Below are 144,179 nucleotides of genomic sequence, written 5' to 3' on the forward strand. Positions count from 1 at the left end.
TTTAAGGTAAATGATTTAACTGTGAGGGTTTTTTGACTTATGTCTTAGCCCCTGCCCCAAGCTGCTGTCAGGGACAGGATGACACAGACGTGGTTTTCTCACAGCGGGACAAATCCTGCATTTTGACACTCCACAGATACTAAAGAGTCGTGTTAAGGGTTGTGTTTATTAACTCTACAATATCAAGGATAAATCACTTTATTTTAACTCTGCTGAGCAAATGAAAAGCCTGGGTTCTTCCCTTCTGAAAACCTAATTCCCTCAACCATTTTGGAGAGGTACTCTGCTGAATTAAAATCCTCCCCAGGGAGATTTTGTAAGTACAGTAACACTGTTAAAAGATTGCTGCCAGGCTGTCCATGCCATCCAAAATCCTTCTGGAACTATTTAAAACAAGTGGAGTGGAGAGGTTGAAGTGAGGGAAATGTGAGAGTTATGCAGGAGCAAGTATGTGATAACCTTTCTGAGAGAAAAAGAGTGTGGTGATTACCTGAGTCAAGAATCAACTTCTAACACAACAGAAACAGCAAGTTTGCTTTTAATTTGTGACAAGAAACAAAGCTATAAGGTAACTGATCACAATTTTATAATAAGTTCTGGAGAAATTCATTAGTAAAAGTGTATTGAAAACACATTATTAAAGTTTTGTATAGAGATTCAAGAGACTGAATCCAAGAGCTGGAGCAGAATCTAACACATCTTTATGAATTCATAAAATGTTTTACAGGATCTCATGAGCAAGGCCCTGCAGATTTGGGGTATGAAGCAATTTTTTTTTACACTTCACATATATAAAAACAGAACCAGAGGTTTTTAATGGCAGTGTTGACACATTGTTAACTATGCATGACACTTGAAATATGAAAACATAAAGAGGGGAAAGAAATGGAAGAATCTCTGGGGTACTCTGAGTAAATCTATGTTTTTTGTTGTTTTACCTTGCAGCCAAACCATTAATTGAAACAAAGACAGATGGCAAGTCACTGCTGAAATCCTCCTCCATGTCACTGGAAATTTATAGCGCTCTTCACAAACTCCTTTGGATGAGGACAGAGTTATAACCCGACTGAGCTGCTCCCAGCACTTGGTTGCTACCATTTGTTTCTTTGCAATGCTTCTTTGCAACTGATATACTCCTTTTTTTCCTGACTGGAAAGGCAAGAGATTGGTGTTAATTAGATATTATTTATGTAGCATCTCTTTAAAAAATAAAAATTAAAAAACAAAATGCAAAAATCGAGAAAAAAGCATACAGATTCTATATAGAAGGTAGACAGGGAAATCTACCTAATCATTAACTTTATTTTCATTTATTTAGTCAAGTTTTGTTAGTTTTCCTTTACAAATATTATGTGTAGGAAAACAACTGCTGTAAAATGAAATACATTAAAGTGGTGCCAATCCTCTTGCTTCACAGAGACAATAATGATTGGGTTATTATGCCAAGAATACAGAGAATTGATTGAACTGGGACCATTTAAATAAAATAAAAAAAATTCACTTTCACCTCCTTCCTCTTGCATCAGTCTTCTTGTATTGTGCCTTGAATGAGCTAATAACAGATTCATTGCAGCCATGCTGTAATTGACTGCTGTCACTTTGCATATTTTCCTGATGTGTATGAAGAAGTAGCACTGAGGCTCTCAGGATTAACAGATCTATGCCTTGAATTACTTCTCATTTTCATTCAAAGTCCAAGAAATTCTTTACAAGGGCTCTTCAAAAGAAGATCTGCAGGAAACAAAGCCAGAAAATTCACAGTAGATTAAAACTCAGCAGGGGTGAATTTGTATGTGGTGAAGAAAGGAAATACAATAAGAAAATTTATTTCACTTTTACATTTTTTAAAACACAGACCAATCATGACCTTACAGTGATCGTAATTCTCACAGCAACACAAAATGAAGCATCTTAAAGGCTGCCCGTGTCTCTTAATTTATCTAAGGATGGCCTGGAGATCTAAAACAGAGATTGCACAAGTCTGCTCCAGCTTCCAGCAGGGGCAAAATAATGGAATCATTTAGTTTGAGGGGGACCACTGGAATTCAGGTGGTCCAACACACCCCAGCTGCCTCAGCAGAGGGCCAGCTTAGGACAGGCTGCTCAGCCCTTGTGCAGGAGTTTGACCCCTCCACAAGCAGAGATTCACCAGCCTCTGTGTGACCTTGCTGCAGGATTTCACTGCCCTCACTGGGGAGGTTTTCCCTGGTCTCTGACAGGAATTTCCCTTGTTGCAGCTTCTGTGTGTTGCCTCTGTACTCACTGAAATTTTAGAACATTTCAAGATTGCCTTTGTATATATCTGGTATATTACAAACAAAAAGTTCCCTGGATTTTCCAATACAATATTTACTCTGCACTTTTATCTTGGTCTATCATTATCTTCTTAGAAGCCATTTATCCAGAGTGGCTTTAGAAGACACAGCTGGAGAAGTCAAGCTGAGGAAACAATCCAGTACCTTTCTGGATTTGAGAAAGTGAGAATAATTGCAGTAGGATATGAGAAATTTGAGTAAATATCTGATGCCTCTCTGAATTCATTAAATGCCAGTCTGTACTGTGAGTTAAGTGTTTTAATTACTCAAAGTTCAAGCCCAAATTCTTCAGCTGGCTGTGGTAAGTGATTTATCTAACACATGGTATGTAATTGGCCTGCAGTTTGCTCTTAGCTCATCTCTTTGGGTGACCCTCTGTGATTCTGAGGAATAATCTTGAAATTCCTTCCCAAAGAAGCAGCATTTCCTGCATACTGATGAAGGCAGTCCTTTAAACCCCTCTGTTCTGCTGCCTGGGGAGGTTCACACATCATGCCTGGCCTCACCATCCTGCTCCCAGCTCCACACTGCTCCATGGAGTTCCCTTAACTCCTGCACTACCCCAGCATCTCCACCCTCCTCCAGCCCTCTCTTCCAGCAGCTCCTGGTGTCAGCCATCAGCAACATCCTAGGAGAGAGACAAGGGAGGAGGATTTTATGAGCATTTTCCCTTTGGGTTCATTCCTTTCTGAAACCCCACTCTTAGATGAAGTTTACCAGGGAGACAAGGTCTTCCCACAAAGCAAGAGGAGAAGAAAGAGAAAAAAAGGAGAGGAGAGGAGAGGAGAGGAGAGGAGAGGAGAGGAGAGGAGAGGAGAGGAGAGGAGAGGAGAGGAGAGGAGAGGAGAGGAGAGGAGAGGAGAGGAGAGGAGAGGAGAGGAGAGGAGAGGAGAGGAGAGGAGAGGAGAGGAGAGGAGAGGAGAGGAGAGGAGAGGAGAGGAGAGGAGAGGAGAGGAGAGGAGAGGAGAGGAGAGGAGAGGAGAGGAGAGGAGAGGAGAGGAGAGGAGAGGAGAAAAGTGAGGAGGTCTTCACATAGTCCTTCATGCCCCAGCACTAGTTTTTTGCAAGAGTGGAAAGATATAGTCCAGTTGCCTCATTTTCCCTCCTACCCAGAAGTTTCAAGTGGGTGTTAGGTTCTTATTCACTGAACTGGTGTCATTTAATGGTGTCTCAAATTGTTAAGCAGTTTCTGAATCCACAGTTCTGATGGATGAGGCAATTCTGTCTTTACGTAATTCAGAGGAGCCACATGAGACTTAATTAATATTTATAAAGCAGTCAGGATGCTCAGTTGAAAAGGGTGATGATATAAAAGCTCTATAAAAACACTCACAATTTTTCAAATTCTCTGATGTTGCAGGTCAAATTAAAGACTCGTTTTTCCCCTTCATTTTCCAGCAGCAATTGTGTCCCCTATGGGTTGTGTGGAAACAGTCAATGCCCAGAAGCCAGTAACACAGGGAATTTAAAAAGAGTGCATAACCTATTTATACTTGTAAAGGATGGCAGGGCACAAACAGCAAAACCAATGAAATGTTGTTTCCTGTGAATCCATGTTCTGTCTCCCCTAACCACAACCTCCTCAGACATCTTCCCACAGCCCTCTGACGTCTGCCACAGGCACAGGGTGGTTCAGGCAGGATCCAAGGGCACCAAGGGGCTGGGCAGCGTGGGCAGCTCAGCCACTGACGGCTGCATCCGGAGAGGGCGACCGAGCTGAACTGCATTGTGATGGCAGTGAGAACATCTGCAATCACCATGGCCTGTGCAAGGTGGTTGAAAATTGTCTGGAAAAGAAGACAGACATCGCAGCTGGCTGAAGAACCTCATTTCTCAAAATTGCCAAGCACAGCCACGAGCAGATCAGACCAGACTGAGGCTCTTCAGGCCTCTCAATGATGTCAGGCTTCTCTCTCTGCCTCACTTGCAAACAGCTCTTGGTGCTGGCAGAGAAATAAATCACTGTTTAACTGAGGCTGGAGCAGGGTGGAAACAGTCCCATCCTGCTGCAGGGCACTACCAAAGAGGTGCAGTGGGCATCACAGTGACAACAGCAAAGGCACCGGACTGGAAGGGATGTGTTACAGCTGGCAAACACAAGCACCAGTCAGAGAAACATCACAGCCCACAGGGAAACATGTGTTTATTTTTCAGGTCGCATCTACCATGCAGAGAAAAATTATAGAGAAAATTATAGAGTGTGTTGTGTGTGTGTTTGCATCTCCACTCAGCTGTGCTGAAAAAGGGAAATCATCAAGCCCATGGATTTGCCTAATGTGGGATGATTTAATAGCATGTGGCACAATTCAGCAAGTAACCTGAGGCTCTCTGCCCCCAGCCTGTGCTGACATCCTCCAGCCCCTCAGGAATGGCTTTCCAAGGCTTCTCAGGGCTCTTAGGGATGGGGCTGCCTGTCCTCACAGCCACCTGCTGTTGCTTGATCCAAGTGCTGCTCCCACCCCTTGTGAGGAGATGAGGGGTGGCATGAGCTGCTTCCAAGACAGAAAGGTGGAAGTTGGTTTGTTTCTTCACATGCAATGCCTACAGCTGCTTCCTGCAGGCATTCAAATGATCTTGTCCCTGCTCTGTACCAAGTCAAGGGATCACTGGACCAAGCTCCCAAACCACAGTGCCTTGGCAGCACATTGTGATTGAAGTGTGGGACACATGTGGGCCCATCTTGCCTTCACTTTCCACCCCTGGTGCCAGCTCCAGCATGCTTCTGGTCCAGAAACATGCTGATAGTGATCAGTGGTGCTTTGCAGACTTGGGACTTTGATGTGCCTGAAAAATAATCCATGAGAAAAAGATGGAGGGGGTGAAGGCACAGAATTTCATTCAGCTGTGCTCCCAGCGAAACCTCAAGCCTAGGAACAGGGGACACAGCACTGGGGAGGAACTAAGGAGGGAGAGGGAAGGGGAAAGAGCAGTATTTGTTGGGATCAACAGTCTTGTCACAAGAGTGACATCTCCTGAGATGCACCAGGACACTGGGACAAAGATGCTCAGCAGGGCCCCAGCCACCTCCCTGTCCAGCCCCACACCCTCACGGGCTGTGCAGCAGTGAGCAGCACTGTCCCCCCTACCTGAAGGATTTCTTAAACTCAGTGGACTCCTCAGGTTTTATTGAGGGCAGGTTCAAATCTACTTTGCACTAGAGGGGCCATCAAAAGGTCTTCTTAAGTAGAAACCCTCTGTGTGCTGATGAATTAGCATGCTCACTGCTGTTTTAATGACTTCTTTCTGGGATGCTTGAGATCAAGGTTATCTTCACAAGGAAAAGCCTGCAGAATACTTTAAAATTAAATTAGTGCTTGTAATGCTTTGCAGAATATTTATGAAGATGATGTGTTACTGTGACAACACCTTGTACCCATACTCAGACAAAGTCTTGGATTTGCCCTGCAGTGTCAGAGGGGGGATAAGCTGAGCTGGCAGCCCTGCCTGTCCCTTCCCACCTACCTTGCAGAAGATCCAGTTCTCTGCCTCCCACAGCTGCAAGGGGTGTTTGTTTACACAGTGCAAAGGGAGGGGGTCTAATACAGATCTTCAACCCAGAACTCTGGCCTTGCATTTGGGATACTTCCAAACTTGAGCCATGCCCAGGTGTGGTCTTGGAGTGATGGTTTCAGTCTTTAAAATGCCTGTCTGCTCCAGAGGGTGCAGGAAGATGAGTGAAGAGCTTCTCTCCTAACACACATTTTCACTTGAAGACAAGTAAACTCCACATGGTCTTTCAAGGTGGTGTTTGTGTCAGGTGTCAAACACAGCCTGACTCCTGCAACCATAAACATCAATCACAGTAACAGGTAACACCAACTCCAGATGAAGTGCTTCCTATGTCTAGCAAATACTGCAGCTGGCTGCCAAGGAAATTTTGTTTTTGCTTCTAAGGGACAGTCTGGGTACTGAGGTTTAGGAATGGTGGTGCCTGGTCTCTCAGAGGGAACTGCAGCTGTAGATGAAACTCCACCACCATCTGCTGGACACACTGGGGATGGAGCTGGGCTCATCTGTGTTTTGCTATGAGCAAAATGACAATACTTCTTTCTCTAAAGAAAAAAAATTCAAAATGCAAAGTCCCTAATCCCGTTTTACAGCCATCAGGAATTTTTTCTACCCATAGACATAAGCGGCAACTACGTATCTCCTTTGCAAAGTCTGGTTTTATTTAATTTTATGGTAGCTGTGGTAGATCTGAGACACAATTTGTAGTACAGCCTGAATGTTAAAGCAAACAGTGGGGAAAGGTGTTTTCTTAGGCAATTTGAAGAGAACTCCCTTACGCTGTTTACACAGCAGTGAGCATCCAGACTCTGGGCTAACCCCCTGTGTGGGAACGTGTTGGGAGAAAGAAATCAGTGTACCAGGGAGGACAGAGGATATTTCTGTAGCCACACAGCAGCAACAGGGAGAACTGAAGAGACTGTATTGAAGAAGAAATTCACCCTGAGCTAGTTGGACCAGGAGTCTCATCACTGTGAGCCAGTTACCTCCAGGAGGTCCTGCATACCCAAAATTTCCTGCACAAACCCACCTTGCAGCTTAGCTGAACCTGCAGCCCAGCACGACACGCCAGGCTACTGCAGCAGCAACATCTCAGGCCTGCTGCATCATTTAGATGTGATTCTTTACTAGATGAAGAATTGAGGCTTTAATAAAAGATAAGGGAGCTTTGGACTGCTGTGCTCAGACTAATCTTTTAATGGTTCACAGTGATAGAAAAGCTGCTCTGATTTCTTATCTAGCATTTTCCTTTGAATTATTAATAACCAATTTGTACTTTATTTACTTAGTTCAGAAAATTAACTACATGTGACACTGATTGCAACATTTTTCATTTTTACTGCCTTTTGCATGGACAAAGAGGTAACTTCATATAAACCGATTAAAAGACAAAAACACCCACACCCAACCTCCAGCCCTGGTTTGCTCTCCCAGCTCTTGGGAGTATATCCAGCAACACCAGCTTCTAATATTTCTATGCTTCTTTGCTTCAGACTTCAGTAAGCTACAACTTGGGTTAATGATTACAGCTGGTAAAGGGATGGAATTCTCCTAAATCTGAAACAGTTTTCCTACACTCTTGGACAAGAAACATTTTGGGGTAAAAGGGACAGAATCTGCAGGTTTGAGGGAAGAATGCAGGAGTTTTAAAGCCCAGTACCAGAATTAATTCACATTATATCTAACTACTAAAAAAATTTAAACACAAAACATGTTTAAACTTCCTCATCTCCTAGAAAAGGGAACATTCATTTTATTATATTCAATGATTTCTTTTGGGGGATTAAAAACATTTTTTCAAGGAAAAACTAAGGAAACTGGAGGCTATAAATGGCCAGCCAGCCAGCGAGACAAAGGGAGAGATTTGCAGGAAAAGGTTCTGAATTATGATAATTCAGTTTAATGAAGGGGAAATATAAACACAGAAAAAGGCTTTTACTGCCTTCCGACAGGTAGTAGTTTAATTAGCCTTCTCCATCCTGCAGAGACAGGAGGAAGACTGATTTAAAAAGAACTGAACACCATGGTTAAAATTAGGCTTCAGCTAAATTAAAAAAAAAAAAGCTACATTAACACTGCCATAAGGTGAGCCCCTGAAACTTTCCACAGATACACAAAATTAACTGGGAACAAAACCTCAGCCCTTCCTCAGCCTCATCTGAAGAGGGACACCAAACCAAAGGTGTGACACTGGTTTTACATACAGGCCACATGAGCAGTTAACAAACCATCCCTGGTACCAATTACACAGCAGCCCTCACACTGCACAGAGCTCTCTGGAAGAGGCTGCTTAAGTACTTTTGGGGGGATTCTGGAAACTCTTCCAAAGAAAATGCATTAAGAGTGCCACTGTCAATTCTGTGGCATTTATAAATGTCATTTTCTTTGTGTAGTAACAATCACTAGAGCCTGAACTCCTGAGATAATGCAATAGTCAGGCCAGCAGTAAGCCCAAAGCTCAAGAAATATCACTTGGCTTTCAGTATTTCCAAAGCAGTGCCAGAGTTAAACTGTAAACTGTTAACAGATTACAGGGTTAATTTGTAATTTATTATTGTTATCTGCCAGACACACTCTGGAAAATGAAAATGCCAGGGGCAGGATTCCTCACCCCTTTTCCAGTCACCAGGGATTTTACTAGTGGCAGAGGTAGGAGACTCCTACACCTCTCTTTATGAAAAGGCTCACACAACACAGAAAGATAATGTGATGTCTGATTTCTTCCCCAGTCCTTTCCTGCTCCCTGCTGGCACTCCAGCTGTTTTTTGACCAGCAGAAACCCTAAGAAAACATTTTTACAGAACAACGTTAATAACACCCTCGTATATTTTACTCCTCAATGATTTCAGGGGCAAGTATAATTCATACTACAGCTGCTCCTGGTCTCAAACATAAAGAATCAACCAGACCACCAGCCAAAGCAGCTAGCCCAAGTTGTTTCTGTACAAGCCCATTTGTCCTTTGCCCAGGAAAGATACCCAGACCAAGAAGGCAGCTTCACCTGTCTTTTCTGCTCACCACCACACAGCAAGCTCCAACCAACAGGGACAGGGCCCAAGTGTTTCCCAGGAAAAGGAAACATCAGCCCTCCTCGGCCATCTGTGTCAGCACTTCTCTTTGCTCACAGTAAAAGACTTTTACATTATCTATCCTGGTTCTTTTCAGTGCAACTGAAGACTAAATTCACTACTTTTATCCCATCTGGGTACTCCCATATCCAGGGCATAATCCAGATTCTTCTCTTCTCCATACAGGGGGCTGAGGGGAAGACTTTTTACTCCCCTTCCATCTTGCCTGCAGCATCCTTCAAACAGAACTCCTCAAACAGAACCTGGTATCCCAGCTGAGACCTTAGAGACTTGAGACTGCAAAGTTTTGCCCTGTTTGTCATTCATGTGCAGGAGTAAGGCTATCATTACATGACATCTGCTCCTTCCATGGCAGCAGGACCCTTCTAAGTCACATTCTGCTCGTGGTCTGACAGTAAATTGGCATTTTCTCCAAAGAATTGCTGCACAGCTGGTTTATTTCCTGTGCCTGTACATCAGTTGTTTTTCTCTCAGATGTAATGCACTTTACTTCCCTGGTTGGAATGGCTTTCTGCATTTTACCTTCAGATCTTTCCAAAATGTATCACTACCCCAGGATCATGATGTCCTCCACTGGACTACCTGGCTCTCCCAGCTGTTACCTACAAATTTAAAGAGCAAATTCTCTTCCATTCCCAAGGTTTCTAATGAAGATACGGAACAGACAAGACTCAGAACAGAGCTAAAGTCATGTCTACTCCTAATAGTAACCTTCAACTCCAAAATTCTTTCATTCTGGCTGTGACTTGTGTTTCAAGGAGAGGAAAAGATCTACTTCATACCTGTACACATGCAGTTCCTCAAATTATTTCCTAATGAAAATGAAAACAGCATCAGAAGTGATGTGACTAAGGCCATGCATGGGTTCAGTGAATCTTTGAACTTAATTTACATCATCTGATCTCCATACCTGGGTTTCCTCACTCTCAGGGACTGTCGCTCTGGAAAACATTTGAAACCAAGACATTGTAAATACTATGAGCTTAACAACCACCAATATTACTGTGCTGGAGAAGAACCTTTTCATGCAAATTATTCACAGCAATTATGCTATGTGTCTTTTACTGAAATTTTTCCCTGCATGCACACAGATTTGTATAACTAATAGTTACTCAGCAATTAATTAAATAGCTTTTGTTCCTCTAACTGCCAATGCCTTATGACAAATGAAAGCTGAAAATCTTTTGGGAGTTTATGGTCTCTCAGGCCTGAACTCTGGCACAACACACAGTGATGAACATTTCCTACATGTTTCTTCAGAAAAGACAGAAAGTCCCTAATTCTAAAGATAGCACCAACTATGATAATACCTTTTGGATAATTACATTAACAGCTTGGCCAACTTACAGGAGAATAAATGACAATAATTCTCACCCAGAACTGCAAAACACAAGGAACATCTATAAATAAAGAGTGAAAAGAAAATGTTTCAAGCAGCAACTCGGATCAATGTGGATCTTACCTTGAAAACACAGGACTACTGAAAACACGATGTACCATAAGAGAACAAAGCAGAGAGCTCAAAGCAATGATCCTTCTAAATAAGCCTGACAAGCTTTTATTATAGAAAAACTGAATTAAGCAAAAACTAGAGATAAGTGTTTATCTGACATTTGGGATTTCAAAAGACTTAGAAATAGGAAGACACTTACAGAAATAACATATAAGGTCATTACCAACAAGAATTGGGTTTAATTCAAGCTACTGACAATAATTGAATTCTAAGTTTCCTGCTTCAGCCTAGAGTTGTCAATTAATTGAGCCTTGCTTGCATGTGAACATTGCTAGAGGCCTCTCAGAGAACCAGCTGATTATAACTTTTTTTTTCCTGAAGAGTAAAGCAGCAACCCTCCTTCTCAATTTAGGTAATGATCATCTATGCAGGTTTTATTATGTTAAAGCCCCATTACAATTAATTCACATTTTCCAGATGCTGTCACAATTGCTGACAGGTGTTTATTACACTCCAGCTAAGCTTGAAATCACCATAAGAAGGGAAGTCTGAAGCATCAGAGCCGTCCCAGGCTCCTGAATGACACATAAACACCCCCATAAGGACAGAGGAACTGCAAAAGAACTCCATGTACAAGAACCTTGTGGGGATGGGGGAACAGAGAGGAAAAATGGCGCCTCTACTTGCAACAAAACAGTGGCTCAAGAGTTGGGATGTCACCTCAACCTGCTTTTTAAGTGTCTCTGCTCCAGCTCATACACTGGTAGAGATACATCTACAATCAGAGATTTTAATGGTTTAATTTCAGAAACTACCTGCAGTGGGACAAAGTTATTGAATGAATTATCTCAGTGAGTTGTTTAAAAAAATCCACAACAACAACAAAAAAATCAAAATAACACTAGAAGAGCTTGTTAAATGTCGTATTAGCAAACAGTTTAATTTATTAAAATGACTCCAGAACACCTCTGTGCCTCTACAACAGACAGGCATTACACATAACAGGTAAAACAGTAACATTCTCCAGTCAGCAGTCCCTGGCTCATCAGCACAGAAACACAAAAACAACAGTATCTTACATCACCTCCCAGCTCAACCTTCTTCCACCCGGTGCTTGGGGCACTTCTCTGAGGAGCAGGCAGGCAGCTGAACACAAGTGTGTGTGTGTGTGTGCTCCCTGATCAGAGGTGGTGAGTGCAGCCCCGCGCTGCCCAGGCTCCAGCAGGGAACACGTGGATTGCTGCAGCCGCACGGGGAGTGCAAGTCTACATTTCCATCACTCTAAAAACAGGACATCTACAGCATCTGTGTGGAGTTAACTTTCTCATAGTGTGAAAAACACTGGCCCAAAAAGATTTGCACACCTGAGTATTATGCTCATAAGAATTACGAGACTCATGTAAGTCTTTATAAAGTCTTAAAATACAGTTGTGGGAATTCAGGGCCAGTCCTTTGTCTTTTACTGGTTAACTTTACTGAAATCAACTCGACCTGGAATTCTAACAGCAAAGCAAACATGAGAAGTTAACAAAATCAGAAGACACTGAAGGTGTAAATACAGTGCAAGTGTTGGTTTTAGTCTTTTTGACTGTTACAGCCTGATAATTTTACATTCTGTGCTTTAATTTCAGGGAAAAGCAGAGATGTTGTGTGTCAGAACGTACACACTAGCATATATACACATATACATACACACTTGCTGCAGAATGCAAGGGCTTCCAGTGGCATATGATTCATAGTACCAATCTATCACATGCAGGTTTGGTTTTTTTTGTACAAAACCAAAACAGTTTTAGAGGTGCCTCTCCCCCTGCATATATAAGTATCCATTAATGTGTATTCACATGCATTATTACCCACTCATTGATTTATGTTAACCAGATTTATTTTTTAAATTTTTTTTTAATGTAAGCCATAAATTATTTCAGTTGCAACACCTAGCCAGAACACTCAAGGGACCGCAGTACTCCTGGGTTTTATGGTAACTAATACCTCCGTTGGCAAAACATTCTTAATAAAATGACTCAAGTTTTGTTTGCTTCATATTGCTTCATTTTTTAATTTTTTTTTTTTATATACAATCTTTGCTGTTAGTACACTTCAGATTTGCTGAAGTGCAGTAAACTATGAGAGCTCGTTATTCAGAAGCACCTAGACTTTTGATATTAAATGGAAGCCATCAGCAACAAACATTGTATGGAGAATTCATCAGGTGAATGAACAGTGCACATCAGTGAGTATGAGATGAAACTGTTTTCTAAACAGCTGGTAGCCTTCACAAAACAAATTATGTGTGATGTAGTCAGTCCTGCTGAGACAGCAGAAGGACATAAGAACACAGGTGACTCAAGGGTCAGTGTTTATCCATATTAATGTAGCTTTGGTTCAGAAATTCTTTAAGTGTTGTAGAGCACCTGGTTTAGTGACAAAACACATGCATTTCACAGTGCTAACAGTATAATGCTAATAAACTATAAACTGCAGCTTTCAAATATTAATAGCATTTAATAAAAAAATTTACAGAAATATTCTTGTTGACAAATGTGCAGTACAAATGCAAGCTCCTTGGCCACAAACTCTTAATTGTGTGCATCAGTTTTGTGCTGGCATAACAGTGCAAGTGCTGGGATTCAAGTATGCTTTTCCATGTTTGTGTTAAGCAACAGAGATTACATGATGAAGTCTGGGGGATTTTCTACTCACAAGGCCAGGATGTGAGAATCAAGCAAAGCAGTGCAGCAAAGGAAATGTTTAATTTCCCTCATCTAGAAGGCATAAAGGAGGAAAACCACATCTCACAAGCAAACCAGCTTCATGTACCAGAAAGTTATTGCTTCAGCTAAATCAGCTGTACTAAAATACAGGACTAGAGGTTGCAATCTAATCTGCCCTCACATGAAGAGAAGATGAAATCTACGGTGCAAGTCCTCCATGAAAAAGGATCAAATTGCAACACCAGAGTCCTGTTTCATAGGACAGATTTTATTCATCATTCAGTTTGCCTATGAATTAATTTTTTTGTAAGTCAGATTACAGTCAAAAGTACATTGTTTATTTTTCCTTGTTTCTAGAGGTATTACTTCATGCCAATTTAGGTCTGCTCAACAACAGAATATAATATGAACACTTGTTTCCAAAGAACTGACAAAATTATTGCAGAAATTTTTAGGGCCAAAATTAAAACTTATTTCACCAAATCAAGTCTTTACACCACTTTAAAAAAATCTGACATCCTATTAATTAAAATAACAAAACAAAACCAAAAGCCTCCCCACAAACTTATTAGGATTTTTTTCAATTAAATAATAATCTAAGATTTTACAAGATATTCACATTCAGGCAACTGTCTCCTAACTCATCTGGCTGAATGACAGATGCCATAATAAAAACACTACTCCCACATTCTTCCTGACAGCAGTGATTAGTGCAATTTACCACTGCACTACAGTTTTAATAGTGCAAGGTGTGCCTGCTGACATTTCTCACAATCATCTGCTACATGATCGTTATTCTCAGATGCCTGTACCTGTAATTTTCATTAGAATTTTGGCATTTATGTTAACACATATGAAAAACTATGGCTTTATCCATGAAGTATATAGCCTACCTAAGCAAAATTTTTAAACCATTTATTTAAAACAATAAAACTGAATTGGAAGGAAAGTTACTTGTTTAAGCCATAAGCTGCGTTGCCACTAAACTCAAGATCTCAGGGTTAGCTACAGAACACCAATATGTGTACTTGTGCATCTGTTACAGTCTTTAAAAGTTCACTTAAAATGTAACACTGATAAAACTTTTTTCATGTCTAATTCTAATAATTTATCTTATTTTTTGCAACATGTTTAATTACTTGTATCGAAAGTGTCATCTGAGTATCGCTGTATTACAACAGGACTGGGACTGTAAGAAACCCATAAATGCACACGTAAGAAGGCACTTGTCTTCCAGTAGTTCAAGTCAGAGAAGGCCTTACCCAGACAGTGGCACCTTACACTTTGAAGGATTAGCAAATGTCCCCCAGGCTTTGCCACAGTCTCAAAATCTGTCCTTGTGTCCCTGGACAAAGGTGCTGTGTGTGGTCTATAACACCATGAAGCTCATGACAAATTCCAGTAGCTTCTGCCTGTTGCGCTGAGGTAGGAACGTAGTGCCAAGTTCCAAAATGATGTCTTTCTTTTGCTGAGTCTGCTTGAAAACCTGAAGCACAGCATGAACACGTAAGTATCACCATATTAAAGGAATCTCCTTTTTTCTGAGATTAAAATGTTATGGTCTACACTAAATTCTCCCTCATTTACAAGACTTTTTCTTTTCATTTCTTGAAGGCTTACATGGCAATGCCTTCAGGTGTTATTAGAATTCACTCAATAGTGAAGCCCTTCAGGGGTTATGGAAAAAAAGAAATTGAGAAATAAGTACAGTGCACGATAAATAACCAAATCTTAATAGTGAAGGACAAAACAAGAAAAGGCACCAATTGAAAATGGAAGCACTTTAAAAACAAGAATGCTGACGCTATGCTATAATAGATGCTCAGTAAACATTATCTAGCTCCACTTTTCATTATAGTTTATCCTGGTGTTGGAAAATGATTGATTCAATGTGATTTCCTCACATCTATTCAGAGTCTACAGGAAGATACCTCTACTACAACAGGCCAACTATTGTTGGATTATTCAGTATATCAGAATTTAAAGGCAAAGACTTCAAAATTCATACCCAGCAACATTTTGCCTAAATGTCAATACTTTCAAAATTATAATGCTGTATTCATTATTATAATGTCAGATAAGTCTGGCATTCAGGAAGCCATGCCAGTTTGATGAAAGAAAAACACTTGCAAAATCCAGATGGGTGATTTATAATTTAAAATACTAGTGGTAAAGTACAAAACTGAATGATTATCTCAATGAACATTTGTACCCTTGTGATGAACACTGAAGGTGTATAAGGATGGTTCTTCCAGAGCATCAGTCAACTCTAAGCAAAAATTCAGTAACTAAAGCTTTTTTAAAGATTTAAGTAGACTTCAAAATTAAATTTAGCTGTTACTGAGCACAGAACATGCTCTCAGCCTTTCAATATTGTTCAATAGGGACACGGAGTAGAACAGAGGAACTTCATTTGCTGTGAATAAAAATGTCTAGTCACCCAGCCATCCAGACAGGCCTTCCCAGGGGCAACAAGTGCCCTGTTCTGCAGCTTGTGCTCTCTGTAACAGCCCTCAGCCTCAGGGAAACCTAAATGCTCCAAACCCACAATACACTTCCACAGATACATTCACTGATTTTAAACTGACACTGAACAGATTCCTTGAAATGTCCAAATTGTGCTCATTACTGAAACAAAACTTAACAGTCACCAGCTCTGAGCACCAAGCACTTACTCCAATTTCCTTGAAGACTTTGACTGCATTTTTCACGTGACTGTAGGTAGCACTCTCAGCTGCAAGAGAGAAAACCCAGAGATAAACTGAAGGTCAATTTGGGCTACCCTTGTGGTAGAAAGAAGAGAATGAATCAAACCCAGTTCCATAGCCAGTTTAACATACCATACACAGCAACATTCCTCTCCGTCCTGCTTATTAAGTGCCTGTGTAGCTTTTGAATATATTCAGACTCTAAAACAGGACCACTAAAATTGTGCACAAAGATGACAGCAGAGCTGTACGCCTCCAGTAATGGTCCCAGTAATCTCTGCAGGAAAGTGATGTACTGCTGGTGCTCTTGAGACTGGCTCACCTAAGAGAAGGCAACAAAAGGTTCAGTAACAGAGACCAGTGGAAACCAGAAACTACCTGCAAGGCATAATACGGCAAAACAGCAACCAAAATAAAAACAAAAGCACAAAAACTTGTACAAAAACAAGTGTGGGGGGCCAGCACAATATGGGAGCATAGCAAAAAAAGAGGTTTATCAGGAGGGAAAAAACAGGCACTGAACATCACAGACCAATGCTATTTTTTCCTCCTCCAGGGTATTACTATTTTCCCAAGATACAATTAAAGACATCATGCTGTTCTGCAGCCAACAGAAGGGCTGCCCTCCATTCACATAGACAGACAGAAGTTTTCAAGTGTTAACAAGATATTCTAAGGAGTGTTTGTGTCAGTTCTGAGAAAACTAGTAATATATCTAAAATCAACATAAGCAATCTATTAAGTGAAATATAGGCTGAATATAAATACCAGCTGGATGTGCCCCTTTTAGACTGCATGTAAAGAATAAAACCAAGATACTTGAGTCTTTACCAGTTTTCAGGACTCTAACCATCACTCTGTCATTATTGTTTCTTCAGCTGTTTTCCTCGTGCAAAGGAGACAAATGGACTATACAAAAATACTAACATTGCAAACCAACAATCACAAGCCCTCCAAACCAAAAAAAATTATCAGTACCTGTCCTAAATAAGCAAAGTAACTTCTATCTCTCACAAGAGGGTTCAACATTAGTAGCCTAAAGTAAATACTACCTTCAGGTAGCAATCTCTCTGCTCCTCTCCAAAATCACTGTCTTCATCTTCCTCGTCACTTCTCCAAGATAATGGCTCAGGCAGTTTTTTATTCCACTGCTGTTCTGTAAGACTGGGGCTAACATCCTCTTGATCATCCTGCTTAAATTTCAAAAACAAGGTGGGAAATAGGTAAACCTCCAAATCTAGGCAAGCAATAGGTTTATTTTTTAATCTCATCTGACTGAATCAATGCATTTATTAACGAGTATTTAATGGAAGCAGGTGAGACTCAATTATACGCAGCATTGAGAAAGGGAGAGAGAAGAGACATTTGGTGAAAAAGACTGGGTTTTTTCCTTGCTTCCTTCTGAGTGCCAAGATTTGTTTACTGTGCACAAAAAGAAGTTTATGAAGCAAATATATGCTGAATCAGCTGCCTCTACTCCTAAGGGTTTTTTTGCATTGTGCACCTCTGGCAAACTGCCCCACACAGTGACTGTCCTAAAGCCCTGAAACTGCAAGCTGAGGAATTTTACAGTAATTCTGAGATCAATGCAAAGGAATTAAAGAATGACAAAAGGTCTGGACTCCTGACTCCGGTCAAGTAGAAAGTAAAAATCATGTAGCTATGCTACATTTGAAAGGGCTCCAATAATAAAATAAATCCCAAGTTCCAAGACAGCACAAAAGCAGATGTCTTCCTTAGTAGCCTTACTGGTAAAATGAAATTACACACAGAGTCATGAAGCTTCAAAGGCTGGCTGTACCCAACTGTCTGATGCTTATGAACAGAGGAATGAAGCAGCCTCAGTCCTGGGCAAGTTGTTACGAGCTTTCAGTAACAACATATACTCAGAACAAGTCTCACAACTAAGGAGCACAAACCATCTATAGCACAGTACACTATGCCCACAGCATCTCTGCCACTTTACCTCAGCCACCAGGAGAATGCCATACTGGATCAGCCTTTCCACAGACTCATGGCAAACTTGATAGATCACCTGGCAAGGCTGCACAACATAAAAGGAATGCAGTGAAAAAGTCACATCCATTACACCCATTACAGCAACATCATTCCCTGTTCAGCATGAATGTTTTAAATACAGCAGTATCATTTCTTTTATGTAAGCTGTTAAACTTTTATCAGCATAATCCCATTGAACCACTCTTGTGTTTATCCTGGCAGACATTAAAAAAAATTATAGTGAAATAGGGTATTTAAAACATGTCCAATATTTTTTCTGAAATGCGTTACTACTGGTAGAAAGCCACATTAAATATTCTCCCTTTTTAATAGCCTCTAACCAAATTTTTGTTTGTTAACAATTCTGGAATAAAATCATCATAAAATTAAAATTATTGAAACTCATAACAGTGATCTATATGAAATTTAAAGGAAATAACACTTTCAAGAAAATCTCTTACTTGCTTTAAAACTGAATAAAAAACCTCAACCTCTTTCACATTATTCATAATCATTTATGAAATATTTTCTTAGTTAAAAAAATAATAATAAATTAATTCTGAAAGCAGAAGGATAGTATTACTACAGAACTTCAGTATATGAGCTAACATTACTACCCAGACAAAAAAACTAAATTTGGCTTATGCTTCTGTAAAAATGAACAAGTCAAATGTGAGTACAAATGCAAGACCTAATTCAAGAATCTCTAGAATTTGAAGTAACTTCTACACATAAGAAAAAAGAACATCTAGCACTGAAAATTGAAAGTATGTAGTGTCTGAAAAGTGAGATATCATCAGCTCTCATCAGCATTTCGTAACAAAAACTGAAGTCAGACCATGTTTAAAATTGCCACTAAGTACTAGGTGTGGCACAACTTGAGTATTGCACTCCTATGCAAATAAGAGTAATATCTTTAGAATATGGAGCCTTAATTCCCAACATAATTTCAATCACCTGTGCAAACTCATAGGAACTGGGTACCCACAAAAAATTTTGCTTCTTTAGGTAAAAAAATAAATAAATAGTTTGGGCAGAATGCAAGTACAGTTGTGATGATCTCATGACAGGAATTACACAAAATATGTTAGAGAAGCTGCTCTCTCAGCTTCCCACAACTTGAGGTGGGCTTTTTAATGCTGCTTTTCTCAGGAAAGGCCTAAAGCACAGCAGAAATGTCCCCAGCCCAGCATCAACCAGTTCATCACTTGCAGGAGCAGCAGGTGGCACTCAGTGTGTGACAGCCACTGACACCCACCACCAGCACACTGCACTGACAGTGAACAGATCAGAGCTGTGACACTTGTAGAAACATCCTGTAATTTTAAAGTAACAAGCAGAAGAAAAAACTGGACAATTAATGCAATTACTTACCAAAGATACAGTGAATTCATTAGAAAGCAAGTAGCACAAGCTGGCAGCTTTTCGGACCAGGTGCTCTTGACTGATTAAACTGGGAGATGCACCACTGGTACCATTTCTGTACCTCCTGCTCTGAATGGCGTGGAGACTGCAGGCTGGAGCAGAAACAAACACAGGCAAAGTTTAATTTTCCAAAGAGCTTTATGGCAAGGGAAACATCATACTTCTGTCCACCTCTGGGGCTAAAAGCAAATACTACATTAGTACTACATACTAAATACTACACTTGCCATGCAAGAATAAAGACAGACTTAACCACTATTTTGTATCCAGTAATGTCAAATCAAAAAATTTCATTAAAATACTGCTCACCAAAGCACAGGTTTGCCATGTTGGCTCAGAACTCTGATAGTGCCTTACCTACGGCAGTGACCAATACACAAATACTTCCAAGAAAGATAAAGGATGAGGGGGAAAAAATAATAGAAATGATCCTCAAACAAAATAAAAGTTTGCTTTAAAACTTTTTTTTGGGTAAACATGGGTTGAAACAGGAAGCGAAAAAATATATTAAAGAGAAACTGATGGGGATTTTTGTGCACATGCTTTGACTTCAAGGGTTACAAGAAAGTCTTTCCTTGATAAACCCCAAAACATACCAATAACAGCCTCTTTAATGAATACATGAAGTATTCCATTGCTGTAGAAGTTGAGTTCAAAGACAGCAGGTATTGTAATGCTGGGAGTGACGAAGAACTCATTGTTTCTGCTTGTGTTTGTGATATTTACACAGTTCCCCAACAAGTGGATGGCATGCATGACAACATCATCTGAGTTCCCTGAAAATCCCAAGTCAAAGTCACGGGCTAGGACCTCCTCCTTCATGGAGAAAAAGTCTTCTACCAGTCTGGAAAGATCGGTTCCCTAGAAATAAACATGGAATGACACAGTTGAACCATTCTTCTGCACAGGAGTCTATCAGTAAACCACATAAGCTGATATATATCAAACACAATACACTAACTGCCAATAATCCAAAGCACAACAGTTGTTACCAGAAAAACTGATTTTCACTAAGGTTTTGATGCAGTAGTTCCAGATGTTTTGAATTACATGCAATTATATTTTAGAGCCATGTAACTATTTGGGAATGCAAGGTTTTTCTTTGCTTCTTGGTTTATTTCACAGCCTGCAGAGACCTAAATACCTCAAGATCCCTCAAGACCATGTCAGAGGTATCATATTTCCATTACCTCTACTATAAAGTGAATGATCAATTAGCTGGGAATATTGCACTTAACAGGACTGAACAATTGGTTTGGAACACGAGGAAAAGCCTTTCCTCAGGAACCTCCTTTTCTTGTTTTCTATCAAAATGGAGCCAGATTACATTGTAAAATGCTTCTTTGATTCCACTATTTTAGGAAATTGTAAAGACTGGACTGATGAGAATGGTGACACTTCCTCCACAAGCAAGATTACACAACTGACCAATATTTTTCTGTTTGTTCTCAATTTACGTGCAATAAAAGCTTTAGATTGAAAGGAATTTTAGAAAAAATACAAAACAAACTTGGAGGAGGAAAAAAAAAATTCTTCAAACTCTCATGCACAAGAGTTCAGGTAAACATTAGTATCATTCTGCCATTGTGATATAGTATTTTAGTACTGAGAAACAGTAAAATCAATTTGAAAATTAATGGAACAGTCTCTAGAGTATTCATAGAGTAATAGTGAATGTGTTTTGAGAGCTAAAAAACAACCCTAATACAATAAATGAAACCTATGTGATATTTAAAAAAGAATAACATTTTTGAATGACAAAGATCTATTTCCACATAAGCATTTATCATCCCATTAATGACTTGTGTTCAAGCATCCACTGCTAACTAAAATATCAGCACTTGAGATTATCTGAAATCCACTTTAATTTAAATGTATCTTTTTTTTATCAGTATCATGCAATAGTAAAATACATACTTCTTTTTTTTTTTTTTTAATAAGTTAGCAAGGCCAAAGCAATGTTTAGCTATTTAAGCAGTACAGAAGCCTTACCTGCCTGTGTCTGTACAGCAACAAACAGGCAACAATGTGGGTAGACATCACAGCACAGGACTTGTCAGCAGCTAGAGATGAACAAGATAAACTTGTTAAGCACCTGAGACATTCAGAACACCATTACAAATGAAAGAATACCCACTATTGAAAAAATATTGAAGTAATCCAAGTAATTTGGACCAAAAAGGCTGAATAAAGCTTAAATATTTACTAAGATAAGTACTGTTTTCTGTGTATCTCTGGTACCACAAACCACAGATCTACTGACTGAAGCAAACAGCACATAACATATAAAACCTGGCAACACTGGTCCATGCAGCTACATGAGTTCATGTATGATCTTAAATAATGCCATTAAGACACCCAATAGCTCCTTACATGAAGAGACAACCATGAGTGTATCAATGTGACAATCATCACTTCAAAGTACAGAAAGTTTAGTGTACCAGTTCAACAAACAGAACAAAAATCTTCTACTTGATCAGAAAAAGAGTTTATTAAACTTTGAAGAGGAAGGAGGGAGCCAAAGGATGGAGAATTGTCAAGATTATGTAAGAAATGAAATGATCATCTGAATGGAGACAACTGGAAGTGTGACATTAGCACACAGAAAATTCATGCTGCCATCACAACCAAACAACCTGCTCCAGTGGAAGGTGTCCCTGCCCATGGCAGGGGGGTTGGGAAATGAGATGGTTTTTAAGGTCCCTTCCTATCCACACCACTCTATGATTCTGTGATAGTGATACTCTTCAACACTTACTGAACATAATGTGCTCAGCCAAGTTGGCTATCAGCTCTCTTCTGAAGGGTTCACTGGTAATATCCCTGGAGTTGGGTAGTGAGGCCTCTGTACCTTCATCCACAGTATCATTAGGTCTGAATACAGAATAAAAATTAACATGATGACATTTAGATTCTGATCAAAATGTAAAATAATATAAACTGATTTATTTTTTTTATATATATACTAACTGAACCACAGCACAAAATACCATTACAGTCTGGCAAGGGCAGAAAACACAATCAGCAAAATGCTCTGCCAACTTTTCCTGATTATTTCTTTGCACTGCACAACAATCCATGATAAGACTACCAAAAGAAAAAATGCAAGATTTTGCTATGACTACTCATGACTGCTGTAACATCAATTGCTCTTTTTCCTTCAATGAATATGGACAAAAGTAGAAAAAGCAAATTTGCCTAAAACACAGAGCCCAGTCTCTCTACAAACTAGAAATGGCCTTTTTATGTGGACTTACAACTTTCTAAAGGTACAGGACTGACTTTGTCCCCACCAGCACCACACAGGTTTGCATAACTCCTGAAAAAATCAACTAAAATGTGTATCTATGAAACAAGTGCAGAACTAATCCTTGAGCAGTTTTGCAGTTCTGATAATCTCCTCCTTGAAAACAAGTGAGTGAGTACTCACTCACAGGCCCTATTTGCTTTGGAATCATTCCAAAAACCTTGTGAAATGTTTGTGAGGTTTAAAAACAAATCCTTTTTTTCCCTAAGCATGTAATTTTTCCTCCTAAATTATTCCATAAAATGTATAAACAAACCAACAGAGGTTACTAAAATAAAAAAAAAAGGAAAAAAGTCTACTTGAATTGATTTGAATAGAGCTCATCAGGGAGAATGTAACTCTTATAATAAATTGCACAGTTATAATTGCCTAAGTTTTGCATTTTTCTCTGAACAATTAGATTATCCATGGGGAGTTCAAGCACTGCTTAGAATCTAATGCAGAACACTAAAAAGATAAACAAATAACCAAATCCCAACCTGCCCTCCCTTTCAACAACACCCCAAAAAAATCTCTACCTTGATGGAAGTATAGCTGGTAGCAAAGCTTGTTCCAAAGAAAGAGGCGCAGGCACAGGTTTTTGGCTTTGGCTGTTTACATACTCCTGTTAAAAAAAGACTCACTATTTTTTGTAATTTTTCCACCTTATTCTTGCATTCAGCTGATACACTATTACAGGAAAAAGGCAATTATTCAAAAATGCAACTGATAGGCACACTGAAAAAGTGGTAATAAGGTCAGATATCAAAAGTTTTCAACAGGTTATTCACTTTTGACTTTATTTTATGCAAAAAAGCTGACTTCCCACAGCAAGGACTCTGTATTTCATAAAAAAAACTTGCAATGAAAACAACACATAACCTCTGTCAGCAACCTGCTGTGAACAACTCCTTTGAGATGAGTTCCACGATTAAATTAATGAGAACTGCCTCATTAACATGAGTGAGAGCAAAGCCTAGCACCCATTCAGAACCAGCATGGAGACTGTAATTATTGCTTACTCCAGCCTTCCTCAAATGCCAGGATAGAGAACTTCTCCAACAGGAAACACTAGTGTACAAAACTCCAGTTGGAAGAAACAAATTAAAGCCCCCAGGAAGCAGGCAGGGTACTGCATGCTTGGAATTCCTGAATCCCAAATTTCTCAAAAGCCAAACTCCTTTCCTTATAGGTTAAAATTTACCCTATTCTGTTTTCAGGACACTGTGTTCCCTCAGCTTCTGCAAAGAATGGGAAACTCAAGAGCCACTTAACCTGCTGGTCAGGAAAACAGTTCCCTCCCAGGAAAGCTGCTTAAAAGACTTCCACAGCCTCTTTCGCACTCTCTTCTGCTTCCAAGCCTGTGCTCATAGAACTGCAAATGCCAAAAATTAACCCTCAAAGTTCATCAGCTTTAAAAAACCTGCAGTAACACAACTACAGTTACACTTATGCAAATCTGAGCGAAGGCACACTTTAATGATTTATGTCATTTATCACCATTCTGGAGCACAACAAGGAACACAGGTACAAATGAGACCTGACAGAGGCTGCTGGGAAGGTACAGAGTGATTAGCATTTCACTAGATTAAGAGGGCAGATAACCCTCTTTTCCTTACACACTGATCCAACAACAGTTGTTAACTCCCTACCAAGAATAGCCCAAGCCTTCTCCTTTGGAAGTGAATTAGTATCTTTCCCTACTACACTAATTATAATGCAGTGCAGCTGGTCACAGTTTTTCATTTCATGCTGTGGTAACTGAACCCTCCAAAGCTCTCCAACTCTACTGCTTTTTCTGAGAGAAGTAGGGCAGAAAGAAGAACACCTAATTAATTTGAATAATGTTCTACTAAATTGTTGTTCAGTGTTTAATCTTATTAAAGTCACACTAAAAATAAGGTATATTGTGGCAGAATACAGATTAGTGAAACATAGATTAGTACCAGCAGATTCTGAATTTAGAGGAAAGGCAGATACTGCCACAGTACCCCATTCTCTGAGAAACTATACAACAGTATATAATGTTTTGTACTGTAGGTAACAGTTGTGAACTAATAATGAATGATGACTTTCAAAGAATATACAGATTTCTATAATGTATTACCCATGACACTTTTATAGCTACTAATTTGCTTAGCAATTTTAAAAATCCAGTGAGATAAATGCCCTTCCTCAATCACTGTAGATTTCATTAAATTAAAATTGAAAACAGTATTCAGCTTCTTTCAACTCCAAATGTCTCTACAATGTAAAGAATTACTAGACAGTATAAGAATAATTTTAAAGATTGCTTGTTAAACAAAGAACCCCCCCAGTAAGAATACTTAGACCGTTTCAAAAATAATGTATCGACTCTGAAACTATTTCAGCTTAATGCAAATGTGTCCAAAGACACACACTCTTCAAAAACAAGGATACTTTTGTCCTGCCAGAATGGACTGCAGCAGATAATGCTAGTGATAACTCACAAAGAAAATTGAAATAAATGTGTGCCACTATTGAAACACCAAAAATGGCAAACCTTCAAAAACACCTTCAAGGCACCAAACTTACTTTTAAGGAAAATGGTTGTGCAAAATCTACTCTGACACACCCATAATTCTTCCGCAGCATTCTGAAGACTCCTCTAGCTATACTCCATAGACTTTCATTCTTCTTAGGCTTGCCCTAGAAAACAAAGGTGGTTGTTTTGCTTTTCTTCTACTTTGCAATTAAAAGGTTATGTTTAAAATTAAAATGCATGGAACAGCAGACATAGCAAGGCCAAAGCTTTTGACACACCTTGTAACTTCAAGTAAATCAAGAGAACTATTTTTCTCCAGAGATATCCCCTTGAACATATTACTTGTCATGTCATGAATTTGCATTTAGAAGTGTGTCACCTGTACCTGAGCACTCCCGGTCAGAGGCATTTTGCAATTCATGGCTCAACCCTGAGTGCATGGCACAGAGGACCAGCACAACCTTTAACTATGGAACACGTTTTTCTGCACATAAGCAGAAAATCCCCTAGGCAAAACAAGTTGTTTGATTGCTCTTACCAGCTGTTCACTGTTATAGTGACCTTCAATTATGCGATCATAGGAGATTCCCACAGGTATAATTAGGACATCGGGAGTAGCATTGGAGAAGAGAGCATCCACCACCACAGACAGAAGACCTGCTCTAGCTCCAGATGTCTTTCCACTTCGAGAACGTGTGCCTTCTAAGAATATTTCTAGAAACTGCTGCTGTCTCAACAATTCTTCTATGTGCTGAATACAAAAAGATTGGAAAAAAGAAAAAATAACTATCTAATTATATTGGCATAGATATCTGTAATAACATACAATTATATTTCAAATATATTGTTGGCAACCACTGCCTTTTAAAAGCATTGGAAGATCACAACTTGGCATGAGTACTTGTGGAAAAAAACCCCAGTAATTAATTAATGCCTGACACAAGCCCAGACCTATATGCAACTGCATTTGCATGAATATACAAGCAGTATAATGACATTTGTTCAAAAAGTATCTCCAACAATGGTTGATGCAGTTGATTCCCATTCATCTTTCCTTCTGGAACCCCAGCACATCCCATCTTCCAAGATGCAAATACAGCTACTACACTGAATGGCACAAAGGATTACATCAACCCATCATGAACAGAGATTTCCATTGTGTTAAGTGAATCAGTGTAGAGATGCCTCACAACAAAAGACATCAGTGAAACAAGTACAAGTTAACTCAGAGAGCATTAATTCCACATTCCTTAATAAGGATTATGGAAGGTGGATATCTGCTCATCCTCAAAGGGGCTGAGCATGCAATTTTCTTTATTCTATAAACTCAAACCTTCATACAAAAACGAATCCCCTTTTTGCAGCATGAAACTTAAGACAAATTCAAAGCAATAAATACATCCCCAGAATGATGGAACTCTCCCACTTGCCACCCAAGTGAAACACTACCTACAGAAAGGAAGACAAGAAATACAAACCACGTAGAGCAAAGCTCTGTAGAGGAAATCCTTACGACCGTCAGGGTTCTGATCCAACTTCCGACGGATGAAAAATCCTCCCAGCTTACGGATCAATGTGCTGCACACCAAAGAAGGATTATACTCATTGATTTCAGCTTGCAGGAAACTACTACACCTCCAACAAATAATTCCTTGCACACAACAGGGATGCAAGTAACTGAAACTCTGAAAGACTGTAACTGTAAACTGTACTACACTACTTGCACATGATGGGACTACACAAATACTTCTCTATTTCCCTTACAAACAGGCTTCTTTACACAGTCTTGTTCCATTTCACTGCCTTGACAAGCCACTGACCAGGAGATTCTTGCTCACTGAGATGCTGGTGACCCATATAAGAGTTAACCTAAGGTGGCCCCAGTCCGTGCTGTGCACGCCTGTGATGTGCTGCACACTCTCCTCAGCTGCAGAATCAGCTCAGCCAGCTGATTTTAACAGAGCAATCTGCAGGCAGCTCCCACTTGACACCATCTACATCTTCCTGGATTCATCTCATAGTGTAGAGCAAGAAGTTCTCACGAGGACATCCCTTCTGCTTGATAGAAGCAATGATGAATAGGGCTGTTTTCTTGCAAGAAAATCCTTTACTGGCTCAAAAGAGCAAGCAGGAGTACCCCTTTCTGCAGACAGGGTGCTATGTGTGGATCGTGGGCCTGCTGAATGCTGCCAAAATCAGGGTGCCCAGTGCCCAAGATGATGTTAGATTATCTATGCTAAACTTTCTTTATTCTGCTGGCCCCAAGAACTAGGATTTTAATTTATAATTTATATGAATGCCTTTTTCACTGGGATTATTACAGACCAGCACCTACTGGTATAACATACCCTCAAAGTCAAGGTATTCCCTTTCTTTCCTCATCATTTGCTGTAACATCCAGTGGATTTTTAGATATCAAAAATGCCCAAATTCTGTCTCAATGGCAAAATATTGCCTAAAACCTCAGGTTCTTCAGCCACCAGAAATATAATTTAAACACAGACTCAAGTGGAATACCTTTCCACAAAATATTATTCACCCACTACTGTTGCTGCTCATTAGCCAGCTCATTAAACTGCATGAAGAGCTGTCCATTCACAACTCTTTCTCCCACATCATCTTTATCCTTAGTCACCTAACCACTCTGAGACTTTGAGAAAAGGAATATCCTTTCTCCTTACCCTCCTAAGGCTGCAACAGGGCTTCTCACCAGGATGTTGCGATGCTCTATCTCTGAACATGTCATAGGAAACAAAGAAGTTCTACATGATGACCCAATAACAGTCAGATAATTTTACACTTGAACATTTTGTGCAATAGGTCAGATCTCACCATCTCAGACTTTTTTCAAATAAGAAGAGGTTATTACCTGAAGATGGGGATGTTGAGATTGTTCCCTGCAGCTATGTAGGGTGCTTTGATGTTATGGCAGAAAAGAATGAATGTAAGAAGCAGGTAATCAATATGGGATTTGTGAACAGGCAAAAAAATAAGAGGCAAATTCATCTATGGTGGGGAGAGAAGGAAAAAAGAAACAAGTCAGCTGGTAAGAAACATGGAATATGACTCCTTTTCTTTAATCAACTGTTGAGATTGCTAGCATCATATCTGAACTGATGGTGTTTTCCAGTTACCATAATTGAATTTGCTTACTCCTGGTCTTCCTTCAGCTGGGACGATGAGAACATTTTAGTCAACTTGTCTCTAGTCTTAGTTTTCAATTGTATCCATTACATTTACAATGATTAACACTCCCAGTTTCTTCAGACTTACAGCGTCGAAACACTAATCAAACAATTAAAGGGATGTGGAAAAATCCTCACTATCCTCACTATCACCAAAGTACTAGTACTTCTATTAGATATTAGCAAGGATTTATGAATAGTGGGTTTCCCAAACACAGTATTCAAAAAAACCCAGCAAAGAACAGGAACTTCTTTGTTTCATTTATCTAATCAATATTTCTAGGGTAAATCCTGCAAGAAGAGTTAATTCATTTAAGTGTAAAGAAAATGGTAGTATTTAGGAGTTTGTTTGACTAATTTCAATAAATATAGAAAAAATGGAAACAGATAGCTAGTAAGAAATAGGAAAAGTGTTTTCTTAAGTTTTCATTCCAAATCAAAGTAGAAGTGAAAAATCCTGACTAGATCTACTAATTTACTGCTGTCTGCCTCGGCTCAAAAAAACAGAAATTATGTTGGATGCAACATTTCTGAGATAATCATTCAACCTGATAGTTAAAATTTGATCCTGAATCAAAGGATCAGAGTTCACATAGTATTTTAGGTTACACAACTCTAGGAGTATATATTTAATTAAGAACACTCTTTTGTAGTGTTCTTACTATGTTTCAGACACAAAACAGTTCTACCTACAATTGCACTTCATACAGACTTAGCAGAACTCTCACAAAAAGAAAAGTGCTGCAAACATCATTAGAAACTACTTCAGAAATCTACCTTACTGGATTTTCCCACCCTCCCTTACCTCTGTTGCTGCTTTGACCATTTCTATTTGACCTCTGTGGATCTGGATATTCCAGAAGAAGCTGTTGAACAACTTCAGTAACACCCAGCCAGTCAACCTAAGGGAAAACAAACACAACTCAAAAAGCTTCATTTATTTCTGCCTCTGTTCTATATTGCTTCTGTATGACTAAAGGCAAAGCCATTTAATCTGATCATTTATATCCAAAAAAAATTACTATAAAATCTAACTGCTAAACAAGGTTTTGCCTATGGTTAGTAGCCACATTTCAGCTTCCTGCAGTTATGACACAAATCTTGTATCAACCTCAGTAAAGGCTGTGAACTAGGAACATGACAGAGACAAAATCATCCTTAGTAGTAAATGCAGACACCACAGGAGAGGATTTTATCTAAAATAAGACTCTCCCTGAGATATTTATATCTACAAATTATAATATTAAATAGACTAATGGAAAAATTTTCTTTCAGTCTATGATGCTGCAGATAGTTGTTCTTGCCCATATGAGCCTGAAACAAAAAATGATGACAATATTGGTCAAAGCATTAACACCAAAACTAAATTTAAATTTAATTTAAACTTTTCTCCCAAAACTAAAGTTTAAATTAAAAAATTAAATCTTATCATAAGATATACTCCTTGGAAAGGCAGAGGATTTCTGCTGCATCTGAAAATGAAGAATAACTACTATTTTATTGGCTAACATTAAAAAGGAGATTTTTATGAATAATCTATTTTTAGAATAATTACTATTTCTGTGTCATGTGTTACAAGCTCTGTTGGTATTATGCAGAAAGAGCTTGTCCATTCTTCCACTCACTGACAATATCAATGAGGCATTTTTCTTACCTGATTAAAGCAGGTGACACATTTGCTACCATTTCCTGGAGAATTTTCCTAGCTTTTTTCTTCACTTTATTGATAGCTTTAGGATCCGTCTGAACAAAACTACCTGGAGTACTTGGTTCAGAAGCTTCATCTACAATGGCCTTCTGGACTCTAAACATTAAAAAGTAAAGTTTATGAGACAGCTCCACAACAGAGGAGTCCAAGACACAGACAACAACAGCTTGGAATGAGCTGTGTATTACTACAGGAGTAACTTGCAAACATAAAAAGCATCCACACTGAACTATTGTGTACTCCAAATGCATTAAACTGAATTCAGTTTTATAAGCTCCAGTTTAAGAGGCAGGTAATGATTGAATGGGCTCAAAGGTGACTACATGAAATAATATGCACACAGTTCACAGGTACTAATATTAATTGACTGCAAATTTTCTGAAACAGTTAATATAGTTAAAAATTCAGGAGGAACAGGTACAAACTCATTTTTGTTAATGTTTTCTTTTTTGTGCCACGGCAGTTTCACTCACCTTATTAGACAGATTTACGCAGTTACCATTTTGAACTTCTGGATTACTTTTGCCCTTGAATTCTCAGTTTTACCAAGTCTAACAAAATTTTCTAAGGGCTATTTTTCCCCTTTAAAACATACCCAAGAGACAGTAAGTGGATTTAACACACCGTGACTGTAGCACAACATGGTCTGTTTTACTTTTGAAAAGCAACACTATCATCTTCAAATGGGACTCAAGCTTTAAAAATTCAGGAGAATTAGGAATGTTAAAGTAGGCAGTGTGTGCTCTCTGACAAAAGTAGCCTCAAGGAGCAGGCAAGGGTTGAATTTCTCTGTGTCCAAGGAAAACTGATACCCGAACAGCTGATCAGGGGTTCAAGATGCCATTCAAAATGAGGCATATGAAACAGAAAACAAGCTCCACAAAATTAAGGCTGGGTACTCCATTCTACAGCCTTTTTCCATTTTTTGCTGCACTCTCCAGGTGTGAACTCGGGGTACTCCAAAACACTGCTTTCCTATTATATCTGAAACACTGACAATTTCTGATGACTGCAGTATGACTTCAGTGGTGATTTGCATGAGTTAGATAAACATAAGTTTAAGAGCTCTCATGTAGCAATTTAGTTTTCTGTGTACTGTCTGCTATTCCCCCACTACACACCATTCATTTAGAGACTTGTAATCCTTAAACTCCCCTCTTTACCATTCCAACAGAAATTGCAAGCTACATTCCTGAAAGGCTGTGCTAAAGATACTGCACCTTCTAGTATTTTAAACAGTCTCATTTTCAAAACTTGCAGTTTCTAAATTAAGGCATATTTTAATGTACTTGTAATTTAAAAAAGTTAATTTTGCATCATCTTACCTGCTGCTATTCAGCACATTTTCTGTGAGATTCTTGGCAAACATACCCTTATGAACATCCCTCTCTTGCACAAAAAGAACATAACAAAAGCGTCTCGCAAGCCACCCTCTGTACCTACAAAAATAGGAAGGGTATTTCAGTGTGATCCTCAAAATATTTTGCTGCAAAAAAACAGCATTAAAAACAACTAAAAATACAATTAAGAAGCAAAAGTAAGTAAACTTTTATAAATGGCTGTCTAAAAGCTTCTGTATCTTATAGTAAATTGCCAGTATCTTCACATTATGGATGAAACAACTGATGCATAGTACAAAACACCTCAGACAACTGGGGTCTGCATCCATTCAATTCAGGCCTTAAAACACCCACAGAATCACAGGAACACAGCAAACAAACCAGCACATACATTTCGTGTGTTCCCTGGAACCAACTCGCCAGCTCAGTGAGGCTGAAGTGATAGGGTTGATTTCCAATTTGGTGCCCCTTTCCACTGAGAAAAGTAAACGCCCAGCTAAGAGGTTTGTCAACTTCAAGGAACACCAAGTCCTCTTGGTAAAGCTGCTCACATAAGTGCAGGGTAAACTCTCACTAACACTTCTGAAAATATGTTTGCATTAGCCATCAAAACTAAACCCGCTTTTTTAGTTAGCTTTTCTTCCTTTACAGTGTTTTCAAACACCCAGTCCTATGTGTCTTCTCCATACCTTCTCCTAGCAAAGTTTAAGCAAGAGTATAACTGCAAAATAATCAGTAAATCTCACTACGAATTCAAGTGTTTAAGGTAACTTATGAAAACAGTCTCTTATTTTTAAGTAAACCCTGTCCTCTAGTCTCTCAATCATACGAGCAGAAATCACCTGAGAAAATGTTATTTGGAATATCAAACATCACAGAAGATGCATGTGATACAGGAATGGCTTACACCCCATCCCCTTCAGTGGATATTCATCACTACTCCTCTCCCCACCTCCCTCATTTACCAGGCCAGCAGTGGACAAGCCACCACTTCCACAAACCAAACACCTGGGAGCCCCGAACAGCAGAGCTGATGTGACGGAGCAGAATTAACAGCTGGATGAAAAGTTCAATTCTGGCAATTCCTAAGCCCAGAGCAGGAATTCTGCAAAACCCCAGTCCTGAGGTCTGCTGGTGCAATGCCTGGCTGCTGCTCCAGTGAGTGTCCCAAACTGAACCGTGGGTGTCAAAGCTCATGGTGGTTTCCATGCTGGAGCGCTGCCAACGTCTCACCCATTGTCATCACTTGAGTTACTGATCTTGGCTGTTAAACCTCCCTACCACATTTCAGTAAATTTATACATGTGTTAAAAACAGTGAGGAAAGATGAGACAGAACTTTTACACTGCAAAAGGCCAAAGCCCTTGAGTGCACTATAATTAAGATGGGTGCATATGCATGGGCCATGGACACAGAGTGGCACAGAATGATTACACAAATATTCAGACCAGCTAATCGTGCTGTCAGAGAAGACTAGTGACTCTGTTTTAACTGCTTTTTTTCCTTTATTCCCCTTCTCTTTGGAGTTTGAGAGCCTTACTGATTATTCTAGACAGCAAAGATAAGGATATGCTTCTTTCTGACAACAATATTTTTTGGTAACTGTGAACATATCAGAACAGCACACAGCTATTGAAGAGATCTGTCAAGGTACGAAGGCTTCTACATTCATTTTACAGCTTAGACATAATGTAGTTTAATTGGAAAAATCTGTTTTCTGATCATGTAGCAATGAAAGACAAAAACAACACAGAATTGACCAGTCAAGAGACACTGAAAACTGGCAGTTGTACCTCAGATAAAGGCTGTCAATACAGTTACAGGAGGCTGGCAGTTAAAGAGAACCCCTCTTGCTTTCTAAGGCCAGGAAACTGTGACTGTGTAGCCCCATGAGACCTCAGAACTTCATTAAAATTGTCCATTTTCACACTATAATGACACTATATTTCTCACTATTTTGGGCTAGATGTGTTTCATTTCAGAATAATTCATTAGCCCCTATTTTTTTCTCCTTATATTTCCAATTCAAGTAACTTTGACCATTCAAAACCATTCAAGCATTAGACTTTCTAAACTAATTTTTAGAAAGTTAAACAATATTTCTGTTATTTTTTTGTATTCCAAACTATAAGCTCAACTCTTAAAAAAACCCACAATTAATTCAAGTTTAATAAAGAACAGCCTCTAACATTAGCTTTCTCCCTCTCAAGCACACACAATGCTGCCTTTCTTTCACTCAGACACTTTGGCTCAGTTCTTTCAGGCTGCTGGCCTCTCTTTGTTTGCTCTGACTCTACACTGCAGGATCTGCTTATGCTAATCATTACTGTAAAAAAAAAAAAACTTAGCAAGCATTAACTTTCCAAAGAACAGAATATTTTTGTGCGAGTATCTTCATCCCAGAACACAAGATATGATTCCAATAGCACAAAGTCACATCTTCATTTTTTAGATTTTTTTTTTTTCATTTATACCACACTTTTCAGAAGCTGCACTCTGCCACTGAAGCAGAGACAGATTCATAAGACATATTCAAGTTTAACTGCCATAAGTGGTAATAGTGAACACCTTGTGAGCCAGATCTGCTCAGTAACTTAAAGTGCAGCCTGAAGTCATTCTGCATAGGGGAATAAATTGGGTCCCCTCAATATTATGCTACAGATGCTGCCATTTGCACAAAAGGAGAAAGAATTTTTTTTTGTGGGATAGGTTTGACCCCTACACTCCTTGTCTATAACCCCAAAGGACTTTGCCCAGTTCCCAAATAAACACAGCCAGATTTAACAAGCACATTACTGAAGTCAGCATCAAATTTCTGCATTTTAGGACCACAATATATATATCAACTCAGTCCAGACCATAAAAGAGATTTCCCTGTCATAAAAGCATAACACCTTGAATTTTAAAAGCAAAATAAACACTTGCTACATTACCTTGTATGTGTTTCATTGATGTATATGACATTACGTAGACCCAAAGAGGGAATACTAGAATTGAAGAAGTTATCCTGTAAAACCAAGAAAAAAAGATTGATGGACTATTTCATTACATAAAAATAGCTTTGTCTGTTACACTCATCATAACATTTAAGATACTACAATGTTTTTCATTTGTACCATAAGCAAAGCCAAAATCAGAATGATTGAACCTGCCTATAAAGCACAAAAACTTCTAAAATGAAAATGGAATTCAAATCACTATTCTCAAGTCAAATACTTTCAAAGCATTTTCTAGGATTTACCACGTGGTTGTACTGGTTACACTCTTCAAGCCACAACATTTCATCAGATTCTGATGTAATATAAAGGACTTGTCATAATGCAGAACTCATCTTTGAGACAGAACTCTGTTAAGCCACACTGGGCATTAGTGTAACCACGAGCATTTGACGCTCAGCCTGTAGCATCCAGTTTGCCAGCAGATCAAGCATCATGGAACAACAGCCCAAGGGTCAGGATATCCATCCATGGTTAGGTGGCAAATCTCCACATTCCTGCTCTGCCTGAACAACAAACTCAGTCCAGCCTTGTAGAGCCTTGTTACAGATTCCACATGCCAAGGTATTATTAACTGGGATGAGTTTAGGAGCACTTCCACAACAAATATTCCTTAGCAGGAAGACCTAAATTCTACTCTTCCATAGTCCAAGTGACCAAGAGGCTGATTTCTTTCTACCCAAATAATACAAAATTATAAAATTGGTACCTTGCCAGCAGTGGACTACAGCCAAAACTACTGAATTGTACTTATCAAAGAAGACAAAAAAAGGACAGCAAAAGAGAAAGATGGTCACCAGCAACAGCAAAACTGCAAAACAGCCTCACCACCAATTCTGCAATGGGAGTCAGGTAAGAGTCATTTGTCTGTATTTTGTTTAGGACACACCATTTGCCACAAAATTAAAATATATGACTGTCCTATGTTATTTGCAAATCAGGTAGAAATTATATGCTACAGTGAGAGCAGAGAGTCTTCTGCTCCCTGCTAAAGCACAACTGTGCTGTACAATCAACCAAGTCTTGCTCTAAGGTCTTAAGAGGAAACTTCAATATTATGCTAATTTCTTTGACAACACTGGTGATTTTTTGTGGATCTTATAAGCTGATGACATGTTCTGGCAAAGAGAAGCAAAGTGACTTGTTCTTGGTCTCCCAAACAGTCAGCAACAAAGTACCACTGAATGCCAGTCCATACCTGTCTATACCAGTGCTCTGAGTGTCAGGTTAAACCTCACTATGAAACTCATCCTGCAGTGGTCCTGTCATAATTTAGCTTTTCCTTATTTAACTCTTCTCCAACCCTGTGTCAGGCAGAGCATGTGGTTCTATTAGACCAACTGAGCCAGTACAGGATGTCTGTGCTGGCACAAAGAAGCCCAGCTCCCACCACCATATCCCGGCCTCTCCTGATGATCTCTACACCTCACCTCTTAACTTACAGCACCTCTAGCATTCGTTACACCCTTTAATCCCAACTTCATTCACACAAGACAAAAAACTAAATTAATAAAGCAGGTAGTTTTCTGCTTGGTTAGTGAACTTGATCAGTCCTCAGGAGAGCAGGAAGGAAAATGAGAGGGAGAAGCAACACTTTCCACTCTCAGCATTGGCAAGTTGTTAGTTTGGTGAGCACACTTAAGGAAATTTGCCCCATTCATTGCTTTTCCGTAACAAAAATAATGAAAAGGCAGCTCCAAAAAAAGTATTTGGAATCTAATGAGAGGATTATCTTTGTTACTGTCTGTGCAAGGATGGTAATTTTTCCTTACACCAGAAGGCAACAAAGGGCTTAATAGGTCACACCCCTTTCTTAAGTGGGATCTCAGGATAGTTTAATTAGTATTTTATTAAATGGATAAAATACAGAACAAGACTTTTATTTTTAAAACATAATTCCCAGTTTGAAAGGAACAGCCTAATTACTAACAGGCTAATTACTAAATATATAAAGCCCTAAGCTGAGGATTCACACACACCGTCTTGCAAGTCAATACGCTTGACTTGTCTGTTTGAAGCAGTCTCAGTTTATCTAATTGTTTGTCTTATTGCTCATATCATACACAGCCTTCACAGTACATTTGGATTTCTATACCACATCTGTATGTCATTGCTGCAATTTTCTGCTCTGGCAGAGGAATAGTGAAATAACTTCTCTTTGGTCAAAGAGAGCAGCAAATGTTCCCTCTGGCCCAGCCAATGAAGGTATAACTGAGTGCAGTCTAAAGCCTGGCGTGTACACACAGCCAAATTACACGATGAATTGGTTGCAAACTGTACTGTGCATTTATCAGCATTTTGCATCTTGAGCTTAGAGAAAGCCTGCCCAATGCAGTTCAGTAAGGTTCACATTTTAATTCAGCTTGCGCAACCTCTCTAGAGCCACCATCTTGATACTGTTCCCAGCAGACAAATATCCCCACTATCACAACTGGCAGTCCTTGTTTCCTTGTTTCAGGCTGGGCAGAGAGGCAAGCAAACAGCCAGGTGTAGAAAATTAACTTGCTCTCTCAAGTACAAGACTGAGCAAGTTGGAAAGGAAGCATACTGCTTAGCTTCCAATCTGTATCTATCCTGTGGATAGAGAATGAAAGTGTCCAAAAAGCAAGCTTTCACACTTTGATATGCTCCAAATTCCCATTATTAATCTAACACACCAGGTAATTTTGCTATCCCATTTCCTAGTAATAATTCTGACGAGCTGGAGAGTGAGTGCAAGGAGTGAGTCCACACTGAGAAGTGTGTGCCATCTTTTAATTCCATGACAAATAAAACATAACTACAAACAACAGTGAAAAGCTATAGCACTTTATGAAGTAAAAACATTGTGACCTTAATTCTGAAAGTAAGGAAACTACTGCAACTTCATTATGCTGCAACTATGCATTATTGTCAAACATAATCCATTCCATAATCTTCTTACCCTGCTCTGGGGAGTGCACACATAGCAGCATCGTCCCACAAATGGCCTTTTCCTGCTCAGCAGAGCCTCCTTCCATCTTGAAGTGGCAGATCGGAACAGAGTGGGACGAGAGTTACACTCCCCCTGCAGAACAAAAGACCACTGTGTAAATATGCAGAAATATGTGTCCTACTGTGTATGAAAAAGCTTTGAGGAAGGAGAGTTGCCAGACACAAAAAAATACCACTCAATTACACAAAGGACAATTTTTCCCAGTGTTTTTTCTGAAATTTAAAAAAAAATAAAAGCAAAATCTCAGTGTTGTACTTATGTATCTAAGCATTGCTGCATGGGCTGACACAAAATTTTAAAAGGAATGATAACTGTAATTAAGAAACACCGAAGAAACTGCCAGATGAGACAACAGAAAGAAATTAACAGTACACTACATTCTCAATAATATAAAAATGCTTGCAATATGAGCAATGTATTTTAAGGTTCAACTGATTATCACCCTGTAAAATTACAAGAAAACTCAATGTATTCAAAATATTAACTCCATGGACTCTGTAGGCACTTTCAGCAGTTTCATGCAGAGTGATATGAAAAAGGAATCCCTGTGCCTTCTCCAAAGTTACACTGTCTATCTGAAGATTACAGAACAAAAAATCCAGAGTGACTGCATTCACAGAACTCATTCTCTGTTACAACATAATGCAAAAATTGTAGTTAAGTATATTTTCAAAGATTTTGATTGTTTTCATTGAAGCCTACTGAATTATTGCTTGTCTGAGAATGAGAACTGGGTTGCCATTTTTAAACCACGTGTGTTATTGAGAGGAAAGTTACTTCCAGTATTAAAAAAGAAGTTACAGAAACAAAACAAACCAAACCCAAAATGTTGTTTAAAATAAAACTTTTAAGTGGCAGAGCAGCAGGGTAGAACCAAGATAGGAAGACACAAATACAGATCATCACATACTCAGCCCAGTGAGAAACTCCCAGAAAGTAAAAAACAATGCTGAAGATACTTAAAAACTAAGTTGTGTATGTATTACATTTGGCAAGCAGCATGAGCTGGCAAATATTCCAAGGCTAACTCTTCCATCTGAAATAAACAAGTATCAAGATGCTAAGCCTGCCATAATCCCTCCTCTATCACCTTCTTTAATGCTAACTCCAAAACAAACCAACTTTGTAACAATGCCATCTACCTTCTGCTTGCCTCCAACCCTAGAGGTATCTCTCCAGCATTTTCTTACAAAATCTCCTTTCTATCTCCTCTGACTTGCCTGCCCTTATTCTCACAGACCTCCTGCTTACTGCAGCTTGCTGTTCCATGGAACTTAGATCTAGCTAGATAGAAATCCCACCTGCCAAGACATCTGCCCTTTCCCTCAACTCTGACCATTTTCCAATTCTTTTTCTGTATCAAGTTCAAACTCCTCCTTTCCAGATCCATGTCTAATTCCTCCTGACCTATGTTGCTAAACCAGCTATCATCACCCCAGTCCCCATGTGGCTCTTCTGGCTCCACCCAGACCACTCACTGCCTCCTCTGTCCCCTCCAAATCCCAAGACTCACTCAATGGAGGACACAGACTTTTAATAGGCTCCTTATTTATATCCACCAATCTTTTTCTGCCTCCTGGACTGCATGGAAAGCTCCAGCTTCAATGTCTATATGACTGTGCAACTTCAGTATCAAGCTCCTTTTCACCTGTACACTTTAAACTACATCACCCAGAAGAGCAACAAGCTTCCTATTTGACTTGCTGATTGACTTTGGCTACTCCAGAATGGGATTCTGTGCATTTACTGCTTTATATATATATAAAATGATTAGCAGCTTCACACCAGAAGACTGTAAGAATATCACTAGACTTTGACAGGAATTTTCCTTTCTAGCAACATTACTCTTTGGCACAGAATTGAACTGTTGGTTCCTCCTTACGTTTCAAGTTCAATTAAAACCAAGCTGTATCATGCATGAGAGGCATAATTCCTTATCTTTGTTCTTCATAACAATAAAAAGTCTGCCTTCAACTTGAAGAAATCATAAGATAAATATGGCCAGTAACAGTTTTTACTTACCCACTCTTCACTGGAATGCTTACATCTACTGATGCTGCAGTCTGCTGAGGTGGACAAATAGGAAACATCTATTGTTCCAAGGGACAAAGCAGTTTCATCCATGACACAGGAATTGAACTGAAGATCACAAACTGCAAAATAATAATATGTGCATATATATATAAAATTTTAATCTGAATATTCATATATTTATATGCATGCAATATTTATATGCATGAATGCATAGAAACACATGTCTAATTTCAGTGATGGGCATCTAGCAATAAATTAGCAAACTGATATTTTTTTCACCCTTCAGTAAAAGTTCAATTCCAAAGATGCTTCCTTGCAGCTAGAAATTGGCATTTTGATATGCTAAAAACCCCAGCACATTTGACTTCCATAAACACAGCACACAAACCAGCTTCCTGCATGCTCTTCTCTCCCTGGTCTTCTTCCCATAACAGGTCACTACAGCCCCTTTGTAATTTTCCACTGTTCTTTACTGCACACTTTAAACCCTGCAGCCGTAAGGATACGCATGTCAGACACTTTCATAAGTTTACTATTCTCTTGCACTCTGTGACCTTGCTCTTTCATAATTTGCTTCTCAAGGACACCTATGATCTACAAAAACTGTCATTAATGTTCTCACCTAATCCCACCTCACAGTATATTTTATGTGTCTGGTCTAGCTGTAGTCAAACCAGTTTGCAAATTCCTCGGGAAGAAGGAGTGCTCTATAAAAAAAGCACACCTCTAAATGTGAACACACTGCTGACAAGTGACGTTTTAGTCTTGTGGGATTAAAGAACAGAAAAGAAATCTAAACTTGAATTATTATTTTGAAATTGAAGTTTTGTAGCTCACATAAGCGCAGTAAATCATTCTCTCTTGGCCAAAGAAACAAGGAAGGGCAAACATACTAAAACAACTTAGTGTTGTACAATGTGTTTGCAAAAGACTACAAATTAAATTGCTTTGTTATTGAAAGCCACCGAAATAGGAATGCCAGCACTTTCACCGAGAGAAACTGTAAAGAGGTAATACCTCTTCTGTCTGTCACTGCAAGGAAACTTCTGTGGCCAAGCTGTGGGCCATCAGGAATGAGACTGCTCCCACCCAGCATGATAAGCTAACATCTGCAACAGCAAGACCTAAAACTTTAGTCCAACGTTTTTGCTTTTCTTAGCGCCTTCCCCAAGTTGCCACAAACCCATCCCGTAACACCTGCACGCACAGAGCTCCCACTACAAACTGGAGTCTGAGCCAGTATAACCATGCAGACCATGCATATCCTTGCACAGCCTAAGTACCTAAGCCATCCCTTTATCTGCCGGCTCTTACATTCAATCCGCCTTTTATTTAAATTAGTCCTCAGTCAAATTACTATCTAACCCTCACAATAAATACAAAAAAATGCCCGGAAACCTCAAACGCTGGAACCGAAATGCGTGCCCCTCGTGCTCAAGGTGACCTTGGCTGCACCGGCACATACAAAACATGAACTTTAAAAAATACGCAATTAAAAGCCCGTTTGAGCAGCAGCAGCAGCAGCCGCCGCATACCTACCTGTGAGCCAACCCGCCCCCCGAGCGCCCGCTCCCCGCTGCGGCGCTGGCGCTGTTCACCTGCCGGCCACCGCCATCCCCGCGGGCTCCAGCAGCGCTCCGGGCTCACCAGGGCTCCCTCAGCAGCGCTCCGGGCTCCAGCCCTGCCGCTCACCAGACCTGCTATAAATAAAACCGCGGCGCTCAGCGCGGTGGGGGCGCTCAGCGCCCCGGGCACCGCCGCTACCTAGGGGCCGCCCCGCGCCTCCCCGGCCGCGGCGAGGGGCGGCCGCCGGCCGCGGACAGCCACCGGCCCCCGGAGCCCCGCAGGGACGGCCGAGGCTCCCCTCGCCTACCCGGCCCCGCGCCCACCGCCCGGCCCGCGCTGCCCCTCAGCCGGCCCGCAGCCCCGCACCGCTGCTGCCGCTCCGCGCTGCCCCGCTCTGCCGGGGCCGCACCGCCCCTCCCGCCACGCGGCAGCCGCTGCGCTGCCCCGCCCCGCCGCCGGGGGCAGCACCGCCCGCGCCGCCCCGGCTGCCGCCCGCCCCTGCGCACCGTCCGCCCCGCTCCGCTCCGCTCCCCTCCGCCGCCGGGCCCCGGCCCGCGCTCACCGCGGGCTCCGCTGCTGCCCCGGCCCTCCCGCCGGGCCCGCGGCGGCGGCGCCGCGCCTGACGCGATTTCCTGAGCGCCCGGTGCGCACTGCGGCCCTGCCCGGCCCAGGGCCCCGGCGCTGCCCTCACAGCGCTGCCCTCACAGCCCTCACAGCGCTGCGGTGCCCCTGCCCAGCCGTGCCCGGAGCCGCTCCGGCCGGCCTGGCCCTGCTGCAGGCGCCGCATGGTTCAACAGCCGCTTCCCCCGCCCTCCTCCCCCAGCCCCGGGAGAGCAGCGACTCACGGCTGTTCAGCTCTCAGGTCTGAGCCGCTAAACACGAAAACGCTGGGAAATTGATGTGAAATGGTGTTTAAATGGGTTTGCAGCGACTCAGAGTTGCCGCTGAGAACAATTGCGGAAATTTCGGGACAGGTATCGATCTGCCTGCCCGGCCTTGCAGCAGTGCCAGTTTGCCTTTCACTGAGCGCAAAAGTAAATGTTGATTGAGATTGCTGCATGTAACCAAACAAGGGCGAGAGTATTTTTTGGCTTTGGCATCCTTGGGCTATTTAAAGACAGTTTCTCTGTGGCTTGAGTTACAGCCCAGCAGGAAGGCTCGTGCCTACACGTCTTCTTCGAATGTCCAAATCACAGCAGTGCAATGCAGGAATACAGTGACAAAAGATACCGTTTATACTAATGCAAATAGTCTGCTTAGAGATTTAAGTGGCACGAGGTGTTAGTTTTCCCCTTAAGGTTTTCCTTCCAGATGTTGTTTTGAAGTTATTACAAATGCGAATTGTAAAGAATTACAGCTGCCTTTCACACATAAAATGCCTAAGATGTGATAGACGGAAACCTAACTGCTGCATGCATATGGGAACTGCCCTAGTTCCCACAAGTGAGTGCCTCCAGGGAATGCTGCTGGAGTATTAGAGCTGATAGTTTACCAAGAGCACTCTGCAGTTTGTGGGTCAGAAGGGAATTTGAGTCTGAATTTTCTTCCTTTAGCAAGGAAAAACATTTTGTTGCAACGTGGATATTGTAATAAAAGATATCTAATTTTCAAATTAAAAAATACAGTATGAGCCAGTGAAATGTACAACTCTTATAAAGTTTGTATCTCTGTGCAATAAGCAGTCCAGTATTTGTGTATATCAAATTGCTTTCTAAATCACCACTTTTTGTATAAAGAAAGGACAATCTGTAATTGTATTTCTGAGAGCACATTCACATACTAAAGTTTTCATCCAGTTTTCTCATAATCTGGGCCAGGAATTTCAAATGTGTCAGTTCTGGTGAAGGAGAGCTGGTGAAGTAGTGCCAAACACCCACGTTCTAGTTTTGGTCTTGCAAAGGAACATACCCAGAATATCTGGCCACTTCTAAAATACAAGCCCTTCCATTTAGCTGTCCAGCTTTAGAACAAAGCTTTTGACTTGACGTCAACTTTTTCTTGGAGTGATTTTTTGAAGGTGTGTTGGGAAAGAAGGGGAAGAGTCTGCTTTCAGCTGGCTCTGCTGCAGCTGAGAGCAAATTTGTAGCTGCTGCGCTCATCAGAGCAGAGCCAGGAGGCTGTAAGTGTTTCAGCGACAGCCACAGTGCTACTGTCACATCTGTACTCGCTGTACACCCTCACCTCGGCTTTGCTTGCTCAGCGAGCATCTCACTGCCTCAGTGGAGGAGTGGGGTTTCCTTAGGGAAGGAAACGCCTGTCTTTGATCTGGTGACCAGCAGCAGGGCCACATCCCACACCCGGGATTGCGTGGGGTTTGACTCAGGGGTGCTGTAAGTATCGAAAGGGGAAGCTCTGAACTCCACTCAGAAAATCCAGTGTTACGTCCTGGGTTTTTGTAACTCTCTGTTTAAGGAGCAGATCACAGAAGAAAAACCCCAATAAAATGCTGCAGCCCACATCCTGATCATTGCTTTCAGCGTGAATCTATGTGCAGTGAGGGGAGTCAGAGCTTGAATCATCTTAAAAATCACATCGCAGCACATGATTCAAGAGCTGGATTACATGAAAACTGAATAGAACAGAGATGGCAATGAACACTTCTAAATTGAGTCTAAGAAAATGCAGGAAACATAAGGCCATTAAAATTCTTACTAATGTCAAGTAATTTAATTGTTTCACTGCATTTGTGTTGTTATTTGGGAACTTCTTAGTAGATACTTTACAGAAGACCCTCAATACTGCTTACACACGACCTTCTCTAGGTGTGGAATCACACTGATCTTTTTTCCCTTTCCACTCATAAAAATAGGGGATCAGAGAGGGCACTTGTTTTCAACATGCTATGGTGTAACTCAGAGCAAACTCTCAGCCGCTGAGTGTAAAGCCAGCTTGTCTATTTTGCTTCCCTCAATAAAAGATGAACTATAGTACATTTAAAACCTAACTTCTTGCATGTTTGTTTAGTTTTTTTTATTGTACTTTTAAACTGGTATATTTTTCTTGCAAAAGGGGTATTTCTGTGATATAAGTAACACGATGGCTTTATCATAACTTTGTACTGTCTCTAGAGTCTGATTTTAGTATAATTTATGAGAAAACGGCTTAGGTTATTTTTTAGATTGTTTTGAAAAACATAGTAAAATCGATACAATGTTTTACTTAAACGTAGTGATTCTGTGTAATAATGAAAGAATGTTTCTTTTATGATTGTAGAGCAGTTTTCACATTTTTCTAACCTTTAAAAATTCTTGGCTTATTGTAAAGTAAATCCAGAGATAATTTCGTCACTCATTTGAAAAGGATCCTGAATTAGTCTAATGGGAATTGCAGCTTAGCAAGATCTTTTTACACTTGTATAAATCCTCAGGCTTAGTAGTAAAATCTCATTTCAGTATTGAAAGCTTGATGGTGATGTTGTGTTGCCATGGAATCAAGCAAATGGGAAAAATTTTGGAATGCCCCAAAGGAACAGACTTTCAGAGCTGCATGTGCTCCAAAAAGCCCAAATACTGCTGGGTTTTGCTTCCAGAGAAGGGAGATTCTATCCTGTTTCGATTGAAGCCAATGGGAGGCTTGCCACTGATCTCAGTAGGAGCAGGACCGTGCCTGAGTTTTGCAATCCGTCTTTTTAAAGTCCTTAAACTGAAGCGTTTGCCTTGCCAATGAGTCCAGGGAGGTGATTTGCATATGATGGCAAATGAGCAGAACCCTGGCTTTGTGTGAATAAGCTGCTGACCACATTCGTGCATAGCAGCCTGCAGAGGAGAAAGAGCTGGCAGGACTCTTTTTTTCTAAAATAATGATTAGTCCTTCCTATGTTGAAATTCCTCATGAAGCTTCCAGTGGAGTTCAACAAAGTACCTGTTTGCTGGACAATTCTGTGCAGAGGAGGAGGGAGCAGGGACAAGCGGACTTCTTTATACATCGGCTCTACCCTGGGTCTGTTCTCTGAGCTCATTCCCAGCGATTCCCATGATGTCACTTCTAGTAATGGAGACATGTTTACAAAAGAGTGCACAGCATCCTCTTTAAAAAGAAACTTTCAACTTGGGGAGTGTTACAAAAGTTAGGAAACAAAAAACTGTGAGGAGGGAGTAAAGATCCAGACAAAGGTTTTTTGTTTGCAATGACCGAACTTGACCTCACATGACTGTGAACAATAATGAATATGCAGTTTGGCAGTGGCAGAATTCAGTGTCAGCAGTATTGCCTTTGGTATACAATATATTAAGAGCATCTGAGAGTGGCAAGTGGCCATGAAATGGGCTGATAAGATTGTATGTAAAAATGGTTTGGGTATACTTTATATCTCCTTTCAAGACAAATGATTTTTTATTTCCTATTTCATCCCCCTTATCTTGAGAACAAATACAAAATTCATTAAGAGTACAGTAACTCTCTCCTATGTAATATATTGTGTTTCTGTAATTTTGAAAAGATAAGGGCATTTTAGCCCAAGCTGCTCCTAGCTTTTCCCTTGAACTTGTTACTCACATTAGTACAAAAAGGCTTTTGTTCTAACAGAAAGATCCAATATAATTAACTGGGTTAAAACCGGTATAACTAACTTTTACACTTCTAAATTTAGCACCATTTTTCAATCACGAAATTACACATATACTTGTGTTTTGTACAAATCAGAAAATCCTAACTATCCAAAAGGATTGCTAATTTTAAATTAAGCTATGCGGAATAGCAGAATTTGGAACAAGATTCTCCCAGAGTTGTGCCTTGAGCAATTATCTGCCATAACAATGCAGGCATCCCCCTGCCTGCTGTGAGCAAGGGGAATGTGTTATAAACATGGTTACTTTTCCACTTTTGTTTCTTGGGGGTATTTACGAAGCTGGAATTCTATCCAAGAGCTGATTTTATGTGAAAAAGAACAGAAGAAGCAACTAATTTACTGCATATAGATCCTAAATAATGTTGGATATTCCAAATTATTATCCATTTGTAAATCATCAAAAATTGATTTGTGTGGGGGCCTCTGGTGTTTATAGGATACATTGCATTTGCAGGTATTTCAAGTTTCACTAATAACTTCAATGTCAAACCAAATAAACTTGTACCTGTTGTCAACTTCTCTGCAAAAAGCAAAGATTTGCTTCTCATCTAGTTCCCTCTCCAGGAATCTAGAACTGCTTTCTACTCTTCCAAAAAGGAAACCAAGGAATATAATAGAGAAATCTAAGAGCTAAGGGCAGTATGGGCCATTTTGAAAAAAATGGCATCTCATAGAAAAATCACAAAATCATGATCTTATCAAACTTGCTGTGAGTCATCCTTGATTCACAGAACTGTGAGTTGTCCTAGAATAACACAACCTCTAATTATCATAAGGTTCTAATCAAGTGTTTTTTCATCAAAAGGAGGCCCTTTTCACTGCTCAGGTTTGCTCTCTTGTGCAGTTGTTGACTTTAGAAGGACTTGTCACATCTTGTAAAGTACTGTAGATATTGGAAGTTGGGATCACAGACAGCTCTTTCAACAGCAGTGCACAGTGCAACAGGTTGTGTGACCCAGCTGTTGAATCACATGATATCCCACCCCTCCCCTCATTTTCAGGAATTTGGGACTATAATCAAGGCACTGCTGGGTGGGACACTGGAAGAATCTTAATGCCTTTGCCATGAAAGACACAACACCTGATGGTTGGGAAATTTTCACAGAATTTTGGAGACATCTTCTGAAACAACTTGAGAGGGTTATAAAAGTGTCTGGGCATCAGTTCTGCTCTGATGCAATGGTCCTGATGCAGGCTGCCATATTCCAATGAAGGCTTTACACTCCCAGTATTTTCTAATCCCTTATGTGATTATCTCTTATATAGATGAACAGAGAGACACCTCCAAAGGGCAACACTCCCTACTCCCCAATTTATCCAAGCAAACAAAATGGATTTGCTGACTTTCGGTTTTGCAAAAAGCACAAAGGAACTAAAAATCCCCATAGATATGTTTCCTTTTTGTAAGTCAGTCTCACTAAAAAACAGATGGTCTCCAGGCTTTAGTTTACCATAGATATGTATAATTAATTTTATGTAACTAAAATTTTATCTGTGAACACAATTAACAAAATGTAAACTATAAATGTTGTCTCAGCACAACAAAATTAACTGAGAACCCTGACAAAAAGCAGTTTTTTGCTTTTAGCCTTCTCTCTGCACTAATCTGGCTACACCAGTTGTTACATTCCAATTCTGACACTTGAATCATGTTGAGCAATTTTCCCACAGTGTGTTTCCCAAACAAAGGCATTTTTCCCACTCCCACTTATGTGTCTCTTGCAACTGGGAACTGCAGAAAAATGTCCTTAAGTGCTAAGATCCAGCCAACCATTGAACTTGTATTGCAATGTTAGATTTCAAAAACTGTGGGTGATCATTTGACCAAAACGATACCAACTGACCCAGCAAAAGCATACTTTTTCAGTTACTAAATTACAGATATTCAACTCATATCATGATAAAATCTTACACAGGTTTTTTCTCGCTGTTTGAAGCATAACCTAATACTTTCCTAAGCACCTTATACCTTCATGAGAACAGAAATCTTTTTATTTGTATATCCTAAACTCTTAAATTGCCTCGTTATTGCAGGATATTCACCTGAAGCGGCAGAGGCATTGAAAAGGGTATAATCTCTTTCTAGGAGATGATGTTTTTGCAGGTCCTGTCTTTCCTCTTTATAAAACAACAGAACATATTACTAACTTGGTATTTCACACATGACCAGCATTGCTTCTGGAAAACTACATAGGTCACAGCATGACAGGCTGGAAACATAAAGCTGCTTGTGGGCTAAGTCACCCCACAGCTCTTTCAAATTTAGGATAATGAAGGGTCATACATGCCTACTTTACTCTTACTACACTTTCCCCTTTCATTATTTCTACAGGATGAATAAAGCAAGAGTAGTTTCTGGAGGGTTCTTGTTTATTTTACCTTTACCTACAAAGAGAGACTAAATATTTCCTGAAGCAAAGTACCCCAGGCTGTAGGACAGGGATGTTTTGACCCAGGTCTTTTGAGGGTGAGAAGTGATTGGTGCCTTTGTCATCAACTTAACCTGAAGTGCAAGCAAAGATTATATCAGATTTTGGCTTTAAAAGCCCTGTCTTTCAGAGACACAAAGTTACAAAGAAAAAATATTTCATCCAGCATAAAAAAACTGAGCAAATTTGAGCACTTGTTTATCAGCATAATTTACTGAAAGTGTCACAGTAGTTCAGGTAAACTAGAATTGGTGTTAATAGGCAGTAGAATTCAGGTTGAAAGACAAGAAGAGAAGCCTCCTGAAGCCACAGTGTCTTTTTTCTTCCGAGGAAAGACATTAGTAAACTGCAGATAACCACCTCTGCATATTGTGACTGAACTTTTAAATCAATGTTACGGATTGACTGTACTGGTGTAATTTTATCCTAGAATCTTAAGGGTTAGGAAGGAACCTGAAAGGTTATCTAGTCCTAAGCCCCCCTGCCGTGGGAAGGAACACATCCCAGTAGACCAAACTGCTCAAGGCCTTATCCAACCTGGCCTTGAACACTTCCAGGATTGGGGCATCCACAACCTCCCTTAGCATCCTGTTCCAGTGTCTCACCACCCTCACCACAGTGAATAACTTTTTTTTGCTAAATCTAGCCAAAGTTTCCCCTCTTTCAGTCTGTAAATATGATGATGATGATGATAAATAATAATAAATGAAAAATATTGTATCTATATTATGAAATACAAAAAGTAATGAGCAGACCAGTGCACTTTGAATGTGCATTCAGAAATCTGCTTTAGTGGTCAGAATATACTGGGCATGCATCTGCCTCTGGCTCTTCCCTGCAAAAAGTTTTCTTCTCATCCTGAGCTTCTGCAGCGTCTCTGAGATAAAACTGAGCTTCCCCAATCAAGCTCAGTTGCGTTCAGCTTTGTTCACAAAAGAACTTTCTGTGCATTTTCACCTGTGACATTCCTCAGATACATTTTTGTGGATAGTTAGTGTTTAGTATTTCTTACTAAATGTGGCACACATTTAGAATGTGCTAAGTTAATACATAAAAAATGCTTGGAAAGCACCAGCCAAATTGGAAACTGGAGAAGGCTTCTGTGCACTAAACAAGTCATTTCTGGAGCAGTCTTCCAAGAGAATTATGTTGCAAATATCAGCCCCAAGTCCAACTTACATCATGGCATCACCTGACATTTTTGACTATTCCTCATTCAGTTTCAGCTCCTCTGGTAGGTCTTTAGTATGTATGGGCCAGGAAGTACCATCAGTAATCCTACCCAGCATGATGAAACATGGAGCAAAATTTCATAGCTTGTTTACCCAAGCAATACCTGCTACTAAAAATAACTTGTTACTATATTTTAACTAATACTTCAAGGACTGGCATAGATATCTTATCTGCTTCCGATCAGCCCTCAAAATAAGAGCCAATATATTTTGACATATTATTTATTTTCTAATCTAGGCAGCTTTAAAATCTCATAAAAAAGCAGATGTAGAGAAAAAGTCATCCATGTCTGACTTTAGAATATTTTGAAGGAGAACAATGCACAATTAAAGAGTCTGTGTGCCATTTTGCAACTTTGTGGTCAGTAGCATGATCCACTCTGTCTTTGCTTCTCTGCTTTTTCTATTCCTCTGGGTACTCTATGGAAGATGTTTCCTGACCATATATATATGTGTATATACATATGATATCCCTGTGGTCAGTTAATATACAGAATTTTAAGAGGCTCCATACAAAGTAAAGTGTGCATTTTCAGAGGACCACACTACTAAATATATCCTGGTAGAGCCCTCCAGTGAAAAAGTGCCTTATATGTAACTTGTGTTTATTATGGGAATTCAGATGAATCATTTAGAAAGGTGTTAAATTAAGGAAAGAGAAGGAAAGGAGGTCCTTTCCAACTATGTCTACAGTCCTTCTGATTTAGACTTAAACTTTCATTTTTGCTAACTGAGATTTCTTTTCTCATGTCCATTCTCTTCAATTTCTTCCACTTTACGCTACATTTTGTATTTAGTGCAGTGTCCAAGATATCTTTAGACTATTTTTCCTTGTTACAGATCCTGACTTAGCCCGAATAAAATTAAATACAAGAAAAAGGGCTAAAACAGTAGACTTTGTAAAAATGAATTTAAAAAACCCTCTTTTGAATGTTGACTATGTCTTCTGATTTCTATTTACAGGTTCTTTGTATTTCAGCTCGTGTAACCTGAGATCCTTGGGGTAAAATCATAGCGTGGCAAAAGCCAATGGCAAATCTCTCCCCCCTGACCAGGAAAGCTTCATCACAGTGGTGTATCAAATATCACAAAAATTATATACTCTATTACAGGACAAGCACAGGCACTATCTGAGCCTTACTTGAGCTTATACCCCATACTTCTGTATTAACCAAGCACTTAACTTAGACATGGGGGACTTAATGAAAGTAAAATTTATTCAGCCAAGAGTAACCTTTGAAACCACGCTGACACTATCAGTTGTGATTTGTGCAGGATACCTCACGGAGCTGCAATCTATGCATCCTTACGTAACAGGCATTAAGAAGCAGTTACACAACTTAATGCAAACACCACCGGCAGATGAAAATCCATGGCACAGGCAGGATCTTGAGTAATCATCAAAGCAATGCCAGAAAGCAAATTCTACCCACAGAAACCATTTTTTTTGGTGTTAAATCCATTTCCTGGGATGCTCTGTACTTCTGCTGCTGGTAGCCTTAATAGTCTGCCACAAAGTGGATTTTTGTTGTGAAGTTTTTATCAAAATCTCCAGAATCTGTTAATAATATAAGCTTTGACCAACACTGCCAGAAAATGTGTGTGCAATTCAACTCATATCTTTACTGACTGCAATAATAAACTTTTGGTCTAAAACAAACAGGTCATTAGCAAACAGGTACTTTTGTGCACTGAGGTTACTTGTGTCTCTCTCCCTCTGTCATCCCATTTTTCACTCACAGTTCAGACACTTAGAGTTTGATGTCTGAGTATGTCTTCATGATGCAACTTCCTCAAATTTAGTACAGGAGTAGAACATACTCCATTTTTTAGTGCACAAAGTTTATTAGTGTCCTTTAATTAAAACTGTTACTTCAGGCAATACTTTAATCTCAGAGGTTAATTTAGGTTACAGGGTATGTCTAAAGTCAGGCAGTTATGGCTATCCACACCTCTATTCTAAATTGAAGAAATGGAATCTGTTGTATTTGCACTACCTTCAGAATATTTTCTAAAGTTGATGTAATTTCTTCATAAATATGTTTCATTTTTAATGAAAGGAGCATTCCAAGTCCCACTTTAGATATTTCATAGTGCAAAAGTTAAAGTGCTGTACAAAGTATTATATGGGACAGACTCTGGTCGCTTTTACATCAGTAGAGATTGAGATGACTCCAGATTTCCACTGGTATAACAAAGTAGATTTTTTATCTCAGCCAGGAAGAACAGGGATGGGAAGACATAACTATATGGTCAGAAATTCTATTTGAAAGATGAGTAGTTTATCAGTTTAACTAGGTGACATCTTTAGAAAACACTCAAGTATTTAAAACATCACCAGGCCTCAGATAAGACACAGATGGAGTTTTTTAGTCTATGGCATTGCTTGTTTCCTTGACTGATGTGTTCACAATGGATAAAGAGGTGATGTTTTTGAATCAAATATATTTAAACAGCAATAAAATAGTAATACTGAATAACTGAGGCAGGCGGGGTTGGGCTGCATTAAGGGGGATAGGAGTGCTGAAAGAAGTTCGGGGTTTACCTTTTTCACAGTGTGATAAAAATCCACCCATCCAGCTTTCCTTCTAACCCACCAGTTTATTTGCCCTGTTGAGTATCCTGTTTTAGTCTTCCCTCTCCAAACACAATCACTTGGAAAAGCTGAAATAAGTACATTCAGTCCCTGAAAAGCCTACCCAACAAAGCTCAAAGACCAGTTTTAAGAGTCACCTGAAGACCTGAGCCTTCCTAGTTCACCTTTTCCATTTTATTTCCAGATCTCAACAGAAAAAAACCACACCATTCCTTTGGGGTTTTTTGGTTAAAACATGCTACTGGCAAAATATATTCCTCAGCAGGGAAGTGTGCAGTGATCTAGAGAGCAGAAATGAACCACCTGAAAAAGAAGTACTCAACCATCATCCCACTGGTCCAACTGTAGTGGCAGTGGAAGGATGTGAGGAATAACTGAGGGAGGGGCAGGAGCTGCTCAGAGCAGCAGCAGAAGAGTCTGGAGCTGTGCTCAGACTTCCCATTGATTGTGAGGGGTAGCATTGCTTCCTGTTATTGAAGGAGAGCATAAACATGGGGGAGGGAGAGCCCCAGGATCAAAACAGACTTCATGGAGAATGATGTAAAATTGAGGCTTTAAAAAGTACATCTGTTACATGATTATACAGGTTAGGGCTTAATTTTGTTTTCTGGGAGTAAAAAAAGGAAAATAGCTTAAATACTGATAACATATCTTTCATGTAAATTCCCAGTTAAAAAAAACAAAAACAAAAAAAAAACAACCGTTTGTTTGCATGCCAACAATTCAATTTACCAGAATATGTTTCTATTAATTCCCTAATTAAAACTACACTGCATTTGCCACAGCCCTTTAGGCCACAGTAATGTCAATGGGATTAATCACCAAAGCATTTTTTTCTTGATCAAGGTGTTTTCCTGAAGTATTGCTACAAGGTACGTCCAATTCAGACATGCTTGAGAACACTGTAATTGTGTTGGACAGGAATATCATTCTTTCCTTATGAAATAGGTTTCCAAAGTGGTTTCTACCACCTACAGTTTGGAAACCAGTGTGCTGCCATATAGGATGGCTTCTTTCCTTGCCTACTATTGGCAAACTGCCATTTTATATCTTTATTCTCTGTTAAACTTATACACTAAAGTATCTATGAGTACAGAAAAAATCTGGAAAATGTGATGAAGCATTAATGTATCATCTTCTGACCTTTGTATCTTAATTCTTTAAATGTTTATTTGTACTGGTTATTCCAGAACTGTCTGTCAACTACAACATCCTAATTGTATTGTTTTAACTAACAGGTACATACAAACATCATTCCACAGACTTATTTTTAATCAGGGATTTCTTGTGCTCAATTAAAAAATAGAAAAAAAGGAACACATAAAAAGATAACTGTAAAACAGGCAGTGATTCTGAAAGAAATTAAGCTGCTCTGCTTCACATATTGCTCCAGTCTAAGACACCTGAGAAACATTTATTTTCCAGCCTGCAAGTATCCTGAGCACTGTATGGAAACCTCCAATTGTATTTTCTTTAATGCAAAACATATGGCAAAATAACCAGTGCATTACCATGGTCTGACAATCCTGCCACATATGTGTCATGAGAAAGGACATAAATAAAATCTACCTGGATAAACAATGATTCATACATAGAGAGGAGGTGCCCAGGAGAGGTGCCAGGGATGATATCTGTCCCCTGCTATTTTATCTGTCTTGCTGAGGCATTTACAGCTCCCATTACTGTGATGCCAGAATATATAAGGCCATGCAGCTGTTCTTACAACACTCAAAACGGGGTGGACAAATTACATGGGTTATCCTGGGTCAGAAGTTTGAAGATCATTGCACAAGCTTCACATGCTCTTGATGGGTAGAAGGTGTTTATTGACCATTCCTATATAAATCATCACCTACCCTCATTCCCAAAGCATCCAAGTGTTTCTCAAGCATTCATGTTAAAATAGTCAAGATGTCCCATCTTGGAAGTGTTACTGGACATGAGCCAAGGGCTGAATGACTTGTAGCAACTTCTTTCAGTGCACAACAACTGCTCTTCTGCTATGGTTGTCAAGATTAATATATTCCATAACAAGGCTTCTAAGTGTCTATTTCAGTCAATCATTTTAATCATAGAGTGCTGAGTAAGACTGTATTTCCTCCATTGTCCATGCTGTCATAAAATTGGGTTAATTTCTATTAGATGAAGATGTTGTTAAGCTACTCATGGCTCTAGGTTTTCACAGTTTCCAGATCATGCTTTAAGGTAACATTATACCTGATTTGAAAGCAAAACATCCCTGTTTACATGCATGAAGAAGTCACCCCCAAACTATAAATATATGAATATGATCTTGTCAATTTACTGAAGCCAGCGGTGACATTTCTGTGTGGGACACAGGCATGTTGCCATCTACTCTGAGTGATGTAAGCTGAGTTTGATGACTAGATATCACCTGGTATGTTCTCCTGTAGAGGTACCCATTGCTGCTGGTCTGAGTAACACAGCAGTCCATAAATTCTATACATGTGCTTTACCACACACAAGTGGAGGAATAATTTTCTTTATGCAATTGTTAATGATTGCCAGTCCGAAATTTTTGTATTTTTATAATTATCTTTATCTGTAAAATGGCAGAATACTTACCAACCTGGTAGGATGTTGGGTAGGATAATTAACTGTTATTTGGAGATGCTCTTAGACTGATGAATGTTAAGTCCTACAAGAGAGAGAAATATGTGATCCACTGACACTTGATTAACTCACACCTATGTCATCACCTCTGCAACCTTCACAGCAAGAAGCAAGCAAGGCTGCATTGCCCAATTAATAATAGGTTTGGATAACACCTGCCAATGAAAAATAATGCATTCCATATGTTGATATATTTTCCATTAAAATACCTCATTTTACAGTTTCATCTAAACATTTTTCATCCAGTACCATCTTTCTAACACAATGGATTATTGTATTGCCCATCTTTTGTAAGCTGGACTAGATGAACTCTAAAGGTCCCTTCCAACCCAAACTATTCTCTGATTCAATGATTTTACTGATGCCAATTCAAGTTCATGCTCAATAAACTTAGGCAGCAGTAATTTGCTTCAGACTTCATGATAATATTTTAAAAATAATTTCACTAAGACAACTTATATTTTTTATTCTTGATTCTAAAGCCACAAGGATATGTTGCAGCCACCTAGACAAAATCCTCATGACAGAAAATCTGCAACCAATAAAGGTACCAAGGAAAAAGCATACAAGAACAAATGTCACGAAGTTCCTGAGCATGATTTCCTGAGTGTCCAAAGACACATTCTGCAGCACCGTTGCAGCAATGTAGTGAAGGATGTTTTCAGCATGTTTTTAATACATTTTAGCTTTTACTGGTTACAATTCAAGGTTAATAAAAATCAGGGAGGTTGGACTGGAACTGATTTCAACAGTGCTAGAGAGTTTCATACAATGCACCTGTTCAGGTGACTTTGGAAAGCTATTGGTTCCACCTTTCATATCTTCATGCTGAAATATCTTGGCTATTTATATTCTATTAAAGCTGTAACCAATATTATTTAAGACTAATTTAAAGCCTTAATCTTAATCTGGTGCAGTCAGATTTAGGAGCAAACCAAATCAAAAATGTTTTTAACAGGTTTTAGTAGTGTCTTGCACTAGAGCTGGTTGGATATTTTTTCATGAAGGAATGGATGGAATTATTACATAAAGTTAATCTTTATGGGGAATTTTTGTGGTAATCACATCTCATTTAGTCTAAAAATAAGAGCAATTTTGTCCCAATCACTTGCTGAAAAATGAAGATGTCAGCTCAGAAATGCTGCAACACTTACGGAGAAAGAGGATGAGCTCACAGTTTAATAATGATAGCTTACTATCAACACTATCATTGTGTTTCAGGAGAGATGCACCCCAAAGGCACCTTCCTGCCTTCATTCTCCTCTCCATGCCAGGATCCTTGTCAAGGTTATATGTTCTGCAGCATCTGCCCTGATATAATGCCCCTTGAGAGATTTTGCCTGAGATAGGAGTCCATGCACCTAAATGCATCTCCCCAGGTCTCTGCAGTGATATTTCTGAATAGAAAAGCTTTTCAGTTTTCTCTCTGAAATCTGTGGATGAATCTGTGATCACAGACTAACTTTTCTCTGTTCTGTTTACATGGACAGCATTGTACACACAGAGAGTAATATTTCCAGTGAGTTTGGACATGCAGGACAGTTTGAGGCAGAAAAGCTCTAATAGATAATATTAGTACAATTCAAAGCCCTGATCCTCAAACACTTGTTGAGCTGAATGGTTCCCTCTCAGGAGAGGAATTTCAGTGATGCTGAAGAGGCCTGTGACATATGTATTACTCACAGGAGCCACGGTGCAAGACTGGAAATCCACTTCCAGCTCATTATGCATGTGTGATTTCAGCTGTCCTAATGGCAGGCTCACACAGATTCACACATTTTAGCTACACAGCAGTGAGGGTAACAGAAACCTACACATTCAGCACCAGTGTAACAGCAGTGTACTGCAGCAGAAACCTCTCCACAGCAACTGGGATGAGCTGCAGGCTGCTGCTGTGACATACTTCAAACCAACACTTTCCACGGAGAGGAAACAGGGCAGAATGAAAGCTATGAGGAGTTCTCACATTTTTGCATCAGTGTGCCGAAGCACTCATAACACACCTTCAAAATTTCCGTTTCAACCCCTTCATTTTGGAAAGAATAAGATTGAAGATGCAATGGCAATAAAAGACAAGACAGAAGGCTGGACACAGCTCACTCCAAATCAGAATATCCATTATTTAGTCTTAAATGTATCTCTATAAGAAATTAAATCCTGCTAATACTGATATATCTAGTAGATACTCAGATAAGTGAAAAAAGATGTGGTGCTAATCAGGTGGGAAAGTCTGAAATAGCAACACAGAAAACCATTGTGGGTTCTTAATCCAGAAGAGTTAACCACCTGGGGCAATATTGCACATGTTGTAACCACAACTGCAGCCCCAGCTCTAGTCTGAAACAAGCTGTGATTCTGCCTCCCTGGGTATCTGTGAGACCTACAAGTTCTGCAAGGTAGCAGGAGGTGCTCTAGTAGAGTCAGAAAGGGTGATAATTTGGAGGTTTTTCTTAAAAAAAGCATTATTAGCACAAAACTGGAGTGGACTTAAAGGTTATATAAATTATTTGCCACACCTTGCTCTTCCATCTGCTTTGTCTGTGCCTCCTACAGCCTAGAACAATTGTCCCAAGTCCTGCTGAGTTCTGTTAATACTGAGAGATTACTGAGAGGCTAAGGAAAAGATGAACTGAGCTGAAGGACCAGTGCATTGGGTGAGCTTCACCAAGATAAGCCTAGATACTTATATGTCTCTCACACTAGGAAGAAACGTTCATTTCTAGGGCACAGCCCTTCTGATCCCTGATGCCTCAAGATGCATTGCTTGTAACAGGCTTTGAAGGACCCAGTATCTTTGCACTGAATATAAAATTTAAGTTGACTATTCCAAATATAGACAAACCATTGACTTCTAGTCATGACAACCTTGACAGTCTGGTATTAAAGCAAACCAATGAAGAGTTTATCTAGATGCACAGGACTGACAGGAGACCCTGAGATATTTGTAGTTACCCAGTGCTACAGCTCAAGGAAGTCAGAGCCTGGACTTTGAAATATAAACAACTTCAGATTGATCATCAGAGGCTTTAACCAGCTCAAATCTCCTCCAGCAGAACTTTGCATCTTCATCTTCCCTGCATGGTTGATTCTCTCCTTGGAGAAGACATTAATCCTCCCACTGAGGATCTCCAAGGATCTCACTGTGATGGAGCTAATTATAGGAAATCTGCTGATGTACAACTAACTATGCTAACCAGCACAATTTGTGGGGTGCATGGTATGCTTTGCTACACCAAGCAAAAGGATCTGAGAGTGGACAGGAATAAATACCAGCTTGGACTGCAGGAGATTAGTGATCTGAAGAACCTGCTGTGTGACAGAGACATCCAAGCTTAGATGCCAGTTCAAACAGAGTTCTTTAAACAAAGATGCTTTGTCACATAGTGTTAGGAAATACAATTCTTCCTTAATCAAAATTAAGGAATAATTTTTAAATATTTGCTTTTCACTAGAGAATAGAGGAGGAGTGAGCAGAACTGCTAATCTACCCAGTGTGCTACAAATATTGTAAGAAGAGACGATTGTCCCAGTAAGGAGACTGAAAGCTAAAAATATAAGGCAGAGGCTGAAAGGCAGCCAAAGGCACAGGGTGATATTCCATGTCTGTGATCCCACAGCTGGCCTGTGCCCAGGGCCTGTTCTCTGTCCCCACAGCACTGCTTCAATACACCCCAGAGTGCAACAGTACAAATGAAAAGAACCTGTAGAGGTTGTAGAGGAAAAACAGGTTGCATGGAATGATGTCTTTCAGTGTCCTAAGTTAACATGAAGCCAAAGCTCACCATCAGTGCAAGGGCACAGCTGGCAGAATGCTGCTAAATCCCACCAGCACCAACCACAGACTGATGGAACCAGCAGCAGGAGTGGATTAGGAGCAGTCTCCAATTGGATCAGAAAGCTGTTTTACAGAAACCATTGCACAAATCAGGGGTGAGCCTTAGGAGAGACCCAAGGAAAAACACCAGTCCTTTCTGAACTGGACACACAGGTCTGGAAAGGGGCTTTGTACTACCCCAAAGTTCCCCAAGTGCTTCCTGTCTGAACACAAGGAGGTGTAAAAAAACATAAATATGTTCTACATAATATCACAGAGTCTGTCTTCCACACCTAACAAAAATTAACCAATACAAAAAACAATAGAAGCAACCATACCTTAGCTGAAGAATCTTGGTGGGAAAGTCAAGGGGAAATTACGTCCTCCCAAAAGTTTCTGCAACTGTCAAAGAAATCCAGAGGCTGAAAATACATGAAAGACCCTCAGTGAGCACTATGAGTTTCAGAAAAGAGTCCAAAATATTTTGTCCAAGTCATTTCTTCAAAGTTAGGATCAAAAAAAAAGAAGAAAAAAAAAAAAGAAAAAAAAAAAGAAAAGCCAAACCAAAACATCAAAGTACAAGCAACAGAATATGAAAAATCCAAGGAAACTGCACAATATATGTGATTCCCTGTGCCAGGGCTAGCACCTAGCATGTACGTACTTGAATATAACAAGATTTATTCCTATCCATGGACTACACAATGTATTTATGTTTGCAATTGATGTATTGCACAATGTAATGAATAGCAAAGTAATAACACAGAATAAATCAGTTTCCTTGGCACCAGGTTTTGGATAGTACTAATCTGCAAATAGCACATGACTCATTGGCAATTCCCTTTCATATGCCAATTTAAAGGGAATGAGATAGAAGTTCATCACATTCTGTCCATACAGACATCTACATCCTGTTCAGATAACCAGTTTATATAGGTGTTGGCTGGGAGGTGTATAGTCTGCTAACCAGAGTTCTGAGCCAAAGACTATTAACCAAAAGCAGTTACCAGAGAAGGATGAGCATGGCATAAGTAAAACCATATCTTTAGGCCATCACATCTAAGGAAACAGTCATCACATAAAAGCAGACTATAACCTTTAGGTGAATTAACAACTACCTGTTTTACAGGTGGGAGAGAATTATTTTTTTCCAAAAAGAAGGTGGCAGGCAATTTGTTTCGGAAAGGCTGAATGCCCTCAGTGTTAAGATCCTAAGACTTAAGCTACCACCATAGGTTATTTCAAGAACAGCACAAGACATTCCAACACATCACAGGAGGATTCCTGGCCTCCATGACGTTCAATCAAGAAATGTCTCTATTCTGAGCCTTGCTTTTCATTACTCTTTGTAAGAACAACACAGGGAGTAGAAATTTAGCACAGGGGAAGCAGGTGATGGATGCAACACACTTCCAGACACTGCCTAGTTAATTACAGCTGTGGAATCATACTCAATTGTAGTGTGAGCCAAATAGATTCCAGGTTTTTTTTAATTACTTGTTGCTATATTAATGTTACTTCTATATGCATTAGAAAAGCTGTGACTCAGAAAAGAGCCACCACAGGAATGAGAAGTATTTCAAACTGGAAAGAAACGCACTGCTCCTTCCTGATGCAGATCCACCAAGTGGTAAAGTGGTGAAAATAAAAGGGAATCTTAGAGCAGGTAAAAGAATATTCTACTTAACTCATGCATGTTATTAAATACCTATTAAGTCATGAGTAGCAGAGAATATTGTGGGGGGAAGAATTGATGAAGGCAGATCTGCTGTGCAAGTGGCTGGGGAAGACCAGACCCTTCTAAGCTGAGAGCTGCAGTGAGTAAATCTCCACTGTCTCTGCATGGTTGATTGCTGTATTTTCAGGTGGGTGCTTAGCTAAGGGTGTATCACCCACAGCTCAACACACACCAGGCTGCACCTCTGGCTCAGCTCAGGATAACATGTCTACACAGCCATGCACATGCTGAAGAAGCACCTGTACCCCCTTCTCTGGTCTGCCCTAAGAGCAGATTCCCACCCTGCTTTGTGCTCACTTGGCCTCCCATCTTATTACTTTTTTCTCATTCACTTGTCTGGTTGCATTTCTTTTGCCTTGTGATGTTTTTCAAAATCAAATGAATGATCTGCAAAAGCTGTGTTAGTGCAATGGCTGCTCAGCAAGGTCAGGAAGACAGCAAAAGCTATCTGGCATAAAAGGATGAGGGAGAAGTGCAAATAAGAGCAGTTATGTCAGACACTTTGGGAAGCCCAGCCAAAGGCAGGGTCAGAGAGACCAGAACAGTTAAAATCACTCAGGTCCTATCCTGAGCAATGCAGTAAGACTCAAGAAATACTCATGTAAATCATTCCAAATCTCAGGAGACTAAAAATGTATTTAAATTTTTCCTTGCATTGTGTAAGAAAAGGATTTTCATCTGAGAAACAGATATTTCTATAGAAGACTTTTGACCACAAAACACTGTCTGTGTATCCTAAAGATACCTCTCATTTTAGGCAGGATGTAGAGGCTGAGTATTCTTCCGATCCCTATCAGCTGCTCGTTAGCTATTTAGACACTCATTAACTTCCAAAAGAGACCTTAGCCCTAATTAGTGCCTGGATTGATCAGCCTGCCCCTTTCTCCTTTACCTGTACCTCTCAGAGCCTTCTATAATGATTAAAGGAAACCACACTTCTTTTGTATAATTTTTAAAATGGTATTTTTTGAGCTATCAGGATCTGCACACAACTGTTGCATTCAGTTCTGTCTTGGAGCTTACCAGACCACTCCAGAATTCTCCAGCTTGCTCTGGCACACTTGTTCTTCATGCATCCATGTATCACTCTTAAATCCTTCACTAAACCAGGCTCTGTAATTTCCCTTCCTTGGCTTTTCATGCAACAGAATCTTGTTTAACTGCGATTGAAGTGTCACCAAGGACATTTAATCAACTGTCATGTTGGTGTAAATCCTGCAGTCTTTATAACGCTATCAATAAGAAGAAAATGAATGAAAAATGGACTAATTCCATCTTCCAAAATTATAATGTATTCTGCATTGAGATATGTACCCTCCATCACGGTGACAAAAAGAACTTATCAATATAATAGAAAAACAAGAGGACTCCTCACTTTAATGTCTGTCTAAATGGATGCAGTTAACATTCTCAAGTCCAATAAGTATGAGCACTAAAAGATAAACTGTAAAAAATCAAAAAGAGAAAAGTTACAATTGCAAAGCACAAGCACAGTCTTACTTAGGGTCTTATGCAGTTTCATGTCTCTGGCCAGTACATGAAAATTATTTTTTATTTCTTGAATTTCTTCCAGTTTCTCAGAAATATATTTCACATTCATCATGTCTGCAGAAGGAAACAAAGGCTGCCATGCCCTGAAACTGCTCATTTTTGGATGACTGGACATGGGATCCTCTGCTGCACAGCCACAGGTGCACTCACAGTCCTCTTCCCAGTTAACTGTCATAGTCCTTATCCACCAAAATTAGAGGAAGCAATGTCCTTGCACATGGACTATCAAAACAGTCAAAGGCTATAAAGTAGTAATACTACCCTAACAACTCTCTAATTAATATAATTAATGTAAATGCTACCTAAAGACTCTTATTGTAGCTATGCACATAGTATTACAGGAAGGCAAACTAAAGCTATTGTAATTCATTATCATAATTATATATTAATGATAACCCTAGATTTCTTTTTCCAAAACAATATTTGGAAAACATTATCACTATAGCAACAGAAATTTCAGCAAGAGTGATTCCACAAGTTCAGTAAGCTCCTGAAGGGTATCCTATTAGTAGCAATTAAATTATATTAAATTAAATTGCAATCAAAAGATTTCTCAGCCTGGCAAAAATAATAAAATATTCCAACAGAACAGGATGCCATTCCACACAAGGAATTTCTTAATCTTCTGTCTAAGAGAGCCATGAAGCTACGAGTCAGTGACCTGTTAAAAATGTTCTTGTTTTGGCATCCTTACCTTGAGGAGTCACATATTTACCAAACTTGAGCCAAAGGTATGGTCAAACCACTGACCAAATATTTCCTGAATTCTACTGCTGTTTTCCTTAGGATTCCATATATATGTGAACCCTGACCACATTTGCCTATTTTCTGCTTCTTTACATTCTCACACACAAATTTCCAGTTTTGTATTCACTTTGTATTAACCAGTCCTTTGTATTCAAACACAATTTTACACACACACTCAGGCATTTTTAATTTCCTTTAGAGCAATCTTTTAAAAGAAACACACTAAATACGTGTGTTTTTCCTAAGTAAAGATTTCAGTCTATATTACCCTTGGGAGAAAAGGCTTCTGCTTCAGAGAATTCTGTGACAGAGAAAACTTTCCCAAACAAGAAGTGCTTTCAGATTCGTAAGCACAGCTGATCAAATACCAGACTTTCAATCCTGAGGAGCACTACAGTATTTCCACATTCATTCTATGTAGAATTTGGTTGAAAATTTGAAATAATGAATTCTATGGAAATATGGATATATCCTAAAGATATACTTTCCTGATGGGATGGAACATTATCTCCTTATGAATGTTCTCATTTATTATGAATGAAATTCTCATTTTTAAATAACTTAAGGACAACAGACCCTTTTCAGAGTGAACACTGCTTTTCCAAATGGCCCTTTCTGCCAATATTCTCAGGGCAATAACTCTAAGCTGCCCTCAGTAGTTCTGGAGGCTCCTGTTCTTGCAGGATAAAGACCAATCTGAAGAACACATGGTTGGCTCAACAGCCTTGTTGTGGTGTCATTACAGACAAAGTAGCTTCATTGGAAAAGGTACTTGGTGAAAGATAGGAGTTAATTTTTAAAAGGCTTTTGTGAGTGAAACTCAAAATTCAATAGATATATTTGGCAAATGTAGAGGAATAAACTTTTCCAGTGCTAACAATAGCGGGGAAAAATCTATGAGTTTTGCGATCCTGAAAATAACTAGATTTAGATTCCTAACTAACTTCTTTTAAAAAATATGAATTAGGCATTTAAATCCCTTAGATCAGTGTTTAAAAGATATTTAGATGCCAAGACTCCTAGGCTTAAGATATTTGTGCATAAACAGGGAGTTTTGCAAAGAATATCACATAAGAAAAACAAAAAAAAAAGAAAAAAAGAAAAAGAAAAGAAAAAAAAAAAAAAGAAAAATAAAAGAAGCATACTGGCCAAGCAGAAAATTCACAATAGCCAACCACTTAAGTAAATCATCAGCATGATTGATCTCAGTGACCTTTTATCCCAATGGCTCTTTTCCCAAGCCATCCAGGACACTCTGTCCAGTATGTTACATCTAAAAGATAATAACCATTGTAGATAACATGGCTATATACAGAATTTAGTTACAAATATCAGGCTTGTCCCTGCATCTGAGCTACGCTGCTCACTAGTCAGGATGCCCCCAACTTTGGCATGGACAGGCAAATAAGAGATAAGAGAATGAGAGGAACTGCTCCTCCTGTGTGCAATATGAGGAAAGGGCAGTCCACACCTCAGGGAAGGCAGGGACAGGCACAGTGAGCTTCAGAAACCTCCCCAAGAAAGGCAGAGAAATGAAATATCAAGGTACAGTTTCATTCTTTGTGCTTTGAGCTCCTGGGGCCAGGCTGTACCTGGCCTCCTGACTTCAAGAGAGTGTGGTTAGACTGAGACTAAAGGGTCCAGGCTGGCTGTGACTCCCTAGTAATGCAGGAAGCACAAGAGCTTTTATTTTATTCTCTTTGGATAGTCACGATTAAAACTGCTTTAAAAAGTGCAAATCCATGCATGTATAACCTGAGATCACAGCAACAGCCTGCTGCCAAGGAATCATGTTAGCTGACCACCACTGTCTGCCCAACACCAACTCCTGCCTGCAGAGCCATTTCTGGCCGATGTCATACTGCTGGTGAGAGAAGCAGAGGTGAAAAACCAGCAGGAAACCACCAAGAAAACCCTGCACAAAGCAAAGGACTGTTGGAAGGAAACATTTACAACTGAAATTTAACACACAAGCATTTCTAAGTAGCATGGGCAAAGCCATGAAATGGAGGAAATTGATAGAGCAGCAGTGTTTGCTGAGCTCAGTGGAAGGGGTAACTGCACAGAGAGGTGGTGGGACAGGAAACATGGAAGGAAGTGTGAAGGTGAGAATACCAGAAGGTGACATTACATAGTAACACCTTCAGACATTGTGGGTTTAGTGGCATATTGGACAGACCATAAGGGTTGCAATTACATGAGGAAAATGAAGACAGGGAAGTGGAGAAGTGAGCTGGTATAGGAATTCACAAAGCTGACTGAAAGACTTGAGGTCACCCTGCAGCTGGGGATCTCAGCTGAGCTGGCTCCTGACAGGAGGTGCAGAAGGAAAGGAACCTATGGCATTTGTTGTCCTAGAGAGGAACATCTTTCCAAACTACTTTTTACTAGCCACAGGATTAAGGCTTGGAAGAGAAGTAAAAAAGGTCTGGATGATTGAATTTATTTCACTCGCATCTGCTATTCCTGAGTGGTGTAGGCTTTGATCTATTCTATTTTTACTTATCTGTTAAAAAACTATCTACATTATTAGTTAATTAATGTATTAACAAAGATACAAGAAAATTATGTTTGCTCTCATATTGCTGCTTGCTTGCTTGCCATATTGAAACAAACACACTAAATAATAATAGTTATAGATAATGAAAATCATCAGAACAGGCCAAGGAAAGGTCCAAAAGATGGGGCACCATTCAGAGGAGGGTGAGATGTCTTCACCAGATTTCATGAGCCACTTTGCTGTTCTCTGCCACGTGTGTCTGTTTACAGCACACCACTAACACCATCTCCTGGCCATTTGGTGTCTGGACTAAAATCTTTATAAAGGTCTCAGAGAGCCTGAAATGAATGGTATTGCAAACACAGAAAATACCAGTGTTTCCATATCTTCTCTACATTCATATCTGATTTCACCTATGCCAAAATAATACCATACCCATCCCTACAATTAGAGTGGGGGCATTACAGCTACATTTTTTTTTTTTCCAAAGGATTTCCAGGAAGATGTATCAGAACACTCTCAAATTGGCTTACATATTCAGAACTGACTATTGATTTGGGTACACTTTGTTTTGATGCCCACTGAGAAAAGCCAAAACTGATATTAAGAAAAAGCCTGTGAAAATAGTGTTTCAAGTTCAGCAATTTAATCCTTGCACACTTTCTGAAACATCAATAATGTATCTTCCCAACCTATTGCTGTAAAAGATTCAGTATTCCCTGTTCTTTTTATTTCTTTAAGATATCATGACCATCCAGAGATGCAAAGAGTCGTTCTCCAACTTCATGTGCTTTTGGTATATCCAAGCAGTCAACAGATCAAGGTCTGTCTATTTACTGAATTTATCCATCTGTTTTCAAGCATTTAAAAGAGGGATTTGATATCTTCTTGATCTTTCAAAATCTTACATATCTGTAGATGTCCAGTATAGCATGTAAAGGCATTACCTTGGGGATTGCTCAGGATTTATTGCTCCTATATATCAATTGGGCCAGACACTTTTCATTTCAAAATCTCTTAAGAAGTGACTCACAGCTCAAGGAGCTTTGGCTTTCAAGATCATATTTCTAGAAAAGAAATCATCAGAATCAGTAATTTGAATTTTTGCCTTTAAATTAATTCAGGAACATAAGGTCAACTTCTAATTTTAGCTAATCTCAGAATAAACAAACAACAGCAGAGCCTCCTACGTCATTAACAGCATAATCAATCTGGAGTCTTGAGCACAGTCTGTCCTGGAGGATTGAGTGCTTGGAGCTGTAGTGGGTTACTGAGGAGAACAACTCCATGAATCCCTTGGAAGGTAATCAGATTATTGTATTCCTGAAGGATTTTCATAAAAGGGAACTGCCACATCATACTTTCTGGAATAGCTTGTAGGAAACACTGCATGAATGCCATTGGTATATCATAATTGCAAACATTTTTCAGCTGACCACAATGCTCTGTTCAGCCAGCTTAGATCGAAATGATGGTTTGCTGCAGACTGTGTATTTCCTCCAATTACATTACTGTAAGCTACATCAGAAGAAACTGTCATTTTGAACGCTAGAAAATAGCACTTTTGCCCAGGATGGTTGAATTGATTTTGAGTGATCAATGCAACACCAGCTACAGCTCAGCAAAAGAAAACATGAAGGTGTCAGCTTTCTCAAACCTGACTATCAGAGGGAGCTCATGAAAATATCTGAAGAGCTGTACATGGGCAGTACCACAGCCACCTCTTGCATTTGGTGTTTAAGTGAATTCTACAGGAAATACTATCTCTAGACAATTTAAAAAATAATATCTGGATTTTATTTGGTATTGGTTAAGTCATAATGTAACAAGGAAACAAAAACCCAACCGATTGTGGGAAACCTTTAGATCAATTGCTCTGCTCCATTCCACTGCATGAAGCTGCTACATCTCTGCTACTATGAACCGTGGTAAATGGAAAGAACCATCTCAGTGCATGGCATCAGTAGTGTGTCAGTGCAATTTTAAGAAAACAAGATGCTTTAACTGATCTCAAAATTGGTCTGTTATCTGTGGGAAGTCTCAGAAAGTGACCTTTTTGGAGGTTGAATGCTAAAGAATGACAAAGTGAGAAGAGAAGCTTTGTTTATGGCATCAGAAGAGGCAAATCCACTGAAACACTCAACTGGTAACAATTGTGAGTCACCAAATCATTGTCAAAAAGCCATGAAGGCCAGTGGGAATGGTAAACTGACAAGCAAGGGGGAGTTTACTACCTTAGGTGGCAAAAGAGCCTCTGAGATGTGAGTCCTCTGTTCCAGAAGACATGGCCTGGCACTCCAAGCAATCATTCCTCAACTTCCCAAAAAGGTTTTCTCATTCACAGACAAACCCATCCAGAGTTTGCTTGGACACTTCCTGCTCCGAGCTCCTTACTCTTTCCGTGGCAAAGGAGAAGTAAGAACAGGATGGGCGGCTCAAGAGCTCTACACTGGGCTTTGCCATTCTGTGGCTCAGTTCCACTGTCTGCAAAGCAGAGATAATGGTACTAAGATTGTGATAAGCATTATTATGATCAGTTTACAAGCACAGCACCAGCTAATTAATGCAGCTAAGTTTGATACATGTAGCTCTCAGAGCCACATAACTCTCTACAACAGATCCCTTTCACTGAAAAAGAGACTGTCTCCAAGGATGATGCTATCAGCTGCCAAAAAATCACAAACTTTCAAAAATGAGGACAACACTGGTATAATGGATACAGTGTGCTAAGAAAAGTAGGTCTAAGAATGAACTGGCAGGATTGTGTAGCTTGGGAAACCAGAACTGTGATTTTAATCAGCAGCTGCCACTGATAGAAGTGCAAAAGGTTTGTGTTTGATTTGAGACTGCAGTACTACAGATATTAAAAGCTTATTTCATAGGGAAAACAAATGGATCTTAACTCTTCAAAGGATAGGAATTATGGTGAGCATTTCAAGAACATGATTTTTACCAGTCCTTCATGTGTGCATTCCTATCTGCATCCCACAAAACAGGTTTCTAATTCAGCTGGATCAGACCATGGCAAAATAAGGCAGCTGGAGAAGGGCTCTGTAGCTCAGGTAAGGGTAGAGGTGTTAAAGAGGGAGCAGGAGCACTCCATGCTCCAGGGAAATGCAGATTGCAAATCTGAGGAAAGGTGTCTAGGATTGGGAATATGAGGCACTTCCAAGCTATGTGGCCATCAAGTTCTCTGTTGTAATTCAGCATTCCTCCTGCTTCTGAAATTTCTTTATCAGTTTGCCCTTTTATTTGTCTTTGCTTTGTTTTTATTTTTAAAATGAGCAGCCTACATTCAGGATCAGTTTCTCAGCAGTCATGGAACTGGCATTGAGGGACCCCAGAGGATAAATTTGCCTTTAGTATACTGTTTATGTTCCACTGCACTGCAGTCCTGTTTCTGTCAGGTTTTCAGCAGCAAAGCATGCAGGCTGGGTGAGCAGCATTATTTGTGGCCAACACACATGGCCAGGAATCAGGCAGAACATCAAACATCTGCTGCAGCCTCTTAAAGTTGTGATGACATACCCCAACCCAAACTGAGAAACATCATGTTTCAGCAGCCCTCCCAGCACCAGTGGGATAATGCCTAGAAAAGAGAGCATTACTGGAGCAAGAAGAGAACGGTCACTGTGTCAGAGTCAGCTGCCAAACTGAGAAGATTAAACTAATGAATGACACAAAGAGTCCATTCTTCCTATTTTTTCACCTTCCTCTTAAAATCCTCCCCCACACTGAGGTGAGATCCTCACCCACACTGCCAAAAGATCAAGACCTGTTGTTGAGATAAAAAGAACTGAAAGGTTTACAAGGTGTTATACAGGACTGCATGATTGAGATCCAAAAAAGCACTTATGTACCTCAGAAGCCATTTAGGCCACATTCAGGTGATTACAGAATGCTATTCCACAGCAATAACTGGCCATTACAAAATACTTAATCCCTGCGTTCTCAACAGAAAATCCCTGCAGTTCTGCTCTGACAAATACCAGATGGGACAGCAGCTCAGGAGCCACAGCCACACCTTCTTCAAAGAACAGCTAGAGTAGGCTGGTGGTCAGAGCCCTCGCCCAGGAGACCCAGATGCAGTTCTTGCTTGTAGAGATCAAAGCTATCTTTGCCCAGAAGTGCTTCAACTTCTTCCTGGAAGCTGTCCTTAGGCACCCAGTGAGTAATTGGAGGGAGCAGGAGCAGGCTCAGGCATGTGTGCTGCTGAGTGTGCAGGGCAGCTCAGGCTCCCAAGGCAAGCAAAAATGAATGTCAAGCCAGCCAGGCTGGTCTCCACTCAGATGCCCAACACAGACATGCAGTGTCATTTAAGATGTCCTTGACTATCCTGCCTGGCTTCCAATTCCCACTCCAAAAGTGCCCGAGTGTCTTAGAGGTACTGTGCCACAGGATATGTGTCCAGGCACCTTACAGATATCTGTGCAGGTATCTTGGCCACTTTACAGCACCTGTTAATGCAATACATGCCTCGCTTAGACAAATTAATCAAGTACAAGGCAAGTTTAGGCATCTCCAACTAGAGGAAGTCCAAGGACGAGTGAAGTCTCACATGACCAGTATAAGTCATCAGTTCTGGTCTCGCATGACCTGTTCTACATGTCTCATACATTCATTAAATCAAGCACCATGTCTTTATTAAATCAAGCTCCAAATCCTTATCCTTCATAATTAGCTAGCTCCGAGACATCTCCTAAAAAATTACATCAAATAAAGCACTTACCCACACAAAGGCTTCAAGGAAACTCAGCTGGAAACTGATGTTCTGTTCCAGCTGTAGCAAACTGCAAAACAGGCAGGACTTTGCTGGAGGAGCATCCAAAGGACATTAAATATGCTGGCAAAGCTAAACAGCAATAGGATCAGGCATTCAAGTGAACATGAAATATGATTATTTACTTCAGCCACAATTTTGAGTTCAGCAGAAATGCTGTTGTAAGTATCTGTCTTGAGCAGTAGAATTGTCAAGGGAATGCTTCTTCAGCTGAGAGGCTGTCCTGTCTCACACCCCAGGAGTGCATGTACCAGCAGCAGCACTGTCTCACCAAGCCCATGGCTGCAGGTGATTGCTGAAAAATTATGATTCAGTGTTGCGTAGTTACATAGAGAGCTAATGCACAAGGAAGTCAAGAGCAGAAGACTGTCTCTTCCTGTGTCCTGAACATTCACCTCTGATTTTTATGTGACTCTTCCACAATGACAATTCCCTCCGATTTCCCCTTCTTCTGATAGGTCTTGTGCAGTTACTGAAGAATATCAGCCACTCGGGGGACTTGGGTGCAGGAGACCTGTGGGTCCAGGGTTCTCTACATACATGCATTGGTCTATAATCTGTTCACAAGCCTAAAACATTCATAGAATAGAATCATAGAATCATTTAGATTGGAAAAACCTTTAAGATCTTCAAGTCCAACTGTCCTAACTGCCAAGTCCACCACTAACCACATCCCTTAGTGCCACATCTGCACGTACCTCCAGGGATGGTGACTCAGTCATGTGCTGAAGTGAGTGACCAACCATGTGCCATGAGTAATAAACTACTGGAGAGGTATTTACACTGTAAAAGGCAAAACAATCCTAAATCCGTAAGGTATTTATGTCTCGAGGGAATAAGTCTACACAGCTCAATTAGGCTTCCGGAAAATTTGATTGTACCAACACAGTGCTGCACTTCCAAGAGGATCCACTCACTCAGATCAGGCCAAATATAAATAGAGTTGCTCTGCTTCCAGACCCAGCATGGATGTCTCTCTACCTGTGGGATAAATACACCTCTTATCTCAGACAAAACTCAGAATGCCAGGTTTTGGTGTGTGTAAACACCATCATTTATACATTGCAGCCTCCAGATGAGTGTCAGCTGCTCTGCCTTCCCCTGGAATCAGCTGATTCATTGTCTCCATTGATCCTCATTGTCCCATAAGTACTTCCACATAGCTAAGGGGCTCTTCAGGTTTATTGTCTTGTCCAAAACCAATGAAAATTGGATGTTGCAATATCCCTTGCAGGTTCAAACAGCAGAACCTCATTTGCTTCATGTAAGAGCCAGACAGCTGATACTCACACAGCTTTCCATCACAATGTGAGGAACAAGGCTGGAGACACAAGCTGTCCTTGTAGGTGAAATCCACAATAAGGTCTTCATTTGCTCTTGGTTGAAATCTTTACAAATACTTAGGTTGCTGAGACTATTCAATGGGCTTGGAAAGACTCAGGGAACTGCAACAATCCTCAATGGTCTGCTTTGCAAGTTAATGGCTTTCCTTTTTCTGTGTGTGCACTTACTGAGAGAAACCTAACCCTTCCCCAAGCCTTCACCTTTGATCAGTGCAGGTATCAAATGCTGGTTGACTTAGTTACATTTTGTGCTTGTTTCTCATGCAAATGCAAACTACTATACACCAGCTGGCACCACTGCCAAATTTGTTTCATGGTTTTCGTTCTGTTTTCTACCTTCTGCCTAAAAGGAGTATTATGTACATGGAGATAAGCTTTCTGTGAGAAGATAGTGAGAGATTTATTTTCTCTTACAAATTATGGGATTAGATCCATTTTGGAGTAATTCCATTGAAACCTGTACTATTATACCAATGATAATTTAATTAGAATATTTGCTAAGCTAGTCTGTGTTTCAATAGCTTCGTTAATGTTACGGTGAGGTGGACCACTTACATATTTTTAGCAAGGCATTAACAGTATGCCTAATCAAGGTTAGCCGAATATCTTGCTCTCTAAATCAGCCCTGTGTGGGCAGCCCTGATAGGCCAAGTCCAACCCCAGGACTGAATTTGATCCTTTGAGTCTGAAGAATTAACTTGTACACAGCCACGAGTAAGTCTCACCAGAAACCCTGGTTTCTTCTTCCAGACTAAATACATACTCACACACAGAAAGACAAAAAATGGGTGCATGTTGACACAGTGTATATTTAGATTTAGCCTTAGGAAATTAAAATTAGGCCTGAATCCCTGCAGGATTTGGGGTGAGACTATAAAATATACACCTGAAGTTAAATCCTCCTCATTTAGGATCTCTGATGAGGATAATCTCTAGTTAGAGAGATCATGCCAAATGATTGATGAGCTTTGGTTCTTGTTCAGTGGATTATTCTTTAATTCAATTAAAATAACAACAAACCCTGGTCAGAGGATTTTATCCATGTGTCCATCTTTAAGTAATCTCATTTAAATCAGAATGTGATGGCTTGCAGACTCACAAGAACAGTGAGAGCAAACCCTTACAAAGCTTCAGTCCTGTTTCAGACTGATATTTGAAATTAAGCACTGACATACATAAGCTTTTCAACCTTTGTTTAGGGCTTTGCATCAGTTTTTGAAAAGAAGCCACCCTGATTACTTAATTCTTTATGTCATTGCAGATTCACGTGCACACGACCATCGCCGAGCAGCCCTCACAATGCAGGTGCACTCATGGCCCTGCTTTGCTCAGGTCTTCTGCCTTGAGACACTTCCTGTAGTGAATTCTGTCCTCAAGGTGCTTCTATAAATCTCACTCACAGGACAGCTAAAAACTCTTTGGAAAGGATTTCAGGTTTAACTCAGGCCCACTGTGCTCTTCCATTCCACTCCTTCCAAAACTCCAGACTACTGACAACAGGTACAGCTTTATTACTGTGCCACCCTATACGCCAAAAACTGCTTGAGAGAAGGCAGGTCCACACCAAAGTCCTGCCATGGATGGGGCAGAACAAAGTTCTGCACAAGAGGAGATACCAGACCATCTGAGAGGAGCCCCACAGGGCTGGGTCCCACAGGGAAGGTCTGTGCTCAGTGACTCAAGGCAGGGGTCAGAGCATAAGTGGCTCAACAGCACACAGGGCCAGTTTACGTGGCAGGACTGTTTAAAGCCCACGTTCTTTATGCAGATGTATAAAATAGCAGTAGTGAAGCCACTGCTTCTGGGCCTTTCACTAAAAGCTGACACAAACAGGATGTAATGGGTCACCAGAAAATCCTACCAGCTAGCTGAAATTTTCACAGGCAACTTCATCACTGATGGTCATACACAGAGTACATTTGTTTCCATTTTCCATGCAATGGTAAATTTTACACAGTCTATAGTTTAATAATGTATATTACACAGTCTAATGTTCATTTAGTATTATGTACTATTATTATGTAGTATAATGCTTAGGCTTATGGAAGAGCCTGCCTAAACCCAGATTACCTGCCTGTGAGCTTTTAGAAAAAAATAAGTAAACCAAACAACTCTGAAGGTAGTATATGATCTGTTGCCATTACTTTTTTCCACTTGTATGGCACAAAAGCTTGACATTCTCAATAAGTCATTTAAGACAAGCAGCTAATTCCTATAAATACATTTTCACCAAATTCTAGCAGGCAGTTGTAGCTTCGCCTCTCCAGAAATTCTACATTTTTCTAATAAACTCACAAACCAAAGAATTTTGTATCTTCAGCAGGTTTCTGTTCACTTATTTGCAAGATCTGTAAAAAATCACTGTAGAAAGATTTGTAAAAAATCGAATGGCAGCAATACAGACCCATCTAGGGGAAGAGAACTGCTTTTCTAGAACTCTTTTTTTTCCTCTCACACTGGACAATACTGGCGGGCTGAGATTTAACCAGAGATGGGCTCCTTTTACAAGATTGCTTATATAAAGCGAAGATAACACCAGCTGGGTTCATTTGAAAGAGGACATCTTGGAAAGAGCTGACAGCGCTGCTTTTGGAATAAGACTGGAATGAAAATCTGAAATAATTAGCTCCTTCCTGTCTCGTAGGTATAACTCTTAATTTCTTATAGAATGCATAGGATTATCATTAGAAGGAATTGTCAGTGATATGTACTTTAAGACCCTTTTATAAATATATATTTTTAAACAGAAGTGGGGTGAAAATGTTGAAATTGATTGGTTTTGTTAGAACTACTAAATTGGAATGATTTTTTTATTCTGTAAATGATATTTCTTACTTCTAACTTAGTCTGTTTAGTGATGTGTGCATGAGGGCTGATATTGAAGAGTGTCTACAAAGGGAAAATATGGGAACTGCAGTCCTAATCCCACAGGCTGTATATGTTTTTCCCCTGTGGGAAACAGCTTTCAGGTTTGAGGCCTGAAATGTAAATGTAAATAACTGCTGTGGATGTTTTCCTAGAAACTCAACATTTAGCAGCAAAGGAGAAAATGTATAAATCATCAAAACAGAGCTACATGAAGTTAAGATTATATATATCAGAATAGCCATCACCACAAAGAATAGTTTCATCACTAAATTTTAAGCACATTATATATGTTCTTGTGTCGTATTTCTTCTACTAATTTCTATTCCCTCTTTTTTTCAAATCCCACTGTTTCAGTTTCATTTGGTTATATTAACACTTTAGGTCTAGACTCTTTGCAAGAAATCAAACTAGAATAATTAAAAGCCACCACCACTAAACTGAAATAGTAAAATTGTCACAGCAGTGACCCGGTTATAGCAATGGTCTTTGAAAGATTTACCCTGCAGTTGCAATTACATTGGGTGACAGAACAGCAATAATGTTATTTTTTTCTCACTGCAAAAAGGACATTTTAACAGTAGCTACTACAGGTTCAGGACTGCAGACAATGCATTGTTTTTATTTCCACTTTTAAAGACATTTTCAGCTTTTATTTCCTGTGTCCTCAGATCATTGCAAGAAATGGTGACTCTTGCTATTTACCTGCTGGTCATCTTGGCTCGAGCGCTTGCGGGGCCTTGCAGCCCAAATAAAGCAGGTAAAATAACTTAAGTCTCCTAAGATCTTCTCCTGTAATTAAGCTGCCAAAGGATTTTTTCATTCAAAATGTTTTCCTTCAGGAAGTTAAACTGTGGATTCTGTAGAGCTAATCCTTACATTTATTTTATTGATCTGCTTTGAGCTAGCACAGTAAAGAATGTACCATTCAAGTCCTAACCCCACAAAGAATTAGGCATATAGTTAACTCTGTGCAATAACCATTGTGCAATAAAGTTAATCACAGAAGCATAAAACAGCAAAGAAAACAAAAACAATTAGAAATTTTCTGTAAAAGGATAGGCTAGATGCGGCAGATCTTTGCTGCCAAAACTGGGCTTTAGTCCCAAACTACAACATATGGCCAGTGCTGATTGAATGTGCTGGGCTGAACTCCTGAACCACAGTTACATTAAAGCAAGAAAAATACAAAAATCATTGAAGGTAAGGCTCTAATTGCACACTGATTACTGCCTAGAAACTGAAGTGATCTGGTGCCAGACAGACCTGTAATGTATATTTCATTACAATTACAAAATGTGCTCTAGAAACATGTTGGAATATGCCTCAATTTACTGTTTGCTTTTTTGTGTGTGACTGCTGTCAGATTACTGTCAGTCATTTCATGGTATATCTAAAGTATTTGGCCCTCTAGCCATTTATTTCAGTACCTTTATTTGTGCTAGCAGTTTCTCTTAACTGCGGGAATTTTCATAGCTGTAAAGTTGCCAGTTATAAATCTGAGCATTAACACAAGCAGAAGCAGCTTGCATGTGCTGAAGGTTTGTTAATCAGGAAAAAAAGCAAGTTGTTAAGATCTCTAGTTGACCTTAACAACTAGTTGACCTCTGGTTATTCCCTAGCAGACATGGAAAGGCTGCAAAATGAAGCTTTTAGCATAAAAAATGAGAGTGACAAGGGCTTTAAAAGAAATAACTGAACAATTCCAGGGAGGGTGGTTTTTTTTTCTCACTGTAGTCATTGGAAGTCTTTTTCAATTTTCAGGTCACTAATGGTTAGTCAATATTTGCCCTTAAAATTTCCATCAGATGTTCAAATTAGCTCTGCCTGAAAAATATCCAATTCTGCTCTCATGAAGCAGAATCAGTCTGTCTGTTATGATGTTCAACATTCATGTCTGTATTAGCAATCACCATGTTTGCAAACACACAGCACTGCTGTTAACAGGGCTGGGAGTTTGGGTCATCTGTTGTTGTTAGCAGGCCTAGGTTCTTCAGCTCATTTTTAGATCTTGGCTTTTGACTTGACAATTGGAAAAATTCAGTTTGTGCTGGCACTACAGGGCCAGTTCAAGAAGAGAAAAGGCAGGATATTTGCTGTGGCCAAGATCTATACACCAGTACTAAAAAGTGCAGATCTACAAAGCCTACCAAAGAACCTCACCAAAATTATTTTTACAGTCAGTGGTGTTACAGAAGCCAGCTTTGCAGCATAAGTTAATAAAACATATTTCAGTGCAGTCCTTTTTTAATTCAGGTTTCTCAGCAGTGTCTCTGCTTTTCAATCAGCTATTCCAGAAAGATAAAAAATTTACACAAACTTCTGCATTGACTAGAAGGCAAAAGCCAAACTCTTCCAAAGAGGACAGAATTTAACAACCTAAAGGTCAGTTTTGTGTAGCAAAAGCTGCATTCATTAGGGGACTTCCAGCACACACCCCTGTTCACAGAAGGTTAAGCCAAATGGAAAGTAAGTGGGCAGACCCACCTCTTTGAAAGGAAATTACCACTGAATAACTCTAGGTGTATAATTTTCCTTTCAGATGTAATTCTGGTATACTGCTATCCTAAAACCATCATTACCAGAATTCCAGAGTGTCCTTATGGATGGGAGGTTAATCAGCTGGCACTTGGAGGCATTTGCTACAACGGCATCCATGATTCAGGATATTACCAATTCACAATCCCAGACCTGTCACCTAAAAACAAATCATACTGTGGGACACAGTCAGAGGTAAGACTATGAAGGTCAGCATTTCTGACTCAGGAAATGGCTGGACTTATTTGAGTGAGTCCTGTCCTCTTCAGCTTGAAGTAAAATTTAGGTACTGATGGAAGAAGGAGGCAAACTGCAGTATCAAGGAGAAGGAAGAATCACACAGCTGTGCTTTGCAGTTCCAGGAAAAATACTCACAGGCTTAGTGATATTAGTCTGCTGTTCACTTGCACCTGTATTACACAGAACTTATGTTTAGTAAGGCATATGAATAGGCAGCACAGCATATAAAGAGCTGCCAAACCTTGTTTTCTTGGGGAGGCTGTTTTGACACCAGAGTCTTCATGTTTCAAAGTATATTCCTGGTGCCTCAAAGACACAGTACTGCCCACATTTCTCTCTCTCACCATCCACAGTTCAAGAATCCTGTGTATCACTTCTATAACTCCATCGTCTCCAATGACACCTCAGTGATTGTGAAGAGCCAGCCTGTGAATTACTCATTCACCTGCACATACAATGCCAACTACCTGGTGAACCAGGCTGCCTTTGACCAAAGGTACATCCTCTTTTGGGAGTGTGTCTCACCCTGTCCTCATCACCATGCCTCACTCATGCGGAATTTTGTCCTGTCCCCAGGGTGGCCACTGTCCACGTGAAGAACGGGAGCTCCGGCTCATTTGAAAGCCAACTGTCCCTCAACTTCTACTCTGTAAGTGCTCTTTGCCACTCACACCTTCACCTTCACCTTACACAGGCTCCAGCCAAAGAGCTGGAAAAAACAGGGCTGCTGCTCCTGACTTTTATGTGTCATGGAGCACATTACTAGCCTGGCACAGGTAATTGCAGTGGGATTGGCAGGGGCTCTTCTTTCTGCTGATTAACAGAGATATACTTAAAGTGAACGGAGCAGACACATGCCAACTGTTCTTTTAATCCCTCAAAATCAGGCAGCTTTTTCTGCTGAGTGGTACATTTCTAACCTGCTGACAGATTTGAGAAGAAAAATCAAAACTTGTTTGTAGCCCCACTGCAAGGGCAGCATGAATCTGCACGTACTCCTGGCCTTGCATGGCCTCTGCAGACACAGCAAAGCTCCTTGCATTTCTCTTGCAGCTTTCTCCCTGGTCCTCTCACCTGACAGATGTTTCATGTACCTCTCAGATCTTTAGGTCATGCTGGAATTTTGTTGCCAACAAAATATTGTCCTTTGATATCAGGCAGATCTTTTGAAGCATCCCTCTCCTCTCCGTAGCTCTATTGCACTGCTGGAGCAGACAGCTCCTAATCTTGGAATCTTTTCTCCACAAAAGCACAGTCAAAAGCACCAAAACAGCCTCTCTATTTTAGCACAGCTAGAAAAGCACAACTAGGAACATCCTGTGTTAAAATAGGCTAGGTAAAAGGAGTATTTACCACTAGGTAAACCAATGCTAGGATTGAACCTGATATTCTTTATATAATTCTGGTGCCAGCTTTGTTAACATCTTACCCAACAAGAAGCAATGGGATTTAAGGTAGGCATTTCAGCGTATTTGTAACAAAAACTTTTCACCTGAGCACCACATTGTTCCATGTTCAGCAGGCTGGCTTTTTTCTTGTGATTTCTGCTTGTCTTCATTCCTTTTCTCCAACATATGGCCATGTGTCAACTCCATTCCCATTCCATGTACTCATCTCCCCTCACTCCCACCAGCTTTCCCCACCATCAGAAGCAGCAGCAGCAAGCTTGCTTCCCACCCATACTGCAACCCAAACAGCATCAAGTTCTGTCACTGATCATCATTATGCACCAAATATTAACAAAAATATTTTTAAACATTATCTTTGGCTTGCAATACTACCAGTGCAGAGTTTGGAGGTTGCAGGGTATAAGAACCCAGATTTCTGGGGTCAATCTCTCCAGTGGTGTCTGAAGTCGAATCATGCCTTGCTTTGCATGTTACAAGTAATGTATGATGCCTTTGTCTTTGTCTTCCAAAGAATGCCAAGTTCTCAAGTATAAAGGAAGCCCCCTTTGTTGTTGAAACATCAGAAATTGGTTCTGACATATTTGCTGGAGTGGAAGCCAAGGGCTTAAGTGACAGGTAGGCAAGGGAAGGAGGAATGAGTAATAAATTGGCAGCTGGGACATTCTTTGCTAATCTGGGGTTTGCATCTCCCCAGGTTTAAAGTTGTTCTCAACAACTGTTGGGCAACTCCCTCCTCAGAGTATTTCTACCAGATCCACTGGCCTTTGATCACCAAAGGGTAGGTGCTGTTGGGACCCAGGGGAGTGCCTCTACTCAGCCCAGCCCTGAGGATGACTGGAAAGCTGGTTGGGGGTATAAGGGAGCAAAGGAAAAGCTGGCCCACAGCAGGGCAAATGCTTTCATCAGACTGTCACCTCAGGAGATGTTTCACTGAAGCCATGGGGGCTCTGACAGTGCTTCTCCACACACAACACAGGTGTGCCACAGACTACTCCATCCTGGTGCATGAGAACGGGAAAACGAACCGCGCCACGTTCCAGTTCAACGCCTTCCGCTTCCGCAACATCCCCAAGCTGTCCAAGGTCTGGCTGCACTGCGAGACACACGTCTGTGACAGCGAGAAGTTCTCCTGCCCTGTGGTAAGGCCTCCCTGCTGGAGAAACACACAGTGCCACTTTCAGACAGAGGATGGCCAGCCCTTCCCGAGGCTGTGCCAGGTGTCGAGCCAGTGCCAGGGCTCTCAGCGGATGGAGGCAGGGCACGGTGGGACCCCAAGCTGTGCACCCCGACCCCTGCCATGCCACAGGCAACATTAGGAAACTTGTTTAAATGTATTGAGAAATAAGGTAGCCATTGAAAACTCAGCTCCTGTCAGTATCCCAGACTGCAGTCCTGTCTGACAAACTGCTACAGTTAAACAAAAGACTGGAAAGAAGGAGGAAGTTGAGCTTTTTCCATTTTACTAAGTATCCCAGTGCTAAGAGCACCCTGGGGGCAGTGGGAGAACCTCTCTCAAAGCTCCCAGTCTCCCTTCTCAAGGAAAGTCCTCTCTGCCATGCTATAGTAAGTTACTGCTCTTACAGACATCCTTCTCTGCCTAAAATACATAAATTGTCTCTGGAGCAGGAACTGAGGTAGAAGAGTGGATTCCTGTATCCTTAGATGGGAGTATGGTGATGGTGCTATACAGGCTCATAATTTAGCATGGGCAGGTGCCTCTAAAATGTCTTTCTTTAAACACTTCTTTTTCCATCCTTCACCAAGTCAGAGCTTTGCCATTCTTTCTCTCATGCAATGAAATAAAATTTTTTTTAACCTGAAATGAAAGCCCAAAATATTCTTTGGCCAATATGCTGTCATTTCAACAACAAATGTCTCTTGCTGGAGAAGAGAAAGCATCACTCCTGGTGAGCCAAATTTTTCTTTCTAATCCCTTTCTCGGTCCAGGAGTAAATTAAGGCAGCATTTTGTATTATACAGCCTCAGTGCTAAGCAGGGGGACCTGACTAGTGCAAAATTTGCATGTTTGACAAAAACACATTATTAGAAATTCTAAGTTTCAAGGGCAACAGAAAAAACTCTTAGATTTTGTTGTTTGTTTCTCAAGATTTCTTCAACTTTTTATCCAGCCATAGAGCAGAGTAAAAAGAAAACACAAACCCATTACTACATACGTGCCCCTCTGGCAGTACCATCAAACACCTACATCATCCTTTCAGGCACTGTGTGGAATTCCCACCTCAGCCTCCAGTGCAGGATAATTGCTCCATCAGGCAACATCCCTCGAGTCCACTTCCCACTCAAAAGTGCAGCTGGTGGTCTCCTGCAATTAAGGTTGAACCAAGCTGGTGGTCCATGCTTACAAGCAACTCATAACCAGAATTACCACCTGCTGAGTTTTTAATAAAAATGCCCACAGCTGGGGATCTGCAAAGGTCAGGAGATGCACAAGGACCTTTAATCTGCAGAGCACTGCCTCCAATACAGACCTTGTCAGCTGTGACAGGCATCATTAGTGCTGGACATGAGCTGATCTATATGGAAAGGATTTATGCTTCCTGTTTCTACACAATGAACAACAATTATCATTAGCAATAAACAACCACAGAAGCCTCCACAAGGGTCAGGGGTTAAACAGATGGAGCTCAATTTCCCCCTTCTTGACAGGAGTTTTGTTTAAGGCAGGGTGGGAAAGGCAGCCCACCAAAATCTTCAGAAAATGAACTGTAAAGACTCTCCTTAAATCTCTCCTGCACTAAAACCCCCGGTAATTACAGGCAGGGGGGAAAAAAAAAGTCCCTAGAAAATATGCAGCAATTTCCTTGGTTGGAAACATAAGAATTGTGCCTGGATTTTTTTTTTTTTTTTACAGTTTTTAATTTGTAAAATTTTAATTTTTGGTATACATGGCTTTCTCTCTGCTCTCTTGAGACATGTGACAAACGCAAGCAGCGCGCGGAACAAACCGGAGGTGTTTTGGTGGCGGAGATCACTGTGCGCAGTAAGTGGCCGGGTTCACGGGGAGCTTCTCCCTTTGGGAAGCAATGAGGCTGGCAGCACAGGAGAAGGGAGAGGCAGCCAAAGCCCTCTGCCAGACCCCTTTCCCCCAGGGCAGCTGGAGTCTAGAACAGAAGCTGGTCCCCTCCAACCCTGGCAGAAGAGCTCAGTGAAATTCTCTTCACCTGCCAAATGAGTCAAGGCACCCCTTTGGCATTTATGATAAATGGCCAAACACTGACACACCGAGCTGGCAGTGAAAGCTCTGCTCACCTGCCTGTGACCTCAGCAGCAGCTCAGACATGCTCTGACTGGTTGTTCAGGAGTGGGAGAGAGGTCAGGAGCAGCAGGAAAGTTTTTCTTTACACTGTGTGTCTGTACTTCAGCATACCCACGACACCTTCATGTGTTCTGGGGATGCTTTGTGCCTATCCCTCCTGACACTGCCATCGGCCTTCTCCACTGCACAACTGTATCCTCCAACTGCTGCCTCCTGCAGGCACCAGGGATTTCTCTCTGAGCTGGTTCATCTTTTCAAACAAGTCCTGTTTTTACCAGAGCCCTTTATACTAGTTTATCAACTGTATCCACACCAACCTGAAAGCCAATTTAAAATTGCAAATACAGATAGAGTAGAATTATTACAATCCATTATGTTGCACCAGTAAACCCCCATCGATGTTAGAACTGAGGAACATTTTATAACTTCAAACAGTAAATCCAAGAGGAAGAAATATTCAGAATTTCAAAATGTGACAAATGTTTTCTGTTCTGCTTTTATAAAGCACAGTGGTGCACTTTACCTTATTTTAAACACCAACCTGATGTAATCTTTCTCTTCCTCTTTTATACAGGCAAAGGTTTATCCAGATTTTACACACTCTCAGGTAAACAGCAAAGTATGACAATGAAAGATCAATCCCAAATATGGATTTTGAGTGTCTTTGTCAACATAAAATCCATAGCTCAAAGAAAAAACCTAAAATATCAGTAAATTCGACAAAAGGGTGAACATTTCGAAATCATATTTTATTTCCCAGTGTTACATACTTTGTTTTCCTTCTTTTGGTACATCCCTCACACTGGACAATAAAATCATAGCAATAACTTGCAATAATGAACAATGTTTTCTCTAAATGTCACACCCTCTTCCCAGAAAAGGAACAATCATATTTTACTGGGTTAACAGGGGTGTCTGAAAGAATTTCTGATTGGAAAGGGGTTTGAAACACACCTTTGAAAGTCTATCTGTTAACATTTGATATGTTGACAGAGCCACATTAGGGTATGCAGTTTTATTGAATGGGGTGGGAAGAGAAGGAAACTGACAGGGAAATATTCACATATAGCCTGTGTTTCTCTTGCAGATATCATCTTCCACCTACTCTTCGTGATTGGATTTTGTGCTGTTTTATTATAAAATGCAGCCTGGCTGTACTTCGTAACTTTCCCTGATCCTGTTTGGACCTGGACTTCTTTACTAAAGATGTTTATTTCACAGAGGAAAAAGGAAAGCCACAAAAAATCCTTGTGCACCATTTTACCAGATAAATAAAACATTCCATGAGCTTTGTGCCTCAAATACTGGAAAATCCCAAAGCAGATTTGGTTCTCCCAAGTCTCTGCTGGCATTTTAAACTAGTGAAAACCCTTAGGTTATGTGTCCTGCCAACGCCTCCTTTTAAAAAGCTGTGATGGCAATAGGACTTGTTTCTAAAGAGAATATAGAGTGCAAACTCAGCATTTTTCATTGCCAAATTTACCTTCAGGGCCCCCCTTCCCTGTCAGTCTCAGTATGGTACCAAAGTCCCCTCCAGGCCTGGGCTTGCAAAGTCCCAGTTTGTTCTGTGAAGTCTTCGAACAAAATGAAAACCAACCCGTTGTATCAAGGATGGGAGGAAAGGGTGCATTTCATCTAGCAGTAATTAGAAGGTGCTCAGAGTTAATTACCTGACATTTCTTTCCTGATTCTCAGTGTTGTCAGTATTGATTGGCTGCATTAAGTAGAGCACACTGTAGGAGTAGGATGTCTTGCTGACTGGACAGGCTCAGTGCTGGATGGTTACATGGTGTGGGTGCACATTGAGCACATCTGAGATTGGAAAACAAGCTAATGAGCTTTCACACTTCCTTGAAGACATAGCCAGTGGCAGATGCAGCGGGGTCCAGGTGTAAGGTCTGTACCTGAGTAACAACAGCAAGACAAAAGCACTGGAAAGGGAAATCATGATTTATAAAAAGCAGGAAATATCAGGACGTGAAACAATTCCCCAACAAGCATAACAGTAGGTTCCTTACTTCCATTAGTTACTAGAACAATGTTGAAAAAAACTCTTGAAAGTGTCAGAAACATTCTTAGAACTTTTCCATGAAACTGCCAGGATTCTAAATGTGAAACAGGGAAGAATGACTACAGTTGTTACACTTCCCATTAATGAACACGGTGGGTGTACCTGTTTGCACATACTGAAGCATAAGCGCATTACAGAACTTTTGCTGTTTGTAGAGAGAGCGAGCCTCCTGAACAATTCCGTGAAGGGCTTTCAGCTGGCGGTTCTTGGTACCAGCTGAGGGTAAGGGAGATGATGCAGGGCAGGATGCAGGGCAGGATGCAGGGCACACATCCCAGCGCGGTCCCGCGGCCGGGCTCGCTGCTGCAGGCGCTCCCGGGGCGCGCCCGGCAGAGGGCGCTGGCGGACAGCGGCCGGGCGGCTCCGGCACCGCGGCCCTGCGCCTTCCCCTTCCCTTCCTTCAGCTCCCTTGGCTCCGCTCTGCTCCCGCTGACACCCGCGCCTCGGCTTCACCCCTTCAAATTCTCCTCCTTCTCCAAAGCCCGCTTCTTCTGCCTCGCTTTTACAGCATTCACTGCGCTCCTCTGGCGGCTATTTTGTGCAAAAAGCCCTGAACCCGGTTTCCTTGGCAGGTTAATTCCTTTCTGGTTATGGAAGAAGCGTGGCTTTGGAGCAAAGCTTGCAGGATTTCAGCAGCTGTGAATTCGCAGCGGCCGTGGGATGGAGCCTGTGGCTCACAAATGAGTGGGGCTCAGGGAGCCCTCCCTCCTCCTGCCTGTTCCGCCCCGGATCACCATCTCCCTACACACCAGAAACGCTGTGTTGCCAAAAACAACAATCAAAACACGACTGAAAAACAGCTGCCAGAGGTGACTGTGGAAAGGTCTGTCTGCTGGAGAAGGCAGCAACATTTGAACAAGTTTCAGCTCCAGAAGTACTGCTCCTTAAGAAAGCAAAAGTTGTCCATCCTAAATAGTGTGCATAAAAAATATCCACCGTCTTTTTTCCTAACCTGCATATGGCTCATCACTACTTACTCTACTAAACACTATTTATGTTGCTTGTATCAGAAAATGTAATGACTGCTAAAGATTTCAGCACAAGATGAAGTGTGATAGACCTCATAATTTCAAATGGACTAAAATGATGGATCTTTTCCAGCTGTCAGGGCATGAAGATGCTTGCCTTGATCTCTGCATCTGAAAGCCAAACACAAATGGCCATGGAAATGTAGGGACAGAAAGGTTATTTAGAGAAGACACAGATAATTTGTTTAGAACCCAAAATGTCTCCACAAAGATTCCAGTTGGGTTTTGTCCCAGTTCTTCCTTCCATTTGGATGAACTCTAATGAGACATGAATTTCTGCATGCTTTCCTCCCCACAGTTTGGCACTGCAATGCTGAAGCACAAGGTCACAGAGGTGGTGACAAGAAGTAGGAGAGAAATGAACACACACAGGATTCAAGATGATAACAAGGCAGGTTGCAGCACAGTGTTGCCAATACAGTGATACACTTTACACAATATTTTGTTCATTAAACATAGGTTCACGTCTCACTTGTGAATAGTAAACAGCGTTAACCTCGGTGGCCTTTATTTGACATTCATTGCAGATGCAAATAACAATTAAGAAGGGGTCCAACAAAAACTGCCAATGAAAGAATGAGTGAAATCTAACACAAAATGAGCAAGTATGCCACAATGCAAGCTGGTACCTTCCACTGTGGACAATCTATCCTTAGAATTCCTAAACAAGCAGTGCTGTTGGCACTGTGATTCCTGTCCTGCCATCTCATGTCCAAGAGTGAAGAAGAAGGAGCAGGTATCAAGACTGTCAAGTCAGAATTAATTATGGTCAATCGTTAATGCCTCATATCCTGTGCTGAGATCTCACAAATTCAAATGCAAACTTTAGAATGAGGCCTCAGTAGGTGTTTACTGGGAGACATGCACATGATCCTGCTGCAGAGATGCCAGGCTGACATGCCAGGGTCTGAGCTGACATGCCCACCTTGTGCAACCCCTGCTAGGGCAGCCCAGAAGATCAGGGCTGAAAGCCTTTCTGTAGGGGGATCTCAACTCTGTAGCACACTGAGGTAAACACTGCATGTGCTGCCAGAACTGGCAATACATTACACAATATAAACACAGGCAATGTCCCAGATCCAGATGCCATGTATGGAAATTCCCTAGTCTTAATCCTCATTTAAATACCAACTTAATCTCTTTATTCTGCCATTTTGTTTAACTGTCCAAGTCAAGGACAAGGAAAAACCCTACCTCAGAATAGTATCATGACTCACTACATACAAAACACATCATAGATGTACATGGTCTGTATTAGGAGTGAAACTCTCACTCTGTACCGAAGATCAAAACTTTTCAAGTTATTCCCATCCAAAGGGCAGCTTACAGGTGCAGAGGAAAAAATAGCTATTGTTTGATTGGACCCCATGGCCCTTTCATGTAGCATGTAACTGCAGCCCTACAAAGGTCAGGTTCAGTGGCTTCAGAGAAATAAATAGTAATTCTTGCAGCCTGGTAGTCTTGGCACACAAGGCTCAGAAAAGTGTTCTGAGCTCTATCTGAAGCCACACTGCACTGAGGAGCAGAGACCAGCCCTGCTTTCCAATACATCTTTCTTCACTTTGTTGTTACAGGGAAAACCTAGAACATACCTCTTTAAAAGCAATTATCTTAGATATGCTCTGGTTCTAATAGGTATCAGAACCAAATAGGTCTATTAGAACCTATTAGGTATAAGGTTCTAAGAGAAATATTGTGAGATTGTGGTAGGAAGCCCACCTGCAATGCAAACTGCTGCTCTGGGGTGCAACCAGGCTCCAGCCTTCCCAGATTGCTGCTTGGCAGCCTGTACCTCCTCCTCTGCGAAATTTTCTCTGCATGTGGTCTCATCAACATTAACCTCCTCCTACAGATCATCTCTCTCTGAGAATTTACACACTGTAACATGTAGCATCCACTGGAAGGGATCCCACCCTGTTGCCCTTCTGCTTGCACACAACTGCTCCTAACAGAAAAATAACATCAGCATTTTTCTTCTGGGAGCAAGCACATCAACACATCTCAGACACAGACATTCAGGATGTATATTAAATTAACTTTATCATAAAAAGACAGTCCACAATAGGTAGCAGAGTCTTGTCAGTAACATGGCTCTGAAATGTGTTTTGAGATCTTGCAGGTTTAAATTTCATTTTGCTTTTCCACAAGCACATTCTGCAGAGTGCAAATGATGCAGTGAGGCACAACAGGAAGTGTGGCACATAGATCCTACAGCTTTGGAGAGCACTAAAGTTGAGGCTGAATGCTAAAGCAAAGGTCTAATGCTAAAACAGACGTCTTATCACTGTGAAATGTTTGCCCAGCACTATAAATTTACATGGTGATTAATCAGTGCTGATAAGAACATTCTGAGCACTTCTCACTGTCTCCATGCCCAACACTTCTGTGCTAGCACCTTATAGTGAATACTTCAGAGTACTCTGAAGCCAGTAACTGATTCATCTGGAAGATTAAATCATCCCTTTACAAACTGAGAAAAACTGACATGTAAAGAATGTCATGAGCAGGTCATGGCAGGGGGTCATATCAAAATGGCACTCATTCCAGTAGAGGAGACTGTTACAACAGAATATTAATCAAGTTATAATAGGTAGATTGATCTGATACTTCTGAGAATGAGCTGTGAATTGAGAAAACTTGAAAATTTTGCATTTATTTTATCTGTACTAGAAAGAGAAAATCCATATATACAGAAAACCAATACAATAAATTAAAGGGTTCTGATGGACAATTTATTATGCACCTGGTGACACACCGTAGCAGATCACAAGTATCCACAGCTAACATAAAATAAAACTCAAAGGTTAATAACCTGGAAGGAAGCTTACATCAACATTTTTTCCCCCACACTTGTGCTAGGTGTGCCACTGTGCCTCAGTGGGTGACAGTCCCTACCATTGTACCCAGACCCTCACCCCCTCACAGCCAGCCAGACATGGGCTGTTCACTTGTGTGAAGGCTGACAATGCAGTTGCAGCTTCTGTCTGGGTTCATGGCTATCTGTAAAGGAATCACAGCACTCAGGAACATCACAGACATAACTTCACATTTCTTCAGTGTTGTTAATCCTACTGGGGATGGGTAGGCTGCAGCTATAGGCATCACTAGTGGTTTATACCTTTAGCAACAAAAGGAGCACAACTATTGTATTGCATATCCGAGATCTGGGGTGTGTGATGCAAATAAGCCTGAACCCTCAAATCTGCAGGTGACTATTTTCTAATAGGTACAGAAAAGCAGAGGGGAAAAAAACCCAAACAAATATTTTGAAGTTACTTTATCAGTGGTTCATCACCAGACTAAACAGATTTCTTTTTTTTCCAATGTTTTCACCTAGGACAGATTTTCAATCACTTCACAACTTTATTTGTCAGATGGGGAGACAAGTTTCCTCCTCATACCCATTAATAGCACCAAAAGCAGGCTGCCTAGGATGTACAGCTCCTGCTCTGGTGCCACATCTCTCCATCTGCTCAGCAGCCTTTCTAAATGTGTTTTCCTCCTCCAGAGCAACTGGGATAATGAGCTTGGATAAAGCATGATATCCTCACTATTATTCCCAGTTTTGGACTGCTTCAGGGCAGTCTTCACCTACTCTAGACCTGCTGAGAGCCTTCTGGCAAGGTTTGTATTCAATGGAAAAGTCCCAGGATGAACAGACAGATCCCTGTTGAATTTCCTTTCCTTATTAGTGGAGGGAAGGCATTCAAAAATCACTTGCCTAGAATGCCAAGCAGGGGACAGCCTGAATATTGGCTGATAAACTGCCTGAGCCACATAAGACTGGCACAAGGCCAGAAATCCGTGCTGCTGCCACAGCTGGCCAGATTATAAACTCATTGTTCTCAGATTTAGCTGCATATCCTCAAGCAGCAGCACCTCTCCCTAACGCAGCAGTCTCATAATAACCCAGCAGTTAAAAGGCAAAATAAAAGGTTATTCTGAGGAGTGTTTAGAGTAACCAGGCCATTTTCTCAGAACTGCCTGGCTCTGATTTAGAGGTATTGATCTCAGCCTCATTGAGGTGACAGAACATTTAGGTACCACCTCAAAATATACCTATAGCTGGTATATGTTCACAAGTCCTGCAATCACCCCTCCAGCTACAGGCTGTGATGGAGAGCATCCTGTTGGTTAATTCCAAGTGTATGCAGCCATGAAAATCACCTCACTGAATGCTTACAGTACAAAGGGATTTCATTGCGGTTTCAGATTCACAGTAAGTGCTTTTCACTCAGATGTCTTTCTCTATTTAACTTTTTTTTTTTTTTACAAACATGGTTTTACAGCCCCATGGTTTAACATTTCCCTCAAGGTATGGCATACAGCAGGAGAGTATCATACAGGTAGGCCACATAAGAACATAACTCAAGTAACACTTTAACCAACAAACCTAAACCAAAATGCAGCAAAAATACAGGAGTCTTGAGCCTAACTTTGGTATTTGACAAATAATTTTCAGCTAAAAATATATTTCGTTTCAAATAAATACATTCCAGCTTTGTCCCAAATGCAGCTGTGATTTTAGTCCAAAAAACTAATTGACAACCCATGTCTAGAACTAGTTAGTATCATTCTTCAAGTAGGAAGGAATAAAAACATACCTAGGAACATCACTCTTACATGGAATTTGGGATTTCTTAGTCTCACTCTTAGGAATGAAAATCACACAAAGGTGCCTCAAATGCATTTTGTTTGGAGACAAACTTATTTGAGTATACAAATCTGGGGAAATCACCAACTGGGAAAAGGAAGAAGCTTAATTACAGTATTGTATTTGGCAAGTGTTTGTAAGTAGGGAACACAATATCAAACCTCTTTCTCTGAAGAAAATGAGCTGTGAAAGGTTCCTTCCTAGCTCTCTTCTGAAAAATACAAATGCCTAGTAGATTCCCCAGGAGAGCAGAGGGTGGCCAGGAACCAGGGTGCTGGTACACCAGGAGAACACTGCTGTTATCAGTGCAGAAACTATGCACATTCTCTGGCATCCAGTTGGTAACTGCAATATTTACTCCAGTGAATTCCCTGAAGAAGGCTAGAAATTAAGGTCAGCTCATTGCTGGATTGTGAGAACTCTATGCATTGGTATATTTGTTGATTTTGTCCAAATACACAATAAAAAAGTTAAGTTAAACTTTGTGCATTGCTGCTGACCATAAACTGTGAGACAACAAAGACAAGTTTCCCATTTAGTGGAGCTGTTTAACTTCCAGCAGAATTCACTGACACCTGAATGACTGCAAGGCTGAAGAGGAAGTGATGAGCCACATACAACCACTTCCCTTCCAATTTGTCACAGAACAAACAGAGCTACTGATCAGTATTAATATTACCTTAATTATTTATCACCACATACTGAACACTTATTGACAGAGTTTAACCACAGTCACACCCTTGAACAGCTCAATGGGCTGTAATTCATCAGATAAACATGTATTGCTTGTTGAGTATCAGTTGGCTGATAATCAGTTAAATATTTTGTGGTGATGGAAAATTAAGTGCTTTGTGGCAGCTGGAAACTGCCACCAATATTTTACCCATTAATAGTCCTGAAAGTAAAGTGCCTGGAGGTAATACAAGAAACAACTGCTTTTTATGCAAGAGGATTGTCAGCCGCAGGCTTCTCATTGCTGTAAAGGAAAAAACTTCCAGAATATCAAACCAAAACTATCAAGCAATTAAAATCCCTATGAAAAGCATTTCCTTGAGTGATGATGGACAGGAATCTGAACCAACACAGAAACATCTGCAAGCAACACATTGGTGACAACTAAAGACAACCAGAAACAGCTTCATTCAACCTCTCATTTTTCCTCTCCTTTTGTGGAGGAAAATTCACTTTCCAAAACAATTACCTTTTCTTTTCTTTTCTTTTCTTTTTTTTTTTTTTTTTTTTCCTGGAAATCCTGTGCTGAAATGAAAAAGTTTGATAAATATCTTGGAATTTGTCAGCTTTTCCTGATGGGTAAAAGCAATAGTAATAAGAACAACGATCTTCCTCCCCCCACCCTAATCCGAGCAAACATCCCATTTTTCACATCCAGAAATAGTGACAATATTTATCAAAGCCTAGCATGTGAGAATTCAGGAATTACTGCTTCCTCCAGAGCCTTCCCCATGAAAAGACACAGCTAAAGGCTTTATTTCTGTCACTTCACTGTCTGGAGGATGTGGGTGGTGGGGACCATCTCCTTACAGTGGGCATTAACCAAGGCTGACAAGCAGGGATGGTTTGAGCTCTGCACAAACAGGTGAATCATGGCTGGCAGCAGAAGGGTGTCCCTCAAAAGCCCAGGAGGACTGGGGCAGACTCCATTCCTACTTCACTGAAAATCAGGAGCCTGGCATTCAGGCACACCTCACACACTGTTCACAGGCCCAACCCTGGTATCAGTCACCTTTCCAGCCACAACCCCCCACCATTTGTGGCAATTAATGAAATGAAGTTTCTGCCACCTTCTATTCCATTGATTCACTCTGGCTTGGCTCTAAATAGGTGGAGGAGATAGCTTTCTACCTTCCTTCTGACCTTTTACATATATTTTCTGACGTGGCCACTTTTTTCTGCAGTTCAGGAAGAAGTGAAAGTTATTGTTCTGATTTGCACTGCCCCATTGAAGTTCTGAAATGGGCAGTCACATACAATTATGAAGTACTTCAAGTTGGATGAGACCCATAAAGGTCATAATGTTATGTGTGGGAGTGACTTAGTTCAGAGTTTATTTTATTCCTGGTGTCACATGTGAACACTTTACCTGTGCCCTCCTCCCAGGTAAGAGCAAAATGATGAACCTATAGTAAGCAGAGCAAAGTCCTCCTCCTGCAGAGCAGGTATGCACCAAGCAAAGGGGAAAGCAGCACATGCTATCAGCACAGCTCTGGGGCTAAGTACAATGCCAGCAAGAAGTCTGTCAAATGATTATTTATTTGTGCATCACTTCCTCAGCAAGACTCCGTGGCCTGTGCTTGAGCTGTGTATTGCTGCAGTACAGAATTATATATCTAAGTAATATGACAGAAGATAATATGTATGCATTTTTAAAATCACAAAAACAGTGAGTTTGGAAACTACCTAAGAGACAAACCTTCAGTGAAGCCAGGTTCCAAAAACTGCTCATGCAAGATGCACACAGCAGATGGCCACAGACTGCTCAGATGCAGATTCCTATGAAATGATCCTGAGTACGGGCATCTGAATTAGAGATATTCCAGCAACTGGATCAGGTATGTATTTAGATGCAAATTTTTGCCCTATGTTGATGAATAGTGTTTTTAAGACACCGTCTACTCTAGACAGAGATGCATTTATGTCTGTGCCAGTGCTAGGCACACAGTAATCTTTGCTGAGTGTTCTCACTTGCACTATGCAACGGAAGTGTGTAACACAGCGTAGTCCATAAAATAAATTGCAAAGAGTTGCAGTATTAGTCACAATAGCAATTTTCAGTGTTCACTAAAAGCTGCTTACTAGCACAAGAGGAGCATTTCCTGTTTGTAAAGCTTCACAGCTTTCTGCAAGAGCTAGTAAGAATTAGAAATCATCCTCCAAACAGCTAACAGTAAGGACAGAGTCCACACAGATTTGGAAACACTTCTGTCTTTGAGAACCGCATATAACCTTAAATATAACCTTAAAAACAGAGTGCCTTTGACCAAGTGTTTACACTTGTATATTAGCCATAACTAACTGGGAAGCATTTATTAACTGTTAAAACCCAAATATGCACCTCAGGTGAGCTTCCAGCTAATGTAGCAGAGGTCCTGTCAGAGAATGTTTACAAAGTACTTGTGTACAAAGTGTTTACAAAGTACTTATGCTATTCATTGCAGAGGGGACACAGTTTTGACAGAAGTGTCAGAGAAGGACATTGTCCAGCTTTACTGTCTGACCATACCAAAACACAGGGATATTTCAGTCAGAAGACCAAAACAAAGTGCTCTAAAGATGGTCACAAGAAGATGGCCTTTTATTTTGTGACAGAAAATAAGCAGGCAAAAGTTATTTTGTAGTGCAACTCTAAATTGTTTTATCATCTTCAGTAATCCAAATTCCCACTGACTTATTTTCTTTCTTGGAGGTCAGTTTGGATTTATTGTTCTCCCACAGATTTCAGTCGTTTGCATATTTTACACTACTATGTAATGCATTCCTTGCCATGATAGCTTCAGAAGGATTTTCACACAGCACCTGTTAAGCTCCAGAAAAAGCTATACTTAGGTGTTTTTATCAAATCTTTAACTACCATATACTTGTCTAGTTTCCTCTATCAAAACATGGCTGATTTTTATAATACCACAATACCTAGATCAAACAAAACATCTCAATGTTTTTGGCCTGACATTCACACTGAAAGGGACAATACTGAAACCGAGGAGCTTGCAGGAGAGTTAAAGGATGCAACAGATGACAATGATCCAAATCAGCAGACAGAATTAACTAAACGGGATCATGTGTTACCTAAGTAACTATTTGGCAATCAGCAAAACCCAGGTTTTTTCCATATGATCTATGTCTGTATCAAGATTTATATCCAGGGTTGTGATTTATATCATAAGTTTTAGTTTCTAGTCTCTGCTTAAAAAAAAAAACAATAAATAATCATTTGACTTGGGAAAAGGTCAGATGGGAACGAGAAAAGTAATTGAGCAAACAAAAATGTTGCAAGATGAAAGCTAACCACCCTTCCACAGAGGCTCATCGTGCTCTTTGCACCAGCCTTGTGGCAGCACAGAGAAATCAGTCCCTGACACCTGAGAGGAGCCCAGTGAGGCAGACACGGGCAGGAACAGCTGCATTAGCTGCCCTTGGACAATCTCTAGCTGGGATTCATTGAAAGAGTATTAAACACGACAGCAAGATTTCTCTGAGAGACTTTTTTTAGAGAATAACAATCTCTGAATCAATAGGCGGCTGCTCAAGAATCTGGTATTGCAAGCTGGGGATGTACTGAAAGGGATGTCCCCCAAACATGGATGTAAAACTCCATGTAACTGGCAGTCACTTAAATGGATTGTCTTAAGATGGCTAGAAACAACAATCACAAGGGCTCTGGATGAAAACATAATTTACTTCAATTTTAAACTCTGTTAAGTCTGGGTGCTGAACCTCCATTAGAAAAGTTTCAATGTCTGACAAGAATATGGAAATTCTATTGTCAAAATGGATTCATTGAGATAGTCCTTTTGTGAATAATTTCAATTTAATGGGAAAAATCAATTTCAGACTGAAATTCTTTACCATATTGATCTAGAGTAAATCTACATATTTGCTATGGATCCTTGGAGCCACACTGGAAGTGATCTTGAAATCACAGAAAAAATACCACTAACAGATTAGACAGCTAGAGGGTAGACAGCATCCTATTAAAACAGTGTTTTCAGGTTTGTGAGGTTATGAGTAGGCTGGGAAAATCACTGAGGTGAATGCACTGCATAAAAACAAGTTATTATTATGTGAGGGTGTAGCTGTCAGTATAAAAGATGGTTGAGTAAGCAGATCAAATAGCAAAGAGCAGGAAGCTAACAACAGTGCTAAAGAGATTACAGAAACAACAACTGATATTCTACTGAAAGAGGTAAGTGACTTAAGACAAAAATAACCAAAAGAAAAAGAATTTTTTTAGAAAATGTTGCTTGCATTATCCATTTCTTGGGCAAAGGTGCTTAGCTGAAGTTAACAACTCCCTGTTGGCACAGACTTAGGACTTGAATGATACTGTTGATCACTTCTGCTCTCTCGTGTGCCACAATGCATGTTTTGATCTTTCACAGTAAGCTCATTAAAAGATGCTAGGAGATTTCTATGGTTTTATGTGTGAGGAGTATCCTCTCTAGAATATCTAGTTCTATTTACTAGTCTTGACTAACAGGTATTGTGTGATCACTTGCTTGGTACATTTGCACTTTTGGGGTGACGAGAAAAGGAAAAGGGATGGAGATAGGAGAAATAAAAATTCTAAATTCTTAACTTCTGTGACAACTATTTGATACATGGAAATATGTGAGATAATGAATCAATGTATACTGATCTGTATTTTTGAAGAGCATGTGGAATTACTGCAAGACTGGAAGAAAGCAAATAGCACTTCAACCCACAAGATAAAAAGGAGGATCCCAGCAACAGCATGGATGCTATTTTTTCAAATAATGAAGTAGTACTACTGTACCTCTGTGACTACACAGAGTTAAGTGAAGCCATCAACTCTACTGCCTGGATATGCCTCCTTAGACAAGGGGTTTTTTTTCCCTTTTTTAATTAATTTTTTTTAAACAAACACAGATTGCAAAATCTGAAGATGAGAATGCAAATGAGATTAAATTCATCTGGGTGTTACAGAAGTGTTTCCTAATGTGTCTTCTTTCAAAAACTTAATTTTAAAAAAATAAAGACACCAGTGTGCATCACTTTTGAATGAAATAGAAGTGAAGAAAGAAAGACTCATCATGTCCAGTACTTGTAAGAATCTCCAGAGCCTCGGGTTGTCCTCCAGCTGTGTTGGGAGGCTGAAGTCAAACACCTATAGTAGCTCCTGCTCTGTGGGAATATGGGACCCTTTCCTTACATTTGGTCAACAAAATGGGTTTGGGATACTCTAATACAGAATAATTAATGATATTACTTACACCAAAGGTTTTACAACAATATGTGGGTATATAAAATGAAGTGTGGCACGTGACAGCACCTCAGGAGGAAGTCTTGCAATCTGGATCTGCACTCCACTCCAGGGGCTGACACATGAGTAAGCTCAAGATAGCAGCAGCCAGAAGAGGACAACAGAGGGTGTTACCACAGAACAAGTGGTTTTTGTGGAGTCCATGCACAGCATATGGAGCAGATAGTGATTACTATATTCAAGCAGTTTTTAGTATTTACAAAGTGACTGAACAGTTTAACACTCTTCAAGTGTTCCTCTGCTGCTCAGAATCAGCTGCCTAAAGCTCATATCATTAATGATATATTTCTCACTGATGATGATGATTTGACATTTATAGTATTTACAACATTTATAGCATTTATTGCATGCTCCTGCTAACAGAGAGACAGATTTCCTTATATGCTATAGACATGAGCCCAGCTTAAATGCCATCATTTCCTCAAGGAAGATTTGAAATTGGATCTTACCAGTTATAAACAGAGATGTGGTATTGCAGGAATATTTTCTAGCATTTGCATTGCATACCTCTACCAGGAAGCACCTTCTTTGGATTGCTACAGAGTGAGTCAAAATGCTGTGACTGCAGTCATAGCAAATTCATCTCCAGCTATGGGCAGACTGCCAGAGGAGCTCAAAGCACGGTTTTGGGGCAAACTATACCATGGTGGGTGTTGTGTTTGAAAGGCTGAGAAAAGAGCAGGCTGCGTGCCAAAGAAGAGGAAACACTCAGGAGCTCCAAGCAGCCTCAAGTACAGTAACATCCCATGGTACAGAGATTAATCCAGGCAGTGCTGCCTCAGGCTTAAAAGGTACTCAAGGCAGCATGAGCCAGTGCCTGAAGTGCCACCCCAGGATGTACAAGGCTGGGGCTAAAAATGCAGTCTGTTTCTGACTAGTTAAAGTATTTCTTAAGGCTGGTGGCAACAGCAGCAAATCATATTGCAAAACATCCAAGCCCAGCTGGAAATTAAGTGAAGACACTGTGCTTCAGCATTTCAGAAAAAAATAATGCAATTCTGTTCAGCTAAAACTGTTCTCCTGCTTTTTAAAGTTTGAAAGACCCTCAAAGCAAAATAGGGTTCCGCTTTCTGAAACTGCTAAAGACAAATAAAACTCCTTCCTAAATAACTCTGAGGTCTTCTAGAGAGTACTTTGTGGGGAAACAGCCTGAACAGAAATCAGCTTCTCATAAGAGAAAATGATAGAGCAGACTGCAAAAAAAGCTGACTCAAGAGTTCAGTACAGCTGAAGAGTACTATTTGCCTGGGTTTGCTGTTAAGTGCTTACCCTTCTGTCATTTGTTATAATTACCAAACAAGCCCCCTTCTGTCCCATTTCCTTACAGAAAGTACCAGCTTCAGAGCAGGAGGAATATGCTCCCAGATCTGGCACAGGCACAAAGCAATCTGTATCAAAGGAAGTTCTCACCAGAAAGTGAGGAGATGCCACAGGAAAACTGTGTTAAGACTATGTTAACTTACAAAAAAGACTGAGAGGCAGCAGTTTTCAATCTCCTCCCCATGCCAAATTTCCCAGCTTGTTGTCCAAAGTCTCATGTCATTTTAGCACTACTGGCAGGAGCACAGGGTCATCACAAGAATTACAGAATTTTATACTGAGGGACAAAGTGAGATGCATGCACTGCAGTAACCTGTGGGCTTGGAGGCAGAATAAACAATGCCAGAGGGTACAGAGCCCCTGACAAAAATCCTCCTGGCTCCTCAGAACAATAGTTTTATGCCAAAGCACTCCTCCAGAAAAGCCTGGAAATGGAACACAGCATCTACAGGAAAGCAGCAGTCAAACTGGATTTTACCAAAGAAGACAAATACAAGTCTGAGTCAAAAATTAGACAAAGCTTTCTCCCATGCCAGCACTTCCCACTGAAATTTGGGAGACAATTGGTCCAAGCACTGTTCTCAAATACCCGAACCCCAGAATCACAGGGCTTGGAGGGTGAAGCAAGCAAAACACAGAAACTGATACTCCACCTCAGCCTTTGAGCAATCTGGTACAAAAGGAATGAAATATTCTCCTGCTGAACCTGACAGGTGAAGGCATCAGAAGGCTCCTTTGCACTGCAAACACAACCAGCGTAAACAAAAGCTGGGCTAAAGTAACCTAAAGGCTGCTGACAGCAATCTGGAGAGCTGAGCCCAGCTTCTGGCTGCAGTGTGGGTAGGAAGCATTCCGAGGTGCTTGAGGTGCCACAGCAATCTCAAAGGTGTCTGGCACATTAACCAAAGCGTTGGCAAGGTTCACCAGAGCAAGCACAGCTCTCTATTGCAGCACTGATGGGCAGGAGTGGCACTGAAGGGCACAATGAGATGTGCTGTCACCAAGTGGCAGCACAGCTGTACCTCAGACTCTACACTTCCCTCTTATTCCATTTTGTTTTCTGCTGGCTCTGATTTCTGATTTATGTGTCATCAGATATTAATTAAATAGTCTTAATTAATTTTGGTTTAATTGTTTCAGTGGCATCCTGAGTTTGGACTCAATATATATTGCAACCCAGGGCAGGTCAGATTTTACAGCTTATCATATTGTTTATCACACTTCAGCTGGAAGGAAAACAATTAGGTATATGTGATACAGTAAAAGAGTAATTGAGGATGAGGCAAGTGCCACTAGCAGTGAAGTGCAAGATTACCTCAGTGCTGGTGGTGTTCATCTCTCTCCATGTAAACCAGAGGTAACATTCTGTGTTATACAGCACAGGTAGAATTTTTTTTCCTGGACATTAAAGCACACACTTTTGCTGCCATCCTAACCCAAGAGAAATCCCTGTTCTTGTTATATACTTATTGCAGATCCTTTCTGTCTAAAACAAATCTGAGAAACATGCTAGTTTTAAAAGACATGAGAAGTCACATTGAACACTATGGAAATTCAACTGTATGTACTTAAGTGCTCACCATGACACACCTGATTATTGATTTGTTGTGACTTCCTACAGTAACTTTTGACAATCATATCTACTGAAGCCAAACTAAAAAGCATCAGATTCACCCCTTTTCAAGTCCACTTGAATGGACTTATTCCATTCAATTCATTAAATGCAGAGGAAATGCCTTAGAAGGGCATTGGAGAATTTACAACCCCATACATCACACACTGATTCTGAATCACACTGTACTGAACCAAGTATGCAAAGTCATGTTCTCACCTTGCTCCAAACCCTTACTAAACATGACCCAGGGGTTACAGTTTAGTCACAGGAAGTACTGATTGCCTGAATTTGAGTATCACTACCCTCTTTCCTCAATGTATTCCCCTGAACTGCAATATACAACTATGCATTTTAATTCAAGCAATTAACTTTTTCAAAGTCAGTAGGTTCACTGGGCACAAAATTGAATTTGAAAATTCTTTATCTGTGCAGCCTTGAAAACCCACGTGTTATTGAAACTACCTCAAACACAGTCTCTGCATTTCTGAACCTATTTTTAGGCACCAAAATACAAGTGCTTTAATCATTACATAAGCAACTTCAACAAGAGAGGCTTAATTAAAATCTAAATTCTCAGTTCAAAGCAGTTCTTTTTGTGACCTTGCATGACAGTGATTTCAAAAACCATCTAAAATTTAGCTCCAGTGGTCTTTTTACACAGATTTCAAAAGAAACACATATGTGGGAATTAAAGACCATCCCAGTACTGGTCCAACAGCATAATTCATTAAATCTATATGTCTAATGAAAACCTAAGAATTAAATCACAAAAGCATTGGACACCTTATCTCACAATGTCTTGAACTTCTTATATTTAACCTGGTCTTTAACTGGGCCAAAGCTGACTCAGTCAAGACTTGGAGATGAAACACAGATCAAGGGAAAAGATTTTAGAAATTACAGGCATTCTGCACTGTTTCTATAACAATCTATAAGATCTGCCATAGATCATATAAGGCTGAACATCTATTGGTTTATAATTATTGGTAATCAACATCAGTGGTATTATCTCAGCCTGAAAGAAAAAAAAGAGACCCTGCATTAGAGAGTTTCTAAATTAGAGATGGATCTCAAGTCTCATCAGAATATCAGAAAAAAAGCTAAACTCCAAGGCTTATCCTTTCTGTCAAGCACAGGTGGACAGATGACAGGTCCAAGACACAACACACAGAGGACTGTAACAGACATCTTAGAAAACCACTGTATTTACCACTGCAACATCAAAAGCTTGTTATCTTAAAAACAAAACTTGGAATTCAGTTGTTTCAATAAGAATTTAACCACCTAATGAAATTACAGCACTGATAACACTTAGAGGCAATTCAAATGTTCTTTAAACTTTCCTCATCTTTACATTACACGTCAGGTATTGCTCACTTTGAACATCAGCCTTTTCCTTTTATTAGTATGAAAATCCAAAGTCTAAAGTCACTAGGAAATATTTGCTCCATCTTCCTACTTCCATTTTGAATGGCCAAGAGTCAAAGTCTCTGTACATAAACTTTAATGTCTGCATATGTGGCCCACATTTTATCCTGGCAGTAGGGGAGGCTAAGTACAGCAAAAATGTTCAAGTAAATGTGTAAGTGGAATAGGAGAACTGGACTTTGAAAACTACTGAGCAAATGAATCAGTAGCTTCAGTTTTTTGATCATCTATGCATCTTATCAGATTGAAAAGAAGTGATCAATGACAAATATTTCTTTTGTGTCAGAGCTCAGAAGAATTAGTCTTTTGAGGACAAATTCTGATCCCAAATAGGCCAATTATAACATATTAAAAGGTTTCCAGTCAAATCAGTAGAACTATCTGTCAGTTGTTATGCTAAGAGTTATACTATAGAGTCAGGAGGTCAAGATAGAAATCAGATGCTTTTGTTCCCTGCAAGGTAGAGAGTGCCAGTTCATACTTGTATGTATTTAACACCCACACTTCTACTAGTTCTGTTTAGTCTGGTTTTAAAACCATAGGCACTTACAGGCACATACACCACTCAGCTTTGCAGAAGAGAGGAGAATGCAAGATTGTCAATGGTAACATGGAAGCAGCAAATTCACTCAGATTCTTCTATTTTATGCAGCAGCCACATCCTGCAACAAAAGTAGCGTGCAGTTGTTCTTGGACACCACAGAGCAACTGCAAATACATGTAGAGCCTCCTTAACTGTCAAAACAGTTCAATGACACATCTATGTCTTTCACACAAATGTTTTAGGACAATAAAAATTACTTACAATATCCTGGCATCAAATTTTACTATGTCAGGGCAACTACTTAGGCTGAAAGGTTAGAGTTTATTTCATATTTATCATTCAACAGCCTATTGCATTTGAGTAGATTTCACAAGACCAATAAAAAAAAGGCTTCTTATATGGTACCTAGACGTGATTAAACTCCAGCTTTGTGTGGTAATGACCTTTAGCTCCACTCTTTCACAGCTCAGACTGGTTGCACAACCTCAGTAAGAATAACTTTTAAGCAGCATTCAGGGATATCCTACAGTTCTATGTTCACTGGCAGGTATCTAAAATACATCTCTGAATCCTGCATTCAATAATGGAGCTCAAACAAGGCTGGAAGACACGCTCTTTTTAATTTCTTTTGCTCCCTTTTGGTTCCTTTATTCATTATTCAAGAGTCAAGTGAATTGCACAAGGGGTAAATGATTACATTTGAAAGATGTGTTAATCTGGACAGGGATACTTTACATCAGCACAGAAAACAGATCTAAACAAAGAGGGGAAACTGTTGATCTTTCTGTCATCTGTAAAAACAGCAAAGGAAAAATCACCTTCTCACCATCTTGAAAACCCCATCTTGAAAACCCCATGCATGCAGACACTTCTGTCAAAAAGTAATGGTTTGAATAGATATTGAGCCATAATCTGCTCAGACTTCAAAAAATGACTAGACTGATAAAATTCATGGAGCCCCTGCTAACCTACAGAGAATTCATCATGGCATTTGTTATTCATTTTCTTAATAATTAAGTCTTGAGGGGAAAAAATATTATTTTCATTACCTGAATTTTTTTTCCCAATCTTGTGAAAATAACCCCTGGTGTTTGTGGGTTTGCCTTCAGCTTCCTTATTTTCAGAACTGGGACACAGGTGATGTGTGCACAGCTGATCTAGGTTATTTTATGTCATTGGTTGTGTGCCTTGGTCACTGATATCACAAACTACAGCATCACTCATTTGTGATCAACAAGGAACACAGATGATGTACAGAGACAATCCTGCACTATAGAACATAGCCCAATGTCTTCCAGCACTTGTGAATGTGTTTTCTCACACCTGCTTTCAAAACAAGCTGAAAAAAGGTTAACCACTATTCGCAGGACATCTGACCACGAGCCTCCCCTGCCAGACTCAAGGATGACACACTCTTCCAAGTGGCTCAGTTCATAGTTTTTATCAGTGAACTAATCAATAGTTTTAATTCATTAAGAAGAAACTGTATAGATGAAAGGTGACAAAGAATCACAACTTGGATTAATTTGCTGTTCAAACGAGGTAAAATGCCATGTACTTTGTGTGCCAGAGAGAAAGGGTGGAGAAGGAAAAGCAGTTACAGCGTTACACATACAGCTAGCTCAGGTAACTGGCTTTGTTCCCTTCTCAAGTGACTCTGCTGTGCTTCCCCGCCTTCCTCCCCCACCCCCACTGGTTTATAAAACACATCTAGGAGCCAAAACCACGGATGGTGTCAGTCACTCCAGCTCTATTGAGATGATGATGCAATATCCACTTAGGCTGAATGGGGACCTGCCCAACTACTAATTATTAGTATCTGTTGCATACCTTGTAAAAACCTTGAATCAAATGCTTTGTTTCCCACATGCAAGATGCACCACAGACAGAAGCCAAGAGACCAACATTGGTGTCACTTCTTTGCACCAAGTTTGGAAAACCCTCCCATTCATTTTCTTTCATCCTCCTTAAACTGACATTTTCTAAAACTTAAGAGGAGGTTGCAAACAGAAGGTCTAGGATGTTGTGTTGGCATAGGTACTTCCGCTTTTATTCATATCCACTGGTACAGGCAGATTCCCTTACACCAATTAAGAATAATTAAGGTCTTAAGTGAAAAGTGTTAGTATTAGTTTACTCTTCAGATATCATACAGGAGTCAAATTCCAGCACCAGACAAACCAGACCTAGATCAACAAAAGGTTTATTATCTTGACCAATCACAGAAACATGGAATATTCTGAGACAGAGGGGATCCAAGAGGATCATCAAGTCCAACTCCTTACCCTGCACAGAACTATTCCCAAAAGTCACACCATGTGCCTGACAGCATTGTCCAAACACTTCTTGAACTCTGTGACCACTGCCCTGGGGAGCCTGTTCCAGTGCCCAGCCACCCTCTGGGTGAAGAATCTTTTTCTAATATCCAACCTAAACCTCTCCTGACACAGCTTCCATTCCCTTGGATCCTGGCGCTGGTCACCACAGAAGAGCTGTCTAGCCCTCCGCTCCCCGTCACAAGGAAGCTTTCTCCCTCAGTCTCCTCTTCTCCAGGCTGAACAAATCATGTGCCTTCAGCAGCTCCTCATATGGCTTCCCCTCAAGGCCCTTCACCATCTTTGTTGCCCTCCTTTGGATGCTCTCTAATACATGAGTGCTGAAAGGACTTTGCTATTTCGCCCTATCTCTTGGATCATGTGCAGAAAATGTCTTCCAAAGATCATATCCACAGATTTTGGAAGCAAAGCCAGGAAGCTCCACCTGCCAGCCCAGCCTGCATACCTCATGTCACAGCTATTTTTCTCAAGAAGCATTAAGCACAGGCCCTCTCATTCCCATTTCAGAGACAGAGGAAGGCAAAACAAAAAAAACCAAACCAAAACCACAGTTGCTTAAATCAACACAAGAAATGTCTCATAAAACAGGCTTGGCCTACTAGGCAGTTGAGCAAGTGCACTAACCTTTGCACAGTGTCAAAAGGGAAGGTGCACTGTGGTGAGATAACCAGCCCCCCACACATCCCAGCGGTGCTGAGAGCCCCGACCCAAAGGAGTGGCGACTTCACAGACCCCTGGAGCTGCAAGGGAAAGCCATGCCTCAGCAGCTGGACGTGTCAAGGACTGGACTCTACACAAAGCATCTGGTGAAAAATATTGGAATATGTCTTCTTGCTCAAAGTGCAATATAAGAGGCACCTTTTCTCGGTGGAGCAAGACTAATTCAGTGTCTTGTGTGCACTGGAGTAAATGAGAGCCCTATGAAAAACCCAGGGCTGCAGCTTTCACGGGGCTGGGGTTAGTTTTCACAATGAGCTGCTCTCTTCTAACGCCGTTGTGCAAGACTTGTATGTTTAACATTTCTAACCAGCCAAAATTGCTCTTTATATTTGATCAGGAATAATTTTTTATTTTTTTTTTTTTTACCTTTGAACCTGTTGCAAGGCAGGTTCAAAGGTTACCTGGGTGCAGTGTTACCTGTTTATTAAAGCCACACTCTGATGATTCGGGGCTTAGTCCTGCCACGGGAGCTGGGAAAGCACCACTGGAGCTGGGGAAGAACCAACCCTAGAACACCCCCTGGGAGTTGTAAAGCAGCAAAAGAAGCAAGCTGTGCCAGCCCCTCCACCCTCCTCCAGCACTGAAGGAAGGTAAGCAAATCCCTCCTAGTCAGAGCCTGTGTTTCCCGAGTACTGGGCTTCCTGCTCCTGCAGAGAAGTACTGCAAGTGGAATAATAACCTCAATTTGCTGCAATACCTGGATCCAATGCACCCTTCTTATCACCGTGTGTGCTGTTAAAGGCAGCAGCTGCAGAACTGGCTGCATGTTATTAAAGAAACAAGTCCGGGCTCAGGGGTGGCATACAGGGAAATCACAGCTTGAACGAGAGCAGCCACCTGAACATTCCCTGTTGCTATAGACTGGCTGGAAGTTGAAACCTGTCTACAGTGCAGGCTGAAACCATTTTCTTATCAGTTTGTTAGTTATGCCTACTTAAAGATACAGTGCACAAAGTAGCAGTGCCAGGCTCCCATTCAGACTAATGTTTAAACCAGGTTCCAAAAATATAAGGATATTTGTTTTCACAGATTCACAAACAGTAAAAGGTTGCAATATGCTAGATCACTTATATGCACAAGCTTATTGACAACATTTAATACAATAGAATCCATCTTACTCCCTAACTAAGAACATATAAACTAGATATAATGCTTTTTGTAATGGTTTAAGAGCCCATATCATAGGCTATGGTGCACCAGACTGTTGCCATTGCCTTGGCACAACTTCTTGTTCCAGCTGTAGAGATGGAGCCTTCTCCAAGCTCTTGCTTGTGTACAGAAAGGATGATGGAGACAAAGATCAACCTGAAATCAAGCTGCAAGCAAGAGAACTGGCAAAAAGCATACTGCTCTTCCACGTCCTAAGCCCATCTCCTAGCCATACCTCCTTTCCTGAGGAAGACACTTGTAGTCTGAGAAGATAATTTGTGTTCCAATGCAGTTATTTTGCTTTACAAAGCCAGATATGGCCCTTGAAAAGTAGAAGAGAACAATAAAGAATTACTGTTTATAGCATTAAGAGAACAAACTGGAATTCAAAAATCATCCAAATAAAGTAAGCTCACACCCCCCACAGACTCACAAAATTTAAATCCAAGTTTTGAAGGGACAACAGAGAAAATAGTATACGGAGCCAGTGTTTTCCTTTAATTTGTTTACACCCTTTGCTATTTGCTATATGTAGAAAGGTTCTTTTGGCATCTTTGGATAACAAAAGGTAATGTTGTGCCATGACCTTAAGGTTTGTTCCAAAAGCTCACCTGATTCATCCTCTGTGCAAAACTTCTTTGACAGTGACAACAGAAAGGAAACAACTTGAACTCCCCATATACATAAGCTACCTGCTGCTCATCTTAAGTCACTAAAGGGTATGAGGGATGCAGGTGTAAATTTTATATACATGCACAAAGAGAAGTAAAGGCTGGGATTCATAACTCTGCTTTGTGTTTTGACAGAAAATTACTAGTAAAAAAAAATCTGTGCCTCTCAAAAATCTGGAGTTTATTCAGATCATTTATGAAAAATTAAAAGCCTCAACATTTGCATGTCACTTGTTATGTAAGGGTAAGGGTGTCAGCAGTATTCTAATTTATGAGCACTGAACAGAAATGATCATTAAGGAGAAGCTTTCCTGTGTGCATCCTTTAATGCAATTTATGTTGGAACTGTGACACCCACTGAGCCCAGGCAATGGAGTATAGCCTTTCCAGCTCATGGAGCTCTGCATCACATTCTGGGCTCCTGGCAGGCCAGGTAGGACCGTGCTGTGGACATGTTCTCCCACCCTGCAGCAAAGTCAATGCACCTGAGATACACAGCACTGCTACCCAACAGCTGACCAATGACAGGGAAAACTCACTGCTTCTTCTCTTGCTCCTGGAAAAATAACAGCCAGAGGCCAGATATGTGAAGGGGAAAATGCTAAGAGAGGCACACAGAGTGAGTGATAATGGAACTGGCTAGGCTGGGAGCCTGGCCCTGTCTCCTTTCTATAAGCACAAATGTCCCCTGACAGGCACTATTAAAGCTGAAGCTCAGCTTCTCGGAAATACCACAGGTCTGGGAAGGCACAGTAAAAGGCAGAGGAGTTTCATGAAGAGAAAGCTATTTTTTTTTCATGCCCAGATTACAGGAAAATCAGTGAATCAACCCTCAGTTTCCCTAAAAGATACCTATATGGCTAAATAATGCCACAACTGCATATAAATTAGGTTTACCTGAATAGTATAAAGTTTACAGCAGCAATAAAAACACAATTACAATTAGTAGGGACTATGTGTTTTAGAAAGCCAAGGTCCAGTACAGGTTTGTATTTTGGATGCAAGGTACATTCTGAGTTAATTCCATCTCAGCTTTATATTTTGTCTAGCTAAGCAGATTAAATCATGCAGCATAGGAAAACTGTCACATAGGGAACTCCTAAGTGGACAAAACAATTCTAAAATCTGTGGTTAAGGCAATAAAGAAGAGAGATAGGTAAAGTTGCTGTCTTCCCATCCCTCCAAACTCACTGCAAAATTCCAGTTATATTAGACAAGCATTGAAGGGAAAAAGGGAAACTGCAACAGCTATAAACTTTTTAACAAAGAAATGAAGCTGTGAAATCATAAAAAAAAATCCCTGACATAGCAGGAAACAAAACTGAAGCTTGGAGCATGATTCACTGTTACCTTGTACAAATAATTACACCTATGTATGTCTAGAACAGAACAGAAAGAACTAGGTAGTTTTTGAAAAATAAAAAAAAGGAAAAAATCCAACAAGAAACCTAACACCTAAACCAAATAAAATAAAACCATCATCAGAAATCCAGCTCACCAGCAAGTCCATTGCAGCAGTATAAGAGAAATGCTGTAGTAAAAACATTTTGTTGGTATTACAGGCTACAAAGCTCTGCTCACCTTAACATATATGCAGCTACAGAGACAAAATTGCTATTGTTGAGAATACAGCTTAATACATAGGGAAGATAATAACAAACAGATTAGAAAGAATAAACTATAAATATAATTTCATAATGTTTTTGTTTACAATTCACTTAGATCTACTTCAAGCTGTTTTCATTAACAAACAAAAAAGCTCAATGACTCTCTTTTGTGGGTGGGTTGTTGGGTTTTTTTGTTTTGTTTTGTTTTTTAATCACTCCAGGTCCCCCGTGCAAGTTCCTCCCCTTTAAATCTCCCCTCCCAATGTGCTTTTCTGCTTGCTGATTTATTTAAACTGGGGAGAGGAAACTGCCTGTAGTTTTAACGTGATTGTCACCTAAGTGGTGTTGGTTTTGTACTGTGCTACTAAGGCTCCCTTTTACTTAAGGAGAAGAGGTTTATTTCCTACCCTATATTCAAAATGGTAGGTGCCTTTACTCACTAGTTCTCATCTCTATATGTGCTGTGCCATATTTTCTGTGTAAGTAATGAAGTTCTACTGTATTTGTTTTATTGCTCATGAGTTTGCTTGTTGTTACACTCATGGGCTTTACTAAATCCAATGTGCAAGTGCAGTGATTAGATGCAGGGTTCAAGATAATGAATTTTTCAGGAGCCTCCTAGGAAATCTCAGGTAGTGTGCTATCAGTTAAATGTGGACCTTGGGCTGAGTTAAGTTCAGATATGTGTTTGTTCTTTGTTCTTCATAATAGAAGTGCTGTGATAATATGAAGTAATGGACATTAGTATCTAGAAACTTTAAGTGCTACCTTTCCTCCATGTGGCTAAAGTGCCTAGTGATAATATTCGAGTTTTCTTAGGAGGTCTATGCAAACTTTCAAGTTCTAGTCCTTGCTCTTGATACCATGCCCTATCACTATAGAAAGCTACCTATTAATATAGTATTGATGCATGAATGTTTTGCAAGAAGTGAACCTGTATTATCCAGTAGGATAAACAGTAACAGAACCTGCAATACTGACTATATTTTAAACTCTTAAAAACTTCAAAGGTCAGTTGAGCATGTTTCTGAGTAGGTAGTTTCATGGAGAAAATGTGATATAAAGATTATATCTTTATATGAAAGCTTGGCTTTTCAATTTATCTAAGAAAATAACTCAGTACTAAGTAGTGTCATGAAGTTATTGCCCTCCTGACAGAGAGACAGTAATATCCAATACAGTAAAATTCCTTATTTAAAAAATGGTCTTTCTATTTAAATATACTGAAAGCTTGAATTCAATGGGTTTCATCAGCGAGGCTTAGAAACCACAGCACTTTACTTCCTGAAAGCAAGTTACTGAGGCCTTGTCCTTTCCCACCCTCTAGCAGAGTGTTTCTCAGCTAAGATCAAAGAGTGCTTGAACTGTTTGGCTCTGACTCTCTGAAGAGGTACTCTAAAAGCAAAGCCTTACTGAAGTGTATCCTGAGCTTAATGCAGGTTACTGAGCATTTTGCTTCATTTTTTGCATGGCTCTGCTCAGAAGTCACTGCCAAGCTTTTGTGCTTTAACTTCTCTCTGGATGCTCAAAGTTAGATGTTCCTAAACCTGTGGAACACAAGCCTTCAGCTGCATTAAGAAGGCATGAGTAATATAAAGTTTCCAAGGAGTAAGAACTGGCTCACATCTGCAGGATGACACCAGGCTAGAGCTGCACTGCATAGGCAAATGGAAAGAGAGAGTTATTGATGGTTAAGTAACTAACTAGTGTAGGTGGCTGTACTCCCCTTCTCCTGCTTGTAAACAGCCAGTGTAACCTTACTAATCCTGAGAAAAAAAAAGATGTCATGATCACATCAAAAGCTTAGGCAAACTTGATACAAAATACATAACTCCAGATGACATTCTCCCAGGCAGTGCACACTGTTGCTTCCAAAATTGTGCAAGTATCAGGGCTTGCTTTGTTGACCATAATTAACTCTTGCAGTGACGGTCACACTGATTTTTCTTAGTATTTATGTACTAAAAAGTACAAAGATCAGCCATTTTCCAGTGGAGAATCTCCTCACATGGAGAGCATAGAGAATAACTTTAATTCCTTCTAGGTAATGATGGAATAACTGTAAAGGGGGAGGTACAGTAGAAATGAGAATGTGTACTCCTGAACTCAAAGCTGTAAATGGTATCACTGTAATCTCTTCTGATAAAAACTAAGCTTTTGACTCTGGAGTTTAGTGCATCTTATCCCTGACCATTGATCAGGGCAGACAACCTAAGTACACTTTCAACTGTCCAGCATCTTATTGCACAAGAGGCTTAACAGGTGGTTTGAGACACCCTGTGCAGTTTGTATCCCTGGGAGTTGAGCTGTCAGAACTCAGGGGTTTCAGACACTCCACCTCTGACCCCTCTGATGTTTAAAAAGGCAGCTTTTTAAGGGATCACTTACCCTGCAGTAGAAGCTGGTGTCTGTCCAAAATGCTCTGATTTTTCTTGTTCTGCACTGAGTTTTCACTAAGTTGATTTAGATCAGGTATTATGTATGCAGGGGCACTTGGATTTGTGTGTTAAACTCTGCTTGTAGCTGTTCCATAGAACAGATCTAGGCTGCAGCTATTCTCTTAGCATGAACAGGAAGGTCTATCAAGTACAAATTCCTCTACTCTCTCTGGCTTTTCTGCTTCGAAGGCAGCAGGATTAAGTGGCATTTGAATTATACCAGAAGTGGTAAATTAGTAGCTACTTGGATTGACAAATAGTAAAAGCTCTAAGCGTAGGAAACAACTGGCCTAATTCTGAGAATTGAGACAATTTGCTGACAATCTCTTGCCACAGCTTGAATAACACACCCTATGAGCTTTGACAGAAGAGACTAAAGCCCATTTGTGGAAACACTTGGAAAGTAAAAGAAAACACAGTCACTATTCTATTAATTAAGGGAATTGAAAATAGTCTTTCAGATATGAAAAAATACCCCATTTTGTTTCGTATTATCTAGATCTGTGTTTTTGTGCATCTGTGTTTGTTTTTTTTTACACAACACTAATGTCTCTGTCTTTAAAGGGTGTATATGCAAAGTCCAGCACATGTAGTCTCAGTCAGGGCTGTAAGTGGGTTAATGAAGAGAGTTACTAAAAACACCCACCAAACCCTAGAAGCTAATGAGCATATAATACTTCCCAGACTTTACAGAATTTGTCAGTAGGTCTTTCTTTCAATTAAAAAGTCATTCAAATATAACTGAAAATCCTCCTTGACTAGTTATAGGGATGCTGGGTGGGCTACAATGGGATTAGACTACTGCCTGATTTTTCTTTCTTTTTGTGCAAGAGACTTGTGGAATCAATTCAGAATCTGAAGACAAAAGTTTTGCTGCGTTTCATGATCATTTCTTGAATAGGTGTTCTCTCTGGACTTTGAGTTCTTTGCTTCAAGCAAAAAAGTCATATTCTTCAGGGCTTGGTGTTCAGTCCTCCTAGATGTCTTGATACAAACTACTTTGCATGGGAGTCAGTGAAAACAGGAAAATACCCTGATGGAAAGATTTTCGGTGACTTGTCTACTGCTGCATGGAGCATTTGGGGTTACTGGGCTCTCTGATCCTTATCACAAAAAGGTCAGAGAAGCGTCTTCAGTAAATTTTCTGTCAAAGGAGTCCATGTAACACACAGTAGCTCTTTGTGACAACTGTTCTGATCTGTCTGACCTAGTCAGACAGTGTTTATGGTAAGCCATATAAATAAGTTAAGAAAGAGGACTTTGTGCCATAAATAAAATACTGTTGTTTCTTACCTCTAGCATGATACTCTAAAAACAACCAATCATTCATTGTTTCTGGGAAATCATCTCAAAAGTACTATCAAAATAAGCAGATGACAGCACACTTCAGCCAATAAAACTGGTGCAGCTGTACAGGCCTGTGGTCTCTCTGGTTACCTCCACATAGCTCTATTCTCTCATTGCTGATTGAAAAAGTTCATGACCAGGAAAGAGTCATGTGAAATGCACTGAGTGAAAACTCCTTTTTGCCACCAGGGCATGGGAGCAGACTGGAAAAGTGCCTAAACGGATTGCTAATAATCATTATTGAGGGGAGTTTTAACTTGAGTATTCTGGCATCCTTCTAAAAAGATGTGAGAATAGATGTGTCAGTCTAGAAAGCTTCCAACATACAAATGGTGCAAATGTGATCTGCTCTGTCACTTGGATTTAGTAGTGGGCTCTGAGCTAAAGGAATAAAGTTCGTATCTCCAACCTTTCATGATGGAGAATGGAGATGCCTCTGCCTAGCTGCCTCAGTACTCATGCTATAAAAAAGTGTCTTGTTCATGAAAGAGGAAGTATAAACAACAAACCAGATGCAGTTTAATCACTTCAGAATGCTGCTTGCTGACTGCTCCATCAATGGGCTAGATATATATAGTGTCAAGAGCAGCTGATCACCAAATTCACTTTATTAATAATCTTCAGTCTTCCAAACCCAAGCAGTGCTAAACCTAAACTGCTAAGTAGCTTTGTACTGAATGTAAATGTGATCAGCAGACCTGAATTTAGGTTCTGCTTTTTTTCTTCTTTTTTTTTTTAATTCAGGCTCAATTGGTAAAAGCCCAGAGGAAGGGTGGGAAGATTGGTGATATGCAGTACTACAAACAGGTTTGTGCTGCCATAGATTTGATATGCCCACTGACTGGAACTTCCCATCAGTAGAGAGCCCCAAGGGCAGTTGCTGCCTTTCTGGCTGTAGCACAATCTTTTTGGACTCTCAGTACATGAAGCCAAGGTCAGGAGTTTGAAGGGCACATGGCAACTAAGATTTAGAGTAGAAAACAGGACTAGGGAGTTAGTATTTTTCAGATATGTAGGTGATGTGCATCTGGCATCTTGGACTTGCTGAAAAGCCTCTGAGGTACCCTTTCTTATCCAGATACTGAGCAGGCAAAGCATGACTTTCTTCCCAGAGAACACACCAGGATTGCTGACTAACACTGCAACTGGAAACTACAAAACTGTAAAACAGATATGGGTAATCTAAATGTTCAGTCTGGGCTCAGAGACTCAAATTCTGGATTCTGGTCCTGTCTGAGCTTCCTATCAGTTTGTAAAATACCTTCAACTTCGTTGGAATTATATCTAAAGTATAACTGGAATTCATTGCATCAGGACTCCTGGTATTCTTCTTGTACAGGGATTTAGTTGATAGCTGACATATTATCTACTGATGGAGTTCCTTTGATTCTGTATGAAGGACTTTGAAAGTGTTGTTATTCATCTTGCAAAGTGTGAGGCGGTGTGTCATGCATAGATTTTTAGACACTAGCAAATACAAGTAGCTGAGATATGAGTTGATTCAGACAAAAAGCAGTCCTTTCTCTTGGCACAATTCAATCTTAAAACACACCAGAACATTTTGGAAATAAAAGTGCTTGTTTCTAAGGAAGGAAGCTCAGATCTCTCTTTCTTTCTATAAGAAAGTCTTCATTCTTAGATTTTGCTTCCCTGCCCTTGGCAGAAGATACCCTGGGGAATGCAAGCAGCAGAATTGTTCCTGTATTTTCCAGCTAGACTTCCATCGCACACGTTGATTCCTAGTCAACACTTCCTAGTGGAAAGCAACTTTCATAGTTTTGATTTGTGCTGGATTTTTTGGTTGACCACACTCTCACTCTCTGAAATATTTGTCTAGCATGACTAGTAAAAACACCTGGAAATTAATATACTGTTTGTCCTGCAGACATATATGTAGGTGTATCAAACATATAATTTATCAATTATAATACCCTTCCTATTTCAGCAAAACCATTTCCTACTGAACACTTAAAATATTAAGGAGTTTTCTTATTTCCACAATTCACATCTTTGAACCATAGGCATTTTTTGGTTATACTTGGGGAGATAGATTTCAGAAATTATATACCGGTTTTCTCCAGGCCGATTTGTTTACTTAAGGATGGAAATAATCTGTTCCTTGTTTGACTTCATTAGGCTTCAGTTTTTGAGGAGGTGGATGAAGCATAGATTAAGATTTATGGGGACAGGTGACTTAAGATCTCTTAAGAGGCTTAAAACATTACATAAGTGTGCTTCAATATTGTACCAGGACTCTCCAGGGGCAAACTGCTGAAATGATTTGCAGTATTGTTTAACAAGCTACTTAAGTAACCATGGCTCATAGGTAATTAAAGCTTCTACCTCAAGTCTATTAAACCTCCTGTTTGTTTCAGGTTCAACTCTGGCTCCACTGATCCAGCACAATGATCTGGATACTTCAAGTATTGTTCTCACCGCTCCCAACACCAGCACTGATCACTCTCATCGCTTTTGGAGCTGTCATCTTCCTGTGGGTGATAAGCAGGCCTAAACCCCTTTTACCTCCTGTTGACTTGAACAAGCAGTCAATAGGAATTGAGGTAATGCTTTCTCTGATTGTGGGCACGGTCTGTTTGGAGCTTAATCTGAATACTGATCCATCCTGACCTTGGGTGTCAGTAGAAACTCTCCTGTCCGATGTGCACAGCCTTCTCTCTCAGGTGTACAACTCAAGAGCGTGGTGGGGAAAAGGGGAGTCTTAAGATGCTAAGATGTGAACCAGCAGCTCACTCCAAGCAGGGTTAGGTGTGCTTTTTACCAGATTGCTTTGGTTGTCACCTTTTCCTGTATTTTCACTGCATCAGCTTTGAAACTGGTGTTAGACTTCATGTAATAAGGCAAGTGGTAGCACTCAGTTAAGGCCTCTCAATAGTCTGTAACTGAATGTTACTGTGGGCCATCTAGAAAATTCCTCTGCATGTGACTGAGTCGATCAAAATCAGGAATGGGAAAGACTTCCCTAACAATGCAATGCTCTTGAAATGCTTTAAAGGGGATTGCTGAGAGAATGGCTGAGGAACAAATGACATTTCTTCTGTTCTGCACTATTTCATAACCATGCTCTGTTCCTAGGGAGGAGCCAGAAGAGGTGCAGTCTTGACAGATAATAACCTGGTTTCTTATTACTTTGAAGATGCTAAAACCCTGTATGAAGTTTTCCAGAGAGGAGTGAACATTTCTGGTAAGCTCTGCATCTGGTAGTTAGCACTTGTCTATCACAAGTAAACGAATTTTTTTCCAAGATCTTTGTGTCTTGGCTGTGGTAATAATGCAGGTTAGCAAAAGCTCTTCTGTGGGGTGGAGAGACAAGTGACCGTATTTCTCCCTGTCCCAATTTAGCATTAGTCTTATTTGGCAGACTGGGCAGGAACAAACATCAGAAGCTGAAGATGGTAGAGTTCAGTCAAGAGTCAGCAGATACAAAGGATCAGAGGAACTTCGGGGGGGGGAAACACCTCTCCTTTGTCTTATGATGTGAGTTTTCCTGTGAAATTACTGCCTGTTTACAACAGATATGAATTTGTGCACATCACTTCACAAGGCCTAATCATGCAAGCAATTTCAACCTCACAGGGGTTGTGCAATGGAAAAAATATCGCCAGATATTAGAAGTATTGCTTGTAAGGATAAAGCTAACAGTCTTAAAATCTTGGTTTGGGCAAAGTGCTTAACTATGGACACTGACCTGCTCTCCATGCAATTACCTGAAAGTCTGACAGAAAACATTTCCCACTTTAAGTGTTTCTATTGTAGTGTTATGCAGCTTCACTACTGAGCTTTGAAATGCTTTTCTGAACTCTTTCATTAGGAAATGGTGACTGTCTAGGTTACAGGAAACCCAAGCAACCTTATCAGTGGCTGACATATAAACAGGTGAGTAATGTAAATGACAGATGAATTAATTTGGGTTACTGCCTTGTAACACTAACGTGGGGGAATCACTATCTTGCAGGTTTCGGACAGAACTAAATACCTGGGGTCAGGGCTTCTGCAAAAAGGATGCCAACCATCATCAACCCAGTTTATTGGCATTTTTGCTCAGAATAGGCCAGAGGTAAGCAACAATTGTGTATTCCTTCCTACACTAATCAAACACCTTGGGGTGAGAGGAGAGTCTGTATTTAAACAACTTCAGGCCACATAAGGAACAATCACAACTTTTTCCTTCCCAATTCCCTTTTTATTGACTGAGCACATATTATTCCAAGCATGTAATACAGTGACCTCTCAGAACTCTCATTCTCACAGATGTGTTCCTTCCATAGCCCCCCACTGCCATGAGCATGGGCTAGTTAAGCTGTATGAAGTCTGTAGGCAATCCTGTACTGAGTGTTTCTCATTTTCCTTAGCTGTGCTGTTTTCTCTCTTCAGTGGATCATTTCAGAGTATGCCTGCTACACCTATTCAATGGTTGCTGTTCCACTCTATGACACTCTGGGACCAGAGGCCATTGTATATATTGTTAACAAAGGTAAATATTGACTTCCACTCTTTCATAAGGATTTTTCTAGGAAACTTTGTTTTGGGAGGGCTAAGTTCAAGGGAATTTGCAAAAATCAGGGTAGCTTTAACCTACTGCTCTTATATACAATTTCTTAGTGAAGCTGTTTTGCAGTGCATATGGTTCATTCTTCAGCCTGGAAGAATCCAGTGGGCTTCCTATGTCTCCTAGTGTCTTGATTTCAAGACCACTGAAGGATCTGCTAGATCTTGTGGACCATTCTGCAATCAGAGTGCTCAACTATTCGTTATTTGAGATTTTGCAATCTTGAACTCCCACACTGCCAAACAATCAGACAATGCAGACAGACTTGCATGTAAATTAAGACTAGATGTGCGTGTCTGATTTAAAGTTGTAGGATGAAAAGAGTGGAGGAGGGAAGGGTAAAGATATGCCTAAATCAGTTTACTGGTTATTGCATGTTCTACAACAACATCTAGCAGGCCATCATGGAAGAAACTGGCAAGGTAGTTAAATCAATTTTCAGATTTATTTCTTCCCCCAGTCTTAGGAGAGTTATGAGGGAAATAAATATCCACTGTTGTTACAGTGATCTGGGATCTATCCCATAAACATAATTTGCCAAGCAAATCACTTCAACAGTTATGGTGGTAAACCTTGGAAACAGGTCTTGTCTTGGGATTACACAGCTGTGATTTATCGGTCTAACTGGGAACTGGCAGGCTCAGGCAAATCCAGTTCCTCTGCTGATTTAAAGCAAAAGGCTTTTATAACTGCAGCTGCAGGGAAGCTGAAGTACTGACCCAAGAACTTTAGCTACCTCTTTCAATTGGGCCTTAATTTCTTTAGATTTAAGGAAGATGGCTAAACCTAAACAGTATCATGGCATTACCAAAAGTTTCCATGCCCATCTTTACTGTGAGTGAAGATATTTCTCTTCAGCCCCTCAGCATTTGCCCTCACTTTATCTTGCCAGAATGTCAGGTTTGCCCAATCAGTTGAGTATGGTAGGAAGAACATTCTTAGCACTGCAAGCCAGCCACTGAATCCATATGAACAAATGCAAATGGCACCAAACCAATGTTATGTTCTAAATGTGCTGCTGAGCTGTCACTGGCTTCATGCCTTCTAAACAGACCTCTGATAATTTCTTTTCTGTAGCTGACATAGGCGTGGTGATCTGTGACACGCCTGCGAAGGCAGAGATCTTGCTTAAGAACTGTGAGGAAAAAAAGACCCCATGTCTGAAGATTATTGTTCTCATGGATCTCTTTGATAAAGAGCTCAAGGACAGAGGAGCTAAAATGGGGATTGAAATTCTGTCACTGCAGGAAGTTGAGGTAGGTGGCTAAAGGCTTCTGTAATACTTTACCAGTTAAACATCTTGATCTTCTGTGACAGCAATGACACTTTAATGTAACCATTACCCAGTTGCCATGCCTGTACCTGACATCTTGATGAGCAGTCATTTTGAAACTTGATATCTTTAGCTAAACAGAGTGTCAGAGTTAAAACCCTTGATTAAAGCTGTGCCCATGTGTTGTGAACAGCCAAGACTTGCTTAGCTTAATTTGTGATACTGTTGTAACAGGATTTGTCAGGCTTCTAAGCTGGCAGTTGAGTCTAATTGGAACTGTAAGTGCAAATTACTGGCTGCTTAGACATCCCAATACTAGGTTTAAGCTTGAATATGTGTAAAGAGATGTGTCCTATGTCAAATAAAAGGAAACCTCTCCATTCAGGACTTCCAAATTCGTTAAGTAGTTCTGATCACTTTCCACACATTCAAATGTGTCCTCTCCACACTTGCAGCAGACAGTTTTTCAGAGTTATGCGTATTGGATTCAGGAAGACGTTTCTGCTTCAATGAGACAAGACTATCAAGAGGCAAAGTAGTAAAACAGGTGTTGCATTTGAAATGCAATTCACCTATTGTGCACATCTGTTAAGCTGTGTTTTTCTTCTCTAACACAGGAGCTGGGAAGAAACAACATCAGAGAACCAGTTGTAAGTATCTCTGTAAAACAGCTATAGACTTGTAAAACTAGTCTCTGGAAAGACCTCTTGCTATGCTGCTAGTAGAGGAGGCTGGCAGATTTTTTTGTGAACCAGAATTCCTGATTGATCACATTTAGGAATTTAAGTACTGTCAGATAACCATCATAATCCTCACACTGACTTTATGTGGCTTTTTCTCTCTAGCCTCCTAAGCCTGAAGACCTTTCTGTTGTGTGTTTTACAAGTGGAACCACAGGTAAGAATTTGTAGTGATGCTTCCCCACTGAAAGAGCCTCCCCATACAGCTTCCCTACCCAAAAATAAAAAAACTCCTAAGAATATGGAAGCGAACCAGTAAATTAGAGCAATGCCAAACTGCTCTTGTAGTTTTACTTGGGATACTGTCACTACAAGTGCACTACAATAAAGCTTCTTAGAACTGGGGGCAAGAAAAGCCAAATTCATATTGTCTTACCCTATGGAAAATGCAGCCTTAATGATCAAGAGATTGGTTGTTCAACTCTGTATTTTGATCCACAGGGGCTAAAACAAAAATCTTGTTTCAGCATTCTCTATGCTACTCCCAATTGCTCTGCTGTTTCAGTAGCTATCTCCTTTATCTAATATCCATAACTGAAAGCACTCCAGATGGGGCATATTTGTGATCTCTTACAACTGCTGGGACTGAGCCTAGTACTGAGATAGCTCAAACTGAGCCAAACAAGACATGGGAAACTGCCAGCAGAAGCAATCAGAGCCACAGTTCACCTTGTTTGATTTCTCCAAAGGTAACCCTAAAGGAGCCATGCTGACACATGAGAATGTTGTTTCAAATGCTGCTGCCTTCCTTAGATGCACAGAGGTAAGCTGCTCTGCAGGAGATGTCCCTCAGTCATGAAACCAGCTTTAATGTGGGCATTTTCTGTAAACCATTCCCTCCCAGAAATTGATGCTTTCCTAAGTGCCCCTTTTCAATGAGACAATGCTACTGCAAGAAACTTGGTTTGAATTGAACAAGGACTTCTACATAGAAGTTATTCTAGAATGAGTCAGTCCTAAATATCAAGAGTACTAAACCATCTATGTTAAGTCTTGCCAAAACATAAAACTGATTTTGATTTAGTGTGGCTGAGTGACAGCTACAAATCTTGAGGAGGTGATGGATGAGCCTGAGCCTGAGTTGCTTCATTCATTGAAAGTGTCTGTCTCGAAGTACTCAAATTGATCCCAATTTGATTTACTTTCTACTTAAAAGTAACTCAAGCAGGCATAGAAAATGCTAATCTACTTCTACTTCTTTTCCCTTTAGAACACAGTTGAGTGTACAAGTTCAGATGTTGCCATTTCCTATCTTCCTTTGGCTCACATGTTTGAGAGAGTTGTACAGGTATGTACATATATATATATATCTCTGAGCTTTTATAAATCAAATTATAGTAAAAGACATATTAGGAATCTGTATGTCCTCAAAACCTATTCACGTAATAACTGGGAACTGGAAATTATGCTGCTTTTCACAGACTGATAATTAGGGCTAGTGAAGCCAGGAATTATTCTTGACTAAGGTTAGTCTGGTCAATTTTCAGACCGTCATATACAGCTGTGGAGCAAAAGTAGGCTTCTTCCAAGGAGATATCAGGCTGCTAACAGATGACATGAAAACCTTGAAGCCAACGCTATTTCCAGTTGTACCAAGACTGCTCAATAGAATATATGACAAGGTACGTGAACAATTTTAGCTATCCAAGCAAGCATACAAATACAAAATAATATTGAATATGTCATAACATCACCACTAGTTAATAACTCCTTAGCAGGAAGAATTTTTTAGAATCCTTTCTGAGGAGATGGAAAGAGTTCTAGGAGTGTAAGGACAGTGTTTCCAGCCATGACTGGGCTAAGTTTGTTGCTGTTAAGAGAAAAAAAAGCTTTGTGTACTTTTGCAATGCAAATGAATCAAATGCAAGGCTAACAGGATCCCTGTTCCTCAAAGCTATGGCTGAAGTGTTTCAGTAGTAACACAAATTAGTATTGTCTTTTGGGTCACCTTCTAGACACTGCAGTGGTGAAGACAGACTGTAGTACATTGAAGTAAGATTTGGTGCCTTTTAACAAGGCAAGAATGAGATGTACAGGTGTGAGCTAAACCCAAGAGTAACTGGTGCTTTTCCTTGTAGATCCAGAGTGGTGCAAACACCCCAGTAAAGCAATTCCTGTTAAAATTTGCTGTGTTTATGAAGATGGCTGAAATAAAACAGGGCATCATTCGAAATGACAGCATTTGGGACAAGGTTGTCTTCAAAAAAGTTCAGGTAAGTTATTTATTCCAAGTGTGAGGGAGCTATGGGATGTAATATTGGAGGATCTGATGGCTTCTTTTTCTCTTGTAGGAAAGCATGGGTGGAAGAGTGCGTATCATGGTGACAGGTGCAGCCCCTATATCTCCCTCTGTCCTGACATTTCTTAGAGCAGCATTAGGCTGTCAGGTAAGCTGAGTTTTCTTTTAAAGTAAGCCCTGTTTGACTATGCACAAATGAGTGACCAGTGATACAGCTGGGGTCCAGCTCAGCTTTTTCCTGGGGAAAATGCTGTCAGTCTCGGGCATTTACAGAATGCTTCATGTGAGTTAATCGTAACAGGAGAAAAATTTCTGCAGGGCCCACTTCAAACTACACCACCAAAAATCTATGCTGTAGGCTCTGAGAAGACAGCAGCAGAAATATAAACATGCAGCACTCAAATCCGCTGAGTTTTGTGGCTTATTCTGACAGTCAATGAGCTCCCCGTGTAGCATATTTGAGAACAGAAAACGAGGTGACCAAAGCAAAGTTTGGATAGGTGAACTTTAACATCTGGTTACACCAATAAGATCAAGATATCCTAAAGGCAAAGGTTGTTTTGGCTTCTTTCCTAAGAAGGCTTGAGCATGGGCACAGTTGAAACAGGCCTTTCACACCAAGGATTTGATGTTCAAGGAATACTCATCCTTTCTTGCACAGATCTTTGAAGGTTATGGCCAGACTGAATGCTCAGCTGGATCCACTTTCTCAATGCCTGGAGACTGGACAACAGGTATGGGAGCTGAGACTTGTGAAGTCTCCCAGAGATGTCCACTTAAAAGGGCACTCAAACCTAGGTGCTCTAATGCTTTTAGTTTAATAAAAATTAAATCAGGGGTACTCAAAGTGATTCTTGGTAGCAACAGTCACCTGTCTGCTTAATAGGTACTAAAATTCTTGACTCAACTAGATGAGGAACCCCAGTATAAAGTGTCATAGGTCAGTTTAGACTTTGTCCCAGAATATACGAAAGGAATAGGGAGAGCTGAGCAAACTGGATAGGGACTTCTTAAATGGCCTTAAGAAACTAGCTTAGTCTCCTGAATGAGATGTTTAAAATATTAGACATTATACATGACTATTTTCCTGAAGGATCTTGAAGATTTAACTTTTATCTTAGCAGCACTAGATTCTAAATTCAGACTCAAGTCACCATCTTTGTCAACACAGTAACTGCAGAGCATAATGAGGATGAAATGCAAATGAATACCAGGATCTATGAGAGGGGCTCCTGAGGAGACATTAGTGGTTCTTGGCTGGTGTGGTTCATTCCACCAATAATGCTCTAAGCATCGAGACTTACCTGATATTTGTCCTACATTAACTGTCTGAAAATGGCATTGCAACAACTTGCTTGAACATTTGATGCCAGACTCCTTTAAACAGTACTGATTCTTGTTAAAGCAATGAACAAACCCAGTAAGTATCTACTATCACTGCAATTTTTTTTTATTGTTTTTTTGTTTTGTCTTGTTCGTTGTTTTTTTTTCTCTTAGGCCATGTTGGAGCCCCTATGGCTTGTAATATCATAAAACTAGATGATGTGGAAGAAATGAGCTACTTCTCTTCTAACAATGAAGGCGAGGTAGGTACCATCTCCTGTGCATGTTGGGAAATACTGAAACATAAGACTTGGTGACTAACAGTGTTGTCTACTTGCTGTAGGTCTGCATTAAAGGACCAAATGTGTTCAAGGGTTATCTGAAAGACCCTGAGAAGACAGCAGAAGCAATTGATAAAGATGGCTGGCTCCACACTGGAGACATAGGGAAATGGTTGCCAGTGAGTAGCTGCTTAATACAAATCATCTCTTGCATGTGAACTCCTGTTACTTCATAGTAATCTCTGAAGGTGGAATTCTAGGATAAAAATCTCTACGCAGTAAATTCACTAGGTAACTCCAGGCAAAGCTCCAAAGACCAATTAGGTTACAAGATATCAAATAACACCTGCTAGGCCCATAGTTAAGACTATTCTTCAGTGTAGAACTGATATAACATGGTGTCTCGGTTTCTGTCAGGGGAGAATAAAAGAGCTGTCTAATCATGTCCTGAAGTAACTGGAGAAATTAGACAAATCCTTCTGTCTGTAGAAACCAAAGACCAGTATATGGTTGCTAGACTAGTTCCAGATGTGCCTTTCATAAAACAAAACAATGCCTGTTTATCTTCTCTTATATAAGCAAGACAGTGACTCAAACTACTGACCTCCACTTTTAACTTCTAGAATGGAACACTGAAGATCATTGATAGGAAGAAGAATATATTTAAACTTGCACAAGGAGAATACATTGCTCCAGAGAAGATAGAAAATGTCTATATTGGAAGTGCTCCTGTAGCCCAGGTCTTTGTACATGGGGAAAGTCTGAGGGTAAGTGATGTTAGGAGTGAGTATCCTGCAAGATTTTCTCCCACGACAAGTTTTGGATGATCAGGGCACAAACGTATGCATGCACAAGAGTCCTTGAACAAAATCTGTTCCTAAGAGAGCTGTGTTTATAGGAAGATGTTCTCAGACCTATAGACTTCCCAAGTGACAACTGGCATTGTTGCAAGCTGGGTAAAGGCTAATTACGCGCTTGTGTGGGATTAGTATGTCAGGTCATCTCTGTGCAGTTTAGATTCACAGAATAGTAGCCCCTGCAATAAGCAGGGACATCTTCAACTGGATTAGGTTGTTCAGAACCCCATTCAGCCTGACACTGAATATTTCTAGGGATGGGGCATTTGCCACCTCTCTGGGCAACCTCTGCCATTCTTTCACCACCCTCACACTTTCAAAAAATTCCCAGTATTTAACATAAATTTACTATCTTTACTATCAGTTTAAAACCATTACCTCTTATCTTATTGACACAAGCTCTACTAAAAATTTGTCCCTATCTTTCTTCCAAGCACCTTTTTAGTTTTGAAAGGCCACAGAAGTCTTCCTGGAACCTTCTCTAGGCTGAATAACTCAAATTTTCTCAGCCTTTCTGCACAACAGAAGCGTTTCCCCATTCCTTTGCCACTGAGCTGTTACCTATGCTAGCAGAGGCCAGTCTTCAAATCTGTAAACTAGCCAAAAGTAATTGCTGGATCATTCAGCACACATATGAAATTGTGTCAGTACTTCAATTACTGCTGTCACAACTCTCAGTGACTTGGAAATCCTCATAGCTACCTTTGAAACTCTGATAACGCATGGAGATGTACATGTGACTTGTCATAGAAACACTGCCCACAAGCAAGCTGACAAAGACATTTAGTATGCCTTATCTTAGTCTCAGCCTGACTATTTCCACTTGTTTTCAGTCTTTTCTAATAGGTATAGTGGTTCCTGATGCTGAGATGCTTCCAGAATTTGCAGCAAAACTGGGAGTAAAAGGTTCCTTTGAAGAGCTCTGCAAAAACCCTGTGAGTGGCTTTGTGTTTAGTGGGTTAGAGACAATATTTAATTCCAAGTTCACTCCTACATTGCTCTGACTTTGTTCCATCCACCTCTTTTCAATAATTTGAACTGGTTTAATGCTGGGTGAGTCATGCAAGCAGCCTTACAGCAACAACTGGAACTGAGTATACGTGTTTTTTGTCTCAAGGGCTATTGCTGTTTCTTTACCAGTGAGAAGATAGACATGACTTTGTGGTGGCCTTAACATGAGAAATCTTGAATGTTGAAATCTGTATTCTTGCCATCCTTAGTTCTCCCTGACTGGACAAATGGTTATGGTTTTGAGCTGCAATTACAGAATGACAGCTTTACCCACTCTGCTTCTGCTGTGTTTCTTCTAGGCAGTGAAGAAAGCTATTTTAGACGATATGATCAGACTGGGGAGAGAGGCTGGCCTTAAATCCTTTGAACAAGTGAGTACTTTCAAATCCTGTTTGTCACTAGCACCTGTATTGCTAACACAATGGCTGGGAAGTCTTCATTCCTGCCACTGCTGTGCCAGGAGGGGCCCTGAGACAGCTGCCCCAGGCACCCGATTGAAGCAGTCAGTGAAACATCGCCTGCCTGTCTCTGCACCAAGAGACCAGGGGCTGTGAAGGGCAACAGTAGCAATTGCCAAGAGATCAAGCGGAGGTCCAAAATAGCCTTTAGGGGCTGTTGTGGAATTCACCCTCTTGATGTGGTCAGCCAAAAAAAGTTTAATTACTGGATCTCCTGGGACTGAATTCTTGCCCAAGGAAGCTGGGAAGAACTGTTGTCTTCTAATTATGCATCATGCACTAAATTGTTTTCTTTTAATAGGTTAAAGACCTGTATGTCCACACAGAGCTGTTCTCTGTAGAAAATGGTCTCTTGACACCAACACTGAAGGCAAAGCGAGGAGACCTTGTGAAATACTTCCAGAAGGAGATTGAGGCCCTCTATTCATCTACTCAGGAATAAATGGCCAGTTTCATTTAAGACTGCATGGAGTAGCTAAATCTGTGACACTACATGGCCTATGATGAAAACAGGCTTGAGTGGAGGGGAACAGGAACTTAAATATATTTGTTTCTAGTACCTGAGAAAAATGACTTGTGGAGGAAGATGGCTGTCGTATAACTAACAACCAGCAGTGTTAACATCGTGTGGGACTGAGCTTCAACTGCCTAGGCAAAGCCAGAACTTTCATCTTTCTTGGACTGTGACTGAAATGCAAAAACATGCAAGAACCTCAGCCTTTAAAAGACAGCTCTATGCACTTCTGACTGTCAAAAACAAATCTTATTTTCCTGCTGAAACTATGAACTCCGCTGTGACCTGTTGTGGATTGATCTGCAATCAGACTGAACTCAGTATGAATTCATGCTAACATCTGTTTAGCAAACACAGAAGTGAATTTCCTGTTCCTAGTCCTGGACCACATGGTACAAGTTGTTTATAATGAAAACGAGTAATCTGGTATTAACTGGTTTGCAAAATACAAATGTCTACAGCAAACACAGTTTATTCTTTAGGAGGCACTGGATCAGTTTTTGCACATTTTCAAATGAAATGGCAGTGTTAAAGCCTTTACACTTATGAATTTGACGCTAATAAGTGTAAAACTTCAGCTGTCAAGCCTAAGGATACAAGATACAATAAATTGAGACTACAAAATCAAACTAAAGCCTGTGTGAATTACTTGTGGCTATGCTGTAACCACATTGTCAGCTGCCAGGCTCTGTATGGGTGCAGCTAGAACACAACTGCTGCAGAACATGAACTTGTTGCCTATGCTGTCACTGGTCAGCCACAGCCCCAGCCATGAGGCAGTAAGATAGTGTAGTCCAGATTTGCTCCTGTAGTCGAGTTGCTCCTCTACCCAACTTTCTTTTCCTTGTCTTCAGCTTAGGCTGAGCTGAAACAATGAATTTACCACAGGAGATGTGAGATTTTCTTGTGTTAAGGTGCTGCTTTAGAAAATGATTTAAGCAAGATGAAAACTTTCTTATGACTTCCATCAGTCTGTGCTGTTTCTGCTGAGAGCTCCTCCCTGTCCCTGCAAAAGTCAGCTCTAGCAGTTCAAAAGGCAGTGCTAACAAGGATGCAACATGGGGAAGATGTATACGTGGCTTTCCTAGACCAATTCTCTTTGTCTGTGGAATTGTCTTCCCTGTCATGTTCAGACAGCTAGTGGCCTTTCCTCTCCCTCCTAATGCTCTTGGTCAGCTATCCCAAAATGAAAGAAAGATTTATCAAAAGATCCCCCCCTTGCTGTTAGGCAGCTCCAGCTTTGACTAGTAAAAACAACTGGCCCAATTTTGTTTCTAGTCTGGGCCCAAAGACCTTGACATCTTCAGGTAACCATTATCACTTACTGTGCTTGTCAGAAATGTGAGGCTATAAAGGCTTCTAAGTCTCTGAAACTGCATGCAAAGATGTTGCTTATTTTTCCTATGCTTTCCTTACAGCAGTGTGATATGGAAGTCAGTGGTGGCTTTATATCATTTTCCCCAGGTGAGACTGGGTAGGAAAAAAAAAACCAAAAAAACAGGGAAGAAGAAATGTATCCCAGAACTGGTTTTGGACACAAAAATGAGTAAGTTAGTTGGGAAAAGTAAATCCAGTGCAACTGAGAGCTGCAGAAACTCGAGGCTGAATCCTGTGATGCCACCAGCCGCAGTACCTGGAATGTATTTTTGTTGATACAATAAACAGAGATGCTTCTCTGCACAGATGTGTTTGGAGGGTGAATGGCACTGCCTCAACAATAAAACCATATAGCAATTCAAGTATAAATTGGTCTTGTATTGGACTCTTGTGTGCCACTTCTGCCACATGAACTGATTTTCAAAACCTCTCAACCTGGCTGACAAGTAACTACACTATGAGAGAACAAAAGCACCTGCTGCATTTTGGAGACATTTAAAAAGCCTTGAGCTGGTACCAGTTACTCCAATTTAAGGTCTTCCTTCTAATAATCCATACTAGATGCTAAATGAAAATGCTTTAAGAAAGCTGTTAATAATTAGTAGCAACTAGACTCACAAATTCTTGGATCCTGCTCCCTTTCACTCTAAAATGGATTGAGATCTCTTGAGTGCTGGCTCAGAGGAACAGGCACTGCTGAATGTAATTTTTGCCATTAAAACCACAAAATAGTGGTTTTATTTGTTATTGCAACAACTGAAGCCTTTTTAACCTTGAAAAACAACTTACAAGGTTAAATCTTTGCTTCCCAGTCAGTTCACACTCCCATGCCTATAAACTAGTTCTTCTAGGTCTAAGAACAATTGAACCCACAAGTAAGTATGAAAGTATCATTTATTTGAGGTGGACAATTCACATCATTAAAAGTCACAGGTAACAAATTTAATCTGGAATTTGAATTGGGTGTTTATTTCCAGGGGCAGCTCCAGAGAAATACAAAAGATAAGCAGCACGCATAACAATCAGATGCGGCTGAGGAAAAAAACCTAAAATCTTAATGCTCAGAATGCAATTTAAACAGAAAAAAACAATTCTGACTTGTGATGAAAAAGATGCATCTAGAAGGCAATCCACAGAATGTCTTCTTCAATTATTTATTGTTTAAAAAGTATGCAAACCATGGCACAGGCATATACAACCCTTTCAGCTGTGAGGAAAAGAAAACCTCATCCTAACATATTCATTGCATAAGTCTAAAGTAATATACAGAAAATTTCAAGTAAAGGATTGTGATCTGAAGTAAAAATTCCATTTAATATTTAAAAAAATTAGAAGGCTATTTGCTTTTCTTCTCTCCATCCACTGGTTGATCCGTTTCAGAGTCATACTGGTATTTTTCCACACACTTCCTAGGGAACCAGCCTCGTTCTCTTATTCCACCTTAAGACATGAAAAGTTGCATTAACTTAGAACAAAACATGGCCCACTACTGAGGAAGAACACAGGACGGGAAGAGACATCAAGCACTTACCCAAGTTATTTTCTTCTACAAGACAGAACATCTAAGTAATTTCTAACATAATTGCCTAAGGATGCACAGATTTTCTCCAACTACCTAAAATGTTTTCAGACATCTCCAAAGTTTTGCAGTGCTCTACCTTCCTTGAGAAAATTCATCTTTATACCCTATCTGAATCTTTCCATCTAATCAGGTTTACAGCTCCTTTTTCTACAACCAGGGGCACAGGAAACAGGTAACAAACTTGTCTACAGAGACTTTCACACAGCTGATGACTATTTACACATACCCAGGCTAACTCCCATTTCCTACTCCTCTCCTCCCAGGTAAACTATCCCAATTCTTTTGGCTTTTCCTTATAAAGTCACATTTGCTATTATTCTAATTATTCTCATTTTTCTTTGTTTTCCTTTCAACCCTTTACAGTAGATCTTTCTTGAGATGCAGTAACTGCTTTTACTTGTAGGACTATTTCAGCAGAGTCTCTGCCAATGCTGAGGAGGATGGAAGGTTTAGTTCAGCATCTGGGAAGCTGCATGCCTGTTCTTTTCCTAAAGTGTTGACTCATCTTAAGATTATCATCGAGTTTTTTTCCACAGAAGAACTGCTACTTAATCATTCATTCTGCCATCTTGCTGTACTACAACTTTTTATTCCTGCTTATTTGTAGCATTTTACCATACATTCCTAACAGAACTCATTCTATTTTTGAAGTCTAGTCTGATCCAGCCTCTCAGTGTTCACCAAGTTCTCCATCCACACCACATTTTAGCTGATTCAGAAAACCCAACATTCAATAGAGTAGATATATCCTGCTAATCTTCACAATAAGCAATGCAATACAAACTATTGCCATGTTCATCTGTATCTGATGTTTTATTGGAGTCAGCTGCCAGGGCACTTCCAGCCCATAAAGGTTTCAGACCTTCAATGAAAAGCATGGACTTTTTCAGTGTAGTGACTGCTAGCAGCCCCACATGTGCAAATATGAAATGCACATCCAATGATTTAACAATCGTTTGGAACAAACAACAGAATCCAACACACCCTCTGGCAGCTAAAATTTTAGTTCAGTCCACAGCAAGAGGTCTGAAGTGAAAAATGTAAAGGCTTCAACGCAGGTGGTTGTGATACTCTCTGCAGATCATCAGGAATCTCAACACCCACAGCTAGTTTTATAAATGCATATTATAGTTTCTAGAAATTATTCCAAACCAAAGACATAATGTCTCCTAGTTTTCAAGATACACAAAGATTAATCCCTATACTTATATGGGCTGTATAGGTAGGAAGCATGGATGAATTTAAGACAGACCACCATTTAAACATCAAAGAAATGCATCATCCTTAACCTCTTTATAGACTAAAAGTCTAACTTTTTCTTAGAATATGAAGTTCCCCCCTTCCCAACTTTCAATAAACTACTAAATGAGTGTTCTGTCAGCCTGACAGTTGTTTAATGTTTATCAAAACTGGGAAGCCTATTAGATGTAAAGAATAAAAACTGGAGAGTCGAGAGAAGCTAGTGCCAGTAATGATATCATTCTACCTTTTCAAAGTGAATATATAATATTGGCCACATTTCTAGATACATCTAAAACTGTTTTGCTTTCAACAGAAAAAAATGAAATTAACTGCTCCATACCATCACCAGCTGAGATGAGAATCTTCTCACCATACATCCAGTGTCTGGGGAAGGAAGCATAACAGGCCAATTAGATGCCAGAACAAAACTCAATATTTCTTTTAACCAAATATAAAGGTGTGGAGCCACTAACTTTAAGCCTCTGGTGGCTAAAATCAGATCCCCTTTACTCAGTGCAATTCTAGGTTCTTCAGTGCACGGTGTTGTGAAGAATGTTTTAACACCTTTAGTCACAGGGCAGCAGACACCACTGTAATCTTCTATGGCTCGATACCGCACCTGTGGATTGGAACAGAACACAGCAATTTATTTGAAGGAGTTATGGCCTTACTGATAAACTTCATGCTAAAAAATCAATTCAAGCATACCACGAGATTTAAAGTAATGACAGTGCCTGTCAAAGGGACTCAAAATTCTAAATTAATGCTTAACCATAAAGCACAATCCTCTTTTATTATCACGTTTCTTCCCATCTGGAAACTAAGAAGCAAATGCAAAGGCTAAATGCCAACATTAATTTAGCAGAGAATGCTATACACTGTTTGTGTTGATTAATTACATTTATTTATACTGCTATTTCAAAATAATTTTAGACCAAACTTCACAAATACTTACACTTCTTACTCGCTTGTCTGCTTTCTGTTTCAGTTGCTCTATCTATAAATGATTAAAAATAGAAATTTAGTCAGCATTCAACACAGAATGAAACCAGGTATTGAAATCATTAGACAAACACAGGAAATAACATTAGCGGTTTGAAACACTCACAAAAGCGTAACTTTCTAGTGCATCAAAAATGGGACAACATTTAACAGAACTCATGTACATGTACTTCAAGCCCATCCATTTTAGTTATTAAAAAAGCTGGTCTATTATTACAAAGGAAAGCACACAGTTGGGTAGTGGGGAGAATCAACTTGAGATACCATTGAAGACCAGTTACCGTCAAACTGTATTGGTGACATCCATCTCTAACTGGCCAGTCCAGGCCATCTCCCTCAGGAATCCCAGACCATGTAAACACTTGCCTGAAGTTCTTCCATTTACTTCCCATATCATAGGGGAAGATAAAGGTCTCACCCGTTTGGTAGTACTGGATTCTGTCTTTGGCCTAGAAAATAATTTAAGAAATGCAGAACATAAAATCACCCCACAAACTGCAGTCAAGCAGCAAATATTACGAAGGCCAAATCATAAGCCCTGTATGGATCTATGGGGCCTAAAGGCAAGTATTTTCAGGCAAGAGCAGTGAACTCCTGCTATATCAACCCAGGCATTAAAAACTACTTAAACCAATCATGGCATTCAGAAGTATGTCTGGTTGGGGTGTCCCCACCCCAGTCACCCTCCATTTACTCTTTAACAACAGTCCCCTGACTACACTGATACTTCCCTCCACACTCTGATACTACTTTACTGCTTTTTTTTAGGGACCAATGCCTGACTATTTCTCAGTCACACCCAAGAGCTTCCACAGCTCAGAATCCTTTGATTAATGATCACAAACATGACTCAACATTGGTAGTGCCAATTCCTCCACTAAGAATGCACACACAGGCATGATCTGAATCACCCACATTCTGTAGTCACGAGCTTGACATTCTCACAGTTATGATGACATCTAGTGGAGCAGCCACAGAGTGGTATTCTCTTTGCTGCAATAATGCCATTCTATTAAATAATTAAGTATTACAGTCCATGCTCAGCTTTCAAAAGGGACATATTAGCAGCCTGTGTTTTACAGTAAAAATTTTAACATTATTCCAAATTCTACAATATAGTGATAACAGGGATTTCTTTCACTTATGTTCCATTATCCCATTATTCAAAGGTCTAAAAGGACTTGGATCCAGCCATATCCCATGAAAAGAGCTGACATTACAATACTTTAAGTACTTATACACAATCAAGATTCTCATGCTAATTTGGCACACAAAATAAAAGAAAGACAAGAAGACATTAATGAAATGTTTGTGGACTTACACAAAAAAAAATCGTGGTAGAACCAAACTAATTTCTAAATACTGAATCAGTTTTGCTTCCTCTAAACTTAGCTTCTGTTGTTTGACTATATTTCTCCTGAAAAATCTTGTGAAAACCTCTATAAAGATAAGGAAAGTCAAAAGAAATTTTAAGGACAGAAGACTAGGTATTTTCTAGTACTTCTTTAAAATCAAGAAAAATCTTCCCAAATCAAGGAAAATCTTCCCTTACAATCGAAAGTAAGAAATGGGGAAAACCGTGAGTCAAAAGATGCCACTTTGAATGGTATCTTGGTCAGCGAGGTCGACAATTAAAGGCACAAGAATGTGTAATGACAAAGCTCCAGTTTCAGATAAAAGCACCCACATATTTCAAGTAGATAAGTGAGTCTTTTCTTAAAGCAAATATTATTCTATGTTCAACAAAGTCCTCCAAAACAAAAGAGAAGTTATGCATTTACATGATTTCTCATTTCTTTTCTCTCAGTGAATTTCAGAGATGGTAAGGGTAAAGCTTGTTGTAGGTGTTAGGTCAGTGGTGAACTGAAATAACATCTTTGGTTTTAACCCAGAGGTGAAACAATAAATAATTATAAATATGGATGTATAAATAGAGACTTTGTAACATTACAAGAATACTGTAATAATAGTGTACCTTTTCTTCAATCCAGGATTCGATTGAAGTTTTATTTGTCAAAATTACTTTCATCTGAAATAGAAGTGTTAGGTGAAATTAGGACTTATTTTTTGCAGGAATACATCAGCTATATAAAGAAAGCTTCATTTAGCAAACTGAAATTGTTTTAAAGAACAAAGCAACTGTTATATAGTTAACTGAAACACTTGTTAGAAGCTAACCCTCAGCATATATACACACTCTAGGATTATACACTTAAGACAGTATCACACAGTATTGAACTTTATGCTCAAAATGTATCTTTTTGTTTACTACCAAAGATCTCCAACATTTTAAGAAATACAACAGGCATATTTACACCTATTTTCAGGGATAGGGCAAATATTTTGCCTTTTTCAGGGAGTTTATAAAATCCATCTCATGTTTTCTCAGTTCATTAGATTTTCACATCCAAGTCTTCCATGGAAAAAAAAAACCAAAACTGTGGTAACAGAAAAACTGGGACAAAGCTACATAAATCTCTGGAAAAGTTATACAACAACGTAAGCTCTGAACAACTGTTCTTATCTCAATCCCGAACTCTGTTTCTGCTCCAAAAGCATACAAAACTTAGAGCTTTTAACTTCTTTGTAACAGAGCCACAGACTCACCTGGATAATAAACAGCATACCAACAGCAATAGTTGTTCCTAATGCCAGTCCTAAGGCAAATAAAGATGCAGCAAATGCAGACAGTCCAAAGGGAATAATGGGACGAGGGTCTCTTTTGGCTGCACTCATGTCAATCTTCACAGAACTCCACCCAAAAGATATCTGCAAAGAGAAAAATCCCATTTAGCTCTAGAACTTTCCACCTGCTGAAACAAAGCAAGTTATCTATAAGAAATTTGGCTCTGAAAGTAAGTGTCCAACATCTGATGGGTTTATAATGCAAGCAGAGTAACTAAAAAAAAATATATTCAAAAGATTTTTACGTTTAGAAGTTTGTTGCTAGGTGGAAAATGAAATCACAATCACCACCTTGCAAGCTCCACAGGCCCAAAAATCAGCAAAAAGATCTGGACTCTGGTATGTGCAAAAACACATTCATCAGTGTCAGATGGACAACGTTTGCATAGAACAGTCCCCATTTTCTGTGGGAATCATGCAGGTTTTTCTCTGAAAGCTTTGCAGACAGCAGTTCTCAACATTATCAACCTGCAAACACAGCTCAGCTGCTACAAATACAACTTCATCTGTTACACTCAGCTGATGTTATCAAGCTCTTCACTGCAACCACAGAGGCTGAAATCAAAGCTTATAATCTTAACCATGCATCTGAGATAAGGGGTGTATTCCAGAACAAGCTTTGCTCACTGTTGAAGTTTTTCAGTTAAAAAACCCACAGCTAATATATTTTTAGTCCCAAAACTAATGACCTTTTTTTTCCTTGAAGAAATAGACACAATTCTAAAAATGCGGCCAATAAAAGAAAATAAATAGGATCTAACTTGTGTGTCAGAAATAAATAGCAGCTGTTTTCTATGCCAGCCAAAACACAGCCTGTCTCTACATAAAGTGCTATTCAGAAACTGTCTTCAGTCAATGTAAAGCAATAGGAAAGTCCCTGTGATTATGAGAAGGGAAAAAAAGAAAAAAAAAAAGAATTAAAATAGAAACAACTTTCCCTGAATCCTTCTCCATTCACATATATACATCTTACAGCCACACAGCAGAACTATGAGTGCATGTGGAAAGAATAACAAGGAATTCCACATTTCTCCTCAGAAAACTAAATTATCTTGTACTTCAAGACATGAATAATTTATCTGACTTAAATAATAATTTAGTTAAGCATTTAGTTATGTTTTCTTACTCTGTTGTAAAGCTGAGTGTACATTGTCATAATAAATATGAAAGAAGCGTGAATGCATCCCAGTGGAGCTAGGAGGAGAAACAGAGTGAAAGATGCATGATTCTGGTATCCACAACAGTTGTTGATCCACGGACAGTGGTGATCCATCTTCATCACACATCTGTGAATAATAATTATTGATTAATATAAAGGACACATATGAGGTTTCTCAAAAAACTCGAAGGATGACTGATTTTCTACTTCTCAACCTCCATTCTTTTTCTGACAGATCAACACAGTAGTTTCTTTTTAGCTGCTATTCAGAATTATATTTCCATGTTGTACAATTTAAAAAAGCAAATAAAAAGTGCTTCCAGGTCCTACCCTCCCTAGTTGTCTGTCCTCCCCTTTACTCAACCTAACTAGTTGCTAATAACCACCACAGTACAGAGCCTGGAGACAGAGACATAGAATGGGACTTGTCAGAACTCTGATCACAATAATTAAACACTACTGTTAATGCCAGTTATTAAAAATCAGTATACCAGGAAAAAAAGGTAATATCAAATTCCCTGTGAACTACTTGTAGAAAGAATATTTAAAGAAAGATACACAGAGAGAAGTGTGATAGTGACTTGCTCTTTTCAGTGGTAAACCCACTGAAAGCTTTCTCAATTGCTATCTATTGACCTCACACCATTGAAAATCCTATTCAAAATACATTTAACAAGTCTAAGCACCCTAGAGACACTCTTGTATTCAATATAAAGCCAGTTATTTTGGCATAGCTTACAGATGCAAAAAAATCCCACCTGATTAAAGATTTGGTCACATTCCAAATTACTTTGACATGTGTAAAAGTCTATGTGACCACCTAAGTAATCAGTCCTCAGCATAAAGATTGTCACTCAAGGAAAAGAGTTGTTAATTTTAAATCTGAGGATGCTGCAGCCAAATTACAGCACTGCTCAGGAGTTTCAGGTTCTGTTTCCTAAACTACCACTGACTGCACATCTTGGGTTTATAGAAATAACAAATGAATGCATATATTGCAATATACTTGCACCACATTCTAAGAGCCCTTCAGAGGACAACAGACAGCTGCCTGGACTACAGACAGCTGAAGTGCCTTGATTTTTTCAAGATGCATTGAATTCTAGTGATAGCTATTTATAATCAAGTATCCTTTATATCAGGATGAGTGTGTTGGAAGATAACAAGGTGCAAACTTTTTAAGTTGACCCAAAAGGTTTATTACTTCACTTAACATGCCAACTCCCCTCAAAAACCCACTTTGGTGAAAAGTAAAACAACAGTCCAAAATTTCTACTCAAATCAACATTTAATTTCCACTTGGAAAGATGACAGAATAGATATTTCTACTCTTCAAGCAGGTCAATGTTTAGACTTTAAAAACAATTTAAGATGATTTTTAGGTATTTACACAGACTCACATCCCTGAAGCAGGACTGCATTGTTTTGTTGGTACCATCAAGAAGTTCTTAAGACAAACTGATTTCAAACTATAAAGAAAATGTTAAAGACAGTCATTTTTCTAAACTAAAACGCAGCAGAACTGTATAGACATCACACAACTAGAAAGTGGAAATACTTGAAAGGGCTATAGTGTTCATAAGGAAGCTTTTTAAAAAAAGCACAGTGTGTGTGCTGGAAGAACAAATTATGGTAAGAACCCATCTCAAATATGGACTTTAAACAATTTTAAAGAGAAACAGTACCTGTTGCACTTCCGACAGTGGTGTGAACGAGGTGCCTTGTAAGACTGACACACTTTACAGTATTGGAGATACATGCAATCCTGAGATTTTTCCTTTAAACAAAAGAATAGGAGCGTTAGATGTATACACAACTCCCCTGGCAATGTTTATCTTGGCATTTTCTTAACCTAAACGCCTTTGATTTCTTCTGACAGGGTGTGTTTCATAGTCCAACCCTATTTAATGGTAGGCGTCAAGGAAAGGAAAAAACAAAATTAAATCATCTCCTAGCTATCGACACAGCCATCTCCCACTGTTGAAAGTGCTGGTTGCTAAAAGAAATAAACAGTTCTTCTGTCAGGAAGAGCAACTGTACAAGCAGGGTATTATAGTGAAGTTCTGAGAGTAAAAATCAGCATGTTGCCATTCTGATTTTAAAAAAAATAATAATCCTGAGCACATTTTCTCTCCATTTTATACCATAAACCACTCCAAGCTTACTACTAAGATACAGCACTAGTAAACACTAATGTTCAACTCTTTTACAATCTCTTTTACACACAACCCCCCCACCTAGAGAAAGGTGAGAGACACAGACACTTGCAGACAGCAAGTACTAGCCAAAATCTTCCACTCAGGAAGTGGAGTACCCAATTGTCCTGCTAAGATGATTATCAGGATCCTCTTCTGCCCAGACTGTGTCTTGAGTAATATTCCACAATTAGAAAGGTGACCAGCACTAAACTTTGTATCACACCACTGGAACACTAATTCTGGGCAGCTGCCTTGAGATACTGAACCCGTTTCATTCCTGACTAAAACTCTTCCAAGAGATTACTAAAGCACAAGAAATGTAAATATCTATCTTGTACTCTATTAAGCAGAGAGTAACCACGTAATTTTCTGGCTTGCATAAAATAAAAAAGGAACTTTCTAGATTAATTACTTCTAATTGTTACTGCTACCAGCAAAATCTCCAAAATAGGTGTCTGCAGATAATCTTGAGGTTCTCATTCCCAGCTAACAGTGCTTGTTTCCTGCTGCTTTGCTTTGAGAAGCCCCTATAAAACACAGCAACTGCTGCCAGCCAAGCAGCATTACCAGACCCTTGAGAGCACAGGGAGGGGATGGAGAAGGGCAGCAGAACAGAACAGAGCCTTGGGGAAGCAGTTACAGGATGTAACTGAAGGCAAGCAGGAAGCCGGTTCAGATCTGCAAGGCTGCCAAAGCAGGAGTCACGGAAATCAACAGTGCTGTGCTTACTCCAGAGCTGGGTTCAAGGAATGGCCGTCTGAAATGTTACAACACTGGCCACTGAAGACCACCAAAGGAGACCCCAAAAGGCCACATAAGGACTTCGGATAAGGAACGTAACTATATAAAGTAGAGCATCACACATACATTATACACACATTAAGTAAGCGACGATAGGTTATGAATGTGTAATCAGAACTGTACCCAACGCTCGGCACACTCGATTAGAGGAAGGATATTTCAAGTGTCCAGCGTACTGCTTTCTAATACTCAAAACTTACAAAGTTCCTATCAGTCCGATTTCGGTCTCAGGAGCAAGCTGGATTTTACTGGAAACTCTGGAAGCGGCAGGAGCAAAGCGGGGAAAGGCAAAGTAAAGACTTCGGAACAAGATAAGGAGGAAGGAGTGGCCTGAGAGCTTAGAGCGTTCTTGGGGGACAGAGGAGAAACGGCGGCATCAAGACACGCGATTTCTACTGTTCTGAGGGCAGAGGCAGGCGGCGCGGCCCCAGGGCTGCCCGCCAGTCCCCGCGAGGCCCCGGGGCGAGGCGGTCGCAAGGCAGCGCTTACCGGCGTCCACCCCAGCGGGACGTACCCGGGGCCCACAAACATGGCGCTGAAGTAGTTGTAGAGGATCATGACGGTCCAGTTGAGCAGCATCACGAAGTTGACGCTTCCCCCGGCCGTGTCCAGCGGCCAGTACCAGAGCGCGGCGTCGGCCATGGCGGTGGCGGAGCACACGGCCACCACGGCCAGCGCCACCGCCGGGCCCCAGTGGCACAGGCGCCGCGCCCGCTGCAGCGCGCCCGGCCCCGCCATCGCCGCTACCGCCGCCCGGCCGCTGCCGCCCCGCCGCCGCCGTGCATGGCTCCCGCCGGCTGCCGAGGGAGAGGGCGGGAAGGGAAAAGGGAAGGGAGTGGGAAGAGGAGGGAGGGAAGGGAGGGGAGGGAAGGGGAGGAGCGGGGGCGGGAGCGGAGCCCGCGATGCCGCCGCCCGCCCTCGGTCCGCTCGCAATACGGGCCCCCCGGGAAACTGCGGCCCGCCGGTAGCGCCGCAGCCGCGTTCCTCTCCCCCGGCAGGTTCCGAGGCGGGGCGGGAGGGGCAGAGGGGCGGGAGTGACCCGTCCTTGCCGCCTCTCCTCGGTACCTGCGGTGCAGCGCGATCCCGCGCGCCAAGGCCGCCCAGGGGTTGTCGGGACGGCCGAGAGGAGCTGGGCCGTGCCGGTTAAAGCACCTGAGTTTCGCCGGAACGTGTGGCGAGGCGCCCGGGGGCGGGGTGGGGGACGCGGTTTAGGGTGGCAGAACACGGAAGCGCCGCGGTCCGGAGCGGCGGCCCCGGCAGCGCCATCGCCGCGATGTCCTCCGACTTCGAGAGCTACGAGCAGGACTTCGCCGTGCTCACGGCAGAGATCACGGGCCGCATCGGGAAGGTGCCGAAGCTGGTAGGAGGTGAGCGGCTGCTCTCCGCCCCCGCGGCCCTCGCTCCGCAGGCCCGGCCGGCTCGTCTGTAAGCGCCGCTCCGGCTGCCGGCGATGGGAGCGCAGGGCGGGGCGGGAGGGGCGGCGTGGTTTTAGTGAGGTCTCGGCGTTCCCTCACCCGAGTGTGTCTCCTCGCTCCTTAAGCAGCACAGTCACCTCCCTGCCCCGGCTCTGTCCCAGCGGCGAGTTATCTCTTGAGATGTATTAAGAATACTCTGACAGAATATTTGTTTGCTGGTCACCTGTAGGGATCAGCCCTTCCCTTCTGCCCGGCTCTGGGGCCACGCGAAGTTCCGCCAGAGCGCCTGAAGGGCTGAGCAGAGCTGCTGGGGGATGTTCCCTGTACCAGCATTGCTCCTGAATCCTCTTGCTGGTGATCATGCCACGACATCACTGACGGAAATCAAGTCTTTCTCCTGTGGCACAGACAGATTTTGTGCATGACTTAATCTGAATCAGTATTTTTGTTGCCTACTGTTCATACGTTTGATTTGGATAATTGACTGTGGTGACTCACATGCAGGAGCAGATTCAAAGAAATCAGTGTTCATTTACTTTAATGTGTTTGTCAGTAGCCTGCAGCGTTCATGGTCTAATTCATGATGTATCCCTGCAGTAGAGTCTATACTGTCTGTAAGAGCAGAAAGATTAAAATTATAATGTCCTTAATCAGCCTAGCTGGCTCTTCCAGCACATAGGGATCAGTGCCCCAGTACAGTGTGGGATGGAGGGAAGCTGACACTCTGTTTTTCTCATCTTTTCCTCTTGTAGCTCAGCTTAATGCCTCTTCTGTTTGCAGCTTATTTAATGCTTCTGCCTCTGCTTCTTATGCATATTAGCCAAAAGTTTGGGACCCTTAACCATAAGAGTGTATGAGAAGGAAATGAACACATACCAATGGTGTACTTTTCCATGTGACTAAAGGAAAAGGTATCATACATCCAAGACCAAAGAATAACATACTGCTTTTAGAGTGGGAAATGCATCATGAAGTGATGAAGTAGTGACTCTAAACAGGATTTGAGGTGCGTGGTCAACTAAAATGTGTGATCTCAGGGGATTTTGAATAAAAAATCCTTTTGATTCTGTAAGGTTATGTCCAATTCTAATCTTAGCAAGTTAGAAAGTCTTCTGAAAAAATAGAGTTGAGTTCCATGGTTAAAGGAAACTATGCCTTTTTCTTGGCTTAGCAAAGGTGTTTTACTCTTGATCTTAACAGCAAGGACACAGGATAATTCAGTCAGAAGCTGCAGCTGAGGTGGAAAATTTGTCTGTTTTCTAATGGAAACTTACAAAATGAAGAAGGGGGAGAATCAGAGTTCCTGTGATTGAATTCTAGAACTGGTATAATTTAATTTGCTCAGAAATTGTATTTAACGTGTAAATGGGTGCTGGAACCATTTACTGAGAGGATGCAGGGAGTTCTTGATAAAGGCTTCTTAACCTTTGAACAGTAAATTTAAGGATCTCTGGTAGGAACGGAGAGACATCATAAATACACTACTGGCTCATCCTCTAAAATCAATAGTGCTGGACTGATTTATAGGAAAAGAGAGATTTAATTCCCTAATTGTAAAGAATAGAGATGTGAGTTCCTAATTGTATAGATTTTGGAAGTCATCAGAATCTGTTGAATAGTAGGAAGAATATTCTGAATAATAGTAGTGCATTTCCATAATCCTTTCCTTGAATCAGTCTCCCTTATTCACTTAGGGAGATTTTGGAGCTTAAATAAAAGATGTTTTAAGAGTATTGGCCTAGACAGGTGTAGGCTAGAAGCAACAGGCTTTGAAATCATCATTCTTTCATGAGACCATTAGGAGAATACTTTTTTAATAGAATTTGCCATCCTCTCAGAGGACACAGAATGCATACTCCCTGCAGGACCAGTAACGTGGTACTGGGATAAATGAAATCAAAATAAGAAAAAAGTTTTGGTTTTTTTTTTTCCCCACATTATATTTGATGTTGGTCATACATGGTTTGAACTGACTTGCATTATAGCTGCTTCTTGCACTGTACATTTATGGCTTAGCTATTGCTTCTGTTTTCAGGGCTATTCTGTCTTTCATCAGGAAAAATATTTTCTATGTCTTCAAAACAAACTGCAGTCTTAGCTAACAGAGGCATTTGACCACCTGGAAAAAAATCTCTGATTATGCTGAACACTTTATCAGAAATATTTTAAATACACATTTTTCCCTTGTTTCTTAATAGGAATATTTGCAAGATCTTTGCTTCTTCATCACCAGAAGTTCCAGTTAGTTCTTGTGGCGATGGCTGGGACAGCCTCAAAAAGAGGATTATGAGGTGGGAGGGGAACATGAGGTGACAGTTTTCAGCATTTGAGAGAGATTGCTGATGGCCTTCTTCCTCCCCGCTGGAAGAAGCAGGATGAAAGGTGTAAGGACTTGTGCCACTCTGCATGATCTCCTGAACTCTAGTGACTGGTTATTTCCCTCTGCTGCCCAAGATGGACCCGCTGTAACAGAGAAATGCTGGTTAATCGGTTTTGCAACATTCCTGCATTCCGTGTTGTCAGGACATGATTCTGTCTTGTGTTCTAGGAGGATGATGCTCAGCAGACAATCCTGTTGTCACAAATGCATAAGTAGCTCAGCAAGAAATGTAACAAAGGCGCTCTGATACTACAGAAACAATAAGCAGCAGGGACAATAGAACGTCTCTGGAAGAAATATCTTCTGTTGTTGAGGCAGACATCACCTGGAGGATTAAAGAAAGTTATAAATAGAGAAGTGCCTTTTAAATAGATTTTCTGTGATGCTGCTGCAGGTCTTTGAAGAATGAAGATCATTGACTGATGTGTTTTATTAATGCTCTTTGGTGTTTCAGAGAAACATCTGCCTTGTGATTTGACCAAAAATTCATATAAATTTTCATTTCTTGATATGGAAGAGAGTTTTATCAGCACAAATGGTGATACTTAGTCTGTTCCCAGCACAGTAGCCTCTGGGTTGTGATGACTTTGGAATGGAGTGCTGCCATTCTTCTGATTCTTGGTATCTGCATTTTCTACTGGGCAATCAAAGTGCTGCATTTCAGTTGCTAACAGGTTCAGCTGAAGAAAGCCCCACCTTTAATTTTCTGTTGTACTCCTGTACTGAAGTTTACTGTTTCAGTTTCAGGTATGGCTCATTATGTTATGCCTCTTGAACCCAGTTTTATAATCTAAAGAGAGAAATGCATGATTGTTCCATTTATCTCTGCTGTTGGATAGTAACTTCTGGCAGCGGTGAACACCACGTGAGTGAGCACAGCACCATCTGCAAGTGGTCTGTGAACTGGAGCCCTTTGTTACTCAGTCTCTTCTTCAGCATGTACTGATGAAAAGAAGCAATTCCACAAGCAGTGGGACTACTGAGTCTTGATCCAGGTTTTTTTAATCTCTTTGTTGACTTTGAGATCAAACCAGTGCTGTGTTATCTTTACAACCCCACAGATTGTAAGGATAGACAGATTCCCACCTTTCTGTAACTGCTGTATTTTGGGAGACGAGTGACTAATGCCAGGGCAAAGCTGAAAAAACTGGGGAAAATGTAGTAAAAACTTGTTTCTTTTAAGAAAGTGATACCACTTTGTGTACAAACAGAGAACAGATTTCTTTGCAATCCTACACAGAGGAAAGCCCTCTTTTGTTTCCAGTCTTTATCCGTAGTTTGTTGATTTCATCACTTTAGTTATACAAACTATGTGTTTGTATACTATTTTGTTTGGGACATTCTGTCTAGCAATGTAGGGGAAAATTACATTTAGATATATTTGATCGAGCATTGTTTTTTATTTTCTCTAAAGGATATTTGCATTTTCAATCAAAACAAAAAGTTATAAAACACCTTTTTCTTAATTTCCTGTGGAAGTGTATTTAAGGAGGTGATTGAGTAGGCAGGTTGAAAACTCCTAAGTCACAGTCTAATTAGTGTAAGACTAATACAGTTGGTAATATGAGCATCTTTAATTGGGCTGTAACTTGTTTGTCCTGATCTACTTGATTAGTGGCAAACTTCTCTTATCCAGAGGAACTCCCTTGGATCTCACTTTCATTCTCTGAGCAGTTCATCCTGTGAGTGTTGTCCCCCTTCCTATGGGGATTCTGGCTGTGAAATAAGTTGTTTCCTTTACTTAACCATTGAAGTAAAAGTAAAACTGAAAATAGATGCTTTGGGAAACATGACTACTGGTACTGTGTGCCCTAGAGGATCAGCAGTTGCAACAAGTGTAGCTGCTCTCCTGGAAGTCTGTGAAGATCCTGCTTCAGAGCTGCAGTGCTTGGATGTTGCCATGTGCCTGTTCCCATATCTGTATTTGAAGGAAAAACAGAGGCAGTTGTCCTGGGCACCATCTGGGTGATTATGTACCTGGGCCAGTGTTAAAATCTGGAGTTGGGTTAAAATTTATTTAACTAAACCATTGGAGATCATTTGAATACCCTTGCCTCCTAATTTTATGGGAAAAGTTTTAGCAAGACCTTCTTCTGTACTAATGATTTTTCCTTACAAAAAGTCTGTGGCTAAATTTATCTGTGGGTCAGTAAGATTTTACTGGGTAGTGGAGTGCTGAGTAGTTCTTGTAATCACAAGTAGAATTTTCTTAGCATGAAATACCCTCCAAAATCCCCCCCACTTTATATCCCTGAATTTCAGGTTATTAAATGTATATGAAAATTGTGATCCAGTACCACTCAGGGAAATACCAAAAATGCTATAGTACATTTATTTTCTGCTGCTATATTTTAAAATTTCATTTCAGCTTCAATAAAATGGTGTTGTGCATTTAATACCTTCCATTGTTTTTATTTTTGTCCATCGTCATCTTGCTAACTTCCAAATGAAGGGAAAAACAGAGTTTTGGGATATGAGAATAGAAGTATAGTTGGTGGGGGGGAGGAGGCTGGGGGGGAAGGGGCAGATTTTTTTTTTTTTATGTTAGGAAGATAAAGTGCTGAATTTTCTGGCCTGGGTACCATCATGAGAGCCTGGTGGGGAATTAAAGGAAGACATTGCAGAAAACTAAAAGTGCTACACAAAATATTTCCTGCATCTTCTGCTGTGGTAGAATCTACCAGACGTGGCAGCATGTATTCCATATTTGCAGGAAAGATGGTCCTAAGCCTGATCCTCTCTGCAGGCAAAGCTCCAGTATATGTAACTGAAGAAGGACAGATTGTGATGTTCCTGTGTCCTTGAATGAGAGTGTAGAGTATTTTAGGTGAATGAGAGGATAGATGGATAGGCATTTCAGCCTGTGAGAAGCTGAATTATGTTCCTTTATTTAAGTGGTCTCCTCATGAAATTCAATTGCTTCTGGAATCCAGAGGGTAGAAGAAAGTCCCTTGTGGTTTTTAATGTGTCAGTTCCAGGATACAAAGAGATCATGTGGAAGAGAAGCAAGGAGATTCAAAAGCTCTGAGGTGTAGAGATACATGATCAAGTCTTGTGCCAACGTAGATTTATCCATCGTGACCTCTGGGGAGCTGTGACTGGAGACACTTTGGTGACATTCACTTTTCATCTGCTTCATCAGGCAAACCACCAGTACAGACATCTCATGGTACTCCTGGTATCAGACAAACCGTTTGTGTGTTCAGAGTTTTGTTGTTAACTTCATCGACACAATGGGTGTATTTAGAGTCTGAGGGCTGGAAGATGTGATGGTGAGATTGAAACCCTTGAATACCCACAGTAAAGAAGTGTGGGGACATATTAAACAGTGTCTGAATATTTCAATCCCCTTTCATGCTGTAGCAAACCAAATTGTGAAGTGATTGGAATGTTTGTGATGATGTGACACTGAATCTCAGTTCTCAGGTCAGACTGGATTCTCTGCCTGCAAATGGATGGTTGGAGGCCGGTCAAGTCAGTCTCTGTAGCTGGGATTTAGCCTTGCTGGGGAACCTGGCAGATGGTGATTGCTATGTATAGCTTAAAACTTATTTGAATTTTAAAAAATTGTCATTTTTTATCACTAATTTCCATTATTACTACTACTAGAAGACAGTGGTTTTCTTGTAGTTCATGTGGCATTCCATTTAATGTCTGTTGAAGTAAAAGAAACAATTCTAGACCCAGCATAGGAGTAGGGAAATAGAAACATCATTTTTCTTCAGAATCTGAATTAATTTTAATTGGGATGCTTGGTTTTGTGCATCTTATATTTTGTAAATGAATATGTTAAGCCTTTATTCTTAAATGATTTTTTTTTTTCCGTTTAGTGGATGTATGGCCTTCTCATGCATTTGTATACACCAGCAAGTGCCTGCTGAGGCATAATTCCTACAGCTGAAGCAGCTGTTAAGTGCTTTCCTAAATATTAAATGCTGCATACCAGGGCAGAAGACTTCAAGGATTCTCCAGTCTTTTTTTGTCTTTTTTTTTTTTAATTGCTAATGGGTGTATGACCATATGTGAGGATGTCGCACAGAATAAATCTAGAATCTGTTTTAGCTGATACATACAATCTTTTGAAATGGTATATTTTTCTTTCATGGTAAGAACACAATTACATTGGTATTTTCACAATTCTGTTTCAGATGAGAAGAAGCAGATGGTTGCAAATGTTGAGAAACAGCTCGAAGAAGCGAGGGAACTGGTATGTTCTGTCTTCTCATATGTTAACTGCAAATTCCTGACAAAAATAATAGGATCATTGATAGTAAGATTTAACACCTGTGCTGTAAAAATACTTAACAATGATATATTAGAAAATGAAATAATAGTCTTGAAATAGTTCTTATTTGAAGATATGAAATACAAGAAGAGTGTATCTTTTTTTAATCCTGTGTTAAGTGATGCAAGGTTTGCACTATTGCTATAAGTCAATAAAAAGTTACAGACTTAGACGTGTGGATTAGGTCTTTTACTTTGGGAATGGAATTAAATATTTACACACTATGACTTTGTTTTTGGCTTGTAAGACCCAAGCACCTACTTAGTTTCATCTGTCAGAATGTCTTATAGAGCAGTAGATCTTTTTTTCCATTTTCCAAGTGAGACATAGGGGTGAGGACAAGGGTGCCATGGCAGTGTGGGTCACTGATCCAAGAAGAGTGTAGGTGTTAACCAAGCAATAGTTTGTGGTTCACACTGACAAAAAAGCCCCAGTGTGTGACGAGCAACATGTGTGAAGCAACTGTGACTCTTATTTATTTTGTTCCCATTACAGCCTGGCCTGTCTTCCATATGGGAGGAGTGTAAGAGTAAAGTTTTGTAGATGTGGAGTAACAGAGTAAGGGCACTGATGACAGCTGAGATTGTCTTTTTATCATGTGGCCAACAGTTCCTTACCTGAAGTTGCTTTCGTTTATTGCTTGCAAATGGGTTTAGTTTATCTAATGTTAGAAATGTAATCTGAATGTTAGGATAGGGAAAGAAATTAGCTTTTATACCCTAGAATTTCTTATAATGGAAAGAACTTGAATCAATTATTTGGCTACTAACAAAACAATA

The 144,179-nt window shown here is 40.3% G+C and overlaps 5 protein-coding genes and 2 long non-coding RNA genes across 20 annotated transcripts in view; 3 read left to right on the plus strand and 4 right to left on the minus strand.

Moving 5' to 3' along the window:
• Positions 1–4,227: 4,227 nt before the first annotated feature.
• On the minus strand, positions 4,228–6,118 carry LOC131580362 (uncharacterized). Its single transcript, XR_009277852.1, has 3 exons — positions 5,778–6,118; positions 5,402–5,599; positions 4,228–5,099 (listed from the first exon to the last, which is right to left on the minus strand). It is a non-coding gene; the product is annotated as an uncharacterized LOC131580362 (long non-coding RNA).
• Positions 6,119–11,283: 5,165 nt separating this feature from the next.
• On the minus strand, positions 11,284–41,800 carry GPAM (glycerol-3-phosphate acyltransferase, mitochondrial). 11 transcript variants are annotated; one of them, XM_058841067.1, is made up of 22 exons: positions 41,650–41,800; positions 40,837–40,938; positions 39,227–39,357; positions 37,154–37,276; positions 34,168–34,241; positions 31,220–31,333; positions 29,841–29,990; positions 28,992–29,088; positions 27,871–28,007; positions 26,480–26,579; positions 25,540–25,752; positions 25,052–25,165; positions 23,035–23,120; positions 21,968–22,083; positions 21,202–21,272; positions 19,806–20,070; positions 19,159–19,301; positions 17,753–17,830; positions 16,839–16,979; positions 15,919–16,108; positions 15,754–15,812; positions 11,284–14,564 (listed from the first exon to the last, which is right to left on the minus strand). In XM_058841067.1, the coding sequence occupies exons 3-22, from the start codon at positions 39,326–39,328 to the stop codon at positions 14,448–14,450; spliced, it is 2,490 nt and encodes an 829-aa protein (XP_058697050.1). In that variant the 5' UTR covers positions 39,329–39,357; positions 40,837–40,938; positions 41,650–41,800; the 3' UTR covers positions 11,284–14,447. The 11 variants fall into 11 exon arrangements, with proteins under 11 accessions (XP_058697050.1, XP_058697047.1, XP_058697053.1 ...); XM_058841064.1 differs by having other exon boundaries at positions 40,778–40,938; XM_058841070.1 differs by having other exon boundaries at positions 40,837–40,935; positions 41,650–41,798.
• Positions 41,801–53,327: 11,527 nt separating this feature from the next.
• On the minus strand, positions 53,328–77,968 carry LOC131580356 (uncharacterized). The gene is made up of 3 exons (XR_009277851.1): positions 77,871–77,968; positions 58,415–58,498; positions 53,328–54,287 (listed from the first exon to the last, which is right to left on the minus strand). It is a non-coding gene; the product is annotated as an uncharacterized LOC131580356 (long non-coding RNA).
• Positions 72,010–82,353, plus strand: TECTB (tectorin beta). The gene is made up of 12 exons (XM_058841424.1): positions 72,010–72,112; positions 73,245–73,375; positions 74,272–74,360; positions 76,143–76,333; positions 76,732–76,874; positions 76,955–77,027; positions 78,299–78,402; positions 78,482–78,565; positions 78,764–78,926; positions 80,719–80,788; positions 81,639–81,671; positions 82,152–82,353. The coding sequence occupies exons 3-12, from the start codon at positions 74,285–74,287 to the stop codon at positions 82,202–82,204; spliced, it is 990 nt and encodes a 329-aa protein (XP_058697407.1). The 5' UTR covers positions 72,010–72,112; positions 73,245–73,375; positions 74,272–74,284; the 3' UTR covers positions 82,205–82,353.
• A 20,879-nt stretch (positions 82,354–103,232) lies between these two features.
• ACSL5 (acyl-CoA synthetase long chain family member 5) lies at positions 103,233–125,006 on the plus strand. The gene is made up of 21 exons (XM_058841860.1): positions 103,233–103,389; positions 112,387–112,572; positions 113,105–113,213; positions 113,841–113,905; positions 113,985–114,086; positions 114,404–114,503; positions 115,656–115,834; positions 116,469–116,501; positions 116,697–116,748; positions 117,281–117,354; positions 117,802–117,879; positions 118,079–118,213; positions 118,670–118,804; positions 118,883–118,978; positions 119,492–119,564; positions 120,328–120,416; positions 120,497–120,613; positions 121,058–121,201; positions 122,125–122,226; positions 122,602–122,673; positions 123,062–125,006. Exons 2-21 carry the CDS (start codon positions 112,417–112,419, stop codon positions 123,200–123,202), a joined length of 2,052 nt encoding a protein of 683 aa, XP_058697843.1. The 5' UTR covers positions 103,233–103,389; positions 112,387–112,416; the 3' UTR covers positions 123,203–125,006.
• Positions 125,007–125,526: 520 nt separating this feature from the next.
• On the minus strand, positions 125,527–136,179 carry ZDHHC6 (zinc finger DHHC-type palmitoyltransferase 6). The gene is made up of 10 exons (XM_058840802.1): positions 135,810–136,179; positions 134,007–134,098; positions 132,289–132,448; positions 131,085–131,246; positions 130,453–130,506; positions 128,759–128,926; positions 128,431–128,472; positions 127,949–128,094; positions 127,816–127,859; positions 125,527–126,091 (listed from the first exon to the last, which is right to left on the minus strand). Exons 1-10 carry the CDS (start codon positions 136,056–136,058, stop codon positions 125,988–125,990), a joined length of 1,221 nt encoding a protein of 406 aa, XP_058696785.1. The 5' UTR covers positions 136,059–136,179; the 3' UTR covers positions 125,527–125,987.
• A 280-nt stretch (positions 136,180–136,459) lies between these two features.
• VTI1A (vesicle transport through interaction with t-SNAREs 1A) overlaps positions 136,460–144,179 on the plus strand; it is a 259,458-nt gene continuing 251,738 nt past the window's right edge. For 2 of the 4 annotated variants that reach the window (XM_058840804.1, XM_058840807.1), the window contains exons 1-2: positions 136,463–136,687; positions 143,264–143,322. In XM_058840804.1, coding sequence (XP_058696787.1) covers positions 136,594–136,687; positions 143,264–143,322 — 153 coding nt within the window. In that variant the 5' untranslated portion in view covers positions 136,463–136,593. Of the gene's footprint in view, positions 136,688–143,263; positions 143,323–144,179 lie in introns of all 4 variants that reach the window. The other 2 variants (XM_058840806.1, XM_058840805.1) reach the window with 2 other exon arrangements.

This window comes from Poecile atricapillus, chromosome 6, assembly GCF_030490865.1.
Source record: "Poecile atricapillus isolate bPoeAtr1 chromosome 6, bPoeAtr1.hap1, whole genome shotgun sequence".
In the NCBI taxonomy this organism is placed as follows: Eukaryota; Metazoa; Chordata; class Aves; order Passeriformes; family Paridae; genus Poecile; species Poecile atricapillus.

Bases quoted from the DNA above. Each gene is read 5' to 3' on its own strand.
- ACSL5 (XM_058841860.1), top strand. From the start codon at position 112,417: ATGATCTGGATACTTCAAGTATTGTTCTCACCGCTCCCAACACCAGCA. The intron at 116,749-117,280 runs GTAAGAATTTGT...ATTTCTCCAAAG, and splicing joins TTTTACAAGTGGAACCACAG to GTAACCCTAAAGGAGCCATG. The intron at 117,880-118,078 runs GTATGTACATAT...GTCAATTTTCAG, and splicing joins TGTTTGAGAGAGTTGTACAG to ACCGTCATATACAGCTGTGG.
- GPAM (XM_058841067.1), bottom strand. From the start codon at position 39,328: ATGGATGAAACTGCTTTGTCCCTTGGAACAATAGATGTTTCCTATTTG. The intron at 37,277-39,226 runs GTAAGTAAAAAC...TTTGTTCTGCAG, and splicing joins AGCATTCCAGTGAAGAGTGG to GGGGAGTGTAACTCTCGTCC. The intron at 25,753-26,479 runs GTTTGTATTTCT...TTTTGTATTCAG, and splicing joins ACAGAGCTTTGCTCTACGTG to CACATAGAAGAATTGTTGAG.
- TECTB (XM_058841424.1), top strand. From the start codon at position 74,285: ATGGTGACTCTTGCTATTTACCTGCTGGTCATCTTGGCTCGAGCGCTT. The intron at 76,334-76,731 runs GTAAGACTATGA...CACCATCCACAG, and splicing joins ACTGTGGGACACAGTCAGAG to TTCAAGAATCCTGTGTATCA. The intron at 78,566-78,763 runs GTAGGTGCTGTT...CACACAACACAG, and splicing joins TGGCCTTTGATCACCAAAGG to GTGTGCCACAGACTACTCCA.
- ZDHHC6 (XM_058840802.1), bottom strand. From the start codon at position 136,058: ATGGCGGGGCCGGGCGCGCTGCAGCGGGCGCGGCGCCTGTGCCACTGG. The intron at 132,449-134,006 runs GTACTGTTTCTC...TATTATTCACAG, and splicing joins CACTGTCGGAAGTGCAACAG to ATGTGTGATGAAGATGGATC. The intron at 128,473-128,758 runs GTAACTGGTCTT...AATCATTTATAG, and splicing joins GTCACCAATACAGTTTGACG to ATAGAGCAACTGAAACAGAA.